Source organism: Oculina patagonica, chromosome 11 (genome assembly GCF_052425735.1).
Source record: "Oculina patagonica isolate OP01 chromosome 11, crgOcupat, whole genome shotgun sequence".
NCBI lineage: Eukaryota > Metazoa > Cnidaria > Anthozoa > Scleractinia > Oculinidae > Oculina > Oculina patagonica.
Window position 1 is genome coordinate 13,345,535 of NC_135768.1, and position 141,746 is coordinate 13,487,280.

A 141,746-nucleotide genomic window follows, 5' to 3' on the forward strand; every position below is an offset into this window, starting at 1 on the left:
TTTTGTGTTGTTTGAGATTTTTTTTGGGCATGTTGATATGATTGATTTCCTTCCTTTCCCCATTTTATCTTTATTGAGCATTTGTTCAATTGAAATTATTTCTGGCACAGCAAGTCAGATTGATATTTTTGAGCGCTCAAGCCGCAGAAATTTTTGTTTGCCGCTCGCTATTTTTGTACACACATATACGGTACCGCTTTTGGTCACTAATCGTGACAAGGAGCGAGGCGAGCCCGGGTGAGCCGAGCGAGTTGTCACGATTTGTGCCAAAAGCGGTACCGTATATGTGTGTGCTTGAGCTAGAGAGGAAAGCAAGCGGCTCAGATAAATTGAACTGCCACATTTACGTAATTAGCGACGCCCAAATGAATATAATTGGCAGGCAGTTAGAATCTGTGCTTTATTAATATACGAACGAAGATGGATCCTGCCAATATACCCTTCAACGCCCTCATTGTGGGGCCAACGAACTCAGGGAAAACAAGGTACGTGGTCAATCAGCTTTGCGGCCCTTTCCGCGGCAAGTTTGACTATATCGTGCTCATCTGCCCGACTTTTGCGCACAACAAGACTTGTTATCGCTTTGCTGAGGAAGATCCTCACTTTTATGTTTTCATTTGCGAGCAGCACGAGGTTGAAGATTGGTTAAGGCTGACAAGATTTCTTTTTGAGGGTACAAACACGCTTATCATCCTCGACGACTGTGCTGCATCGAAAGATGTAAAAGGTCGAACGTGGGAGTTGGTGAATCTTGCTTTCTCTGCTCGCCACGCAGGCTTGAGCGTATGGGTGCTGACTCAAATAACTATTCAAAGTGGCTATGAGCCACTAAACTCGGAAAATTTATTATGAAACAAGAATCGAAAACAGCAAACTGACAAATAGAGATTTGAAAGTGATAAATGATCATCGCAGTGAATTTCCAATTTAAGCAATTGGAATAAAGAAGCCTGAAAAAAAATTCAGGGCTTCAACGGGATTCGAACCCGTGACCTCCGCGATACCGGTGCGATGCTCTACCAACTGAGCTATTGAAGCCACACATTGGGAGCGAGGTCAATAACTCACAATTGACCTCGCTCCCAATGTGTGGCTTCAATAGCTCAGTTGGTAGAGCATCGCACCGGTATCGCGGAGGTCACGGGTTCGAATCCCGTTGAAGCCCTGAATTTTTTTCAGGCTTCTTTATTCCAATTGCTTAAATTGGAAATTCACTGCGATGATCATTTATCACTTTCATATACATCCGCAGTTCATATATGAATCATTTCATATATACATTACATCATTTCACTCCTCTCACGGGAAAATATGAACTCACAATTGACCTCGCTCCCAATGTGTGGCTTCAATAGCTCAGTTGGTAGAGCATCGCACCGGTATCGCGGAGGTCACGGGTTCGAATCCCGTTGAAGCCCTGAATTTTTTTTCAGGCTTCTTTATTCCAATTGCTTAAATTGGAAATTCACTGCGATGATCATTTATCACTTTCATCACAGGCGTCCCAAACTCACGATTCGAGAAATCGATGGAATAAACGATTTATGAAGTCATATGAATGATTTATGCGAGCGTATGAATAATTTATGTAAGCGTACGAGTGAGTTATTTTAAGCGCATCGAGTGGGACGTGACTGCTTGAAGTCGCGCGGTGTTGTGTTACAAATTAGACCGTTGGAGATTTTGAGCGCTCTATAAGACTTTGTATGGAGTTTAAAATAACGCGGAATAAAAGCGCTCGACGAAATAAAATTTTACATTTTTTTCAATGAAATAAAGAAAATGTACTCACCTTTCTTGAATCCTGTTGTCCTTTTGGGCTATTTCATCGTTTTTGGGGGGTTTTCAGGTTCTAGTCGTACCCTTCATAAGACGAAGTCAAGGCTGGACAGAGCCATTTCGAACCGGCCGTGCCGCGAGGCCGTTTTCTCGCCAAAATTCGAATCCGCGGCTTGATTCTTCCCTCCGACGTAAAGAAGAAAAGTTCATTTTTATCCTCGTCTGGTCGGCTTGGAAAAAACTTCATCCTTTCCGCTCCAAATCCAACGATTTATGCATCACTACTGGAGCTTTCAGCTTTCCTGCACACCTTGTTCCAGTCTTTTAAACTACGGCACTGTTTGAAATCAAACTTTGCGACCGCTCCTGCGTGACAACTGCCACTGACCGGACGGGTGCATATAGGAAAAGTGATAAGGGCTTTTTGCTTATTTACTAGAAATAATTTTAGTTGCGGCGCAGATAAAGGATTAAGTGGAGAACAATTGTGAAGTAATCGTGTCGTTTTGTTTCGTTTGCGCAAATTATCGCAAGGCTTTTGGAGCTATGGGCGGTTTTCATCAGTGTCACAAAATTGTTTGCATGAAAAACATTAAAAAACTATCCGATTATAGAGCTCGATAGATTTTTTTAGCAAACGAGTTATAACAAAAATAATTTTGAGAAAATTAGGGAATTTAGTATGCAGCTGCCTTGTTTTTGTTCGTCTTTGGGGCCTAAATACAGTAAAAACCCGCGAGTAAGAACCTAATTTTTTCAGGTTAGCCTAAACAGGTTCTTACATAAAAGGCAGTTAAGAAAAATTTAGGCTATTTGGGTTCTCAATAGGTTCTTACTTCCTGAAGAAAAATTTACATTGTTATTTCCATACCAAATAAGTGTTTATGTATAAATAAGGAACTTATCATTCAGAACAAAACAATATACATGTACAGTAATGCCTTGTCCAAACTTATTTTCCTAAAAAAGTAGACATTTAAATCCATTTTAGAAAATAAGAATTCTGTTTCCAAATTTTAGGGTAAATAGGTTCGTATAAAAATGGGTCTAATTTGCAAATTTTACCCTAATAGGTTTTTAATTTTTACTGTATGGCAGCCGTAGGAATTGTAGAATGGGTAAGATATATAGATTATAGCTTTAATGTTATTCGCTTTCACTTAAAACCATTTTAGTCATCACTCTAAATTATTATTACGACTGAAAATTGAAAAATGCGATAAAAATACCCGTTTTTGTTACTGTTAAAAACCACTGGGACATCACAAATTTCAAAATGCTTAATCTCCTAAACGAAACACTGAATCGGTACTAAAATTTGTTTAGAATATTTAAAAAGAACAGCTTTGTGTAGGATTAATTTAAATTTTGACTTTCGATGAAGTCAGATGAAAACCACCGATTTTCGTCGACAATAAAAATTAGCGATTTGTTATTCCTGAGATTAAGCCGCTATTTAATTCTGCGATTAACTTCTTCGATTTTTTTTCTGATTTTGGTGATCTTGAGCCAAACTTCTTTAGCGATTTAAAACTTAGCGAGTCCTTGATTAGCGAATTTTCATGAATCTCTTCGTGACTAGTGTCACATAAAAAATCATCGTAAAGGAAATAGACTGTTGCCTTTAGTTTCTATTTAATGTTTGTCAGTTGTAGAGAGAGTAAGACTTTTAACGGAAAATTTTGACTGTGCACCCGTCCGGTCAGTGGCAGTTGTCACGCAGGAGCGGTCGCAAAGTTTGATTTCAAACTGTGCCGTAGTTTAAAAGACTGGAACAAGGTGTGCAGGAAAGCTGAAAGCTCCAGTAGTGATGCATAAATCGTTGGATTTGGAGCGGAAAGGATGAAGTTTTTTCCAAGCCGACCAGACGAGGATAAAAATGAACTTTTCTTCTTTACGTCGGAGGGAAGAATCAAGCCGCGGATTCGAATTTTGGCGAGAAAACGGCCTCGCGGCACGGCCGGTTCGAAATGGCTCTGTCCAGCCTTGACTTCGTCTTATGAAGGGTACGACTAGAACCTGAAAACCCCCCAAAAACGATGAAATAGCCCAAAAGGACAACAGGATTCAAGAAAGGTGAGTACATTTTCTTTATTTCATTGAAAAAAATGTAAAATTTTATTTCGTCGAGCGCTTTTATTCCGCGTTATTTTAAACTCCATACAAAGTCTTATAGAGCGCTCAAAATCTCCAACGGTCTAATTTGTAACACAACACCGCGCGACTTCAAGCAGTCACGTCCCACTCGATGCGCTTAAAATAACTCACTCGTACGCTTACATAAATTATTCATACGCTCGCATAAATCATTCATATGACTTCATAAATCGTTTATTCCATCGATTTCTCGAATCGTGAGTTTGGGACGCCTGTGCTTTCATATACATCCGCAGTTCATATATGAATCATTTCATATATACATTACATCAAATAGAGATTTGCTAAAACAAATGATGTTTAACTTTCCACAATTCAGTTCACTTCACTTAGTTTCATTGTCATCTAGCTGCTCATCGAAAGCAGGCCGAAAGGGCAAGTGATAGAGTTCCCATCGGTTGCAAATTGTTTTCTTTCTTTTTATTTTTCCTTTTTGTTGTTTGAAGGTTAGGCAAAATAATGATATCATTAGAAAAAATAAGTTTTGGTCTATTTCAAGAAAACTGACATTAATACAATATTTCGGCTGGTAGTTAAGCATGCATGTACCGTATTTATTCGGCTATTAGCCGAAACCCTAGACTTTTAGTTTTTGGAACCAGTTATACTGACAAAAAATAAACCCAAATCGCTCAGCTATAAGCCAAGACCCAATTTTTCCTTCAAGCTATAAAACAGTCCACGTGCAGCGAATCAACATATCGTTAAATCACAACTATGTAATTGAAAAACAACAAATCACTGACAAAGAATGAATTTATCAATAGACCGTACACAAGCGTGACAAAACATTCACCTGAGTTCAGAATCCCATCTCAAACAATCACGCATTCTTCTGAAGAATTAAGCAGTTATCGATCATCATGCCAAAAGCGACTGGTTTTCTAACAACGAAACCTTCAAGTTGAAAGCTGTTGCCGATGTAGAGACAGTTCAGAACAACTGCAAAATCACCAGAGAATACGGGATGATTCCTGATGATTTAGTGAATCTTCAGTTCGTCGCAATTCGCCAGCGAAAAGATCAAGCAGATCAAGCGGGTGAACTTTAAATGTCACCAAAACGAAACATGTGCTGTTACCAGTATTTGTCGAGTATCCTCAATCCAATCAAACTCTTCTGAAGTGGTTTCTTTTAGCAGAGAAGTCGTGGCATTTTAAGTTTTCGCCTTTGAACAAAAATATTACACGCAGCCGATTTCTGTCAGATCGTGTTACAATGTTTACCAAGCGCGTGTGAACGACCGCTTCTGATTGGCCAGTTTCTGGTGTCGCGACAACAAGTCAAATAGATCGATTCCTTGTTGACCCTTCTTGTCTTGAAAAGTCACGTTAGCAGTGATTCTGCAAATTAACTAAACTTAAAGAAAGGAACAGATGGAAAGGAACAGAAACAGTCTCAGGCAGAAATAATTATTGTAGAAGAGATTGCGAGGAAATTGTTTACGACATGCGGGATTTCGAATGCCCTCGTCAGTTCAAAAGACGATCACATACGCCGACAAAACAAATAATGAGTATAATGAGTATGGGTATTTCCGAAGAAATCGAAGACGCGAAGATCACCGCGGAAAAAACGAAGATCTCAAGATTGAAGCGAAGATCTGAAATTGACCAAAATTCGCGTGATCAAATTGAACACTCCGATATAAAATTGTCAAAATTCCTAAACACTACAGAAAATGTCTGTAGTTTTTGAATGTTGGCATTTGACAACATTCCACGGAAAAACCGAACGGAAATAAAACGAAGATCTGTTTAAAGAAAACGAAGATTTGCAAAAAATTGCGAAGAAAACGAAGACCGTGGGTACCCATAGAGAGGCTCAATAATATTCCAGTGCGAGCTGATGGAGGACGAGTTCCGAATAAAAACTTCATTCCTAACGTTGCTTCATCAAATGGATACTCGGCGATAAATCGAACCCCTAATTTTGTTGAGTTTTAAAAAGTTCTCAGTAAGATTTGGTGAAAATATATCGTCTTTGTGTACTTCATATATGCGCATGCGTTCAGCACAAAATTCCGTGTGCTTGGGTCTACGCCTGGAAGAATGCATACCACAAGGAGAACATTTGGTTTTCAGAAACAAATATATAGCCTTTGTGTACTTCATATAAAGTAACACAGATGAGGGTCGCATTTTAGCCAACCCCCTACCCGCTTCACAAGATTAATTGATTAATTCAATTTGATATTAATTAATTAATTCAATTAAAATGTTTACAGGAATCGATGGCAGGAGGGAAGGAGGGAAGGAGTGAAGGAGGGAAGGAGTGAAATCGGTCCGCTCACCAAAACTCGGAATTTTCCGAGTTAAAAATGACAAGCATAACATCCTCATTCCGCGAAAATGTGGCGGCAATCGTTTTCTTTTACACCCCCTCTGCCAAGACCACAAAGGCAATCTTTGAGGATTACGCTGGCGAACTTGCCAATGATGATTACAAAGAACTCATTTCAAGGCTAAAAAAAAATAAGTTTTCGCATCTTGTCATTTCTCATAGCCACCCTTACGGCACAGAATTTTTTTATTGAACATATTTTTTGGAGTAATAAATGGCTGACCCGTTTGCAACTTCCCATTCCGAGAGCGTGAACCACGCTGCAGGTGAACAAGAATTTGCTTCCGTAATGGAACTGCTAGGAGCTGAACCAGAAAGTACACAAAGCGCTATGGCAACCATTCAGGGCCCTGACATTCCTGCTTTGCGTGAACAGCTTGCAATCCTTGTTTCAACAGGAAAAGCCAAAGAAGCAATCGGTGTGCAGCTTACATACGAGCAGGTGAAGCGCTTGACAGATAAAGAAGTTGAAAAGTACTTCAAGAGATATGAGGCATACGTTGGGAATAAAACAAACGAAAGCTTGATTGACAGCTTTATTTTTCTTGTAACCAAAGTCGTTGGTATGGCCGTAAATATCAAGGACGTCAATGATTATCAGAAGGAACTCAAAAACGACTACATTATCAGTAAAGAGCTGTCCACTTTGGCAGGCGGTCTGGCTTTGAAATGCGGCCGCTTTCTTGCCGTTGCAAATGCTGCGCTCATCACAACAAAGCACATTGATTTAAACGAAGCGACAAAGTTGCAAACCAAAGAAACACCAACTACTGAAGATTTTTCTGAGCAATGCTAAGAAAATGCTAAGTAATTACTGAACAATGCTTAGCAATTGCTTAGCAAAAAATCTTGCTGAGCAATTTTCTATTTAAATATTATTTTTTTCTCATTATACAATGGCCGCGCTCGAACAACGTGAATCACAAACTCCGATTGCTCAAGAAGTACAGAACCAAGTTACTTCAACAACTCCTGCAACGAAGCCTGCCAAAAATCCAAAGCGAGTAGCTGCTGGCAAGCTTGCAGCTGAAAAAACAAAACAGGCTCGTGAAGCACAGAAAAAAGCTGCTGTCGAGGCTGCCGCCATAATTGCAAAAGAAAAAGAAAAGAAATCTGCGTCTGCTAAGCGCAGTGTAACTCCTCCTGCTCCTGAGAGCGCAAGTAGCGCGGCACCAGCTCCGCCGGAATCCAGCAGTCTCAGCACAAATCAATGGATCTCTTTGCTAAGTATTGGCGTTGCAATTATTACAACTTATGTCAAACGCGAAGACATCAAAGCCTTTTTCAAGAAGAAAAGCCGTGAAGTGCAAACAAAGAGCGGCGAAAGCAACTTTGTACAAGAATCGGAGGCACCAGGTCCATTGAGTGCTCTAAAGCTGCAAGGGGCAGAGCTATCATCTAGAATTCCGCGACCAAAAAGAGGAATTCGTCTGATGGATTAATAAACTTTCAATTGAATATTTTTTTATTATTTTATACTGAAACGTCATGTCCGACAACAAGCTCGTGAAAACACTCATGGATGCCGCCACCATTACAGGTCTCACCGCCGGAATCGGCTGGGCTGCCAAAAAGGTTGTGAAAGAAAACTTCACATCCGACCCAAGCAGCAGTTTTATGAACTATGTAAAGTTCACAGCCGTCATGACAGGCAGTATTGCACTAAAACAATATCTCGAGGACCAGAAAATCCTACCCACCAATTAAAAAAAAATTCGCATAATATAAGAACAAAGTTCCGTGACGAAGACACACCATGGCAAGCATCGCGATTATGGCTGGCGGAGCTATCTTGAACGCTGCTGCTTTCATTGGCGGCAACTACCTTGCTCGTGCTTTGGGTGGTGGAGATGACGCCGCTTTGAAAGAAAAAGAAAGACACGACAAAGCTCTCGAGGCTTACCAAGCAGCTTACGCGAAATACTCTCGCGACCGCACCAAGCTCCTCGACTGGATACAAACCAACGCGGAAATAAAAGAGCAGGCCAAACAGAACTTCACGAACACTGACTACGCTTTCAAACTCTACAACCAGGCACATCCTGACAAGCAAATAATTCTTCCAAAAGAAAGTTTTCTGATTTTTATCAGCCAAGCGAGCAGCAGAAACAAGGTGAACTGATGTTTGTTGGCGCTGGCGCGCTTGCCCTTGGGTACGCTGCCTTTCGGTTTCTTTAAACTTTTCTTTTTTTCTTGTATACACACATGGACGCAAAGATCTCGAAAGTCTACTATAGCCCCCAGGGCTACTGGAAGGGAATTGCAGCGATAAAAAAATTAGCCGAGGCCGCCAAGGTTTCCGAAGATGCCACGACTGGCAACCATTTTTCTTATTTTGTTTGTTTCATTGCTTCGCGCTATTTTTATGTCAACACGGTTACGCAGGTTTTCCATTGTTTTTCCGAAAACTGAGTTATTCATTAGCTTGTAAAAGTTTTTTTTAAAGTCGTTTTTAGCTTTTTTCCTGAGTTCTGTGTTCATCCGGATGTACGGCTCCATCCAACATTCCTGTTCGAACTCCAACACCCTGTGCACACGCTTCAGTTTCATTCCCTGTTTCAGATAAAACTGCAAGTTTCGATAATGCACAAAATAATTAGTTTTGTCTTCAAGAGTTAAAACAAGCTTTTCGCTGTCTGGTGGGTCCAGATCGAGGCTTTTTAACAATTCCTTTTGGTAGGGTGAAAACAAGTCCTTATTTATTTTCTTTTTCTCAGGAGCTAATGGGTAGCTATTATGCTCTTCATGAAGTTCTGCAGGGTATTCGAGGTCTACCTCCAAAATCCAGCCGGTTTTTGCAAACTCCTTTTTTCTCATTATTTCTTTTTCGTTCGGCATAACTCTTTTCCATCTAAAACCACTTTTTGGCAGTGGCTTGCTCATTGCCCACCCGTAAAGGTTGTTTGCATCAAGGTACATTATGTATTTTTTTGGCTTGCTTGAGTCATAGCCCTCGACATAAGAATTGTTTGCCTTGGCATATCTCTTGCTTACCATTGAAATACCTCCTCTCATTCCCCTTTCGACAAAAAGATGCATTTCATAGTCTGTTAACAATTCAAGCTTTACATCTGTCTTTTTTAAGAGTGCGTCCCAGGAAAGGCCAGGCGACGTGTAATAATTCGCAGGATCCAACCCATACTGCTCAAAGCAGATTTTTCGGAAGTTTTCGAAAACGTCTGCCAACAGGGCCACGTCTGTTTTCACGTACAGGTCGTGGTAGTCGCCCAGCGTTTTGCATGCAAAAGCCTCCCATACCCTCTGAGCGTGCTCGTACTCTTTATCTGTTATATGATCGTCGTTCAGCTTGCTGTAAAACTTTTCTTTTTCAGGCAGACTTGTTTCGCTAAATCTTGCCCATGAGTCCATGTACTCGTAAGGATAGATCCCCTTTTTGAAAAGAAGTTCAAAATTTTGTGAAGAAAGAGATTTTGTTATTTTTAATGACTCCTTTGGTGCCGCACTTACAAGTGAATCAAGGCTTCCTTGAAGAAAGTTTAAGCTGTCAATAAAACGCAGACCACCAAATGAAAATGTAATGTATTTCTCCATGTTGTTGGCGACGCATTTCACCTCTTTCTGTGTCGCTTGCGACAGCTTCGACATCGCTTGCATTAAATGGTGTGCATCATAGCCCCTCAGGTTGTGAAATACAACTGGTATTTGGTCCGTCTTTGGTTTTATTCGCATTTTCAGATTGCATGCGTTGTGCGCGGCTCCGCGGTACTTGCCTGTTATGTGACAATGGTCTTTTACTGCGTCTCTGAAGTTTCGCCTAAGCAAAGGTTCTCCGCAGCATAAGCAGTCATCTTGTTCTTCAGCCGCTTCTTTGTGTTCTTTTTCTGTCAATCTTTTTAGCATGAGAAACGAACTGTCATGTTCTTTCTTTACATTGTAAAAACATTTTTTGTGCCATTGCCCATCATAAGTGTATTCGCTGCCTTCTTCACTTATCCATACAGGCAAAGAGTCTAAAAAGTAATCTTTTATCAAACTTTTTTCACAAATATGGCAATCAGTTGCATTTTTAAATTTTTCCCAATCTAATGAAGTCATCACAAGAGGTTTTGGCGATGACAAACTATTTCTTATTGTTTTCTCTTCTTCTTGAAGACAGTTCAAAAACACTTCAACAGCATTTTCACCTCTGTAAACCACTGGTCGTTTGTTTCTGCCATCACTCCTTACAACTGTGTAAGCAAAACCACATGCCTCGTGCTGTTCTGTCTTCTCGGTGTAGCTTTTTTGCTTGCTCTCTGTCCCACGCTCGCAGCCTGAAATCTTTCTGACCAAAGCCTCAAAGTCGGCATATATCACGTATGGCGCCCTCATCTGTTTGTGATGATTTTGGAAAGAAAGGGTGTTTTTCCCCTCTTCCGGCATCTCTATCCTTGTCGGCCTGCCGTTCATGCCATTGCAATATTTTTCGTGGTTCTCAAGCAAGTCAGCTCTTGAAAAACCGGTCAAGCACATCATGCAAAAGTGATTTTTATGTTGATGTTTGCTCTGATCAAAAAGTAAAGCGCTTACTCTTTTTACATAACAGTAATGCTGAATTTCTTCAGACTCAATTAACATAAGGTTTATACGAGGAATTGTTTTTTCTTTTTTGCTTATTCTGTGCACAATAACACAATCGTTTTCCCAGCCAAAAACATTTATTGCAAGTGTTTTGTTTTGTGCCTCAAGCTTGTCAATCTGTTTTACAGGTGTTGGAAAATCGATGCCATTATAGTTTATGCCGTCGTTAAGCGAGTATTTGCTTGGTCTTTGAGCGTCCTTACCATCTTTTGGAGGAAATAAAGCAGCTCTAAGGGCCCACTTCAAACATTCGTTATCTCTGTTTCTTACATTAATGATTGCTTTCTTGTTTGCCAAATTAGCAGGAAGAGGCAAATAAGTTCCTCCGCGCAATGGCTGGTATCGTGCAACATTCACGTAGGCAGCCATTATTCTTTCAAGAACCCACCCTGAGCCTCGCTCTGACCAAGCCTCAATTTGGCCCTTTACTATTTCAATAAATCTATCGAACTCTTGTTTTATCTGTTGTTTATTATGTTCGTTAAAAACGTGCGGTTCTTTTTCTTTAAAATAATGTTCCATCTCTTGTGTTTTTCCTGTTTGAAAATTTTCTTTTGTAAACTTTATTTGCAACCCAAAGCTTATTTTCAAGCTTTTCAAATCTTGTATTTCATTATTTACCAAATCAATGAACTTTACTTTTGTTTTCTTTTGAAATGCAAAAAGGTCTTTGCTGGCACTTTCACTATCTGGTATGGTAATTTTCCAAACGCGTAGCCATTTGTTAAAATTGGATTGAACCAATAAAAACGTTTCGTTTCTTCGTGGTTTTTTTTCAAATTCACGAATTTCCTTCAAGAGTGCTTGCAAAACTTCTTGCGAATAACTTGCAGCAGCCATCTTTGTCTATATACTAATAAAATTTTTTTGTTCAATTGAAAATTAATTCTAGCGCACCAAGTAAGATAGCGATGTGTGTGTGCACAAGCGATTTTTGCGTGCCGCAAGAAATTTTTGCACAAAAATGATGAGTGAGCAAGTTACACACATATAAGGGGTGAGGGTACACACATATATGGTGCCGCATTTGGTCGCAAATAGCGAAAAAGGAGCGAGGCGAGCCAGTGAGCCGAGCGAGTTTTTCGCTATTTGCGCCAAATGCGGCACCATATATGTGTGTTCATTACATTTCAGACCATTTCAATACGGAAATGTCACACAATCTTCAGTATCGACTAGGTGTGGAAATCAATCCTGGGCCTTTCTGTTGCTAAATGACGAAGTTCATAATGATTTAATGTATTTATCTTATCATTCTGTAGGTTTGTAATGTATTGGAGGTTCGTTTTGTAGTCAAGGCAAAGAAAAATTAAAATGAATAAGAAAAATGTAATTTCTGGGATCATTTTAAAGCGTCATCGCCTGTGCATGCATGTATGCGTGCCGGTTATTTGTTTAAGATGGAGTCCGCCAGGACTTGGAGTAGTTGTTGGACAATATCATGTACCAAAATTATTTACACCTTATTGCAATGCAAGCTTTTGTGTTACTGCTTTTAATATCTTATCAAAAGAAATCTTTATTAACAAAACCAAACATCAAAAAGCAAATTTCGAAGTTCCACTGAATTCCACTGAATCGATTAAAGACGATTTTACAAAACGTCTTTCTTGAAATGTTGCCCTTGTGAACTTTGAAATTTATTTTCTCAGACTCTGATAAGAAATTGTTGTTGGTGTTGTCACGGATAATAACTTACATATTTACGTACCTTTTATTTAGGGTTGGAAATAACGCAAAAGGATTTAAATTATTCTGGTACTAGATTTTTCTCCAACTTAAATAAATATTACTCAACTTAATGGTGGATTTCAGTGGAAATCAACTAAAAAATAATATCAATGAGTTGCTAAACGATTTCCAATTCTTTTTTATTCTTAAAGAAAATGCACGTACGTAAAACAAATATTAATTCACTGTAACTTTTAACAATCTGAACAGTCGAGGTTTGGTGAGAAGTGTTTATGTGAATGTTTACTTGTTCATGAGAGTGAACTGACCCTTTTTATAGCAGAAGTGAATTCCAGATGTTTTCATGCCGTTGGGCACCAACATGGCGTCTCCATACTGTGCTCTCTAAATTTGTGTGGAACATTTTGACGGATAGCTCGAGTACAGAGTAACGTACAGACTTGAGACTTGGGCAAGTAGACTATCTAGTAATTTTTTTCAACCTGTTGTATTCTCGATTTTTTTGATTCAATAGTTTTTGAACTATTTTTCGCGACGTGGCAGTTGCGTGACCGTGAAAACCACCTATAGTATAGAAGAGGAAGGCGTACTATAAAAGGGGGCTGCTCAGGGAAGGCCGGGCTCATTTGTCGACCAAAAGCGAATGATACTTGAACAATTGAAAATTGACATAGAATTTGTCAAGGAACAGAATAGCCGTGATTACATCACCTCAGGTAAAGGTGATTATTCCAGTATAATTTTACTTTCCAAACAGAGTTTCAATGTACCTTGATAACTGCATATATTGACAGAAAAAATGGAGTTAAACCTGCTTCAGGTTTTTTAACTTTGGATATACATAAGCACTTTATTTTTTTGCCTGACCTCGTAAACTTGTATCATTTCTTCAAAGAAAAAGAACAAACCGTACAGAGGCTCGTTTTATTAATGGTTTTAGCGCTCTATGTTAGTTTTGGGTAAAGAGAATATCAACGGAAACGAAGCTTGTATAGTAGTACTGATCATAATAGAGGAAAAAATGTCCCACTTGGCTAAAACTTAATTAATTGACTTAAGAATTGAAAGGAATTCAATTCAAACGTTCAAAACAAAAGTTCAGCATGCTTCATCTAGTGGAAAGGGCGTTCGTGCCAAGAATTTCGAACGTTAAATAAACATTTAATATAGCTCCTTTAATTTTATTTGGATGAACATTTATTCATTCATTTTATTTCTATCTTGATGATTTTTTATTACAGTGTTTGATCAAGCCGCAAACTTTATACTAAGAAAAAATACCTTAATTCAAATGTTTGAAACAATTTCAGGAAATGCTCAAAAACGCAAAATCAGCTTTAACTCAACTTCACGAAACGTTTTTTTAAAGCTGTTTTATCGATAGAACTAAATGAAAACGTATCAAAATGTCCTTTTTTTCTTTTACCTTTTTATTGCATCACAGTAAAACGCACTTCAAATGTCCCTTTTTAAATGTACTTGATTTTCGATTATCACGACAACTAACTACACAGCATCTGCAGCACAAGTTACTAATCCACGCTCAAACTTTGCAAATAACATTTTTCATCATTGATTTTACTTCATCTCGAATTTCCTTTATCCTCCAGCAATAAAGAACGGGATTTAGTGATGACGACATTAATACCAGAGTTGCCGATACATGCCAACATACAACGGACGAGTCTGCCGTGGACTTTGTCACCAAGGCATTGACAATTATATAAATCACATGAGGCGAGTAACACAGTATGAACAACAACAAGATATACCATACGGTAGAAACTGATTTTTTGTACTTCAAGGTGATAATCGACTGAGCAAAACATTGGCTGGTCTGGCTTGCTTGGATTTGTCGCTGTTGACGGCGAATTATTTGGAAAACTTTGAAGTATGAGAAGGAGGTTGTTACAAAGCATACTGCGGTGAAAATTCCCAGTACAAGAGGTTCCCAGATTTCAAGGTACGATTGCAACGATATGAGCCACAACCGACCAGCTAGGTACAAAAGTGGAAGAAGAACAAGTACTCCATAAATGAAGCAAGCACGACGAGCAGTTATGAGGGAGCGACGGCTCATGTGTAACCATCTTTCTACCGCCATAACTGTTATCGTTTCAGAAGTAACGGTAGCAAAATATCGACTAGCCATATCTGCGGCGACGATCACAATGCAGTTCATTTTTCCAAAAATATAACCTGCGTATAATGACTGAGTGATTAAACCTGTTCCCAAGTCTGTGGCGGCAAGTCCAGCGAGAAGAATGTAGGACGGATTTCTGAACGACGTTTTCCTCCATATTGCCATTAAAATCAAGGCGTTTCCAGCCACTGTTAGAAGCGAAAACAAAGCGTTTATGGCGCCTAAAAGGAAGGCTGGCATTCCATGTTCTGAAATGTCGTTCTCGCGAGTTTTCAAGAAAAACTGGCAAACGTTGAAAGATTGATCGTTTATCGAGCTACATGATGAGCTATTTGACATAGTTTTGCACTTTGCCATTTCTAAAATTTAGAAAGCAACTGTTTAAACACGCGCAAAATTTAACATCCTTGCATGTCGATGAACCCAATATGTTCTTTTTAATAGAATCATCCGCCTCGCTAAAGTCACTTGACCACTGTGCAGGGACTTTGGTATTGCTTGAGCAATGAAAAACTAATATAGTTGAGTTGACAATAGGTCAATGAAAGTCGCCAGATGATTGAAAACCTACTTTTATTTCCCGAAATTTCCATCTGTTGTAATTGGGTGGTACCCTTTATTGCCATGAGACTTATTAACTCGAATCCCGCCATGACTTCATGTCAAATACCTTTTAAGAAAGCAGTCATGCTGAAAAAAAGTCAAAACTGTATTTATTCTTTTTTTATGCACTGAATTTATTCTTTTTTATGCACTGTAATATAACGGCATGGCTTTTGAAGATCCAGACTTTTGTTTACTTAGCAGACGATATGATTTTAATTGTATTTGCTGGTTAATTGGATGCCAGAAGCAACTTGAAGCACTTCTAAAGATTTCAACAGAATTAAACTTGATTAATGTTGTTAGGCGCAGGCAAGAAGACCACCTCTTCTTAAACATATACCATAATACTAATATGAAGAAAATGCATTCAATTTGAGTAGAAACACTGATTGATGTTAGCTTCTCCTCAGTTTGCAATTAAAAATATTATAACAAATGGCTTGTTGTAAAGTACGCAACGCAATGCTACGTGCCGCGAAGTACCAAACTCTGCAATATACACAATATCTTGTAAAAAGGTTTGTTTTATCAGCGATCGATTTGCAAACACTTACAAGGCCTTTGTACAGTGTTCCTTTTCCCGTTCCGTTTTTATTTCCGTTTTGCATTAATTTTTGCACGTCTTTTCTGTTCTTTTAACCTTCCGTGAAGCCTGCGCCAAACAAAGATGAGAGTTGCTAAAATCCCGCCTTCATTTGGCCCAAAACTATCATCGAATTTGATCATCCTCACCTCTGGCGCACTGCATGATTTTTTCGACTCTCGTTCCCAGGGCCCGGCTGCATAAAGCATCTTAAGATTAAGTGGGATTTTCTGCAACCATTCCCTGTGTTCCCAAAGGTCTTCTTGCACACTACTGAGAATAAATCAACCGAACGTGGATTTAAGAGTATGGGAAACACAATGCTCGTTCGAAAACATTTAGTAACACAGAGAACAGTTGCACAAAATCCCACTTAATCTTTAGTTGCTTTATGCAACTGGGCCCTGCTTCCTGTCTATAATTATTCGACTTTCCCAAACTTTCAGCTCAATGTCTCTCGTTTAAGTTTGGCCAAGGCTTTTTTACTTTCAGTTTCACCTGCTGACCTCCCCAGGGTTCTATCTAGGATTCATCGTTTTGGAAGAAGTCCCGAGTGGTCGAAGGCCACGAGCTTCCTAGCTTTCTGTTTTTAGTAGAAACTCTTAAAAGGATTGTAGTCGTAAAACTACAATTTATGTAGTTTTGAGCCAAAAAAGAAAGAAAAATTAACCCTTTAAAGAGTAGCCCGGCGCGATCGTGTCCTATCAGCGTAAAGAAAACAGTAGAAAAGCCAATCAGATTCGCGGAGTTTCAATAGAACACGGCTGAGTTTCTACTTAAGAAGGATAGATTAGAGTAGGCAAGACGAGAGTTTCTAGCGTGAACAAGGGTAGATCATTAGACTAGCGTGCAATAGACTAGGCCTGGTAAGGGTGGTAGAAGAGAGTGAGTGTGGTAAACTAATGCGTAAGAACATGTCGTTAACTTGGAGCTCCTTATGTTGGAATATTCTTCAATTTTTATATCATAGAATTCAAAGTTTATCATATTCAAACAATTGAGAGTTAAAACTAACAAGAAAAATGTAAATAATCTTGGAACAATTTTTTTCGAGTTGGACCAATTTGCCTATTTAAAACATTCGAAGACGTTCTACAAGTGCATTTTCGTTTGGACCGTGATACTTCATTAACGCTTGCTGTCATACGATCAAGCCATGGGCTGTGTTTTCACGAGCACGGTTGTCTCGCTTAACATTCCTGAAGGTGTTTTGTTTACAGACTTCGTTAAGCGACTTTTAAAATTATTGGTGTTTTCACGAGTAAGATTATATTTCACTTTTAAAATAATTTGACACACACGCTCGAATGACGCTTTTTGAATAATGGCGGGAGATGCAGACGGAGCTCGCATGTGTGTCATTCTTCTTTTCATTACTGATCATCAGTAATGAAAAGAAGAAGGACACACATGCGAGCTCCGTTATGCGTTTAGTCCTGGTTGTGCTGGTTGTGGAAGCAACAGTTGATTCTGCAGGAGAAATATACAGTCTCCTCGCGCGTACGGCATCGGCAGGTCTCGGCAAAATGATCATTCGTCACTGAAGGAATATCGATTGGAAACTTGAAACTTGTATTTCAATGTTGAAAGAAAGGAAAATTACTTTCCATGCCCTGCTCTAGCTTTCGTCATTTGCAAAAGAGTTATGGAACGGAAATTTATCCATCTTCGCTTTTGCCGTGGCAAAAGAAGTTTCGCAGGAGGCATAAAAATCACGCGTGTTCTATTTCCGATTTGACAGCCTTGTCAGATGAATGACCGCAAGTTGCTTCTCATTGGCGGGAATTAATTAGGCCATCCCAATAAAATGTTTCGTTTCCCATCGCCCCGTCTCTTGTGATGGTGGGTCGGTCGGTCGGGCAAAAAAAAAAAAAGAATGAACACTTGAAGGGTTCTGGGTTCCAGAAAAGGCCGGGCTGCTAAGTAAGAAAGCCTGATTACAAAGTCAACTCGAAGACGTGGTCTTTTCGTTCGTTATTCTTTAACAGTCCTTAAATAACGTAGTATCGATGTTTATTAAAGACAAAGTCATCACATCATACCAATTGTTGTTAATAAAACAAGATCGTGTGCTTGTAAATTGAAGTACTTGCTTCTTTGACTAGTGAATCTGGGACTTTTTTTTTTTTTACTTTTCGAAAAAAATGGGTCGGTCGGGCGATGGGAAACGAAACATTTTATTGGGATGGCCTTACCGACTCGCTTAAGGTCGCGCAGGACCCTTGCTCATTAATAAATTCATTAGCCAAATTTCTTGACGGAGTGCTATCTTGTAAAGCTTTAATTCGCTACATTTTGAACATCGATTTCTCTAAAATTTATCAAGGATATTAAGGGATGATGGAATTACATCATGATTGTCCTTTTACTGAGAGATGACCGTTTACTGTAATTTTACAGGCTCTTAAAAGTTTAACTGCAGATAATGCGATTTTGTGTCCAAGTTTTCGGCTACTACAGCGCACCGAATTAAATGATTATATAACCTAGTGATGAATCATAACCTCTTTTGTGTTATGACAAGAATGAAATTTCGATTTCAAAAACTGCTAGAAGTTATCTGCTTCTAAGAGAGTAAAAATGTGAAATCTAAACTTTGAAACGTGCTATCTTCGTTTTGAGAACGAAATTTCAAAATTCGCTCTTGTCATAACACAATAGGGTGCGCCAAGTTCATGTTCCTCGCGAATCAACTCCTGAAATTCTATATCGGCGAAGAAAACTTGGACACAAAATTGCAGGATTTTCCGCTTCCGAAGACCTTCCGAGTCAATGTTTACAACCGACGTGTGCTATATTCGCAGCAGTGAATCTAATTATGATAATTCGCTTTGTTTCAGCGCACGGTACGCAAAGCTGAGAACAATACCGTGTAATTACTTGTACAAAGAACTTTAAAAAAAACATGTCATGAATATTTCGTTTGTTTTCGGCTTCAGTCGTCGCAGTTCGTGCCTACTCTTTAAATAAATTCATACATAATGATCTCAAGGGTCCTGCGCGACCTTAAGCTACCTGGTTTGGTGGCTTAAATTTAATGAGAATTGCAGTGAAGTTTGCCGACTCGCTTAACTTTAAGCGAGTCGGAAAAGCAACTGTTTTCACGAGATTTCCGGTTATCACTCGCTAAGCGACCTGAAAAATCGCTCGTGAAAACACGGCCATGAATTCCTAATACTGATCACCAGATATTTCTTTAACGCTTGTTTTGATGAATTGTTCGTACAATCAGTTCATTTTGGTGATTTGTTACCGAAAAACACCGACATCAGCTGTGACATAAATAACAAAAATGATTTATTGTGAGTTTCGTTTGATACTTTCCGGGAATAATAGAGCGGAAACTGAACTTAGTCCCAGGGCTTCAGTACTATCGATCGCTAGAGGCGCCTGTGTAGAAATTAAATTTATGACTGGAGACAATGCGAGTCTACCTCATGATATTTTCACCAGTTAGTGGTTTAAGTAAAATCCTAACAGCAAACCTCACTTCTTGCTAATCTGCATGCGATTCAGCTCGTGAATCAATATTTATATTGAGCTTATTAATACAATGTTTCCTGCTGAGTGTATAGAAAGCACAGATGTATGACAAATTCAAATCTTCGTCAAGTTAATTATGCCACGTTCAAACCGTGAAAATTAACGCGCAGGGATGCCATTAGTTTCATAATAGCAAACTTGTAGATATGTTTCCGATTAAAAAGAGTCGTTCTTCAATAAAAGTCGGATGTTTCCTTGGCGGGATCCTGTAATGCTATTAATTATCAGCCGATGTTTGATGGATATCGTGATTTATTTGCGTGGGATTCACTTGTGATGTCACATTTTGCGTGAATATTTTTCAACAAACATATGTTTCACAGTGACTGAGTCAAGAGGTTGTTATTTTAGGCTGGAGACTGGAATTTAAAGTCCAGTTTATCTTCGAGCTGAACGCATTTGGATTTAATGCGCTTTGTAAGGTGAGTAAATCTGTACAAAATATGTTTTATTTTTCAAAAAGAGGACTCCAGCTTGGTAAACATTTTATTCATTGCCGGCGCTGTTTTCAACATTGCTTGTTTTACAATGGCCGGAATACAAAACAATAGATAGCTCAAGCCATACCGAAAAATAATAAAAAACAAACTTGCAAAGTCTGCATATTTATCCACCGGGGAAACTCTTCAAAGTTGAACCAGGCTACTTTCTCTAAACCATTTTATTTATTTACTGCTTAAATCAATGACTACGAATCCAATTCTGTTAGTCGGGTAAAAAATTCGCCAGTATTGCCGGATATGAGCAAGACATCAGATCTATATATTGCCACACTAGATTAACATAATTTTTTAATCTCACATTGGCGTAGCACGCCTTTTCAGTCTAAGCATTCTGTATTTTTTCGTTTGGTTTATATTTAGTGTTGTTCTCCGGATGATTTGCTCTCGTTTGAATTTTAACCTTATGTAAGGACTGTGGTATCGCACTCTATGACGTCATGTTAGCAGTAAATAAGGATGTTATCACCTAAACCATCACATACCCGAAAACTAATTATTAAAATGTGTCCACTTTTGTTTAGCAAATTGAAAGGGTTTCAAAGCCTAAGTGCTTTACACAGTTTGTGCCATTTGACCTGATATTTGACAGTTTATCCTGCTGACCAGCGACAATATCTTTCCATGAAATAACCACGGGCGAGCGGGCGCCGGATATCAACAAGACAGAGCTCCAATACATTCGCCCTTAACATGGAAATAGTACTAAAATAACCAGCCTACTAGCGTAGTTTTTTAATTTCACTCTGTATTTTCGTAATATGTTAAATATTTGCGTTTTTATCCATTATTTGGTTTGATTCTCGTCTTTTATATTTATACCTCAAATACTCTATGGTATCGCCCTCAATGACGAATTAGCAATAAATACTGATCTTATCACCTGTTGACGTCATATTTTATCGTATTCTTTGAAGAAAATGGCATCTTGAAGGGAAATGCATTTCCAAGTGTATTTTTGTTTTTATTTTATCGTCGAAACTCAGATTCATTATCTTCTTTATTATTTTTTCTTGGCACAAATTAAATGATAAACAAAAAATAATATTTCACAACGTTTCTTAATCCACGACAAGACGTGTTCGGGAACATCTTTCTTGAATATAACAATACAACGATACGGCATTGGGAAAAACACAACTTTTACCCATAGATTATAATGTTTTCATTTCGGATCGATTGTCTTCGATGACGCCGAACCGTCGCCTAATTTGCTACCTTTGTAAAATTTCTAATTAGTTATGTTAACCGCTAGCGACACGGCAGATTGCATGGAAAATGGTTGTTTAGTGACTAAACGGAAAAAAACGTGTATTATTTCAAAAGTAATATTAGTATCTGCCCCAGTGGTTTATAAGTTCTTTTAAAGTGCACCTGTCCAGAATGTGTGAACGTTTCATTTACCTACTAGAAGATGGTTTTCCATGTTCTATAAGAAAATAATGCACGCTTGAGGTCTAGAAAAGCTGCTAGTGGATGCCCGAGCCGTAGGCGAGGGCATTCAGCTGCTTTTCTAGACCTCAAAAGTGCATTATTTTCTTATAGGACATAGGAAAACCATCTTCTAGTGGGTTTAGAATATAGCATTAAAAAGAGCACAGAACGTACAAGACTCGCGGCCGCTTACGGCATTTACAAACGCCCGCAACATCGGTAAAGTAAAAGTTTAGTTTATTCTTTTCTTTGGCGACCTCTTTATAAATAAACCGAGATACCATTTCATTCATATTTCCTATTTATAGTCCTTTCTCCGACTACCAAAAGATTCTCACAAAGCCGACAAATCTAGTTGAAATATTTACGCATTCAGGTCATGTTGGTCAATTTCATTCAAATGAAAAATTTTCATGCGTTCGTTTCGCAGCACGTTTTTCAAATTCGCCTCTAATTTCGAATTAAAAAGAACAAAAGTTGAGTGCTCTGTCTTTAGATTGTGGCTAAAAAAAGGTTTCTTACCTCAAAGCGTTTCTAGAGTCCGGCTTGTTTTGCTAAATAATTTCCAATCAATTTCGGGCAGTTCTCGGCAAAATAGTGGCGTACACAACTCCAAAGAAAAACAACAATTTCAACGATTCTTTCTTCATCTGTCGCTTCCTTTGGCACTGCCTTACTTCCATTTAAGCAAGTAAAACGTTTCTGATAAAAACTTTCTGCTTTAAAGCATCATTTAAACAATAAAACAAGAGAATAGAGGCGAAGTTGTTCAGCGAAATTCGACAAACAATTCGCACATCCGGGGTACCGGGCTTCTATAGTTTTCAGCTATGTTCTATAAAAAAATAATGCCCGCTAGAATTCCATCGCGCGTATACAGCGGCTATATTCTAAAGCTATTTAGAATATAGCCGCTGTATACGCGCGATGGAATTCTAGCGGGCATTATTTTTTTATAGAACATAGCTGAAAAGCGCCTAGAGCAGACCTGGATAGGCGCTATAAAAATGTTTTATTATTATTCTTATAGAACATGGAAAACCATCTTCTAGTAGGTAAATAGAGCGGTTTTCACTTGAGTGACGAAAGTAATTCGTGTTTTCATTGGTTTTGCATTACTACGCTTAGTGATTGGTTTAAAAAGTCTTGCGCCACTTTGTCAAACAATCAGAAACAAAACAAAAATCAATCATGACACACAAATACACACGATTTTTCGCGCTTCATGGCGGCTACTTGCATTTGCTTGGAGTTTTGATTGGCTCACAGCTGGATTTTCTGTGGTTTTTGACCAGAGTGACAACTTTGGTTTAGGTTTTACAACATTAATTTGAAAACCGCTCTATAGCCACCTTGATTACTTGTTAGTGTTGCCAGTTTTCTTTTCACTGTTTACCCAACAACAGTTTACTCTCAATCAATCTTCTTTACAGTGGTCAATACTCGCTCATTGATTCGAAGTAACGCAATGTCTGACCGTGTCACGCTCTCTCTACCCACAAGCAATGTACAAACCCGCGCTTTCCGAAGCAATTCCTTCAACCCTCCTCCAACTCTAGCGTCGCATCGCTCCAGACGAACCCTCAGTCTTCCTGCACGTGAGAAACCGATCATTCCACCAGCAATTTCGGAAACTCCCGAGTGCTCCCAAGGGGATGGTGAACGACAATCAGAGGAACAGCAACAATTATGCTTGGAAGCAAACTACAATGACGACATTCGTAAGTAAATACTGACTCGAAGCTGTTTCTTTTCATTATGTTGAATGAGATAAAGTAAAGTCCAATCTGATAGCGTGACAGTACAGAGATCCGTAAAGTATCCCTGATCGGGTTGTTCGTCGGTTATAATCTAAGACCATCTAATGATTTCCCGCTCGAAAAAGAAATCAACCAATCAGGAGAACTACGGGCGCGGATTTCTGTGATCGTGTGAGGCTAGGACAGACATCTGTTGTTTTTTGTGTCATGTACTACTAGTGTTGTGTAATGAGTATACGGACGAGAACACGTGCTCATCAAGGAGTGTAAGCTGGGGAGCAATGTTAAACATGAAGCACGTTGCCGAACCTTGAACGGGCCCGGGGCCATTCGAAATATCTTGACCAATACTGTGCGTAGTGACTTTTTTTTAATCAGTGTCAGCATGTGCCACCTTTTCACACTACAGTCAGTATTTAAATGCAAATGTTCATCTATTTGTAAGGATGGATAGACCGATATTCTCGACCTGCGGATTCAAGCTTTCCACGGATGACCACTAATTTTATTCAACACGCTTGGCCGGAGCTCAACTCCTCGGCCATACTAAAGTCAGCACATCTCCAGTTGAGATTGTTTACACTGTGTACAGGGTTATTAACCGGGTGGGGCCTGGGCCCGGTTCATAATCTGCCCGGGGTTTCATTTTTTCGACTTTTTTGCTTGTTTACAAGCGAAAGTAGGAGACTAGCAGTTATGTTGGGCAAAATTTGGAACCACATTCTTGATAACTCTCAAGGGACTTTTTTAATTTCTCAAGGGACTGTTTTAATTTCTCAAGGGATTACTTTCCGCTGTGGGTGAACACTTGCGATCTCGTGGAAAAAACGTGACTTGTCACATTTACAAATGTTATATAACAATTTTAAAAGTGACATGTCAGCTTTTTTATCTCAACGCACGTGTGTCTGAAAGGCGATCTATAAAAAGCGTCGCACAAACAATGGATTGCGTAACTAACGCTAAAACACGAATAAATAATCGCTAGCACTTACATCGTTTAAAAATTACAAACATCAAACATAAACCATACCAAAAAAACTCGCTCTTTTCAAAGATATTATTGAAGTTAAAACAAATGCAAGAGATGGGGGCTTCTTTAAGCTTAGGAGCGGTTAAAAATTAGGCCAAATTTGGTTGCTACAAGCGCCATTCTATTTCGTCATCAGCCTAGGTCGTTAGGGACGTGACCTCGCGTTGACAGCAATGTTGCATGAATCGGCTTTACAACATGCGATCGTATCTACGCAGTTCGAGTGGAATTTCAGTCAAAGACAGCAAAATTCTTTCGTATTTCATCTTCAAATATAATTCGAAAGCATTCACTGTATATATGGCTTTTGTTTAATCCTTCTTAAGCCCACGAAGAAGCTGTCTTGATATCCGACCCTCGCAGAGCCCAGACAAAACTCAGCTTGAGTGTATCGATTTGTTTACGCGGCAATTATATGCGCAATGTTTTCTCCGACAGTAGTCGGAAATATCCGTATTTTTTCGTGCTTTTTCGTGGAGCAATCGTAACGATACGGCCTTGAACACATTGAACAGCGGTCTACCTATAACAATCAAATATGGCGTCGCAAAAACAAAGCGTCGAACGCATATTGTGCTGTTTCATTTGCTAATTTCGCTGCCGTAATCGACTGTCTCGAAAGCTCCTTGCAATTTTAAAGTATAGAATTGTCAGATCTCGGTGAAATTTGCACTGTTTATTTGTATAATGTTGAGGAATATGTGTATAAATACCCGGCGCGGACGAGCCATTTTTGACAAAATTATATGGCTGCATTTCCTCCGCGAAGATAGGAAATTGTTAAACTAAACTACGAAGCAACTGTAATGATAAGTTCGAAGAACAATGCACAGGATAAACCTTCGACTCATACTTCATGCAAAAAAGTCGGTATCTCGAAGAGACTTTGATTTTGTCCGTAAATCGTTCCAGAAGGAGGTCACGGTCACACAAATTTTGATGTTTCTGGCGATCGCTCGTTTAATTGTTATTCAAGCGTTTGGCTCAGGGCTTGAACATTCACGTTGCGATTTGACATGTCCAAACGATTTTTAAATGAAAAAATGAATTATTTTTCGTGTGTTTTGCAAGTGTTTTGAGTTTATTTTTGGAATCGAAACGAAAATTGCAAACCCAGCAAAAATTTGTCAAGGCACAGGACACACGTCATCACGAAAAGGGGAATTACCTAGCGAATCTCGCAGTTAGATATGCTCGATTTTACGTGCTTCGAATCACGCGACTTCCCAAATGCTTCTGAAAGATGTGTTTTTGGGGGAAATAGCAGTTAAACTTCAAGATCTTGATTTTAAAGCTTCTTTAATTTTAACCGAAATCAATTTATTCCATTCAAGTGGTTTGAGTGTAGTTTGTTTGAGATTCGGAACAATATAAAAATTTGCAAGCCCAGGCAGGAATTTGTTGATGCAAGTTTATTAAAGAAAGGGATGACGTGAGTAAGGGAATTTTCGCTCACTGCTACAGTTCACGCAAACCCCGTGACTCTTGCAAACCGCGGACTTAAGTCGGCAGACGTCGCTTAACGAAGAAATACAACGGGATGGCCTTAGTCTAGTCTTTATTTTGGCGTGAAATGGACTTCTTTTTAATGCCATTCAACTGGTTTGGGTTTATTTTATTCGACATTCGGAACAAAATAAATAATGCATGCGTAAGCAGAAATTTATCCTGCCAGGCATGTGGTTTAAAGCAAGAGATGACGTGATAAAGAAAATTCATGTCACGCACACTCCGTGACTGACGCAAACACGGCTTGTGTGTTTCTCAAGTGACTGCTTTTCTTAAGTTTTTTTTTTACAAAGCGGCGCCGTGCCTTTCTAGCCAAAGAGCTGAAAGAAGTGGCCCAACATTAACCGCCCGGTTATAAACTGCTTGAAGTTCTTGTTCAGTCTACTCTGTCTTGAATTAGTTAGCACGGCAGTGTTAACTGCAAAGACTGAGTGTTTAAGCTTATTGACTGATTGCTTGATCTATGTTGATCACTTGACCAGAATAAAGATCAGTTATTAACCAGCTCACTTTCTTTTCTTCTCGTCAGGTTGGTTTACACCTATTGTGGGATTACTCGTGAGTCTTCTGTTATACGCATGGGCGTGCCTCTTGTCTTTATCTTCAGACGATAAAAATATCATTTTTGGTAGAAAGTGAAAAAGAAAATGCCAAACAAGTGGGTTTTTTCACCGGACATCGAATCAGCTTCAAGTACATGAGCTAGTGATGTTTCAAAGTAAAATATTAACTTGAACACTTGGAAGTATGTCAAAGATTCACGGGACAATTTTAAAGAAAAATAACGTTACTTTTTTTTTAAAAAAAAAAAGTTCCTCTGAACGTCTTCGCTCGATAGAACAACAACCCCGTTCCCAGGGGCCTTTCCCATGTAAATTTTTAGAAAAAGCCCTGATACCCGAGCCTTTAATTTCTAATGCCATTTGACAAATTAGGGCAATTACTTTTCTCAAAGCTATATTCAATTCAGTTCCGTTTCATTGACAACTTTTCTACGCCTTCTCTCGAGGGGTACGTGGTTCAATCCAAAGAAATTCTTACTGATGACGTAGATATTCAGAATTTCGTATATTGTTTCTGATTAGTTATTACTTGGTTTTGAATTTTCGCGAACAAGAAACAACCAATCAAAGAACTGAATTAATAAGTAAGGCTGACTTACGGTTTGGCTGACCGGGCCTGCCGAAATGTTGAAAATTATAGTCTATCACCCCAACCGTACGGTCAGCCTCACTTTATTAATTGATTGAATTCACTTCAATTTGCTGGCTAGATCCATCCGGTACCTTGGTATTGTCCGTTGGCCTATGCATAAATTAAAAGTGTTCAAACCAATCAGAGACACTACACGAATCTCTGTACAACTACGTCATCACTATGGAATGAGGGTGTCCGAGGAGGTCGATGGTCTTTTTTTTTTTTTGTTTTGTGTTTTTTCTTTTTTTTTTTTTTTTTTTTTTTTTTTTTTTTTTTTTTTTCTTTTTTTTTTATAAAAAACTGATTTGCGCGATTAAAGGAACTACGTCACGGACAATGCATCTTGAAAAAATTGGCAATTTTTTTTGAAGTTTGTCATTCGTAATCCGTCTTATTCTTTGAAACCATCATTGTTTATTTTCGGGTTCTTATTTCTCCATTAGTGTTTTTCTCGTAAGAAAACTGATTACTTTGAGGTTTTCTTCAATTTGAGAGTAACCAGAAAAATGACTTAAAATACTATGACAGCCCCCTTAAAGAATCGAATAAGTGAAGAGAAACATCTGGTAAGTCAATAACTGAGTTATTTTTCACAAGACTGACTCCAGTGATGTTTGGCGTCGCTCCCATTTATAATGACTTCTATTAAACTTACTCATTACTTACTGTAATGTCTGGTGTTCCGAATTTCAGAACGTTCAAATTGGAATCGTTCAAAATGGGTATTAACTATGAAATTAAGTCTAAAAAGTATATTTTAAATAAACTATGTAGGTGGGTTTCCTTTTTTGGGTTGATCGTAAAATAAAGACATTTGTATTATACATTAGTGTCTAGAGCTTTATTAATCTTGACCCCTTTCGCATACCAGTATACCAAAGGATCAACTTTGTGTCTGCATTGGTGTAAATGAGTATGAGGGCTAGAAGTTTGTGTTGTATGGTTGCACTTCCATGCCCTGAGCCTGTTTACTTCACTTTCTACCTCACCTCATTCCTCCCTGACTTATATTGGAAGAGCAGCGGGTTAATGGTTAGTTTTTTTTGGACTGGGTGTCTCTGAATGGCCGGGTACTAGCGAATTGTTGGAGTTACTAACTAGGAGGGGACTGACGAGGGTGGGAACCTTTGACAGACTGCATTTCGGGGTGGGGGGGGGGGGGTAGCGGTAACACTCCTTGTGATCGCTTCAGTGCTACGGAAAAACCGACGATCCTTGGCTTGGAACCAATTGTTATATTAACACATATCATTGATTTACTGTAGTACACAGAACGTTAATTTTAGTGAGGACCACTTTTTCCAAAAATCCCGAGGTAGTCACTAAGGAGGATTTCGACTGTATCTTCGCTGTCATCATCAATCTAAACTTTAGCTAAGCACCCCCTTCAAAAATGTTTTATTAATTGATATAAGGGTGGCTTGACAATTTATCTCGCTTTGTATGCTTTCTGCTTTTGTAACCAATCGTTGCCCAGGTTTTGTTGAACTGCCAAGAATGTACTATATCTCTTTTTGACACAAACTGAATCTTTAGTTAATTAAGTTAAAGATAAAGTCAATGGGATAAAGTTAAGGGAGACCAGAGAGCAAAGAACAGATACGACATTCCTTTAGCGTGTCTCGATGAGTGCCTTTAGACTCTAAGCACCGGAAATACGTAAGTAATAAAAACTTTTTTAGTTTTATTCCTTTCAGGAAAGCCCTTGCATACGCACCTATGACCCATAAACTAACTAGAAAGCTAGAAATTTAATATTATAATTATTATTTTATCGTTTATTGTTGATGTTAATTGCATATATCATTTGCTTCCAATTGAAATATCAAGACTATTAGAACAGAATTACTTTTAAATTGTTTTAACTGACATTTTGAATGAGGTTAAGTTCGCGTCTCTGTAACATAGTATCCATGCCTTTATTTTTTTCGTCCTCTACCTCTGAAGAACGTTTGTACGTGATGCTATAAGTGTGGTAAATATACTCCCCACATTTCAGGTCCCTAGTACATCACCACCGACCCTTATCATAGCAAAGAATGTGACCCAGAGGTTAAACCACAAATGGAAGATAGACAGTCTAGTGTTGTGTTTAGTGATAAACTGCTTCGTTATGTGATAGTCACATTGTAGAACCCATTGTCTTGATTATTAGGATTAAATCAGTGTCAACCTGTTTCCAAATTGAAGCATATTTTGGAGTTTATGCATGGTAGCATCTATCACTAAAACGACCTACAAGGTGGAATTTCTTCCCGTTTCTTTAAAGGATTGTCACAGTACGTGAAAGACTACTAACAAGGCAACAGGTTGATTCGAAGATCATTAAATAATCCTAATGGAAAAGGCCGAACAGCTTAAGCGGGTAAGTCAGTTATTTTTATAAGATCAGAGAGACTGCAGTATTAATCCAGCAGCATTTTAGTATCTTCTGAAACCTTTGCTTCGCTGCAAGGTTATTCACGACAACCGTTGTTTTATCTTTGAAGCTTATGATTGAGTGCCAAAAGCAGTTGGCCAAAATCGTAGATACAGCTGCTGGCATTTGCAGTACAATTAAATAATTCATGTAGGCTTCAGCCTAAGGCTTGTATGTTCTGCGCTTTTCTGTTAAAACTACAATATAATATAAGCGTATGAATGCCTTTTGCCAGAGGCAACTTAGCTTTAGCAAAGTCAACAAACAACTGGTTCTGTCCTCTTCAAACCCGCACTATAAATTTACATGCAATGCGGTGAAAGCTCGTTATATAAACAAACTTGTTACAAAACCGCACAATCGAAATACTGGAAATACCAGCGTAATGTTTTTTGGCCTAATTTTCTGCACAAATTAATACTAAAGCTAGGAGTATACAAACGTGATATTGATATGCTCGAAAGAATTCTTTGTGTTAACGCAATAAAATTTACAAAACATTTAGTGAATGGAAAGTGACGCTTTGTGGTTATGGCACATCCGCTCAATAAACCACAGGCATATAGTTTCCTTTTATCGGTTGGATTAAATTTTCAAACAGATGCTTTAGTAAAATGGTTCCGTTTTAAATAACGCGATTTAATTTAAGGCTTTAGTGTTTGCGACATGGAATTTAAAGTCAAACTAAAGATTCCAATGAAAGAGGTAAGTGCACTAAACCTTTTCGTTGATTTCAGTACTGACATGATACTTTTTCTACTGAGTTAATAGAAAAATTGATGTTATGTTTGCCTCGTGCATGTATGTTTTGGAAGGGGACGAATAATTTCGTTTGGATCGTCAAGTTTTTATTTTTTTACATCTTTAAATATAGGTACGAAAAAAGTTATGAATAATAAAAATGGATTCAAGAAGAACGAAAATACGACCAAACAAACGAGTTATTATAAACAGAGATTGACTGACTGAATGAAAATGGATATGGGTGGGGGGTAAGTGAATGAATAAATGAAAGAGAGAAAAATAAATAAATAAAGTTTGAAAGAAGATGTGAATAAATTAACGAACGAATGAATGAACGAACGAGCGTTCTGGAAAAAAAGAATGAATATTTATTGTTTATTCGACTAAAAAATAAAAGTATAAGTACTAATGACTTTAATCACCTTTGCTTCTTAGGGCTAAAATTACCTGTTTTCTATAAAAATAACTCAAACTTCCGCAAAATGACATGATGTATAGTAAATCCGGCACTGATGTTTTGACCTCCAAGACATCAAAATCAAACCGCCATACTATCTTTTTCCACTCCCTTGGAACTCCCTTATGTTTTGAGATTTTTAATTGTTTTTTATGTTGTTCGTTGGTCTGAAAACGATCACGTAGTTATAATCGTACAGATTTCCTTTCTAAAATAAAGTGTTGAAGTAATGATTTACATGAAAGAAAGTTTTCCAGTAGATTAAGAACGGCAGATATAATCAGTTATACTATTTTAAAACCATTAACCGTCTGAGCAGCGATCATGAAATTTTAATGACAATTTTGTACTATTATTAGAAACCTGTCTAATGAGTTCGTTGTGCTTTAATAACAACCCGCTTATTGAAAAACATGGCAAATTTCAGGCCTCATCGGGAAAATGCATTCAATCGCTGTCAACCATAAAATTTCTTTAATTTCGCCGGTAAAGTTTTTTTTTCTTGTTCATTTTAATTACCGCAGTTTTTGATTTATGACAAGTATTGTTATCGAGATTCTATTGCATCATAAATCAAGCAAGCTCGTGTGTTTAGCCAAGTTTTAAACAGTGTTTGAAGAACATTTTGCTTGATTGCATTTCAAATACCGCCTCCACAAACAAGGTATTACAAAAAACAAACCGGATTTCTTGTTTACTTTCGGTATAAAAGTGTTTGATTTTGTACCACATCTGAAGTGCACGCGTTGTACTGTGTTCTTGGACATCAGCTGAAACAAAAGGTTAGTGACAGAGAAATGCCTCTTTAATGATTTCAATGTATAGCAATAACAGTGAAACATTAAAACATTAAGGCATCCGTTAACAATTGTTCAAATATATATTTTGTGATGCAGACCGAGGGTCTTGTTGATTTTGACTAGTTGATGCTACCATACTCTAGACAGATGAATGAGTGAGTCGATTGTAACCTGTCTTGGTACCCACAATTTCTATGTAAAAGATCTGTTACTGACAAAATGAAAACCTAATGCAGCACAAAAGAAACTCATAACATAAATCAAAGTTGGGCAACATCTGCTTGTGTTTTTGGAAAAGAGACGTTGTTAGCTGGTTATAATGCGAGTAGATGCCAACCAGATTATGCCGGTCTTTAAAATCCGATGTCTATAAAATATGCTAATCTTAACATTTATGCTTGATTTCCATAAAACATAAATCTTGAAAGATCCCGAGGATAAAGCCTTTTTAACTTTACAAAGCTCTTTCAGAGTTTTTAAAATTGTGCACTAAAAATTAAAATTAGTCTTATGCTAGCGAGTATTGCCTGGTGTATTAGCAGGGTACGGCAGTTGAATCCTGATAACTCGAACCCTCGATAACTCGAACCTCACGCTGACTCGAAACTTTTTTATTCCCCTCCAGGTACTTTTCTTACTAATGTTACCCTCAATAACTCGAACCCCCGATAATTCGAACCTTTTTCGATTTCCCTTGAACGCTCGAGTTATCGGGATTCAACTGTATATGCTTCATACAGACTTTTCCTATTTCTGGTTTATCTATTTGTCGTAGCTCTCAGTAAAAAAAATATTGAACATGACATATTCTTCGACGTTTTTATATGAACACCTCTGTTCGTGAGTGTTACAAAGTTATTCAGAAACATAGGAATTTAGAATATAAAGTAACTGCTAATCCTACGAAATTGATAAGATGGCACAAAGGGTGGAAAAAAAAGAGAACGAAGTTACGTCGAACTTAAAACTTGAACACATGAAATATTAATCGAATCAGTGTTAAGTCGTATATTCTCCTCTTTGTTTGGTAGTATGATTGATATGTTGTTAGAAGAATGAGTTTGATAGAAAAAAATAAGTAAATGGTAACAATTAAGAAGAAAGTAAATGTAACTCGAGTCACGCACTAAGCGGTCGTCATCTCTTAGTGCGTGAAACTGAAGTTAAATTATACTTTCTATCTTAATATTTGTATATAGCTCTGCATATTCATTTATAGAGCACTCCTAGGATAAGAAAAGCAATCTAGTCATTGCTTATTCGTTTATATATGGTACATAATTTATGTGGTTGATTTTAGCATTCCCTAATTCATCATTCAAATTTGTTCGTTAAACACGTAGAAACTCTAAGAAGCTACATTTCAAAACAGTTTTGCCTTCAATATAATGAAGTTTTTTGAAACAACTGAAGTATTCAAAGTATTAATTTGCCCTAAGTAACATTTTTGACAAGAGCCTCACGTTCAGGAGTCTAGTAAGACCTAGTAAATCAATTAAATTACACTTGCATGTGATATGAGATAACGGTGCAAAAGTTCCAAAATTGTTTAAGATTCATTTTGGACTAAAAAAAGTAGCTGGGTTTAAACATCCTGATTTTTGCGAGAATCAAGATGCGAAAAAAGTTAATATTTCTACAAAATTTTCATGATAGTCATGATTTCAAGATTATGTGTTAACTATGTTATATTTGAAGATGAAGTATTCAACATGACACGAGCATGGGACAAAGAAAATTCTGAGTCCCCAACGGGAATCGAACCCATGGCCTCCCAGATACCGGTTGGGTTATTTACTACACTGATGAATTTATTACTATGTTATCTTTATTGACATATCCCTTCTTTTTTCAGCGAACAAAGTATCACAAGTTCCAAAGCTGAGTAGTTATTTACTGAAGGTTGACTCACTGATTAAGTTAATTACACCCTTCTATTATCTCTTGCAGTTTGATCTATGCGAACCTGCTGACGTCATGCACGAATCCCATTGGCTAGCTCCGCCCCAGGAACGGCCACGCAGTACTCGTTCTCATTCTCTCAAGTCGATGAGTCAGCTCAACCTACCTACACAACGTACTAGACGAATCTTCAGTCTTCCGTCTAAACCTGTTATTCCACCTTACATTACCATACAAGGTTGCCATGACAACCAGGACAGTAACAGCGAGGAAGAAGAGGTGCGTTGTGAGTGGAACAATGAAAGTATGGGTGAGTGATCTGGAAAAGACTATTCTCTTTATTCTTTTGGTTGCATTGAGTATTACTCTCTTCTTTCTTTTAAACAGTAACACTATTTGCACACGACTTTTTACAGGCTCTTAGTGGCTCGCAGCTACCTGAGCTATTCTAGTCATTCCGGCACACTTAACCCTCCCCCTCCCCAAACTCACTTTTTTTTTTTTATTCTGCTGTTTGACTTTCCGTAGAAAATGAATAAATCTTGAGAAAAATTGTCTCAGTATTGCGAACCTCGATATTTATTATTTTGATTTTTTTTTTCAGAGTGGTACACACCAGTTGTGGGATTCTCCTGCAGTGTTGTGATATATTTCTGGTCCTGCGCACTGGCCTATTATTCAGCATCATGACGTAATGGTATGGTTCTTTGTTTTACGATTTTTGTTTTTAATAACAAATTTACTTATTTTTGCAGCCAGTAAAGACATTCTGAATCAGTTTTTGTTTTCAAGTATAGTTTGTAAGAAAAACAATTTTAGTGTGGCGGGTTTTCGTGAGATAAATCTTTTATTCCCCCGCTTAGTCTCGATGCCAAGTCAGAATCTTTGAAAACTTGCTGCTTATTAGCGGAGCTCCACGCGCCGAAGGCGCGTAGCGTAGCTCCATAGGTAACATGCGGGTACAAGGGAACAGACAGGGCAAATGGTATCCTATCGAACCGAGAAATTTTGGTTGTCGCGTACGTACGTCCGTCCATACGCACGGATTAGGCCTGGGAACGAGCTAGGCTCCGGTGGCAACCAGCGTCTTTTGGCGGGAAAAATCATTACTAACAAGGCCTTAGCAAAAAAGTTTTAAAACGATTTCTACTCAGCTATATAGTAGGAAGTTTTAAACGTGAGGAAAAAAATTCATTCTTAGCTTTTGTTAACGTTGACAATGTCGACAAACGAAAGCGTTGTTAATTCTACTTCGAGGAGACAGGGCTTATGCGAACTACGACAGGAAAGAGAGCGTGAACGAGCTAGAGAAAACAGACGAGGGAGTAGCCAAGAGCAGCGCCAAAAAGAGCAACGAAGAGCCCGTAAAAAGAGACAGAAAAGCAGCGAAGAACAGCGAGAAACAGAGCGAGAGAGGGCCCGGCAAAAACGACAGAGAAGAAGCGAAGAGCAACTCGAAAAAGAACGGGGAGAGGGCCCGGCAAAACCGGCAGAGAAGAAGCGAAGAGCAACTCGAAAAAGAGCGGGAGAGGGCCCGGCAAAACCGGCAGAGAAGAAGCGAAGAGCAACGAGAGAAAAAGCGAGAGAAGGACCGGGAATTGAAACAAAGAATTAGGAAAGAAGAAAGGCAAAGAGAAAGGCAAAGAAAAAGAGAAAACGAGAGAAGTGGAGAAGGTGAGGTTTCGCCTAAGTTAACTTGGTAATGGTCATGATAATTGCAGTTGAAAATTTGTTTTTGCCGCCGCAAATACGTCGTTTTTTGCGAAGTTTTCAATCTTGATGTTGACTGTTCCTAGAGGCAAATATATTTATGCTTTCTTTATTATTTTGGCCACTGACTAAGAGGTTGAGTTTGATTTAAACCAATCAGAACCTTAAATTGATTAATCTTGAGCCTCTACTTGAAGCTCGAGACTCAAATAAATAATGTGCCGTATAATGTCAGCTTGTATAAACTTGCGATAATTGTGTGAGACACGTTGGTTATCTTATCTTGATCGGGAAACTGAGCGTGGTTAATACAGCAAGAGTTGAAATATGGTTCAGAGAAATAGAAAAAGTCGGCAAACAATCTCACAGTAAGCTGGTTTACAAAGCGTTTGGTGTCAACTCGAGTGATACCGTGCAAGCAGTCAGATCGAAGCGTCTCTGCTCTCAAAAGGCTAGTCACAAATTAGTAGTCAGATTTATTAACTATTTCCGCGAAGAACATAATTTAGGTGGATGTTCCTTTTTGCACCCGCAAAATTATGACATCCAAAGCAAGATCGTGACCTATCGAAAATGATGATGTTTTCAAGCTACAACTTTGGTGAAGCTTATTTGGAGAAACTCAAGGATGTGCTTGTAATTCTTATACTCTACGCTCTACGAATTTCAAAGAAAGTTTAATATCAAGCTTTTGTAAATAATTGAAGCACTAGTGTCAGTTTATTTCAAAATTTAAATAATCAAGGGAAATGAATACATGTCTGATTTTTGTGATTACATTTCTGAGTACAAACCCCGTATGATTTAATTCAGATTTGAGGTTTGAGAAATGTTATAGAGACATGTATATTTTAAGCCTCTATTTCGTTGGTTTCAATGTTTTGCTGGTTTTAATATGTACCAGACATTGATAATCTTGTTGTGGAACATGGAAAATGCACACAAGAAAAGTTAATGCCTACTGAAAGCTCGGATTTTTTTGTGAGCTAATTTATTACAATGAGAGATGTTAATTTTGTCTAACATTTAGAATTTTAATTTGTTCTTACATGTACATCCAAACACGCTACATAGACTAAAAAAAGCATGTGTGCGATTAGACCACAATGTCAAATTTCCATGGGAATAAACATGGGAATAAACAAACAATAATCAAAACTGATTACAGTCGAACCTCGATTCATCGAAAGTATGAGCCCAAAAACAGGGCATCTGACAGGATGCAGGGTGGTGCGGATCCGCATAGTTCTCTAACCTCCGCCATATTCGGCGCATTTTTCCAACAAAGAAACGTTGCTTCATAATAGCGATAAATCAGCTGTTAACCATCCTCACAAACACAAATTCCGAAGACATTGATCATTTTGAGGCAGTTTTTCTCGGAAAAAGGCGACGAAAACAAGCCGGTTCGTTCGCAAACAATTTTAAACCTCCAGGCGTTCCATGCATCTTTTCGTAGTGGGCCTGGTGACTAGACATGGTGCTAACTGCGGTGTAGACCAATCGAACTTTCAACGATGTTTTCATTTCATAGAAGGATTTTTAAAACATTCTGAATTTTGCCATTTTGCCTTGTAATCTTCAGTAAGCAAAGACAGAACACACATTTATTTGTGTGAATGTTTTATGGCTAGTGGAAACTGAAGAGGAAGTTGCCTGCCGAAGTATTAAATGTTGTTCGATTGGAAACTAGTCACATCAGAGGTTTTCCAAGGTTTTTTTGGACAGGTAAACCACCTTGAAATAACGTTTAAATCGTTGTAGAACTTAGTTATATCTGGTCTTCAATCTGACTAATTAATATTCATGAAAAAATTGGGACCAGAGAAGGAAGTCCGGATAATCGAGGTTCGACTGTATGCCTTAATGTGTTTTGTTTGCCTACAGGTGATGTGAAGCAACTGCTCTGCGATGCCGAAAAATTGCATGGATCAGAGGATTTGCAAAGGATTGCATCAGAGGAAGGATTTATAATTTCTAACAATCAAGGATTGGGAAATTGTATGTTTTTTGCGCTGGCGGAGCAACTGGAAATTGTGAAAGGAGTCAAAATTTCAGCCGAAGAACTAAGAGTCAACTTAGTTAAATTCCTTAAAGAAAACTCCAACTTGGTAAGTCACTGATCTGTATAATGTCACATTGTTATTTTTTTGTTGTCATAATGCCAGACAAATTCTTGGGACACCTTTTTGGTTTGATAACCATAATGTGGCAATTATCACTGCTTTGAGATAAGGAGTGCTATGCCCTTTTAGTAATTACTGTTGGAAAATAGGTACCCATTTGGTGATGTCAATGTTTCATGCTACACACCATTGCAAAGTGGTACAGGGTGGAAGTACTGAATTATTACAGGATTTTCAATAAATGTCAGAGTACCAGTAAAAGCTTTAGAGTACATTTTACACCTAAGGCATGACCTTTTTCTTTGGGAGGACCAATGTACAAATTTTGGCCTTGTTGGATGCATTGCCTACATTCTGATGCTAATATATATATAAAAACATTTTAAGAGCATTCACATTCAGCAATTTTATCTTGATAAAAAGCAGTGTATTCAGTATTACAAAGAAGGGGGAAAAGTGAAAGTTATAAGATGTTCCAAATAAGCTATTTTTAACATTTTTTACATTCAATGGTTTTTTGAAAGAACTTTAAATATATAAATACCGTCAATTGCATCTACCTGTGAACGCACGCGCTGAAAACATGTTTTCAAATGACGTCAAACGTCAGCGTTTCAGGTGTCAAACTTTGAAGTTTAGCAGACCATAACGCAATTTTTTGCACTCAAAATAAACACTAGCTGAGCACAGGCGAAACTTGACCTTAAAAATGATTCAAGTGAACCTGTGTATGCATATCGACACAGATCAGCATCAGTTTCTAAGAAGAAGTCTCTATATCTAATCTCTCTGCCATTTCGAAACTGGAATGTGTTGAACTTTCGGCACGGAAGTTGCCATTACAGTCTGCTAAACTTCAAAGTTTGACACCTACCTGGTGCACAGGTAGATGCAATCGACAGTATCGAGGCATTCTAGATCAAGAAATACGAAAGTAATTAATTAAGTTGCTCCGTTTTTGCTCAGCAAATCACAAGTTCTTAGTAATCTGCTACAAGTTGACTTGTAGGTTTGTATAACTTTTGTATTGTAACTTGAGTAAAGCCCATTAGCTTTAAAAAATGTTTTAATTTGCTCTCTCTGAAATCTGTCTTTCTTGCACTTTGAGCCAAATGCTCTTAACATGAGTACTGATGAATTATGGAGGCTGTATAATTTTCTTATAATCTATCAAACCTTTTATGTATGAAAACTTGTACATGTAATTAAAATGTCCACTTTATTCACCGGTATTAAGTTTATATAATTATATATATACACATGTATCATACAATTTTTAGTGATCACCCCAGGGGATTGATAGAGCATTTATGGTATCGTGATAATTTTTTCTTGCAGCCCAATGGAACACATCTATTCCGCTTTGTTGATCATGATAGACACCCAACATGGAGTGATTACTTGGAAAGCATGGCAAAAGATGGTACATGGGGTGATCATTTGATGTTACAAGCTGCAGCAAACTACTACAACACTGCTATTCGTGTTGTCAGTAGTCTTGGTCGTGAAAATGAATCACTGATTTGTCCAGTAAATCCAGCTGATATTTTGCCTAACACCAGCAACATGAACCACCAACAGCCACTTGTGCTTGGGTACATTTTTGAGCTTCACTATGTTAGCCTTTTACCCAGACAAGGTAACATTGGTGTTAACTAAAGCTGTGTTCACATTAAACCTGAAACATGTTTGAAGTAAAAAATTATGCTTCACCTTAACATGTTTGTTAATGCATTGTGCAAATCACATGTCAGTTTGAAACATGCTTGGTTGTTTAATTTATGCCATTAACAATTAATAAATATTGTACCCTTGAACCAAAAAAGCTCATCCTACAATGCATTGAGTTGTTATTTATATCACGTTTGTAGGTTTGCTAGTTTTGCTTTTGGCTTGTTCGGCATGTACAGTCGATATGTACATGTTATACAAACGAGTTAGTCATGTGTATTGCAGTTACCGTATTTTCTCAAATAAACGCCCCCGACGTTTATTTCAAACTTGGCTTCATGAACCCGGCGTTTATTTGAAGCCGGCGTTTAATCGGGGCGCGGCGTTTATTAACGGACTGCAATTTCCTGCCAATTTTTCAGATTGATTTATTGTTACCGATAATCGAGACCAAGGGGCAGTTTGTCAAGGCGGGACGATTTTTCTCTTCGTTCTGCCTTGAAAAAGTGTCCCTGGGTATCCAAAGGTGATTATTTCCCAAAGGTGCACTATTACGGGTTGGGTAGTTTATGTTGCAATCGAAATTTGTGACAAACAGAATATATTTACTTGTTAGCTTGACCTCAAATAAACGCCGGGACCTCGAACAAACGCCCCCGGCGTTTATTTAAAACTAGCAATTTGGACCCGGCGTTTATACGAGGCTGGCGTTTAATTGGGGTCCGGCGTTTAATAGAGAAAATACGGTATTTTTATTTTCTTGCTGGTCACAGCACTTTTTTCATGTTTTTCGAATCATACCTCAACATCAAAGTAAAGTGCAAACAAATCAAAATGCCATTGATATGAAATAGTACAGAAAATCTGTCTTCAAAATTTGTTTATCTTTGCAATATTTTTAATGAATTTCATATGTTGTGCGTCAGTATAATACTTACCGGTACTGTGGTTATTGACCTGTATGGCACATGTTAATGAACGTTTCTCTCAAGGATAGTTTTTTGAATTCTTCTACCCCCTGGAATTTCCAGTTAAGCCCTGTACTCTCCCTTCAGTAATAGCGGAGCTCCCACGACGCCGAAGGCGTCGTGTGCGGAGCGCCATAGGCAGGCAAATGGTATCCTATCGAACCGAGAAATTTTGGTTGTCGCGTACGTACGTCCGTCCGTACGCACGGATTAGGCCTGGGAACGAGCTAGGCTCCGGTGGCAACCCGCGTCTTTTGGCGGGAAAAATCATTACTAACAAGGCCTTAGCAAAAAAGTTTTTTAAAAACGATTTCTACTCAGCTAAGCTTATATAGTAGGAAGTTTTAAACGCGAGGAAAAAAAATCATTCTTAGCTCTTGTTGACAATGTTAGAATTACATGAAGGGGAGACTAACTTGAGGAAGTCCGCTGTTGGCTGTCCGGCTCGTCTGGATTTATCAGCTTCTAAGCGAGCTTATTTTAAACTTGTGCATGGATTGATTTGCCAAATGTTCTGGTTCATACTTAAGCTCTCGGGAAACGGTAAGGTGAACAGCAGAATTATGAATATGGTTCAGAGTCAAAAGTCAGGAAACAATCTCACAGCATGCCGATTTACCAAGCGTACGCATGAGTTCACTACTAAGCATGAAGACTCCGCGATTGAAAAGCACACGAAGGACTCAGTTTTAAAGACAGTTTATTACAGATACATTATTTCTGGATATATTCCTCGTTTCACCCGCGATGACAACCATAGTTAGTAGAGGAGTAAAGATTGTGGCCGATCGAAATGGAAATCTTCGAGGCTTCTTGGTGAGTTTGAAGCAAAGACGGTCAAAGACAACATTCCTTTACGAAAACAAGGTGAGCTATTGATGTTCATTTTTTTAACAGATTAATTAGAAAAGTCTTTGGTATTTAGATTAACCAGCATTCAACCTAATACATCATTTTTAAACGAAGCTGGGTTCTAGCTCTCAGTCGTGTACCGGTATGTCAAACAAGGACAAAATTAGACTTAGTGAACTGAAATTCCTTTTGTCTTAAACACGAGTTGTATTCAAAGCATACCTTACTTCTGGTTTTTCCTATCCGCGTTAATTTGTTTATTCTGTAGTTAAATCACCGAAGTAGGAAGAACACACCACTTTTAAACGTTGGAAAGAGTACAGAACAAGTAGAGAACAAAATTTACATGCAAATTTGTAAGAATGTGGTCGAGTCAGACGCAATACAGGGGACATTGCTAGCTGAGAGTCTTAGCGAAATATAGTTTCTCCATGATATGACCTCTGTTATTTTTCACTGAGAACTTTGCGTAGTTTTCCTTGGCAAGATTTCCACACAGCACCATACATTAATTATGCATACAATTTTCAGACTGACTCGTTCTTTTCATGATTGCTGTTTGTGTGTAGTGATAGTATGAAATAATTGCATACATAATTAATGTATGGGGCTGTGAGGAAATCTTTCCTTTTCCTTATTTTAATTTTTATCATATGAATGTTATGAGTGAAAACGTTTTGTGAAAGTTTTGTATTTCTTATCTGATAACAGCCTTTCTCAGAATAAATTGATTAGTTTATTCATATTTTTATAACTTACCGTATTTAATCGATTAAACGCCTCCCTCGAATAAGCGCTACATGTTAGAACAGAAATATTAATAAACGCCGCCCTCGAATAAACGCTGCATCATGATGATGCGGCATTCATTCGAATAACAGACTCGGAAAGCAAATGCAGTAATAATCAAGCTTGAGCAGGCCAAAAAAAAAAATATTTTTCTTGATTGTAACAAGGTTTTAAGGTATTGAAATTGACTTTTCAGGCATGGACTAAAACATGTTTCTGTTTTTTTTTTTGAAATTAAAATGTTCAGTTACCATACTATTGTTTACAAGAAATAAATTGAATTTTAAATGAAAACCGCCCTCGTATAAACGCTGCCCTCTAATAAACGCCGCACTCGAATCATGAAAAATTTAATAAACGCCGTGGCGTTTAATCGAATAAATATGGTACATAAAAGAATATAGCACAGATTCTAAAATGTTATGCGAAAGATCATGAAATTTTCTTAAGTTATAACAACCAAACTGATCCTGAAGTTATAATGTAGGATAATATAAGGGCTTGGAAAAAAATAAATTCCAGATTGCCCTGTGGTTAACAAGCAGCTCTCAAATTTTGCTTGCCTAGGACTGTGCATGATTGTGTTTCTTAGTAAACTTGTGACTGTATAATTTACATGTAGACGACTTGCCTGGGCCTTTTAACCTATTACGCAAACAGGCATGAAAAATTAATTGCTTGACAGAAAAATCTACTTGCCCCAGACAATCAGAGGGTACTTTTTTAGCCCTGTGGCTATGAGCATTGCTTTCTTGAAGGTTGCACATGACTCGTACAATTCTTTAAGCCTTTCAAAGTTTTCTAACTTAAAGCAGTGACTAAATCAAATATTTTTGCCAATTTTTTTTCTACAAGAGAAGTAGGATTAGTTTTTGATCGTGAAAAAAATAAGTTCAAAATGGGCCTGTCTGCGATGACTCGAGGATATAATTAAAAGTAAATAATACATGTACAACAAGTTTTTTGAGGTCAATTCAGTGAGAAGTATTTATGGAGGGTGTAAGATGCAGTTTGAAGTTATCATTTATTTTGGTAAATCTGTTGTCTTTCTAAAACTTGCTATGTTAGGATTTCCATACTTTTTGCCAGGATGCAAGTTAAGAATTTTACAGGTTTTTGATATGTGTAAATTTTGTTTTCAGTGCAGGGAAAACAGTCAAGGGGTGCAGTTAGTGAAATTGGTGATGCAGGTAATCATTACATTAGTGTCAGCTTATACCTTTCTTTATCTAGATATTAAAGAAGCTCCATGACACATTAGTGCATGAAACTTGTTTTTCAAGTGTAAAACTTTTGGGTGTGAAAAATGGTATGCGTTTTAACCCCTTGGTAAGTTTACATTGTATGTTTCTCTAAAATCCTCGTTCAATTGAGGAATTTAATATACACAATTTATATGTAACAGCACATGTACATAAAATGTTTTATTGTTCAAGAAAAATGTTTTCATTGTTCATACAATGCACCCCTCCCCCACCGTGGAGGAGGGGTATGAGGGCAAAGACCCAACAAGATCTGCTACCTGACCTGAAAAAATACCGGAATACTTGTAATGATTTTGTGGGAGAAGTGCAAATTGACCTGTTGTGTTTGAATTCCTTTTGTTAATACCTTAAACCTTAATAGCTAATAAGCTCAAGCCCTAACTTAACATAAATTGTCTTGTTGTGGTACCAGGCAAATGTAGAAATAGAACTTAAACTCAGCTGAAATTTTACGTGAACACAAAGACTTAGTAAAATTTTAGAGCTGCTTAGGCCAGAAAAGCCAGCTGGGGCTGTTGATGAGCCGGCTTAGTGTTTTCTTAGCTACATCCCTGATAAAAGTTTTAGGGAGAATATGTAAGCTTTCCTGGACTTAATCACAGTACTTTCAACAGCACCTGTCAGAGATAAATATAAGAGTCTCAAAAGACACATCATATTGTAGGGAACTCTTGAATTAAGCCGGTGTTTCACACCCCAAAACATTCATCAAAGCCTCGCCATATGTGCCGGGTCTTATTGATAGCACTATTAGTGTCTTCAGTAGGTCAAAAAAGGTTTTGCTGACACACTCACTCTGAAAGGACTTTTTGGTTCTAAACATATCCCCCAACACATTCCCTGGCCCATTCAAAAATTGGAAAAATAACTCTCTTTTTTATGTAACTGTATAATGTTCTGAATAAATTAAATTAAAATTATAAATATTCATTTAATTGATGTCAATGATCATCAACAAAATGGTATCTGTTATTTTCCCTTTTTCAGGGTTAACACGAGTAGCAGAATTTCCACAGAGAGTTGCAGACACAGAGAGAGATAAATGAACAATCAGGATATATTATTTCTTCATTGCATGTACAACTAATACTTATGTACTCTGTGTGAAATACAATTTATGTGGTCAGGTGTAATTTTAAAGTTAATGAAATAGAGCCAGATAAGGTTCAACCATGTATGTATTTCTTAAGGGATCTCTGACAACACAATATAAAAATCATCCGGCTACCCAAACATTTGTGGGACTCAGGTGTGGTGACCTAATGGTTATTGTGCTGGACTCCGGATCGAGCGGTCTGGGTTCGAGACCTGGCCCGGGCACTACGTTGCGTTCTTAGGCAAGACACTTTACTCTCATAGTTCTTCTCTTCACCCAGGTGTATAAATGGGTACCGGCTTATTTACTGCTGGGGGGGGGTTAACCCTGCGATGGACTAGCATCCCATCCAGGGGGAGTAGAAATACTCCTAGCCGCTTAATAATGCTTCAGAAACCTGGTTACGCTCCAGCCTGATGAGCCACTTGGCTCAACAGCAGGCTTTACCTACCCAAACATTTAATTCCCAGTGCCCACACTGTGAAGAACAGTAATCATGATAATGAGATACACAGCTCATCAATCTCTAAATTAATATCACATGTTGCAATACAATAATAACTGATGAAATATATGTTGTTCATAGGCAAATTTTTACTTCACCAAAACCAAACTCAGTCATTAAATAATAAAACATTAAACACAGCTATTTTGTTTTGTGGGTGTGTCTCACAGATCAGTTATTTGTTGTTAAGCCTTCTGTTTCAGTAGAACCAATTTAATAGCCATATTTTTTGCTCATGCTTGCATGGTTTTATATACAAGCAAATGCATGGTAAAATTTTTGCCAAACAATCTATACAGACTATACCTGAGTTTAGGACTAACAAACAGTATGTCTGCCTCTCGAGAATTTTTTTTTAGTTTACATGCAATTAAGTAAAGTGAAGCCCCTCAAGGACAAAGGGACTCATATGAAGGGAAAATGGTGTTATCATTTTGGGGGAACCTATTTGGCAGAATGATAAATGCCACTATTTTGCTTGCGGCTGGCTTTTACTCCGGTTTGCTAGCAGACAGCTGTTATTTATAGTATCGGGAAATAATACTGTCACTGTTCCAATAGGGCCCCCGTTTGGGGGGGGGGGGTGGGACAAGCTACATGCAAAACCTTCCAGTTGTATGCTATGTACAGCTATAACATACCAGTTATGGTGGGTGTATGGATATTTTCTAGAGCAACACTTTCTTTGTTCTAGTTTCTCTTTGAGAGTTTATATATCTTTGGGAGGTTATGCACAAACTGCTAGATGATCATCCTCTTTTGATTGATCAACTATTTTTACTTTTATTTGGTGCTGTTGTTCATGGTGAAAAACAATACATAATATATATAAAGAAAATAACACGAATAAAAAATCATTCTAAAAAAGATGTAAAGGGCATATAACCGGGGAGCTCCGCTTTTAGGCTTGCCTAAATCTATATATTAAACTTCAGTGTTCATATACCAGATAGATGAAATAAATATCCACTTGGCTAAGACTAGCATTTATTCCTGTTTTATGGCTTTTCAGGTTTTTTCTTTTAAGGATCCTGAAAGAAAGAGGAGCAGGCAGTGTGATAGATAGAGCCGAGCAGAAGAATCATGAAATGGCGCCGTATCGGGTGAAAAAACCCACAGCAACTGACACCAATCACCCCTACACGAGTGATAAACGTTTTAAAATGAGAAATAAAGGACAAGAACCAAGCGATGAAATTAAAGCAATGATGTAATTTTATGGTGTTATCAGTAGCAGCAAAATAAAATTAGAAACAAGATTAGAGATTAGATTCCTACAAGTCTTGTTGGTAAACGAAAAATACTAAAATTGTAGTCCGGAGTAGATATTAAATTTTTTTTTTAAATTCTGACGCTGACTTTGTTGAGCGTGAAACAACGCTCATCGCTTCGGTCTTCTTCGGTTTAAACATGGCATGTTTCTTCCATGTTTAAACCGAAGAAGACCGACGGTGCTCGGTCGAAACGTCTTTTAAAAAGTTTGTTATGAGCGTTGTTTTACGTTCAGCGTCAGAATTTTAAAAGAACTTTGAAGTCTTGTTATTCTTCTTCTATAGAATGATGATAATAGGAAAAATAAAAAACAAAACAAAAAAAAAATTGAAAAAAACAACAACAACAACAACAGCTAGAACACACATAGGAGCTTCATATAACGTTTAAACATGTTTTTATATCATCAAAGAAGTTTGGATAGACTGTTGACTATATTAAGGTTTATCCTGAAGTGTATTGACTTGAAAATGTTCTTAGTAAAACCTCAAGTGGTAGCTTAATTAAGTGCTACAAAATACCAGAGAGTAAATTAGCTACAACCATTAGTGCTCGATAGAGCCTTTCAATGCACTCGCTTCACACATTTATTTATCGATAACTATTTGTTACCGGCGACAACTAAATTAACTAAATAATAATTAAAATAAGTATTGGTTGGATATATTTAATTTATCAATAAAGAACATAAATTATAAAAAAAATCTCTAGTCTGTATGGGTCCTAAATTAAGGCCTTCAATTCCAGTATCTCACAGGTTTACAACCTACAGGTGAACGTCTTTTGGGGTTTAAGTTAAGTGGTTAAAAATAAATATATTTTGCAAAAATATTCTCAATAGTGAAATTTAATTTAACTTTGCTTACTTAGATTCATTTTATTATTAGTTACAATAAATTTCTTGATAAAATTAATGAAATTTCACCTCAGTTAACCTTTTTTGCACTTCACGTAAAGTTTTATTAGCATTAATGAAAGTGTGATCAAGTTAGCCCAAAAAGCAATCATTACGGCTTTTGAACGTTCATTAAGTATTTTTGCACGATGGCAAACATTCACTTTCGCCAAGAAAAACTCATTTCAATATTATATAAGTACTGAACATTATTTAGCATTCTTGATTATTCATTAGCTCTTTTGTCGTCATTCCTTAACATGTCAATCCGGCTCTTAACTTTTTTTACAGGATTTTGCAAAGATTTTTGCAAGTGTGGCAAACAGAGTATGTACATAACTGTATCCTGAAAAAAAGCGATGTAAAAGAATTATAGTAACTGTAGGCTTCTTCGAAGACGCACCCGAGAATTGCATGTAACTGTTGGCTGTGTGTGTACATTTACTGTATTGTAAGTGTTAACAGGTCTACAGCAAGAGCATTGTGGCAAAGTATGTCGGAGAAAGAGGAATTTATGAGCACTGTAATGGTCCGAAAATGTGCGCAATTATTTCAATGAACATTAGAGAGTGTAATTTATATTAAAATGAAAGTACATTGGTGTTAATGTTCGTATTGATGCAAACGTTTGAATTTTGATGAACTAAAACACAATAATTGTTGTTTTTTTATCGTACTCGATAATACTTTCGTGTTATTGAACTTTATAGTGATGCCAATGGAAATTTTTCCCGTCAGTTGATGGGGTAAAGGTTTAAAAAAAGGCTGCGATTAAATCTAACTAATTATTAAATTTAGGCACTACTTTTTAGTCAATGTAAAACGGTTCATTTAAAATTATAGTCTATTTTAATTAACTTCTCTTGATGACATCATAGGTTCTTGATGGCGTCAAAGGTATTTATAAAGGAGCCTGCGACAAAAACTTGTCATTTGGAATAGTAAGCCAATACACAGGACCAGAAAAATATCACGAGACTACAGGATAATCCCACAACTGGTGTGTACCACGCTGAAACAAAAAGAAATACTTTAATAACTGTTACCTTTACAACCAAGTGGATCTGAATATAAAAGCAACAAGGATCTTTAATGGATCGAAAGTGAGTCTAATCAAAGATCTCTTCGAGATATCGACTTTTTTTGCATGAAGTTAGTATGAGTAGAAGGTTTATCCTGGGCATTGTTGTTCGAACATATCATGGAAGAATTCAAACGTCTTTCAGTTCAAGCATTTTTTTTTATTTTCGCGGAGGAAATGCTGTATTTGTCAGTCGCGACGGTTGGGTGCTTTGCGACTCATATACTTTGGCTTGGTTAAAAATGGTAAACTTTGACGTTTGCCTTTAATCGAAATAGTTGTTTCCTTTCGAGTTAGAAAGATTTCTACTCGACTTAATGCAGGGTTCTCGATAAAGGTTACGCACGACAGAGTTATCTTTTGTCTCGTCACGCAATCTTAACCCCACATTGAGAAGTAAATTTTCGTTTGGACATTACCAAAAGCCGCTTCTCCTCGCGTTATTCTTTACCTTACGGCTACACATGCCATTTTTAACGACTACATTTCCAGTAAAACAGTTGCTGTTTATTTTTCTAATGGCGATGCATTAACTTCTGAACAGAAGCAAAAAGGTTTAGCGTTTACTGCTTCCACCGGAAGTAATTTCACAACAGGCTACAAAAACACTTGTAAATATCACTTAACACATTTAATGATGTTGCAATTCTAAATTGTGCAACTCAGCAGAAATAATCAATTGTCACGAAATGAGTTCCCTTTGGTTAACTATTAGCAACGTTTTAGTGTGTGAAAGACTTGTTCCAGTACAAATTTGCGTTGTTAATCGTTTTAGGTTAAATTAATATTAGCGCCTAAAGACTTGTACAAGTACAAATTGCGTTCTTAATCGTTTTAATCGCTACCTTCGAGCGCTGAACCCCTTACATTCTTAATTGGTTATGTGACGTAAGATCTGGGCTACTCACGTTTTTGATTGTTATATAACGTTTGTAAATTTGACAAGTCACGTTTTTTCTACAAGAACGGAAGTGCTGAAGCACAACTACAGAGTGACACTTTACAAGTCACGCGCTTTGATCACCCACAGCGGAAAGTATTCCCTTGAGAAATTAAAACAGTCCCTTGAGAGTTAACAAGAATGTGATTTCTTCCGGTTCCAGATGTATACCCCACATAACTGCTATTCTCCTTCTTTTTGCTTGTAAACAAGCAAAATAAGTCGAAAAAATGACATACGTAAACCGAAATACGCGCAATAGGCTAATCTGGTTTCATTTTTAAAAAAATAAATATTCTGTGAATTTCAAACACGAAGAAATAGCTTTAAAGGGCATTGCATTGGCAAATGTGTTAATTATAAATAACACTGAGATCACTTGTATTATAGAAATATATCTTATCCACGAATTTAGGGCATTTTCAAATATTTCAAGTTATACCCCACTAAAACCAAAGCTAGTTAGACACGGTTTAAAATTGTTTTCTTCATTGAAGTTGCTAACTTAGGCCCGGGTCGCACTAGAGCAAAATCAAATCTTTTCCAAATTTTGGTGAGGAAAAAATTGGCCAAAATTTTGCAAGTTCCAAATTTTGGCGGAGGTCGCATCAAACTTAAATGTTTTAACCAAAACTTTGTTGATTGTCACATATGTCAATCACAAACCCATCTAATTAGCGCTCGTCACACGACACATACAACGAAGCAGCTTGCGCCCAAATTGTGCAAATATGGATCTTCGCCATATGATTATTTTCACGGCTTGTTTCGTACTTCTTTTTTCTTTTGGGTTACCGGTTGCGCTACTTTTGATGGCTTCTTTATTTGCGATCGAAGGAGATTGTTCCATCCTTGCGCTGACGGAGGATTCTTTCGCAAACGCCATCTGTTCGTGCTGCCAGTAACCAGAACTGGACCCAGGGTACGGTTCAGAGAGGTTTGGATAGAAGCCCCGCTCACATTCCTAATTTGACTATAAATAACTGTAGAAAGAGCCAGATGGACCGGGTAAAAAGCTATTCTGTCCCGCCATTGCGCTTGCCAAACCAGTAGCGACAAACTAAACGTAATTTTATCCAAACGTGTTTTGGGTAATATGACAGTTTAATGGTTAGAAAAACAAAATTGTCTGTTTTACCAAAATTTGGAAGCCTCCGAGGCAGGACTTCGGCATCTTTGAAGATTGGCGTGTATTTGGCGATCCGCAAAAATTTGGCAAGATTTTGAAACTGGGGGTCGCACTTATTTTACGCTACGTGTTGACATATTTATGACTTACACAAACAAAATTCGCTCTAGTGCGACCCGGGCCTTATCTTCGTTGACGTTAAATTCAACACAATAAAAGCGCAAGTTGGAGGTTTCTTACCCTAAGTAAAATTCAGTCTCTCCGTTCTCTGTTGCAGATTGGCATTTAGTTAAAGCTGGTTTAAGTAAACAAGTTTTGCTGGTGTGAATAGGGCATTAGTTGTAAATTCATCACTCTAATTTCTGATGCTCATTCACAAGTCACGTATTGTTTCTTTCATTTACCGACTGATACGTACCCATTTCTTCCCCATTCGCTTCATTTTCCTCTTCATCGCTGTCGTCATCCCAGTTGTCATGGCAACGTTGAATATTGATCAGCGGCAGCAGAACTGGCTTGGACGGCAGGCTCATGGTGCGCTTGGAACGCTGCTTGAATAGCACCATGGGCTGACTTTGTGGTTTAAGGGAATGGGAACGAGTGTTGCGCGATCGAGTAGAGACTGGGCGCAACATGTCCCCGTCGGCAGACATGTCAGAGGATTTAGAGAATCAGACTGCGATAAAATACGGAAATTAAAAATGATTCTAGATCTTTCTCATGCATAGTAATGGTTTAGTATAATGTTGCAAAAGTGTGATATTTGAAATTAAAAATATCTTACTATTGATTTAGAAGCTAAATTATCTTTCCTCCAAAAAAATTATGTTCCATTGTAGTTTTAACAAATAACAAGAAAAACGCCACTGAATAAAGATTTTTCGTAATTAAAATTCATCGCCATAGCGCAATTACGCACAATTTATGATGTTTACTTTAAAATGAAATCACAAAATTTATCCTTGTTCCTTATTTGTGCCACGATTCATAATGTTGTTGATTACCTCAAATACTCCGTTCAAAGACAATATTTTCGTCTCAATCAAATGATTGTATCAATTGATTTTCAGACCGTATGTTAGGAATGAGAAAAAGAACTAATTGTAAAATTTAGAAATATTATGCTGTTCCCTTTTTTTGGCGAAACTTGGAAAAAGTAATTTCTAATGATACAGCGTAATTTATAATATTACCTGACAAAGTTGGTAATCCGGCATCAACTCGATATCCACAGCCTTTGTCGCACGAAACTCAATTTAAATTTGTTTTTCTCCGATAATTATTTCTTTCTGGTTTCGGGTGATAAATATCGTATTGCCTTTCGATTGAGGCTGCACAATATCAATTACCAGCTGCAGTTAAATAACATGAAAAATAAAAACGCTAGGCAGAATATCTGCTAGAACCAAGGGAAAGGAAAGCGAGAACTTGATCGAAGTGGCGGGCCAAACGCCAATTAAAAATGCTTGTCATCTAAGCTCAAAACATGGATCTTATTTAATCAGTCGCTACGTAAACGCACATGACACAATGGCAAAGTAAAAATAGGACAAAACCCTTGTCAACTTAAAAGCACCATCGCTGACAGCTCATAAAGTGATGGACAGAAATGAACAGCAACAAAAGAAAGACAGCTTTAGTCAAATGAATTATTCCAATCATCGTTTGTAGGTCTCACGGCTATCTCGTCTGTCTGCGTTTTACCACATTTGTTGACATGAAGAAATATAACCGAAATACATTCAACAACCTTTTAAAATAAAGGAAACGCACGGGATCAAATGTTAAACGGAGAAAAAGCTACAAAATTAATTAACATTTCAAATATAAATCCAAGTGGCATCGCTAATGGTGTCAGTTTGTTGTCATAAAACAGTATCAGTTGGAAGACTGGGACCAGGCTCGAGCGGCTAGAATTATTTTTATATTCACGTAGCAGGATCATATTCACACAGCAGGCGACTTTGTTTGAGTAGCTCCAGGTCTGATCAGAATAACTCTCTCCATCTCTTTAAAAATCGACATAAAATCAAACATGCCGGTCGAGAAAAAGCTTTAATCAACGGGAAACTGTCTTTCTGTATAATCCTGCTTTCTGTTTCACCAATATGGACTGAAACTGTGTTTTGAATTTAACAAGACCAGAAAAATAGTTTATCCAAAGAATGCAATCCGAATTTTTTCAGCAAAATAAGCCTACCGTAAGCGTTTGCTAAAAAATTTTGAAAAATTGCTAGCCTTTAGCTCGCGATTTACAAACTATCTTAGCATGTGAAAACTAACGTGAATTTGCAAGGACCACCGAGACAAAATAGAAGTACCGGATCCTCTCACTGTAGAGGATCTAATCAGCTATAACCAAAATACGAATAAAGAAAAAATTACAAGGCCGATTCAACGGTTTGGGACTGTATTGAAATTCCAATATTTCGGAAGGCACGGCCTTCCTTCTTCAGGGTCTTACAGAGAATGACTTTAAAGGTTTAACGTTACAGATATAAAATGTGGGAAATACGATATAACGCGTAAATAACAATTGTAGAAAAACAAAAACGTTAAAATTTAAAATTTGAAAGGATAGAGAAACGTTACAACATGAAATTTAAAAAGATATAAATATATAACAAGATGCTATAAATGGCACTAAAGACTTGAACACTGTAAGCTAATACTATAATAACAACATAAGTGTTAATATAAACTACGAAATGTTATGCTTCATCCTTTTTATTTAATCCTAAAGGTTCAAGTGTTTGACCTCTTTCAATGAGGTACGCCTCTCTTGCCTTCCGAACAACGTCACGGTTAGATCGAATGAGTTCAAGAGGAATAAGTTGCATGTCAGTAGCGTTATGATTGTTACAAAGAAAATGTTCTGATACTGTAGTGGGTTTAGAGTGGTTAGTTTGTTTGTCAACAGTTCTGCGATGTTCGTTGAAACGGTCTTTAAGTCTACGTTTGGTTTCCCCTATGTATTGTTTGTGACAGCGGTTGCACTGTACCATGTAAATAACGTTCTTAGAGTTGCAGTCAATGTGTTGATTAATAAGTCTAGTTTCGCCGGTAGCATGAAATGTGTAATTAGTTAGTCCGTCAGATACGTAGTTACATGTTAAGCAGTTGTTACCACATCGGAAAGAACCATGGGGTTGGTTAGTAGCAGAGGTTTTACGAAGTTTAGCACTAACTAATATATTACTTAGGTTGTTAGACCGCCGGAAAGCAACAATGGGTTTATCTTTGAAAACGTTAGTACAACGGAGGGATGAAGACAAAATGTTGAAGTGTTTGTGAATAATGGATGATACGTGGCGGAGAGCTGGATTGTACGTTATGACGAGGGGTACCCGTTGTGGCTGATTAGTAGTGGAAGAGGCTTTAGGAGTAAGTGCTTCAGTACGTGTGATGTTATGTACGCGTTGTATTTCTTGTTTAAAGAAAGTCAAGTTGTACCCACGTTTGTTAAGATAAGATTGAAGTTCATTAGTACGTTGTTTAAAAGTCTCGTCAGAGGAACAAATGCGACGAAGTCTAAGAGCTAAACTGAATGGAATAGCTCTTTTAGTATGTGTAGGGTGAGATGAAGAATGTAATAAGTACTGATGTTTGTCGGTGGGTTTAGTGTAAAGGTCGGTGCTAATATTGCCGTTATTAAGAAAAACGTTGACGTCAAGGAAGGGTATAGATGTTAATGAATAATTAGATGTAAACTTGATGGTGGGGTGAATGCTGTTAAGGTAAGAGGTAAAGGCATGGAGGTCGTCTACAGAATGTGTCCATATCATGAGTATGTCATCTATGTAGCGCCACCATGTGTGTGGCTGGTAAGGTGCACGTGACAAAGCGTCCGTCTCAAATTTTGCGAGAAACAGATTAGCATAAGAAGGTGCCATTCTGGTTCCCATAGCCGTACCGTGTATCTGTAAACAAGAAATACAACGCGTACATAACATCACACGTACTGAAGCACTTACTCCTAAAGCCTCTTCCACTACTAATCAGCCACAACGGGTACCCCTCGTCATAACGTACAATCCAGCTCTCCGCCACGTATCATCCATTATTCACAAACACTTCAACATTTTGTCTTCATCCCTCCGTTGTACTAACGTTTTCAACGATAAACCCATTGTTGCTTTCCGGCGGTCTAACAACCTAAGTAATATATTAGTTAGTGCTAAACTTCGTAAAACCTCTGCTACTAACCAACCCCATGGTTCTTTCCGATGTGGTAACAACTGCTTAACATGACTACGTATCTAACGGACCAACTAATTACACATTTCATGCTACCGGCGAAACTAGACTTATTAATCAACACATTGACTGCAACTCTAAGAACGTTATTTACATGGTACAGTGCAACCGCTGTCACAAACAATACATAGGGGAAACCAAACGTAGACTTAAAGACCGTTTCAACGAACACCGCAGAACTGTTGACAAACAAACTAACCACTCTAAACCCACTACAGTATCAGAACATTTTCTTTGTAACAATCATAACGCTACTGACATGCAACTTATTCCTCTTGAACTCATTCGATCTAACCGTGACGTTGTTCGGAAGGCAAGAGAGGCGTACCTCATTGAAAGAGGTCAAACACTTGAACCTTTAGGATTAAATAAAAAGGATGAAGCATAACATTTCGTAGTTTATATTAACACTTATGTTGTTATTATAGTATTAGCTTACAGTGTTCAAGTCTTTAGTGCCATTTATAGCATCTTGTTATATATTTATATCTTTTTAAATTTCATGTTGTAACGTTTCTTTATCCTTTCAAATTTTAAATTTTAACGTTTTTGTTTTTCTACAATTGTTATTTACGCGTTATATCGTATTTCCCACATTTCATATCTGTAACGTTTAACCTTTAAAGTCATTCTCTGTAAGACCCTGAAGAAGGAAGGCCGTGCCTTCCGAAATATTGGAATTTCAATACAGTCCCAAACCGTTGAATCGGCCTTGCAATTTTTTCTTTATTCGTATCTTAGCATGTGTTCTTTTCCAGTCTGGTTAACCGTGTCAATAAACCGTCACTGACGTGATGTATTGTTTAAATACGCCCAATTGACTGATTAAATTCGGAATTCGATCCTGAATTATTATATGCCTGACGTTTTATTTGCTCTAACGCGCGATCACATTGACTGCTTCTTGATTTTTCTTTAAATACAACCCTTGCAAGTGTGCAGGATGAAATTCACTAATTATGCAATCCGCGCTGAATACATGAAGCGTGTGAACAAATGTCGACTCGTGTGGCTGACACAACAACCCTGTAGGTAGACTAATCTGCCTCAAGCTGCAGCTCGTAATGTGTTTGTTCGTGTTTCCAAAAGCGGAATAACCTGGTTGGGTTTTTATAGATCGTTCCACTGTCACACAACAAAAAACAAAAATCGAAAAACCATTCAGTGAAAGAAGTCAAGAAACGGGATATAATAGGAGATCAATAAAGAAGTCATTTTTCCAAGTTCTCTAAACCGCAGATATTCGTCGAAATGTTTTACGCAAATTTACAGAGCCTAGTATGGAACTGCCATATTGGTGTACATCAATGCTGCACCAATATGGCGCCGGAAAATAGCGTTAACATCTGGAACTTGCATTGGCTATCTAAGCCACTGATCATCTGTACTGGACAAACAAACATTTACATGAACACTTTTCCGGCTACTTTAACTTCTCAAATGGTCATATATCACAAGAAAAATATAAATATTTTTTGACAAACATGATCGTAACTTTATGTCACGCCACCGCCATAACTCTGAAATAGCCACATTTGAGCTGACAAATTGCAAACAGATATAATTACGGTAACTCTTATGTCTGATGTGGATAAAAACTTTAAGCTCTCTTTCGCATTCTTTCGCATTGGATTTTAGTACTTGATGACGTCACTTCTCAATAAATGACTGTATAGTAAAAAAGTCGGTGACACCAGCTATCGTTGTTAATGTACCAACTACAGGTCTTGATTGGCAAAAGCATTGTTTGTAAAAAGATAAGTTCCCAAGTATTGCACTTGTAGAATACGCAATTCCTGAGAAAGCTTGAAACTTCCAGTCTGCGTTACTTTGGGTAAAATGAGGTCTTCTTAACTGATAATGGACAGTAAATCAGTTACTTATTTTATCGTCAACACAGAAAGATAAAACGTAATTGAAGATGCGTTGTTATTACAGATTGACACATAGAATAAAATTGGAAACGAGATACCAAAAAAGCAAATTAAGTGACTAGTAATAGTTTTCACTAGCTGCCCCCGCTTTTTTATAATTTATTTTACATAATCTAATACAAGATTAGTGGAGTCTTTTTGTCGCCTTTATTTATTGATGCCGATGGACTGCAAAATAAATTAGGCTTCTTTTTTTCTGTGCCATGTACGTCACGACATTGTTTGCTGCGGAATTTCTTGTTGTGTGACACCGTTGCGTCCTAATTAATAAATTCACAAGTTAAAGTCGAATATTTTACCTAGCGGAAATAACACATGGTGACACATTATTCGTGGTGACAACACGCAAGCTTATTTCCGGCAAAGGCTTATAACATTCAAAACGAACTAAAAATAATTTCCAGGCCAAAAAGCCTAACAATTCCACAAGTAACAATTCGAGAAAACTATTTTTCATCCTAGTTCAACCACTCTTTGCATCAAATAAACTGACAGTTTGGCAGCGAAACGAATTACCTTCTTTTGCATGACAAAGTTCACGCTTTTGTGTATTACTCGTCGTAAGATGTATACGATTTCCACTTGTTTTCACGACGTTCAGTCGCTGACTAAAATAAGAAACTCTTCGTCCCCGGAACGGGATGATGCGCATGTTATGTCTTCCATGTCATTTTCGGTATCATTTCAATTTGAAGTACACGTTTCAGCTATTTTTTCAAGCAACGGATGTTTCTTGCAGATCATAGTGCGACGGCTATTTTTATCCATTGCGGTACTTACTTCCGTTGCTCCTTTGCAAGCGTTCCGGTAATCCTTTGCGAGCATTTGGGCAATCCTTTGCGAGCCGCTTTGACCAAAGTCGAGATTTTTTCCGATACCGTTCACTGAATGCACACATTTTACCTATCTACGCGGGGACTTCTAAGGTGCCTCCTCGGGTTCTGGGCTCTGGGCCGGAACCCTGCGGGGGCAATAAGCAGAAATTGTTTAAAGATGGAATCCGCCGGGACTTCGAGTAGTATTAGACAAAATTACACCAAAATTATTTACACCTAATTACAAGCTTTTGCGTTACTGCTTTAAACATCCTATCAAAAAAATCTTTTCTAACAACACCAAACATCGAAAGTTCCACTGAATTCCACTGAATCGCTTAAAACACGTGAGCTTTTTGCCTATTGTTTGTGAACTTTGAATTTCATTTTCTCAGACTCTGATAAGAAATAGTTGTTGGTGTTATTGCGGATAATTACTTACTTCTTTACCTTTTATTGAGAGTAGGAAATAACGCAATAGGATTTAAATTATTCTGGTATTCGATTTTTGTCCAACGTAAATAAATATTACTCGACTTATTCCTGGTGGATTCCGTCCTAATCATTAAAAAAGCTTTTTTTCTGAACATGACCTTTCCTTTCACGAGCTGATTGTTCAATAAAGTAATAACATTTATAGTAGAGTATATCCCATATTTGAAGAAAAATGCTTTGGAATTCTCTAAAAGCAAGTAACAACATTAATTTTGATCTTGCCTTTTTAGAATTTTAGAGTAAAAACCCTGACGATTTGGATTAAAATTTCTTTCAATTTCGAAATATTTGCTCTCTTTTTTTGGAGTAATAGGAAAACACACATAAGGTTACTACTGTCCTTTAAAAGGATCTTCTGTCACGATTCGTTCTTAAGCACGATGACAAAAATATTATCAAACATGAAAATTGTTTCCAATTCAATTGAGTTTCTCTTTTGTTTACAGACTTGATGGCAGTAATGGGTGTCTCGATGAAAATCGCAGGAAATGTCTTTCACAGAAATTTTGCATTTCAAAAGAATGCCTCAAATTAACAACTAAATGTATTCTAAACCAAACAACTTTGCAACTGCTTTGAAAAGATCTAAAGCTTAAAAATTTAAAATTATAATCTCAACGGGCTTATCCAATTTCTCAAAAAACTGTTCTTTTTTTCCTTTAATAAGAAAAAACAAATGTTATTAGGGCGATCAGTGTTTGACATAATAAAAATTTGGTTTGTATCTGATCTTAAAATCGGTTGGTAAAAAACGTATAAAACTGAATTTTCGGTAACTCTCTGTTACCTTCATCAGAGTTAAAATTGGTTCAGTTTTTGCATAATAAGTTTTTATACACCGCCGGTCTCTAGGGATGTTCCCAATGTTAAATAAACTTGTGGGAATTGCACATGCTCATTCACACAGTTAATGTCCTGGATAGAATGTAGCGCTTCTAGGAATAGGCGTTGTTGCCTATTGTTGACATTTCTTTCTAAAATTTCTACATAATCCGGATGAATGTCATGGTCTGTTGTTTCCGCGTGAAATCTTATTGCGCTTTCGTTATTAGATCTTGTGCCAGGCTTGTGCTCTGCGCCGCGCGACTTCCACGATCTTTTGCTCTCTCCCACATAGGCAAAATCACATGTTTTGCATTTGACTTTGTACACAATTCCCTTGATCTGATTTGTGGCGGGGCGGTCTTTTGGTTTCTTAAAGATACTGCCCAATGTTTTAACAGGCTTGAAAGTGGTTCTTATGTTTTCTCTGCTAAGCACACGTCAAACTCTCTCGGAAACACCCTTTATGTAAGGGATTGAAGCGTAGCCCCTTGGACTCTCTTGACTTTCTTGGTTTTCTGGCTGTATGGTTTCTTGAGCCGAAACAAGGCAACGATCGATGAAACTTTGGGGGTATCCGTTGACTTTAAGGTCACCGATTACTTGTTGTTTTTCGCTCTGCTTCCGCTCAGAGGTCGAGGGAAGATATTTGGCACGGTCCATTCAGTAGTGTCTTCACTACAGCTCGTTTGCTTTGCGCGGGACTATGCGACTCGAAGGCGAGATATTTGTTTGTGTGCGTGGGTTTCCTGTACACGCCCACTTCCACTTGACCACTCGCAGATTACGTGTTACTTGTGTCAAGGAAAGCATGTGCAATTCCCACAAGTTTATTTAACATTGGGAACATCCCTAGAGACCGGCGGTGTATAAAAACTTATTATGCAAAAACTGAACCAATTTTAACTCTGATGAAGGTAACAGAGAGTTACCGAAAATTCAGTTTTATACGTTTTTTACCAACCGATTTTAAGATCAGATACAAACCAAATTTTTATTAAGAAAAAACAAAGTACCTGTCTATTCTAACATGGGCGGTTTGACGTCTTAATGGCAACCTGTCAGCTTAGAATCTATAGTTACACACTTTACCTTTTCATTTTTAAAATACTTTCATGTGAAAATATTAATGTTTAATTGGGTGGATAAACTGTTGTATCCTCTACAAAATGTGATCATGTATGCTGTATTTGGGGCCGAGGGCATTTTTTAAACATTTACTTAAAACATATGATTTTTCTAATATTTCAGCCAAACGACATTGAAAATATTTATGTTCAGGAAACAAGAATTAAGTCTTTAATGACGGACATATAAAATCAACCAATTAAAATGACAAAACTTTAGTATGTACCCCTTTTTCTGCTTTATATTTCACAAAAAATGTTTATTTAACGGCTAACTTATTGTGAAATACATCTCTACTATCAAGCAAGCAAAGCGGAGGCGCATCCCTGCACGTCCGATGGTTTGAAATATAATTTATATAACCATTTTAATCTTTCAAAAATATAAAAGAATTTTATAATAATCCCTCTGGGCATTCCGAAATAAAGTCACCTATGTCAAATTTACTTCATGTCTTATTTGGAATCCGTATTTTATGAACTTCCAGTTCAAACTTTACAATAAAACAGAAACAGCAAAAATTCTTTTTTTATTCAATGGTAAATTAAATAGATGCACCTCTTATGTTTTTGCTCTGACTTATCACACTTATTGTCGCGCTAAAGGCGCAAATGTGACGCATTGCGATTTTAATTTTAAAATTCACTCGAGCAGTCAGGAAATTACGTAAAAGTGAACAAAAGAAAAATGTTAAAATGAAGATGGATATATTTAACTTTCACACTTTAGCAAAGGATTCAGCTGCACATGATAGTGGTCAGGAAAGTGCTCAAGTGAAATATTCACGTGGGTTGCACTTGTTTTGGCACTTGAGGCACGATTCGCTTTATACCGAAGTGATTTGCCTTTTTTAGCAGGACTCCTATACTGGGAATTACACAATACAAGAAAATTCAGCGGGTTACCAATTGAAAACTCACCGAGTGTTCGCCTTTTTTGACTATAGGTAAGCAAGGTCTAACATAATTTGTTGCATTATAACGAAAATGCTGCTTTAGCCTCATAAATGGACAGTAATTTACATTTATGGTATTTTCGAACAAGAAAGAAATAATAAAATTGACGGATACGGCTTTTTGTTCTTCAAATTTTTCATCTCTGTTAAATGCTGTTTTACTATTTCAAAAAACTCTTCATAATTATTACAACAGCAGTTGCAGCAGTTGTAGAATTGAAAGCAAACTTCTGTAAGCTACAGATTTTGAGTAATCATTTGCAAGCTCTAAGATCCTATTTTACACAAATTACGTGTAGTTTAAAACGTACACCTAGAAAACTACCAACAGTAAATAAGCACTTATCTAATGATTTGGAAAATAAAGCTATACTGTTTTTCTGTACAAAGAATGACAGCAAGAGCATGATTTAGAATCGGTTCTTAAGATATTTAAATCAAACCATTGCTGTAATTTCGCTCTTGTTCTTGATTTGCATACGCCGTGTTCATTTATTACGTTCCTGTTTTGTCTTGTCCGCCGCCTCAGGAAAACTATTCTCAAATGTTTATTAAAATGCGACTTGCGCCTTAAATAAGTCACACTAAGCAATAAATGTGTAGATGCTAATCGCATAATACCGTAATATGTTTTCATTTCTCTTTAAGGCATCCTATTACTTTTTGAAAACAGATTTTCTCCAATCATCGAAGATCCTGGAGCAAATCCTACCGTACCAAAGCTGTGCACTGAAGCCCTTTTTGAAAATATCATGCAGCGGCAAACAAGTGCTTTAAAGTTTTTCACATTTAGTTCCCTTACGGTTGTAAATCCGCAAAATTTGACTTACACGATATTTTTTCCTAACTTTTTATATAATTCATCAATCTTCCTCAATATAATTCTTTCTGGTTCCTTAAACTGCACATTCGTTATATCCTCAACGAAGACAAAAAGTAACCCAAGGCATAAATCAATACGAAAAACTTCTTTTACAGTTACTGCGGGATTTTGCAGTATTCAATTGGAAAAAAAATCCTTTTCTTCAGATTGTTTCAACCACGCTACATATTATTAACATAATTATAATGTTACTGACAGTACATACTCGCGAAGGGATTGAGTTCTAGTGATGAAGTATTCTATGACCAGACCTGACTATGAAAACAGTGTAAGGGCTATCTTTTTCAGTGGAGTTGAATCAAATTACTGAACCAAATCAATATGGCTTAGTTTATTTGCTCTCTTCCGAACTCTTTCAAACAGTATCATTCGTGCTTATAAACAAAAATAAGAAGAAAAAAAAATAAACAGATAAAAAAATAAAACTTTTGGTTTTTTTGTACATGCATCGAGTTTTAAGTTATAACCTTGCATTTACCTGTGAAGACCTCAATTTATAATTAGAATTCAATTTTCGATTACTGCATTTGTTTATGTTAAAAAAGCCTTACAATTACTTGAATTTCTCGAGGCACCGTTTTAACAAAATCAAGCCAATGGTTTTTGGTCTTCTAAAATCAAAAAGGTAAAAACCGATGGACGTTCTTTTAAATTTTTGTATTTATACAAAGGTACTTTTGGTATTAAATTAAAGGATCACTCTAGAATGAGTAGCATTTCGACAACGTTTTTCTTCTAGTCATTTTTAATAAACATCACATAACGTCGGTACGTTGTTTCTTTTTTGTTATTTAATGATCTTCCAAGTTATCAATTAGAGCCTTTCCTTTGTAATGCAAACATTTTTTGAAAGGTAATTTCCTGCGATTTTCTTCAAACATTATTACTGCCCGAGTCAATGTAAACAACAAAAAAACTGTATTGCTAGCAATTTGCATGTTCGATATTTTTTGTTTGTTCTTATATGCTTGCAAAAGCAAAAATAAAAAATCATTCACAAACACCCTATGTGTCATTGGCCATGAAGACAAAAGAAAAGCAGAAGTGTACAGCTAATCGCTCACAACCTGAGCTTATTTCTTGTATTTAGCTAATCGTCTTTCCTTCTTTTCATTTTATTTTATTCAACTGGACTTACCATCAGTTATTTCACCTGCTCCAACAATTGACGCAGTTTGCGCATTGTGCTCTCATTGGGCAGATTATTTTACCAAATTTAAGTAGAATCATATAAAGGACTATTCGCGGTTTTTTGCACACTCCGCGAGCAAAAAGGTGAGAGTTTTTTTTTCACATAAAAATCTAGTTAAAAAGCTAATTTTCTTTTAAAATGAAATATTCTGAAGTTGGTGTGCGCAGTTGTCCAAGGTGTGAAGTGAAGTGAATACTTTATTTACCCTCGGATTGTAGAGTAGCTTTTTTTAACATAGCTAACATCTCCGAGCATTTCAACAGTACAACGGCACTATGGGCAAAGACCAGACCACAACACCGGGAACTCCATGCCCTACTCTTTACGACAAGTGTGTGGGTTCTTTTACGTCCCCTGCTGACCATAACACTCAAGATGCAGGAGACGGGGCCTACGGTTTATCGTCCTTATCCGAGAAGACTAGAATATCTAACCATTTGCAGTTGTTATTGCAAAGGGAGCATATTCTCCTCAGTTATTTTAAGACCCTGAGTGTTGGTCCGGTCTGGGACTCGAACCCGAGACCTCCCGCACGGTAGTCCGGCGCTCTACCAACTGAGCTAACCGGTCGGCGGTAAAACTGGACTTACCATCAGTTATTTCACCTGCTCCAACAATTGACGCAGTTTGCGCATTGTGCTCTCATTGGGCAGATTATTTTACAGTAACGCCTAAATGACAAAGTACTTCTGAATTCGAGCAGCGTTTTTGTAGAAAATTATGTTTCGTTCCTTTGACAAATCGACTTAACCACACAAATCCTAATTTAAATTGAACAGAACCATTTTGTTCTGCTTAATAGTAACCCGATAATAGTTACTACGCGGGGGGTTGGTAACCACGGAAGAGGCTCACAGTCGCTCAAGACTTTAGAACCTGTTTTGCTTAAAGGGGAGAAAAAAAAAGAAAAAGGGGGGGAAAGGAAAAAAAAAAAAAAAAAAAAAAAAAAAAAAAAAAAAAAAAAAAAAAAAAAAAAAAAAAAAAAAAAAAAAAAAGTTACTACTTATTAAAGGGACCGTGACATGGATTTTAATCAAACTTGGGCATAGGATATGACTATCAAATAATATATAAAATAACCTCTTAAAACAGTGAAGGAATATTTAAATAACACACCAAATGCAAAAGAAAGTACGGATGGCCATAAGTGTCGAAGATTGAAACGGATTGCGATATGGGTTTTTAAAATATGGTCTGGCGGAACAGTTTTCAAAGTTAGTCTTCTGCTTGTAACTCTAAATTATAACGCCCGGGAGACACATTTGGCTGCAACGAAGCTATGGTTTTGCCATTTAGAATCATATGATTAATTTCTTTGCAAACATTTAGTTTCATAGCAAATATTTGGCAAAATTTGTAAACATAAAATTAACTTAGCCGTGACACATCCCCTTTAAGCAGTCGAACACAATCAAATTTAAAATCACGGAATGTTCTGCTTGGTTTGAACCCATCTCTTTCCCTTTTACCGTATTCGTATTCTAATTTATCGATTCCTTATTTAATCGCTATACTTGCAGCATTTGTAATAGAAGTTTTCGTTCACCTTTTTTCTTGGTTGTATTAAAAATGAATAAAATTGGTTTTTCTTATAGTGCACTTCAGGTCACGCCATGTCTGATCGTGTCACGCTCTCTTTACCAACAAGCAATGTACAAACACGCGCGTTCCGGAGTCATTCCTTCAACCCCCCTCCAACTCTAGCGTCGCATCGCTCCAGAAGAACTCTCAGTCTTCCAGCACGAGAGAAACCGATGATTCCACCTGCAATTTCGGAAACTTCCGAATGTTTCCGAATGGTCCACGATCAATTTTCCAGCGAGCAGCAGCCATGTTTGAGAGGAAATTGTGAAGAAATTGGTAAGATGGGTACATAAATTTACTTTTAACTAGCCTGATCTGTCGCCGAAGCGTATCAGAAATTGAAAATACAAAAAAATAGCAATAAAATGATTTGTCTGCCTCAATGTTGTTTTTGTTTTTAAGGTAAAATCGTCCTCGGGCCCCACTGCCGGAACTTATCCCGGATTTGGCATGAAGTAACTGGGAGTACTGCAATGCGCCCCCTTCCTTCCCCGAGGGATGGGATGTTAATTAGTCTAATGCCCGGCTACCCCCGGCATTTCGTCAGGTTTTTCCTGCAATTCGTTGGTACTCATTCATAATCCTGGGTGGAGAGAGGCACTGTGAGAGTAAAGTGCCTTACCCCGGTCAGTGCTCAAACCAGGACCCTAAGGCCACCCCGTCTCCCACATAGAGACTATCAGTTGAATGACCAAATTTGAAACAACAGTCAAGAAGCGAAAAAATTAAACTTAAAGGAAAAGGTAAATTTATAAAATAACCATGTTAAAAGTTTTCTAAGAGTTTTTCTTTTCACTTTTTAGGTTGGTTTGCTCCAATTGCTGGATTCTTGTTGAGTCTGTTGTTGTTTGTATGGGCATGTCTACTTTCTCTGACTGTTCAAGAACAAAATGATTTACTCTCGTAAGAAATGAAAACTGGCGTATTAAAATCTGGATGGGCATTTAAAGTTCATATTGTTCCTTATCAGGAATGGGTTCCTGTTTTTTTTTTTTTTTTTTTTTGTTATCATGGCTCGATTGTTTCCATGCTAATGATTCGCCTTATAGAGCGGTTTTCAATTGAGTGTCGTAGAGCCAAATAATAAGGCAATTACAATAGCCAGTCACGACAAACTGAAACAACAGTGAACCAAAGAAAATTCAAAGCAAATACACGGAGCTTGCGCCAAGCGCGGGAAAATGCGCGTCACAGTTGAATCTGAATGGTCAGTGCATGTGGTGCGAGAAAACATAGGAACAATCTTTTGGTATGTTTAAAAAGTTCCTTGCCCGCAACATTTACATTTTACTCTTATTTTTTGTGGAAATACGTAATTAAACAGAAATAAACATAAAAGAGACTGTGTTATCTTTTTTTTAAAATGTGCGCTAGCTAATTTATGACAGAGAAAGTACTCAAGCGCGAATGAACTCGTTGTCTGGGAATACTCTATTGAGGATCCAACATGTCAGTTTTTAGTTGCTAGCCTAAACTAACTATAGTTTGAATGTTTTGAAAATATTTACATTTTTATTTCTAGTTCTTTGCGGGGCGGCAAACGTTTGACAAATATTTAAATGAGTCTTTTCTTTTGGGTGTTAATTTTCAAGGAACGAGACGTAATCTGTCAGCAATGCAAGTTCTTGTTCACTTGTGAGAGGAATTTCTTTTTGTGGAAGTTCTGCAAAACAAACACGCAAAAAACAGAAATTAGCGTTGTGTTTCATGACTGTCTACTATATTAGCCCTCTCCATACAACGATGGAGAGGGCTGATATCAACAATGACATCATTAATATTATTTGCATGAGAGGTAAAACAATCTACAAACCGAAACATGTTTTGCAGAGTATACAGACCATAGTTACTATGCAAAGACGTAAACGAAAGTGTTCGAAACGATAAACTTTCGACCCAAAAATGTGTCCGAAAATTTTTCCACCCGAACAATTTGGAGTATGTACTGGGGTATGTATTTTTAGGTAAATATTATGGCAAAATGAAGTCCCAATTTAGAAGTCCTAAAACTAGCAAAGCTAATGGAACACAAAGGGGTAACCAATTGGAATACATTTAATTCGTCTTTAAACTGGTTGACTGGGTTCAAAAGTTCACCACTTCCTGGGTCTGGCTAGTTTCGTCGTTCATGATCAATCAGCTTTGTACGGACGGTCAGTTTTATCGTCAGTTTTGTAAAGTTTCGTATCATGGAAACGAACTAGACATTGTTTTCGTTCTTCCTCCACGGAAAAAGGCGCTCGGAGCATTAAGTCCGAAATTTCACGCAAAAACGTGAGAAACGTGATAACAATCGTCCAAAGGGTTTTTGCTAAAATGTAATCGACCGAAAACTCTAACCCCAATGATTTTCGTTGATAAAGTAGGTCAATGGATAGGTAGACAGAATCGCAAAAAGATGGGTTCGAATCACATCAAAGAAACTTCCCCACCCCACGTTAGAGCTTGTTCCAGATCCTTTTTCATCATCGACCATCTCTTCGTTTACTGGAAAACCCAGTCCGCGCCAAGAACCATTTTAGGAAACCGCATCTGAACTAACGAACTCTCGCTAAAATTTTGACTGCTTAACTTTTGCAGTTTATATCCTGGATACAAGATTTTTCTCTCGCACGCGATGGGATAATTTCTGATCGTCCAGAGGTTTCCGTCAGTGTATCTGCATGGACGTTGAAGATATGTCTACACACGTTGAAAATATATGATTAAGTTTCTATTAGCATGGGCAAACATTAAAGCGCGTTTGGGAGAACTTAAAGGTTTGTGTTAAGCCAAGCTGAAGGTTCTGGGTTTTAACATTGGTAGCTAACTTTAAGTGTCAAGTAGTTTCTGACTTGATTGCCATCAGTTTCGGAGACATAAGGGCATGAACTCAGGTGAAATACAATTTACGTGTTATTGTAGCTTGCAGTAGGGGACAAATTTTGCCAGTCCTAAATTCAAGTATCAAAAACGCTGTAACATATTTAGTTTGTACCTGTTTTCTTGGGAGTAATCATTCCTGTGGCAGCATCACTGATCCATCCACTGGAAACAGCAGCTGAACATTGAGCAACAAAAACAAATTTTGTTATCTAGCATCAGGACAAAAGGGACTATGTCACGGGGATTTCGCATTTTTTTGGTCTAAACTGTTCTGAAATAAGTGGGTAGGCAACTTTACCCATGAAAAAAATTGTCTGTGAACATTTAACTTAAGATATAACCTTTATTTGGGGATAGAAATCAAACTTCGGCTATAAATATTGATTTTTTAGAAGGCGCGGAAACAACTTGAGAATGTTTGCTAATGTTTTCAAATTGCAATCCATAATTTTCCATCCAAGCTATCTGCAGCCAAACACGCTTTTAAACAGTTTTAGTGCTCTACAATAGCAATTATTAATAAAAATGGACCATTATTTTTAGGTTTCCTACGACACAAATATAAATTTGGGCTGTTCAAAAATCTGTTAAAATCCGTGACATGGTGGGGGGCCCTTTAACTTTACAGATCAAGTCAAAGTAAATCAGTGTGTGGAGGTTTGAGACTATACCTTCATCTAGTGGCAAGTCACAAGGACATTTATATGACAATGACATCACTCACCACTAACAGCAGCTTCTGTTGTTATACCCATTAGCCTAGCCAGATCTTCTGCTTGGATTGACGTGTATGCCTTGGAGACCAGATCAAATGCTCTACTCCGAAGTTTTTCTACATGTTCAGTGTATGTAAAACATGAAAGAAAGATGTCAAAGAGCATACAGTTGTAGGCAATGTTGTTTTAATGATTCTGTTACAAACATGTACAAACTTTTTTCTTATTCATATAAGATAAATTGTGTTTTACATATTACATGACATTTTTTATGCATAGTTATATGTACAAACTTTGTCCAAATATTAAATGAAATCTTTAGATAATGGTTTAAAAGCTTAAAGGCGGGGTCGTAGCCAGGATATGGGGGGGAGGGGAGGGGGGAGGGAAGGAGCGGAAGGGAAGGGAAAGGAAGGAGGAAAAAAAAAAAAAAAAAGAAAAAAAAAAAACAGTAATTTACAAGTTTTTGGTGAATCTATGCCATAGTCAGGGAAGCATTCATTTGGACGATATATAAGGTATAATAATTATTCAAATCTCACAACCACTGTAACTGGCAATGATATGCCGACACAATATACTTCTGAGTCTGCTGTTACATGTATGTTGACCGTTTGGATAAGAGAAAACTGGATTGCATTCAGCAATCAAAAATCAAGTTTAAGACAACTTGTTTGAGAAGTGGTGTGGTAAAAAGCTCATGAATTATCTGCCCTCAAAACAAGACAGACAGGTGGCAACAATAAAGGCCTGTGCAAAGAAACACAACATGTTGGCACAACATCACCGACCATTGTTGGGCAAATGTTGTGTGATGTTGGCCGAGGGTGTTCAAACAATCCGAACATGTTGGACAATGTTGTATGAAACATATACTGTAACGGAACCTGGGATCAATGCCATGATTACCGAGCATTTAGTGAACATGCATAAACCCAACAGTATAATAATTGTGTGAACCGTGCAAAGGAACAAAACATGCCTAACTGATCACAAGAAAAAACGAAATGTTGGCTGATGTTGGGTCAAAAGTTTGACTGATATCAATCTTTGCACAACATCATGCAACATTGTCCAACATGATGTACAAATGATCACAACATCTTTTATCCAATAATGTTGGGCAATGTTGTACCAACATGTTGCTTTCATTTGCACGGGGCTTAAAGAAAACCATCATATTGTCCTGACACCAAATGCTCACAACTAACATTTAAAGAAATGTTTGGCATTCAGTAAGGAGAATTAATATTTTGAGCTGTAAGATTATATCTCACCTTCCAATGCTGTCATGATTGGTTGTATAGTCGGTGACCATTCTTCTTTTAAAGACTCGTAAATTGCAACAAAATCTCTTTTCCACATGTGACATCCAACATTCCAAAGTTTTGCTAGCTCAGGAGTTGACTTAAAACACAAAGAGAACAACAAACAAACAAGTAAGGAGAAAAAAAATCCTTTAATTTTTATCAATTCTTTACTGTAACTAAACAGAACTAAAATACAATTTTATAAGACTTACAACTTTTATTTCCTCGGGTGCCCTTTTCCATAAAAACTTAGCGTTACAACTGAAAACAAAAGGAAAAAAGACGTAAAAAAGTCAAAATAAAATAAGCTTAAACAAAACCGATACGTTTAATATTTGAACGCATGTCTTCATCAAATTGAAAGCTCTTAAATGAATAAACAACTTACACATCATTTTGAAATAGATAAACAGCTAACAGTTGTGAATAGACCTCTCCTGAAGCTCCACCCTGAGATAATATGGAGAAAAAAATTAAGACAAGTTTTGGAAGTTTGCATTGGCCAGACAAATTTCTGTTCTAGGTAAAATAGCACAGTAATGCATAGCACAACTGTCAACATCTGTACCACAAAATGAAAGCATCTGCAAAAACATTAAAAGAACAATAGCTTATCACTTCAAAGAACATTCTATTTCACTCACATCTAGTTCCATTTGCTCACATTTTGTGCACAGTTCGTCAAAATTCGTGTTTTGCGCGACGTCCGCCATATTGGATTTCCTGAAGCGAAAAGAATCGCGGGCTCTCTTCCGAACATTTTCCGTACTTCTCCCGAAAGGGCCGAAGATTCACCGAAGATTTATTGCCAGGTTGACCAATAGAGTGGGAACTGGGAGAAGTTACAGCAACGGAGGAAGTCATTCCCAAGCCATGCATCGATCAATCGGTCGATTAGGTGGAATAGCATCCGTATTTTTACGAGGATTTCGTTCAACTGCGTCCGTAGCAATGCCGATCAAGGTAAGATTGAATTTTGCCTCTTTCAATTGTCTTTGGGGAAATTTTCAGCGCGAAGTTCTGATATGTTCTTTTCTTCACTGCACGTGAGGAATATTAAATTAAACTCTAGCTTACTATAAGTATAAGACTTAAAATTTTCTACCTCAGCTACAAAGGAGCACAAGGCTCTAAAGCTATAAGGCTTTGCTCCTTGTCTTTTCTAGATGTCTCCCTCTTTCTTTTACCAGCAATCGGAGTGCAGATTTAGTCTCCTGTTTATTCTATATATTTTAGTGCCGAGAGTAGCTGGTATTTTTTATCTAAGGATATCTTTACGAAAAGTTTCTTGAATTAATACACAGTAAACTTGAGCTAATATCAACTTACCCGATTGCTGAAATGACTAAGCAGTTTTTCTCACAACAGTGAGAAACCTTAGAATGCATAATTGCAAGTATAAATGGACCCAAGTCTGTGTAAAGGTTGCCCATTTTAATATGCATTTGTTAAATTTCAGCTTAAAGCTAGAAATGATCAGAAATAAGGCTTATATAGTATTAAAATTTCAAAAGCACGCAATGAAATCAACCATTAGTGCATTTCATAAATTTTCCACCACCATATGCATGTGCATAGCATTTAGCTTTTGGAAATATTCAATTGGCAGAGTATTGGCCAGTTGCATTTTATTATGTTGTTATTTTTCGGTTGGGGGAGAGGGGTTTATAAAACATCAATTTCCTAGCTCCTCTTATTTTCCTTGGAAGAAACTACATCCTTGTTTTCCCCCTAAACAAGGAAATTTTTCTGCAACTTTCTGGGAAAACATGATTCCGTGTAACATCAGGAAATCAATGTTTTCTGAGAAAGGTCACGGTTGCTTGCATTTCCTGGATGTTTTGCACTCCAAGACATTAATCTTGACTGTTATTTAGGGGGAGGGGGTGCTGACTTTGTTTTAGTACCTAAAAACATCCATCCCCTCATAGAAAGTTACAGAACGTCAGGAAAGTCTCAGAGAATATGAGGAGGGGGTGTCTAATGGGAGGGGAGGGGTGGAGTCATTTGTTTACTTCCTGAAAATATCCATTTCCCAGCAGAGGGTCACAGAAATTTCTGCAGAGGTAGACGCTGAGGCATACATTTCTGGAGAAGAACAAGAAGGTGGCATATAAATGTATGCACAGCCTGTTTTACATGGGTTTGCTTTGTTAAGGGAGAGGGAGAGAAGACTCCAATTGAAAAAAAAAAAACCTCTGTTGGGGTTACCTAGGGAGTATGGATATTTTCTGGAACTACACAATATATGTAAAAGTGCATTGTATTGGGGGGGGGGGGCAAACAGGGGCAAACCTCTATAGTCATGTGGTATTCTTAAGTTACCGGTACATTACATACATGTATTACCCTCAGTGTCTGGAAGGGGGGTCCTGATCCCTCATTCCCGCTCCTCTTTCACGCGAATTCCGCATCCCACACTTTTTCCCCATTGCTATCCCGATTCCTGTTTTTTCTTTCTTCAAAAATACATTAAAAAGACTGTTTTCTGCAAAAGCTAATAAATGTAAAAAGGTAGATATTGCTTCACATCTTGCGTCCTCAGGAAAAAGTTTCAACGTCACTGCCTGTCCATTGCACCCTAGCAATCTTGACCTTGAGGTTTCCTCCAAGTCCTTTATCCCTTTTGATTTTTTCTAACCCAGTGAAGGTTTTTCAAGTGATTATTGATTCTTGACAGTAAAGATATCTCGCTATGAAATAAATTTTCCTAAGGAGCATTATATGTAAAGCTAAAAAACCAATAAGGAAAATATTGAATTTGATCTTTTTTTAGGTTGGTGACTCACTTCCGTCTGTTCAGGTCATGGAGAGTACTCCTAATGACAAAGTCAATGTTGCCTCGTTATTTGCTGGCAAGAAAGGAGTACTGTTTGCAGTGCCAGGGGCCTTTACCCCAGGCTGCACAAAGGTTCGTATTGTACAGTATTTGTTTAACAATAATAAGCAATTATTGGATGAGGCTAAGTATGATATGAAGAATTATGCAGATTGAGGAGGGTGTTATCTGCCGAAGCCGAAGGCTTCGGCAGATAACACCCTCCAAGATCTGCATAATTCTTCATATCATACGAAAGCCGAATTCAATAAAATATATTGTTTTATTATTCATTCAAAATATTTCCAAGACTCTAAAAACACAAAATGAATTAAAATGGCTACTAAATTTGGCGTAGAATTTTCGCTAACAGTGGCCAATTCCTCCGGTGTCGCTGGTTTTTTGATGTTTCTCTCCTGAAGATAAGCTTTAAATATCAAGTGACTTCCCTTCGAAGCTTTTTTGATGTTTTTGCTATCTTTATCATCTAATATTTTGGCCATTTTTTTGTCGCAATGTTGAAATTTAGCGACCATTTTCGCCTTCGGCTGAGCTCTGTACAAAGCCATTGTTGCGTGACGTCAATCGTCCAATAATTTTTCTATTATTGGACGATTGACGTCAATCGTCCAATAATAGAAGCGTCTCTCAAATTTGGTCGGTGCTAGCCGGTTAGTTGGAATTAGCCAGGGATTGAAAGCCAATCAGAAACGAAGAAATATTTTGAATGAATAATAATAAATAATAATGTTGTATACAGTGTAGTTGTTTGTTGGAAACTTCCTATTATTTTAAAATACCTTATTGATAAGCCCCAGGACCCATCCATCTTCCCCACACTTTTCGTTATAATTTAGCTTACAGTAACTGTGACCTTTTCAAATTTTAATCTGAGCAAATCAGTTCTGATCAACAAAACATTTTATACCGAAGTGTACAATTACCTTTGAGGTCAAATTACATGCAATATAATATTGAAAAAAAATAGAAATTATATGTTTAATGTAATTTAAATATGTTTTATGTAATTTAAACTTGATTCATTCAAATTTATTTCACTTATTCATTTATTTTGTTAAATTGCAGACTCATCTTCCGGGATATGTTGCAGACTTTGACAAATTGAAGGTAAAGTACAAATTTAATTCAATCAAAACCAAACATTCAATTATCATTTGTTAAACTCATCAACAATAGATGAGCTTGGGGATGGTGCCTGGAAAGATGGTGAAGCCTCGAGCACAAAGCCGAGAGCGTAGGGTAACCATGACAACCCTGTGAGCGGCAACCACCAGGCACCGTCACACTGCATACACAGTGGAACCATGATACTTACCTCATACTTACCAGAGAGGGAGGGAGGGCAGGGAGAAGACGCCAAAGACAGTCGAACGGCAAAGGAGCACGTGAAAATGAGCTGACCTCAGAAGCCGAGCTGTAAAACCACGCGACCCCCAGCAGACCCCCCTCCCACTACGCATGACCAAAACACGGGTAGGCTGCTGACCAGCATTGTTTCGCGTTTAACTTAGCTTAAATTACATTCAACCACATATCAGTACTGAATAGGAATGTTCTTTGATGGAGGCCCATAATCCTAAGCTCAAAATTTCAATTCTCTCAACAGGTTATTATACATGTACATTTCTTTACATGCTAGTTCCAAGAACTTTGTGGTTCATTTAGACAGTACATTATTGAGGGAGTAAGCTAAAGGGTTAATGACAAAGCCACGCTGTAAGTCTAACAAATCTTTTTTCTGTTTGTTTTCAGGAAAAAGGTGTTGAAGTTGTTGCTTGTATCTCAGTAAACGATCCATTTGTGATGGCAGCCTGGGGAGAGGCACACAAATGTGAAGGCAAGGTACGTCAACATGCATTCTGCTTTATAGTTGAACATAGACAACAGCAGTAGTTGCTGCAATCTTTGTAACTGATGAATACCGCACTCTTGTTAATCTACCACATCGTCATAATGTTCTTTTTAATTTACCGGTAGTTCACTTTGATATTCATTCATTGTAAATAGTTTTTAATTAGTACTTTAGATAAGTAATGGAGTAGATAGATCTCCTCAATTAGCTTATGTATAGCTAAATACCGTATTTATTCGATTAAGCGCCCAACTTCGAATAAGCGCCCACCCTGTAGGTAGGAGAAGTTAATAAGCGCCCAGCCTCGAATAAGCGCCCACCCCCATCCCCTTAAAAAGAGGACACAAGAGGGGTATTGATTATTATTGAAATTGAGATTGAAATTTACTATAAAGACCGAGTTTTCTTAGTATTTTACAGAAACTTTCAATAAACAGTTAAAATTCAGCTTTGGTACATCTTCACGTTTTGTTATTATATGTTGTTTTCTTTCTGTTGTGTCTTACCGCGGATAAATCACTCAACTCCGTTGATAAAAGGCCGACCGAAGTTTATTCTACACTTACTAAAAACTAAGTTACACAAATTCTCAATCCAAACACGCATAGCTTAACTATATAAAGTTCCGCTTTGGGACTAGCGTTACGTAACTATCTTACGTAACCGTTATGCCTAATTAACTAACACTATAACATCTCTCGTTAACACTATAACATCTCCTCCCGTTGAAAAACTCAAATTACATTAACAGAAGAAATAATTGAAAAAAACTAAATTCACTTAAATACATCAAAGATCAGTGTTCAGTGTTCTCCCATTAATAACTGAAAGTTCAATGTGTTTTTACATCTCTTCAATTAAACGCTTAGGTTTCGATCTAACTCTAGTTGAACGACGTTTAACATCTTCTGGAAAAGTTGAACCAGAATTGTCTGTGTCATCTAGTTCTTCTTGTGGAGCAATCTGAACTGGTGATGAAACTTCAACTAAGGGTGTGGTAGTCGTCTCATTAGGAGCAGACTGTTGTGGGAGATCTTGTGTTGAAACAGACACACTTGCATCTTGTGCTTCAGGCAAAACGATCTCTGGTAATTCGCAGCTTTTGGTTTTAACATCAGCTACTTTTGAACCAGCTAGTTCCCTCAACTGATCCACATGTCTTTTCCAGAGCCTCTCTCCAACTTGCACACGATAAGTGACGAGACCCAATCGATCCTGAACCACTCCTTTAGCAGGGCTCGACAATTTTTCTGAAGTCCTTCTAGTCGTGGGCTAGCTGGTATTGCTACTTTACTAGCCCAGAGCTTGAGAGCTCTAGCCCAGTACACAGTTATGTGAGCCATTCCACAAGCTTCGTGCTCCCGCGAACGCTGATGGATAAAGATGGATATTTGTGACAAGTGTGGCAAAACATTACACCCTTTTCCTCGTCATACACCACCCACGGCCATTTTGTTTTCCGCTGTGGAAGAAACAAACGTTTTCACTGCGTATCATACTTCTTGTTTTTGGTCTGAACTTGATCTGCAGCAGCTGGTACATTGGCACTACGCTTACGCTGATCTTCATCAACACCATCTCCTTTCTGTGTGAAGCCAAAGTTCAAGAGGCTCATTGAAAAACAAAGCGATTTACACTCGTAACATCGCACGTGCTACAACTTCTTTGTACATGTCCAAGTGGTTCCCAGACTTCTCCCGTCCACATAGAACACCTTGCGAATATATTCTCTTTAAATCGAGTACTCGTTGTCTTTTAAACCCGTCTTTGACTCCTTCGTGGCATAGGTGTAATTAATTTCATATGAAACATCTTTTCTAAATATTTTAATGCAGGTCTTGCCAGTCAATTCAACAACTGGGCTTTTAAGTGGCTTGCTAGCCCACTGGGCTAGCAAAGTACTTTATTCACTAGCCAAACGAAAACTATCGCTAGCCCCGGGAGTCGGGCTAGCGGATTTTTCGAGCCCTGTTTAGTCCAAGCTGCTCCACGATTTCGGTAGTCCTTGACCATCACAGGTTCACCAACCTCAAAAGCACGTTGGACCAAGGGACTGAGCTTTCTAGACTTCTGTTCCATCCGTGAAGACAAGTCGGGGCACAGTAACTCTAGCCTTGTTCGAAGTCTACGACCCATTAAAATCTCTGAAGGTGGACATCCAGTGCTGGTATGGGGTGTGGTTCGGTAACTCAACAGAAATCGGGCCAGTTTCTCTGTTAGCGTACCCGGTTCATTCTTCATGACTTTCATGGCCTCTTTAAATGTTCGAACAGCACGTTCAGCTTCACCGTTCGAAGAAGGATGGTACATGTAGGGTGAAGACAAACACAGGCGAACACCATTAGCAGTTAAGAAATCTTTCATTTCCCCGGCGATGAATTGCGGACCATTGTCTGCGACTATCTCTTCTGGCAAACCATGTGTTGCAAACAAGCCACGTAGAGCTTTAATTGTGGCGCTGGCACTGGTGGATGACATTAGAACAACTTCTATCCACTTAGACTTGGCATCAACAACAACAAGGAACATTCCTCCATTGAAGGGACCAGCAAAATCCACATGTAAACGCTGCCAGGGGCGAGTTGGCCAGATCCAAGGTTGGTTGGTTGGCTTGACAATCAGCACAATCTCTCACGGTCTGTTCGATGTCATTGTCCAGGTTTGGCCACCAAACATGCAGTCGAGCCAAAGACTTCATCCGCACCATGGGGTGGTTTAGATGTAATTCGGTTAGCACTTCTTTTCGATATCTGGTGGGTATCACTACTCTTGTACCACGCAATAAACAACCATCCTCAACTGTAAATTCTTCACGTTTGGCGCGATAGAATCTGAACTCCTCCGGTGTGTTCTCTTCTGCTGGCCAGCCATGCAGGACATAATGTAAGACACGTGAAAGGAAAGGATCTCCTCTTGTGGCCTCTCTTATTCTGGTTGCCGTAATGGGTGCACGTTCAATTTGGACTCTGTTGACTTGATCACCTTCTGTCGACCAGTCATCAGCTTCTTCTGTAGTTTTCCTAGGCAAGCAAGACAGTGCGTCTGCATTTCCATGGTTCTTGGATGCTCGGTACTCAATATCGTACGTATAAGCCGCCAGTTGAATGGCCCATCGCTGTAGTCGAGACGCAGCGAGTACTGGAATTCCCCGTTTCGGACCAAGTAGATAGGTGAGAGGCCTGTGGTCGGTCAGCAAGGTAAACCGTCTACCAAACAGGTACTGATGAAATTTCTTTATACCAAAGATGATGGCTAACGCTTCTTTTTCAATCATGGAGTAGTTTTGCTCACTCGAGGAAAGAGTACGGGAGGCAAAGGCTATTGGCTTCTCTTCCCCATCCTCAGAAACATGTGATAACACCGCTCCTAAACCAAACGACGATGCATCAACCGCCAGTCGCACCGGCCTCTTTGGGTTGTAATGCGTCAGCAAAGGTGCAGATTGCAAAATGCTTTTCAGCTTCAGGAATGCTTCTTGACATTGTTTGGTCCATTCCCAGGGAATGTTCTGAGCTAGTAGACGATTCAGTGGGTGAACCAGGGTAGCCATGTCCGGAATAAATCTGCGTTAATAATTAACTAATCCCAGAAAGGATTTCAGTTCCGTCGGGTTCTCCGGTACTGGCACCTCTTGAATCGCTTGAACCTTACGAGGAGATGGGTGAATACCATCACGATCCACAACAAAAGCAAAGTATTCAACGGATGGCTTCATAAACACACACTTCTCCGACTTTAACTTGATTCCAATACTGCTCATACGCTCCAAAGCGCCTTCCAGGTTACGAAAATGCATCTCATCGTTTGAGCTAGTAATAATGAGATCATCCAGAATGCCACCAACCCCCTGAAGACCATTCATAACAGAATCCATTATCTTCTGAAAGATGGCAGGGCTGGACGCTACACCAAATGGCAGGCGAGTGTATCGGAACAGGCCAAGATGTGTATTGATCGTTACGTACTGCCTCGATTCCTCATCTAAAAGCACTTGCTGGTACGCTGAAGACAAGTCCAACTTTGTAAACGTTTCCCCTCCATTTAACTGGGCGAACAGGTCATCAGCTGTAGGCATAGGGTGCTCCGGTACATCCAAGACAGGGTTGATCGTTACCTTGTTATCGCCACAGATGCGAACACTGCCATCAGGTTTGAGCACAGGGACGATGGGTGTGGCCCAATCTGAAAACTCCACTTTTTCCAGCACACCAATCTTTTCCAGTCTGCGAAGCTCGTCAGCAATTTTCTCTTTCGACGCAAATGGTACTGGTCTGGGTTTAAAGAACTGCGGCACTGCGTTTTCTTTCAGCTTCAAATGTGCAGTAACTCCTTTAATGGTTCCCAGGTTACCATCAAACAACGATGAATACTTCGTTTGAAGTAAGTCCAGTTTGTTAACAGGCTCCAAGGAAATTTGTTTGATCTGTCCCCAACCCAACTTCAACACGGACAGCCAATCACGACCCATCAGCATTGGACCATCATTTCCTGTGATAACAACCGGTAATACAGTTTCTTGATCACGATACGTAACTTGAACCTTAGCTTCTCCGATAACGGGAATTTCATGACCAGAATAACTTCGCAGCTTCACGTCTGTGCGCTCCACAGGTTTTGACGCCAGAACATCAGTCCAAACACTCTGGGGGATAACTGTTACAGAAGCTCCGGTGTCAAGTTCCATGTCCACAGTTTTCCCATCTATTGCTACTGGCACGATAAACTCTTTACATTTTCCACGGGAATCTGAGACTGTAAACATGGGCCAATCACTTCCATTCGCTGATTGCTTGACTGCCAGATCTTCTTCGACGAAACGAACTTTCTGTTGTTTCTTCTTCTTTTTCCCAGAACTCGACTTTGGCGTCCACTTTTTCTTCACATTTTCTGGTTTTTGCTCTTTCTCAGGACATTTCTTCACAATGTGACCAACTTTTTGACAACCATGGCACTTGGAATTGCGAAAGAAACACGTGTCCGATGAGTGATTGACTTTTCCACAACGAAAGCACTCCGGAAACGTAACTGCCACTTTCTTTGCTTCTTCCACACTTCCTCCATGTAATGCAGTGGTTTCCTTTTCGGACAATTCATCAGCACAAGCCTTTTCGACAGCCGTTTGTAAAGTTAAGTCAGCTACCGCGAGTAACTTGCGTTGAATCGTTCGCTCCTTTAAACCACACACGAAACGATCCCGTATCGCCTCTCTCGCGATAACCGCCAAACTCGCAATTTTCCGCCAACTTTTTCAATCGAGCAAGAAATTCTCGAATAGATTCCGACTGCTGCTGTTCCGCCTTATGAAACTTGAAACGCTCGGCTATGACTATCGGCTTCGGATCCAGGTGCTTAGCCAAATTATCAACAATTTCCGCGAAAGACAACTCCTTCGGTCTCCTCGGCGATACAATGCTTCTAAGTAGCCCATACATCTTATTTCCCATTAAGGTAAGTATTGTCGGTATTTTTTTCCCTTCCAGCACATTGTTCACCTCGAAGAACATTTCTACGCGTTCGACATAATGCTTCCAGTCCATGCCCGGTACAAACTCCTCGATTTGGCCGATAAACGAAGAATTCACTATTAGCGTTTGCTGCGTTGTCGAATCCGGCGAAGTCATCCTCGTCGCCAGTTGTTGTGTCTTACCGCGGATAAATCACTCAACTCCGTTGATAAAAGGCCGACCGAAGTTTATTCTACACTTACTAAAAACTAAGTTACACAAATTCTCAATCCAAACACGCATAGCTTAACTATATAAAGTTCCGCTTTGGGACTAGCGTTACGTAACTATCTTACGTAACCGTTACGCCTAATTAATTAACACTATAACATCTCTCGTTAACACTATAACACTTTCAAAATAAACGTACTACTTGCTAAAAATGGTGAAAATTTAATAAGCGCCCAGCCTCGAATAAGCGCCCATCTCGAATAAGTGCCCACTCTCAAGTCCAAAAATTTAATAAGCGCCCAGGGCGCTTAATCGAATAAATACGGTACATTGACACAAATAATAAAGTTGTTAATGGTAATTTCCTTGTGTGTGAGCAGTTACATTTATATGTTACACCACATCCCATCCAGTACACTGACTGTATGCAGGCTTCCAAATGATTTCCTTCTGATACATTGTATGAAGGAAGGAAATTGGACATCTGTTTGGCCCACAGGCCACCCACCCTAAAATGGTATGCCACATTCTCCCTTGGGGAGGGAAGGGAGGCTCTTTCAAGTACAGTAATCAAACCCCAGTAACCAGTTTAATTTTAAAAGTGTGTTGACTTGTATAAGATACAATGAGCTTGTACATGTATTTCACATTGTTTTAATTTACTCACTTTGTCTTAGATCCGAATGTTAGCTGACACTAAAGGTGAATTCACAAAGGTACGTTTTTCCTCATTTCATTTTATATGTTACATGTAATAGTCATTGAGTGCCAAATCTGCCAGAAATTTGTCTAACATTTCCCAACCAGTTCAATGTTGCAAAATTTCAAAGAAATCTGAGATTACATTGGAAAGTGAGCCGTTATCGCGAAACCGAGTTTGCCTGCCCATTTCCGCCTATCCACGCGATCCTAAGTCACCCTCACGTCCTATATAAATGGATTCGTGTTGCTTGTAAAGTTCCGTTCCACATTCAGGCGCGTCATTCGTGACGTAGCTAGCGCTCGTTAAGGCCTGGTGAGTAACTGTTTTCCTTTCTTTTCATCAGGCTGTGGATATGGAGCTTGATGCGACTCCATTCTTGGGAAATGTTCGTTCCAAGAGATACGCGATGGTGGTTGAAGACGGTGTGGTGAAGAAGCTTAATGTGGAACCTGATGGTACAGGGCTGAGTTGTACTCTGTCCACCAACATCTTTAGTTTGTTGTAGGTACGTAACAAGAGAAAGAGAAGTATACAAAAACTTACTTTGATTCGATAATGCACGGTCAACAAGCACTTCAGATCAGCAATAGGGTATAGGGACCCGTTTCTTAAAGGTCCCGAAAAGCCATACGGCGGGAAGCCATACGGCGGGAAGCCATACGGCAAAATCTCCAATCTTATATGGTTACTGAGCTGACTTTGATTCACATATTTTTTAATACGAGCAGAGGTTCCCTTTATACAAAGTTTCAGGCCTATACGTATGTACACTTCTCTGTTTTAAAGACACAGATACCGTATCTATTCGATTAAGCGCCCTGGTTTTTTTTTGGGGTGGGTTTTTTTAAAAAATGGGGACTAAAAAGCGCTTTACAGACCCGAAAAGTTTCCGGGTCTTTCGAGAAAATGGACCCCAGGTTTTATAAAGTCAGGTTTAGAATAGCGTAACGGTTTTGATAGCATGTTACTCAACGCTGTATTCTTGACAGAGAAAAAATTACATCGTACACCATCTTTGTAAAACATTGCGACTCGAAGCCAAGAAAACATCGTAGACTCTCCAGTTTTTGAGAACTTGAGAACTTTCCAAGAAAATGATGGCGTCATTTGGAAAAAAATTCGAGACGACGAGACTCTTGAAATTTAAACTGTATGTTTCGATTTTTTCTGTTTTTTTTTTTTGTCCGTCCTTTGTGGCTAAAATTTTGCGAGACACTGCTTGTTTTCTCTGCGCCTGAAGGATGCCATTCACCACCCCCAGCATTGCCGCTGTAATAACTTGTACATGACGTTCTCGAAATGCCCTGGAGCGACATCTGAAGTAGCCGTTTATTTGTGCCTTCTTCATCTGTAGTATATTGTACAAAACTAATTGTTAGGTCTATTTTCATTCTTGGTTTATAAAGAAGGTTTTGAAGTGAAAACAGCTCCTTGTTTTGGCTATGATGACGCTTTGTTAGACAGCCCTCTTTACAAAGTACATTTGTTCGTGTTAAAGTTTAACATTTATGTTTTGTTTGTTATTTTTTGTTAGATTCCATTGAAAAGAGAGACAACGAGAAGCTGGCATAGACTGTAGGAAAACAGAGCTTCGATTCAGAAAAGCGTTTTTAACAAGAATACCCTGCATGAGTTGACGAGGACTTTTAATATAAGGATGATTATCTGTTAACACTAAGACATGGATAATATAAGCTTAGAGCATTTTATGGCAGTTGTAGGAAAATATGACTATATTGGGCAAAGGTTAAAAAAACCCTTACTAATTTCATTTATCTGTCTAACCATCGCATCTAATGGGAGGACTTCATACCACCACCTACACCTACATCCATACATACATTATTTTTATTTTTTTTGGTTTTTAGTGTGGAAGTATTGTCAAGGGGCTAGCTGCCAGAAACGCTGGTAGTTTTTAAGATGTAGATAATGTTTTCCAAAAAAGGTTTAATGCTAACCGATTCTTGGATCATTTTTTAGACGCCCAAGACGCTTTTGAGCTTTCCTTGACTAGCCCTAAAGCTATTTATTTCCTAAACGGGTCGTTCTTTTCTCCCAAGCAGTTCCTGATTATTATGTTTTACACAACGTCACAAGGTGTCCCACCTTATTTCGTAGTATTTTGGTCTAAGCTGTTGAGGCTGACATTGGGTAGATCCCGTATATGAAATGTTTAAATCTTAAAAGGCGAGATATTGGGATACACAGCAGCAGACAAAACTGGAAGCAAATACTTGACAGACTTCATTTTCTTCAAGGCTTGTTTATTACACACATAAGTATTCCCTGATCGATTACAACGCAAATTCAAACCGTTGTTTATTGTATTAACAAAAATATAGTTACAGTTCACCTACTAAACTAATTTCAAAGTGAAACCTTTGCCATGCTGTTTTAATGTTAAATCTATTTTATGGCTACTTTTTGGTGGTTTTCCAAACTGCCATGCAAGCCAATCAAAAAGGTAAACGACAGCACGTGCATTTGATCTGCACTATGCCTATAATAATAACGGCTTTGTTAGCGTGTCAAATCTGTAGTAGCTGAGGGGAAAAGTCCCCTCTACTAACGAGAATGCTTCTCTTACTATGTGTTCGATTGGTTACATGTAATAGAAAAACCAGCAATGTCATAATAAGAAAGAAACGTTACCATACAGACGCATTAGGATGGTTGTTTTCCATAATTTCCTTGGAGTAATTTGAATTTGTCTTCTTACTTTCTACAGACTCATTTGCCATTTTCTTGAAAGCAAATACAAGTTGCCATGAATATATAAAACAGCACGAATGTTCAAAACACGTCATTTTTTTTTTCTCGCATAACTAAATATCGCCCCTCGCTTATTAAATGTGATCGGCTTAGAAAACATTATCACAAACAGTGTGGCATACCTCCCAACTCCCTTGGCTACCCTACTACCTCCCCTTCCCTCCCTAAAAGTTTAGTCCTGCATTACGAGCCCTCGACTGCAAAGACATGATCAGCAGTTTCTCAAACGTCTGCAGTTTGTTTCCAGTTATTTCGGTTGACTGAGACGCGGTTGGTCTTGTTCGATGAGACCAGTATACGAGGAAAACGTGAAGTGAAACAAGTCTCCCTCCCCTTACTTTATATTCAGCGTTGTAACTGTTTTGCTATACAAAAATATTGTGAAAAATACTATCCAGAAACTACACTCCATTTTATCACGCGGGGTTACTATAAATTAAGATATTACCGAGGGCTTTTTTATTTGAATCTGCTACTGTTGTAGGATATGTGGGCTTCGCGGGAATTTCACCACAAGAGAAGTGTGGCTTGCGTTTGAAACGCGCTTGCCCAGAATTCCCGTCATACCGAGTGTGTCGGTTCGCGTTTAACAAACCTCTTTCGCCAAATGGCCTTTTTTCATTTACTACGTTTCTGTTAAATGTGCCATTCGATATTTAACTTCACAATAACTCCAGATTCATTCGTGTTACAGTTCAGAGGTTTGTTTCAACTTCGTTCCCTAACAAAACACTCGCCTAAATTGCAGACTAAATCCCCAATGATACTACTATTAAAATTACCTCAATTACTAGAAACTGATTTATGGATTATTAAGATCGTATTTCTTTCTTAGTTCGTCCGTCTTGTTGGAGGGCGAACCGGGCTTCAACCTGATACCCTTGGGGTGTTTCTTCTTGGACGGTTCCGCTGGTTCCAGGGGCTCGTAACCCGCTGCCCGCATACAGCAACATATCAACCAGATTATGATGTAGACAATTATTGGTATCAAAATGATGGCTAATATGGGAAATAGAACCCATAGGAGATCTTTCACTACCGGGCACTTCTCGTGGTACCAGCTATCCTTGTGGCAATCCTTTGGTTGGAAGTTGGCTGAAGGGTACCGCTCGCATCTTGCTGTTGAAGAGCACCAGTAACACAGGTTGTCATCTTCTAAACATGTTTTGCAAGATCGTTTTCGTTTATTGCAGGGAGTTACTCCAACTGAAAAAGAAATAGAAGCAAATTCTGTTAAACGCCATATCCAAATATATTTTAATAGGCTACCCTCCCTAAATCTAAAATTTTAATTTAAATGCACGGGTAAAACTGTAGTTTTTTTACAAAGTGTAGAAACTCTTGTAAGCGGCTTTTAATGTGGGACTAGCTTTTTTCTTGGGGGGGGGGGGGGGGGGGGGAGGGGGGGGGGGGGGTTTTGTGTAGAGGCATTGTTCCTGTTGGTTTTATTGTTCTCTCGAAGGGAAGCGAGCCTTATTTAAGATGGAGAGCTGCTACCCAACCCTTTTTCAGTTTGTTTTCGGGTCACTGAAATTTGTGTGCTTTTGTTTTCAAACTGCAAAAACGCAAACAATTAATGTGGTTGATCTTTGTTAACTTTAAACAATAAGGTTAATGTCTTCTAATTTGGAAACGAAAAGAAAAACATACAGAAGAAAAAAAGAACAAACTGGAAACATTGTTCAAACTTTAGTTCAAATACGCAAAATTTGGAAAACTTTGTCCTTAAACCTGGCCATTCTCACGCCAGTTATTAAACAAAAATCAAAGCGTAAACAGTTGACAAACAACCTGCCCATTTTCTACGAACGCGTTTCTTTTTTGCTTAGAATATTCTGTCAAAAACGTTCAATAGCAATATCTTACTTTTGTCAATCATATTCAAAAATCATCAACGAACCATTTTTTCTTCCAGGATGACATTACCCCGAGGCATTGTTGCCCTGCGGAAGGTTTTTGAATGAAACTGAAATATTGACAAAACCATTTCCAATGTTTTTATTGCTTCTTGAAGTGGTGTATTTCAGTTTTACGAGATTTTGAAGCATGTTTAGTTTGCAGAACGCTTAGGCTCCACAAGGTGCCATGACTGTTGAAGAACAAATTTGCATTTTGCGCTTGAACGGTGTACAGTGTGGGAGGCACCATACCTTTTATAATTGTAAAACCTCTTGTTTTTAAAAAGTTCTCATTCTGTGATTGAAGATGCGTGATCAAAAATATATTTCTCCTTACAAAATCAGTGGAATGTTAAGAAGACAGGAAGAGAATGCAAAAAACGCATCAGAACAAGGGGAGATTGATTTGATTTACTAACAGATTATGGGAACTTGTAGTGAGTGGTATGTATGGCAATCAGAAAAGAGGATTAATATTTTGAGGTAGGAAAGGAGTGAAACAAAAGATGGAATGTTTACGTCATGCATGCCTTGTTAACAGTTGTTATGGCTTTAGATCTGTTTTGCAATCATTTAGATCTTTGGAAAATTCTGCCCGCAATTATGATTGGAAAGATTCAACGCGTTACCTGAGCGACATTTGAAAACTTTTTTAAAACCAGTTTGAAGTTTACTTCAGCAACGAAAAGTCTATCATTAGAATTGATGTTGTGTTGTAGGAGACGGTATGGACGGTCGGATTATGTACCTTTCACTTGAGGCTTCCCCAGGGGGGATATTAAAAGGCAATTTTAGTTGACGGTCAGTTTAAAGGGCCAAAACATTGCGTTATTAGGGTTGGCCTGTTTTGACTAATGTTCCCCGTAAGACATCGAGAGTACATAAAGACTTAAATCATGAGACTGTGCTAATCGTACTTGCGCTAAGATACTCTTCAAACGGTACCCGACAAAGACATATTGCACAAGTGATCTTTGTTCCATTGAACAATTTTGACAAGATTTAGAAAATTTACATGTGAACAAAACTCTCGATCAAGTTCATGAAGAGGTTTTAAACAGAAATTCTGAGAAGTTGTTTAGTGTTTTGTCGAGATGATGCATTTCGAAAAGTGCTTTCCCTTATTTTAGCACATTCTGGAAATTTCTCAAACCTTAGACAAAGATGTTTAAATGCCGCAGAAGAATAATTGCTTGCCACGCTTATGAAAAATTCATAATTTTAAAAGGCACGATAATTGTTTTGTTTGTTTCCAACCGTTTAAGGTTTCGTTTGAATTTTAGTTGAAGTTTAAAACACAAAATTTCGTTGGAAAACGTTTAAAGGGAACATTCTGTAATTCTGGTGATTAAACTCATTGGTTTTGCTTGAAGGCGGTTAAAACGTCGTAACTTATCTTTTTTTAAATTATGCGTGTTGAGCCACCTCGTGCTGACTTATCAGGTTTCCTTGGCGCAAACTCTCTATCACATCCCCCGTGAAAAGTTGAACAGAACTGTAGAATCTTTCCTTTTGACAATTTTAGCGGTACAAAATCTGGCGGACGTGAGTGTTTTCCGTGAGCAAAACGTACAATCTGATTTGACGAAAACAAAATTCTTTCCCCGTTTTTTGCATATATTTTCATTCCACTTGCTTTAGTAACCTTCCATGCGTGAATGGAGAGCAGAAATGTCTTCGTTTTCGTACAATTAACAATAATAACCCTCCCTTTCAATAGTTAAAAACTTCCGTACTAGGTTACTTTCTTTCTTGATATCCCAAAACACAGAATTGCTAACGTAAATAATGGACAGCTCTCTGATCAAATATAGGGCGAGGAATTCCTTTGGAAGTCACCCAACCATGTAACACGAAAGTTATCTACTCACTAGCGGGGCGATATCTAAAAATGCCACTTACTTGGGTATATACATTGATCTTTGTAGGCTGAATGCTTTTTATGACAAGAGTGCCTTCTTGTTGAAGTATTGTAATGAACTTCACATGTTTGTGTGGACTCGCACCAGAAGCAAAACTCGTGTGAGGTACAATTTTCACATCCACCCTGCCGACCGCAAAATACGCTGGCGTTTACTGTGACTACGCTGCTATTATCTACTGACTTGTTTGCGGCGGGTGCATCCATCGCATCCAGTTCGTCCAGAGATTTGTCGTAATACTCCAACACTTTCTCTTTTCTCTCATCCTCAGCCGTTCGAGAAGTACATGTCGTCTGTCTGTGTTGGCGCGGGCAGTTCTCGCTCCCTTGCCTTATGCACTCGCTCCTTACTGAACCATCGCTACACCACTCACAATTCCCTCCTCTGGACAGGCACTCCTCACAATTTGGTTCGTCTTGCGCGCAAGTTTGGTCGTCATAATAGTTCTGGACGTATCCCTGTTCCCGCCATTGGTCTTTACGGCACTGGGAAATTTGAACTACCATCAGCAGTAAAATTATTTGTACCCCTCTCATTATCGGTATTGGCGGGAAGTCAAAAAATATACTTCTTCGTTAAAGCTTTTCCTTTCCTTTTTCGTTCAGCTGTAGAAGTCAGTTAAAACGAGCCATTTTCTTCATGTTTCCCACCTTAAATGACGATATTTAGAGCTTCAGCTGCGACAGAGTCTAAGCAGTTGACAACTGCAGAAGGCGCAATTTCCACTGTATTACTAATGATTTAGCGCAAAGTAATTATTCTGTGATCAAAGGCTCTTTACCTATATTTGCATAAGTGACTTTGCTGAGTGACAAACCTTTGTTTAACTGGACGCATGAGGGATTTTTGATAATGATAATATTGTAACTGACAGCATGGTTCTAGAAAGTATTTACTGCTTGTTATAGAAATGAATACATTTTTAGATTTATCGATGCTTTATCGATAACTTTGAATCAAGTTTCGTCGTGTTTTTTTGCCTTCCATCGATTGAAAATTCGAGTTCCATTTAAGCGCGTATTTAAGCTATAAAATTCACGCGCGAAGGGCAAGGTGTCGTGATTTGTATGATAATTTATGCGAATAGCATTGATTGAACTTGGTCTTTAGAAAGCGGCAGAAAATGAACAGCACACGTTTGGTTTCTTTGATTGTGACATAGCTATGATTGCGAGAAAGTTTTCGCTAGATTCGCCAGTTATGAAATAATTGCACCTTTTGCTAAGTTTCTTTACTAAACTTGTTTTTAATCTGTACGCACGGAACATTCCATCTTTGTTACTCACTCCAGGAAGCTCGCCAAACGAAATGAGTTTGCATATTTAAATAACGAAGTTTCACTAGCGATACGGTGGCAATAATACGCCTTGCTTCTTGATATCGAGATGTTTATTGTCGCTTATTGTCTAATTGAATTACAAGAACAAATATACTCCCATTTATACCTTGTTGTTAGTGACGGATAGACACGATATTTCTACTGAAAATACATTTGAATAAATTATGCCTGCTCGTCCCTGTTTCCGCTGGATGTGTCCTACTTCCTTCCGGCGAAACCTGCGTTCACGAGAGCGCGTTAACTGCAACTTGATCATAAGTTTGCGTGTTAGTATAGCTGAAGGAAGGATATAGGAGATATCTGCGATCACTCTAAATAATTTCAATATTTCGACATACTTCCGATGCTTGCTCGCAATATGAATTCCTAGTAATGATCACATACAGTTCCTAGTAGATGGATTTTTTCTATCTTGTCTGCTTGGCAGTGCCAGATGACATAAGATGTTAAGCAGTCAAAGACGTAGTCAGGGAAACGTTATAGCAACAGGATTCCTATGCGAATTGAGTTTTCTCGAACCCTTACAAAGTCTGAGTTGAAGATAGTACTTACGAACTTCTGTTATCATCAAAAATATCATAGTATTCTATGCTTGCCAGATAATATTTTCCCTTTCTGTGTTGCGAGTTATGAATTATAACCAAACGTAGCGCGCACAGTTGTCTTCTTATCTACTCGTGTTTCCATGGAGATAGTGTAGGCGCATAATCAATTTAGAAGATGTTGGCGCTTTTTTGTGTGTGTGTCAGTTTTGGTGCTAATGTATAATACGTAGCACGTTTTTTTAGCCTTTGTGAACTACCAGTTTTAAAAAAAGCAAGTGCTCACTCGAGACCTCTTGCCACTATCATAATTGTTCCTTTTAAAATTCTGACAAAAAATCCTGAAAATAAGCCTGCCCAAATTTCAGAAGTAAACATTCTTTCGAAAATAAGCCCTCCCGAACAAAAGCACGTTCAGTTAGTTTGTTCTTAAAGAAATTATAATTATATATATATAATATATAATTTTTCCGATTATAAGCCCCTGTTGAAGAGATTGATAGAAGAGTTTTTCTTTGTTTTATTCTTGTATGTACTGAAAAAATTTCAGTCACAGTAACCTGTCCAAGTAGAAATCCAAATGATAGAATCTATTCGAAACACAAATTTTTATCCAAAAATGAAGTGAGATTAAAAAGAAAACAAAGTGGATTTCTGTATATTCTTAACTGTGCTCTAGTGCAAGATGACTGAAATCATTGGCCGGTCTTTAAGAAATTTGACATTAAAAATAGACCGAAATAACCGGTCAAAAATAGGCTGATCACTGGTAAAGCGTTACCAAGTGATTATGCGTTCCTTTCGAAAGTATGTTGCTTTGCGTGGCTTCTGCCTTGTCAAAACAATTGTAAATTATCAGCTATGAATGTCGGTAATGAATTTATTCTTTCGAGACGCCAACATCTCAGCTGACAACAACTTGAGGTAAGTGCAATAGAATTGTCTTATGGGGTATTATGCTTGGCATACAGGTACTTCAGTATACAATAACCATCACTTAACTCATGCTTAAGGTTCAGATTAGTTCAATAAATGTTAGAACACCGCCTAGTTAGTTTGTATTTATTCAAATGAAAATTATAGAGCATATTTACATGTTAGAGCTGTTTAGAATGATTTATAAGGTTGTTCCACACTGTTTCTAACTTTTAGTCTGCAGGTGAAACCGCAGTGTGTGTGACCATTCAAATGAAAGCTACTGAGCAGTACTTTCACGTGGTACTGTTTATTGTGCTGTACAAAGTGGTTCTAACTTTTAAGTTTGTGTATAAAACCCTAGTGTGTGACCATTCCAATAATAGCTATTGATGTGTACTTTCATGTGGTACTGTTGTTTTGGTATATGTTTAAGTGACCATTCAAATGAAAGCTTTTGAACAGTGCATTCATGTTGATTATGATATACAAGGTGGTTCAAGTTTAAGTCTGTGGATGAAACTTTAGCGTGCGGCCATTCAGATGAAAGCTATTGGGATTAAGCGGGGGGGGGGGGGCTTCTTAACTACAGATCTAGAGTAGTTGTTAAGAAGAAACTGCTCAAGATGGTAAATAGTGGAAAGCCATTTTGTATCGTTTGGTAATGCTTGATGGTGAATTTTTGGTGGGGAGGAAACGAATAAAAAATTAATATTGCGCGCGCATACCTTGTGCCAGTCCCAAACCGCGCGCTAGATGAATTAGAGATAACATAGCCTTCTTTATAATCTACGTATGGTATTATCGTATACGTGTTAGAATGGAACGTTACTAAAGACTGAAGTCTGAAAATACGGGTGTTTATATCGCTTTAACTTTTATAATCATGTGAGTTTCATAAAAACCAATCCGTGTTGTCACTGATTTTAATTTTCAGATCTATATCTGTATATCCCTTTCAGTTTTAATGTGTTTTTTTTTGTTTATTCCGGCCAGGTGACTTCTCAAATATGGCCGTGATTTAAAACACTTTAAGGACTCTTAAATGGAACAAAGGTGTGCAAACTTTAGCTTATTTGTAGGAGGTTTGGTTTCCAAAATATGATGGTCAGAAGCTTATTTTCTTAATAACAAATTGGTAGTTAATAAGGACTCTCCTTAAATTGAACCATAATTATAAATTTTTTCTTTACATTTTTCTTTTTCTCTTTATAAATGTGTTTTTGAAACTCCAAAGTTATTGCATGAAAACGGGTTGAAAAAATTCGTTTTCGTATCGCCCGCGTGTTTTGCTCTCTCCTAACTACCGAGAGCCGGGAACAGGTTTGTATCTTTTAGACTGTAAATAAGATGGTAATGACGTCAAGCCACACGTAAGCGTGTCAATAACTTTCCACTGACCTATCACAGTCCAATAGCATAGCGATGACGTCAGTATAGTCACACCTTCCCTCAACCCAGCCAGATGGCAGTGTCAATCGAAATTTGGAAAATAAGCTGTAAATCTTTCTTGAGTTACGGTATTTGATGCTAACACATACAGTGGTTGAAGAGTTCAGCTTCTGATTCAGCTGAAAAGGTAAGATCATTGAATGCTCAGGAGTCAGTGATAATTACATGGATTTGTTGTGATGCACTACCCTTAGGCTACTGGACAAAAGCAAAAAATTTAATTACAAATCTTTGCTAATGGGATTGGTAGGTAAATATATCAAACAAAACTAATATATACGTCTCTTCGTGATGCGAGGCACTGAATGGATTTACTTTAGTTAAATAAACCCAAGGTTCAGATTAGTACCCTACGGGTTCTACGTAACAAATAAAATATTTTTTCTACAATGTGTTATGTTTACTATATACAAAAATAGCCATCTTGCCGGAACTGTAATCTCTACTCAACAAGAAACGGCCAAAAAAGTACTTAAGGAAACGAAAATGTACCTATTACTAGAATTCTAACACATCCCTTTGATTGTGGATATGTGCTTTGTCGAACGTCTCTCTGGGCTTTTAAGAGATTAAACTTCATTTTCACCTAACTTTGACGAGACTGAAGTAACATTGGCCAGCACTTATTCAAAGCGACCGATTCAGAATCGAAGCGACCGATCAGAAGACTTCGTGAAGTTTGAATGTATGTAATAAACGTTTGCGAACATCAGTGCGCGAACGAAACTAGTTAGACCTAGTTAAAATCGTTGAAAATTAATGTCGCGTAAGCCGCTGAATAACACCTGTTTTAAACCAGAGCAGCCTGATTTCCAGGTCAACTGAAGCTTGAATTAATTTATTTTATCTTTTTGTACTCCATTTTTGCCTCTGTCTGCGGGCCAGTTCTAAATTAAATCAGTGAGAAATTTGAAATGGCAACAAACTTTTTAACAGATACCCTTCTGAAGATAAATGCGAGGCACAACTCTATCAAGCTGTTCTCTTTTGCATATACCAGCGTGAGGTTGTTTTTAATGGGAAAATATCTCCCTAAAACAGCTTGAAAGACAAAATACAGGAAAGCAATTATGCTAGCAAACTTATCGTCCTTAAGTATTGAAGAGCTATTCAGTTGGATGAATTAGTTTTATTTACAAAAGATATTTGTCCCATTCGCAGATACGATTGTGCCTTTTTTAACTTTCATTTTAGCAAATCATGTGAAATTTCATAATTTCCAATTTCAAAGTACAGTAGAACCTCGATAACTCAAATGCGGATAACTCGAACTCCCAGCTAACTCAAAGTGAGTCCCATTTCCCTTTGATTTGACCCCCTTTTCAGTCATTTTTACTCGGTTAACTCGAACTCCGATAACTCGAATTTCACGCTAGCTCGAACTAAATTTCGTTTCCTCGAGCAAAATTTGGGTCAAATTTACCCCGATAACTCAAATTCCGCGGCCGGTTCTTACAACTCGCGACAGATGTCCATTGAAATATTCCATTTAGCTCCTCTTGTGACAGCACATAGAGTTTCATTTTTGGAAAGAACAGATCATTTACTTGACAGTCATTTCCAGATTTTATGAGTCATATGTACATTCACAGACTGTATTTTCATATACGAATGCACGATCGTGTTACAGTTTCTGCCGAGGCAAGTTTCGTTTGCACTGAACTGTATACTAAGTGCTGAAAAATCAGTAAGCTATCAATTATTAACATGGCAAATTGAATATTCCATCGACCTCTAGAACTCAAACCCCCGCTAACTCACGGCGAACTGTTTTTCGTTTCCCTTCAGATATCGAGTTACCGGGGTTCTACTGACTATACGTACGCGTTACAGTTCTGCGAAGTCTAGTTCTCTAGAGTGATCATCAACGAATTTTCACTTTCAATCTCGATACTTTGCCAAACTCCTGGCCAAACAGAAAGGTTTTTTTATTAACAATATCTTGTTTCATGCACAACACGTTACAATACTTACATCGATAGCACTACGTTCATATACCAGGGTCGTAACGAGGTATAATTTTTCACAACTGATCCCATTTTTTCCCAAAAAATTTTGATCCCTGATCCCAAAAGCGATGGTAATACGAAAACGCCGCATCACTGCTGCATTTACTTATAATTATTTTTATACTTACAAACTACACATTCACTTTTTACGCTTTACTTGTTGTACTTACATTATTTTTACTTTACTCCCACAACAAAGAAAAAAGAAATAAAGAAAACGAGATCTTATGGAATAATAACCACATTACAATTGGCTGAAAATCTGTTTTTTTTTTATAAAAAGTAGTATGATGCCGGCGTGAAGATCCTGTCGGACATTCTGGACGAAGAAAGAAATTTATTAAGTTCTTGTCCTTTTCTGAATTCACGGGAAAATATACAATTAAAACAAATTTTCTATGCTTTATAGGGTTGTATAATGGTATTTCAAAGTATTGTTTGGAAGCGTTTACAAGAACCACAATCCAGAAAATGAATTAGTTTGTGTGGGACAGTCCACACACCTTTAAACAGTTCATTCTGGACTTGCCAGCAGGCACGTTTATTTTACGTCTCCAAAGCGTTCCAAAAACCTACAGCAGAAGCTCGTCAAATCAAGGCCGGTTTTACTGATCAGAATATTTCTGCGGTATATTTCCTCCCATTTAAAGTCACATAAAAATATAAAACTCTCGATGTTCCAATTGGCTGTTTTTATGCTAGAGACGATAATGTCGTCTTGACGACTTTAACGTCTAAGACGTTAAAGGCGTCTGGTATAAAAACGGGACGCATTTAGTAGACAGCTTTTCAGAAAAAAATAAAAAAGACTGGGTTCAACACTCTGAGGACATTGGACACGAAGACGTGTTAAAGGCGTCTGTCTTATTTACTGTTTTTTATACTAGTTAACGACGTCATGTTTTTATACTAGACGTCTTTAACGTCTGAGACGTTAAAGCTGTCCGATAAGAGCGTCGTTGAGACGCTCTCACGAAAAGACGTTAAAGCCATCAGACGTTAAAGGCGTGGAAAGGGACGAGAGACAGAAAAGACTGGGCGACACGAGGACGGACACAAAGACGTAAAGCCATCAGACGTTAAAGGCGTCTGTCTTATTTACTGTTTTTATACTAGTTTTTATACTGTTTTATACGACGTCATGTTTTTATACTAGACGTCTTTAACGACTGAGACGTTAAAGCTGTCCGATAAGAGCGTCGTTCAGACGCTCTTACGAAAAGACGTTTAAGCGATCAGACGTTAAAGGCGTCTGTCTTATTTACCGTTTTTATACTAGACGTAAAATGTCGTCTTGAGACAGCTTTAACGTCTCTAGCATAAAAACAGCCCAACAAGATGAATGTCAATTGTGCGGAGCAAGGCATACTTTGTCAAACAGACAGGTAGTGCTCGTTTTAACTTGGCGATATTGTCATAAAAATAATGCACGAAAGTTATTTTGGAAGTTTATAGTACACGGTGATTGCATCCAGTATAATGTCTGATTTCTCCTGATCCGTTAGTTCACGTGCTGTCAACTGATAAGTCATACATTTTTCGAAGTCAAGAGGGCTATTCTTTTTGGTAACTTTATTATAAAGGCAATTTTGCCCTCGCCTTCTCCTCTCTCACCCTGCGTGCCCCTCCTCCCCCCGCCCCCCCCCCCTCCAAAAAAAACTATTGTAGCTGTGAATTAGCTAACGGGCCTACATGTTCCAAAAGAATTTAACTCCTTTATATTTCACGTGTTGTTGAATGGGAACCATAAAATCACTCTGCATTCAATGTTTACACGTTTAGTTCATACTAGTGTGTCAAAATGAATGACTATGGTTAAAACATGGTTAAGGTGTTAATGTACGGATAATTGTTGTAGACTGTCTAGCTTTACCTTAATTATCTTTTGAGAAATCAAGGAAAATTATTTTCACTTGAGATGCAGGCCAAATATTATAAATATTTTATCAACCTTCTATTCTGAAAGTTTTTTTATGAACTTATTTTTTTTGGCTAATCCTGGCAGTAAACAAAAAGATATTATCAGGAATTTAAAAAAAAGGATTTTGATCGAAGGTAAGTACTTGTTTATATTCATTACTTTGATAAAGGTATTAAATATACAAATATTCTTACTTTTTGACGAGTTAAATGTTGAGTCGTTTGAAGTTGTGAAAGAAGAACGCCAACTGAATTTATTGGTATGGACAGATCTGAAGTTACGTGTAAATGTCATTGACTTGGAAAATTAGAAATCCTATGATAAAGCACGCGAATCAAAGGCCTAGAAATTGGTCTGGCTTAGATTTAGATTACATATAATGAGACGAAGAACCTCTCAGGGGCATACGTTCAACTAATGAAGGTTGCTAGTGAACCTTATTTAGTTTTCTTTCAAAATGAGTTGTCAGACTATTTCATATACTGATGACGTATTATGTGCAGCTTACGTTTAGTTTCTAACCGTTTCGTTTTGTTAGCAGATTCGAGAAACAAACTATAAACCATATTGTGCTCCGTATTTTCAGTGAGACGAGGGGGGGGGGGGGGGGAGAGGGGGCGTTATCAATACTCCTATCCTCTTCGCTGATGAACCACCTTGGAAAAGTTCAGACTTTTATAAAAACATTTTTAATCAAGACCGTCGGGTCCAGCTGATGCGCCCTCTCGTCTCCCAAAAGAAATTGAGCTTGCGGTTTTCGTCCCGAAGTTGCTAAGCAACATGACAAACATATTGCTTAGCAACAGTCACGCCAAGCAACGGCCACGAAAGCAACAGTCACGCCAAGTGACGTTGTTAAGTGATAATTTCGCTGCGCAACCTTACTATACTCCGCATATGCATGATTTTACAGGGAAGTTAGCGCGCGCAAATTAAGAAAGTGACGGCTTTTTGGACGATTCAAAAACTAACGTTTTTTAGGACCTGAATTGTAAGGAATTATGGGGTATATACAAGTTCTTCTTGCTCCTAAACGAGAATAAGAACCCATCTTTTTCATTTCCCAAAAAGGCTCTCAAAGTTTGTGAAATAAAAGTTTCTCAAAGTAGAGGTTGTGGAGCATTTTGGAACAACGTAGGAGGGGGGCGGGGGACTTGTTGTACGCCAAGCTAAGCACCACCCACCACCCCCCGGGGAAGGTGCATTCCCCTACTTATCTTTTCCAAAATGTGTTATGCGTCAGTGTAGTTGACTTCTTTGCAATCTTAACAGCGTCCGGTATGCCCGAAATCGATTTGGGGCAATACATTACTAGGCCAATCAGACGAACCTGCTTCATGGTCGGAGGGCTGAAAACGTACGCTCTGAAGTCGCCGATGCCACAGGCATTGATCAAATACAATCCTAACAGCTTGTGGACCTCTCCTAGTAGCGTTTTTGGGTGAAGAGACCTGAAGAGTTTGATTGTTGAAAGTCTTATACCATATTATTTCACCAAGCACGATCCTGATGAAACAATTTTTTGAAAAGATTACGAGACTGAATATCTTGATAAACCAATTTTATGCCGCGAAAACTTACTTTTGGTACTGAAACAGTGAACGTATTTGATTTGAGGGGGGGGGTACAGCCCCCCATACCCCCCTGCCCCCCTGCCCCCTGCCCCGCCGCCTATGCAATGGTTGTTAAAAAAACGAAGTTGGTTGTTTGTTTGTTTGTTTGTTTTTTAGTCGTTCTTTTCTTTTTTAGGTCTTTAGTTAAAATATACTATGCGTGGATTGTTCAACAACGAATCGAATCGAATGATCTTTCACAGGTATGTTAAGATAACGATGACGTCGCATTTGCTGACGAGTCTAATGTTTTTAACTCACCATATCTTCCCCGGAAGGCCCCGGGAAGCTTTGGAAATCTTCCTAAAGGTTCGAAAGTGTTCCTGTAGCCTTGCGTCATCTTTTAGAAGTTTTCCGAATATGATAAGGCTAATTTAAACGCTAAAAGATGCTGTGATCTCTTAGAAGTGAATGAGAATACAAAAAGTTGCCAAAATGTTGCCGAACAACTTGCCATCAGCCTTAAACCAGATCAACAAAATAGAGCAAATAAAATGAGTCAGAAATTCAGTTCGCTATTTTGGGGTCCTTCTCAACAACCAATTTGTTGCTAAGAAAGATTTCTAACAGACAAATTTTGGAAAAGATCCACCAGAGCTAAGAAAGGTTTCTAATAGTCATATTTTGGAAATCAGATCCACCAGAGATAAGCTTCTTGCAGAGGATTGTTCCACTGTAGAGTCCTGCAAGAGTTTCAAATTACAGTTTTAGGTTACGTGACCAGAACAAAAAAAACCTTAAACTCAAATTAAAATCAGTGCCAATAGAGAGGGTTTGAAGGGGTAAATGTAAATGGGTTTTTTTTTTTTTTTTTTTTTTTTTTTGGGGAAGGGTTTGGGGGGGGGGGGGGGAAAAAAAAAAAAAAATAGGAAAAGAAGGGGGGGAGAAAAAAAAAAAAACGTAATATTTTTATGAAACTCGCATTATTAAAAGGTTATGACGTAAGAAACACCAGTATTTACAGACCTTCTTCAGTAATATTTGCTCTTGTTTTTCGTGTAAATGGTAATTGCATGCGTCAAGGATTATAAAGAAGGCTATAAGTTATCGTCGGGGTGATGCGTAAGGGACTGGCACTAGTTACGCACACGCAATGGTATTTATTTTTTTCAAAGCAGGTGTTCTCTGAAAATACTATCCCACCATTAAGCGTTACAAAAACCTCCAAAATAATAATAATATTTAATACTTATATTGCGCTTTTTCTATAAAAATATTCAAAAGCGCATTACAATAATTATTATTAAACTAAATTTAAAAAGTTACACAGTAAAAATGAATTTAAAATTACAATATTTACATATTAAAATTTCCAGAGTAATAGTGAAAGGTAGGTAAATAGTAAAATTTAAGAATCACAATATTAAATCAAATGAATAACAAATCTAACTAAAAGCCTTTCTAAATAAATATGTTTTAACAGAACGTTTAAAAGACTCGATGGATGTTTCCTGTCTTATTGGCAGAGGAAGACTGTTCCATAAGAATGGGGCAGCTATCAAAAACGCGCGATCTCCCAAAGTCTTTTTCGTTTTCAGCCGAGGTCTTTCTAAAATCACTGAGAACATACTTTTGCTTAATCTTCTATTTCCTATTTGTTTTTTTAATCTTAATACCTTCTAATATTAGGACAATCCAGTGAGGAAAATCAACCTTTTTGAACTGATTAAAGAAGGATGGACGTGCTGGCGTGGGGCTTGCTCCATAAAAAACAAAAGCATTTTTAGCCAATCAGAGCGCACGCGATGGTGTTGCTATGGTCACCAAATTTAGGCACATTTAGCAAAAGTTTGACCTGACATTTTAATTAGCGGCATGTTTGGTTTTTAGATAAACACTTTTCGTTTGAACTTGGCAGTTCATTTGAATGAAACACACACGTTTTCGAAACATTTTGTTTTTGAGCTTTACTCGATCCGGCAACGCCAGTTAAACAAATTAATAAAACAATAATCTTTCTGGCTTATAAGGTGTCATGCTTCCTGATCTATAGAAAAGAAACTAATTATATACGAAACAAACATAACGCCTTGAAAGATCGCTTGATAATTGAATCTATTGTGAAATAACCTTCAGCTTTTACAATTTAAAAGAAGTAATCCTTGAAGAAAACTTCATAGCTCAAAATATCGTTTTTTATTGTTATCCCTTAAACCAAATATATCTCCTTGAATTCACTGCCGTCTGTAACTTCAGAGTATTAATAATTTCTGAAATAAGATACATATAATCAATTAGATAATATGCTAATTTAGCTTGAAGAAAGAAAATTACGTTTTGGATACCTATTTCTTTTTCTAATCATTTTCCTCTTTAAAAATTTATCCAAAATTGAATTTTTTCCAACAGCGGGGCATTTCGACAAATTTCATCGATCTGGTAGATAAATTTGCGTGTCAGACCTGAGAAACACCTGTGTCCTGCGGTTTATATGCGCGGTAGGACAAGATATAACTGAGTATTGCTGTATTTATCCAGCTTGTTATTATTACTTGTAGACAGGCATACATTTCGCGGTATAGATCCGTCTTTCAATAAGTGTTAATTTGAATCTTTGTTGCGAAACTACGATACATTTTACTGGTAATAGGCGGCGACATTGAAACAAACTCAGATTGCAGTCGAGGCTACCAGTGGACTTCGAAAGTTCTTTTTCAAGACTGAGTCGACAAGGCTCATTTGTAAAAGCACACAGCCTATCCAAACTAGGTGAGTCAACATTGTTTCTCTATGCTAAATTAGATTTTCGTCGTTGCACAGCAAAACCAGATAAAAAAAGTAATGAAACAGCAAGTTACTGCTTCAAGAGTCAGCAAAACGATAAATGTTTAGCTAAGAAACATCCAGGCATCTTGCTTTCCGCGTTTCTTTTTGAAATAGCTTTTAGAAATCTTGTTATTGTTCAAAAGTCACGTTATCCGGAAACCATTTTAGATTTCGAGTCTTAATACGCAAGACGAAAAGAACCATATATGTTCCGCTAAAAAGCGAATCTAATTCGCCACAGGGAAACGTGTTTCTTGGCCCGAACGAAGTACAAATTTCAGCTGTCGTTTTTTTTTTCTGTTTGCAATTCGATCAGATAAATGTAATAGAGGACGTTCGTTTGACAAGTCAGGGTTTCACTGTACATATTCACCTTCCAGGCCAAAATATTATTTATTGCATGGCAGAAGTTATTCCAATCTTGATATTGATATCAGAGAAACTTACTGAAATGTAAGTGATACGATATGTAATAACATGATACTTGCTCATAAGTCCGAACTGAAAACATCACGGAGAAAGAGATCTCATTAAGTCAGGACCGAAGACTTAAGAATCATCTTATCTTTCTGCGCTAACATATTCATTGAAAACTCGAAGAATATCAACACTACACAAAAGCTGCAATTGAAGGGAACAATTCTGAGTAGAAGTGTTAAGTTTTGAGCGAGAAACGGGTTCTGCGATGTGTGTTGTCGCGGGTAAAAGGAATTCTGCGTCGTTGAACGAAGGATTTCTTATCTTAATTGCGGTCGAACACCTAAACCACATCTTACATGATACAAATATGTTCGTATAATGCGTTGTAATGTGCTAAGTGACCAATATTCAATATTACTAACGTATCGAACTCCAGCAAGCGTTATTGTACGTGATGTCTTGTTGCGTGAAATGAGGTGCGGGATACGCAATATGTATCAAATAAAATGTTACACCTGACTTAAGTAGTTATGGTTTCGATGGTTCCGGACAATTGAAAACGTGCTCTTCGCTACGTAAGCGAAGTACGAAAATGTTGGCAACATTTACTGGATATACGTATATTATGCTTTCTTACCGTTGTAAACCCTGAGTGAAATTCTATTTAATGAATTTAATGCTAATTTTGTTTTGTTTATTTATAAGGCATTTTTTTTTTGGTTAAGTTGCAGTATAAGAAGCGAAGCTTTATCAAAATCGTTATAACGGAAACCTTTAACCTATATAGGAGTAGATCTTTATCCGTGATTCTTATTTTAACGAAACAAACGAGACATCAACAAGCCAAAAATAAACCATTTAGGGCGAAACGCCTTTTAAAGGATCGTATTTAGAATAATTTGTTAATATAACATGACAAATCAACTTCAAATAAAAACAAAACCGCAAAACTAAAAAAGTGATTAAAATAAACGCCACAGGGAAGCACTTAACTGATAGTTGAATTGGAAATAATCGTTTTAGATTAAAACCGATTATAGAATGCACAGTTTGAATTTATTTGAATAAAGATACCGACAGCATCAGAAACTCATATGGGTTTCTGATGGTTTAACTTTGAGCTCCTACAGGAGCTTTAATAACCAGGCCTTTTGACAAATGAAATATGGTGTCAATTATTCTATCGATGTAGGTTGTTTGGTTCTCTTTTTTTTTTTTTTTTTTTTTTTTTTTTTTTTTTTTTTTTTTTTTTTTTTGGTTTTTTTTTTTTTTTTTTTTTAAAATTTAAAATTTTTTTTTTTTAAAAAAAATTTTGACATTTTATAATTTAAATTGCAATTGCCACACAAAATTCTGTTGGAGAAGGGGGAAAGAAGAGGGGGGGGAGGTAAGTAAATTTAAAATAAATTCCTCAATATTCATGTTGAATGTTTTATTTTTGAAAATGACAATGTTAAACACACAATGTTTGGGTAATTTTTAGCGTTAAACAAATTTCACATTGAAAGATCCTAATAGTTGAACCAGACCAATTTGCGGTTTTTTCTGCCTTTTTTAGTGAAAATATGTAAAATGGCGCCAAATGGTATTGATATGTACAACAATCGGCTGTTAAACAGTTTAATATGAGGGAGTTCATGCTACCACCACAGAGACGCCGAGGACATCAGTTTCGATTAAAAAGTAACTTGCATTAGGTACAAGCTAAAGATAGCTTTCGCGCATCTCTAGATCATAGAAATACAGATAATTTGCCGTCGTGATTCACGTTCTCTAAAACACGAAGAATGTGGTCTTTTTGCGTTGTTATTTTGCAGACGACGGATAGGAAATGTACTGAGATGCATATCGCACGTGCAGAGCTGATTGTTCTTCTCATTAATGCTTTGCGTAAACTCCCTTTTTAAAGTTTGTCAACTTAAGATACTTGAAAAAAATATTTTACTGGACAAATTGTAAGGAAGTAGATTTGCTTGGACAAATACTCAGTCCCGTTTTCATTTTCCTGTCCACATCGCAGTGTGGGAAAATGAATCAAATTTACTATCAAATAATGAATTACTGATGCGAATCATTTCTCGCCGACATTTGTTTGTAGATAATTTGCGCATGTAAATAAATAGAGTAAATTTAGACTACGTGACCGCTACGGGATTTTCTAGAATAACTTAATTGTCTTGGTTCACGAAGCCGCCCCCTAACTTTAGGGGGCGGTTTTAATTCAAACAAGAAGCTTTTCCATTAGGAGCTTAAAATGAAGTAGACTACACTTAAATAGCTTTTGTAAAATTCTTGTATGCGCGTAGCTTTTGTTTTAATTGCGATCTCTACTTAGTTAATGCATGTACATTGGTTTATATATGTTGCTTTTTAGCGGGCTTTGTGTGCGACAGTTGTTTGTTTGTACTTATTTTATTTGTTTCAGTATTTTTTTGAACAAAAAACGCAATATGCAGTTAAACAGAAGACCTAAAATTTATGAGATATGTTTTCTAAGAGATTTTAAATTTAGAACAAGAACAAAATTTTGAAGGCGACAGGTTTCTTAGCTTATAGCTCATAAATTTTTAGTTGAGTTGGCAGCTGGCTGGTGAGTAGCTATAGTATTTTATTCAGTCACACTGGCACACAGTTATTCATTTCGCTTTAAAATGGTCAAGCTTGGAAATTCAGTTCAAACTCGTTTGAATATATCCTCTTTTAGCCAGCCCGCAACTGATCTGGAAATTTTAGAACAGCGTTATATAAATAAAAACAGAGGTCGGTAAAAACATAATATGCATGCTTTTAATTGCTGAATTAATGTGACTTACTATTACGCCGGCCTTTCTGTTTTATCTCTGACAGATAAGGGCAACTGAGTCATATATAGCAAACATCTTCTGGGCATTCAACATCAAAACGTGCAGAGGGACCGTTTTGTCAACATCCATTCGTTTCCACACAACAGGTAACGTATTTATTTCACGATATTGCTTTTAGTACAGAATATTCAAAACCTGACAAGATATGCCTAGAACAATAACATGTGAACTATAGACGCTAAGCCATTTGGACCATTTGGGATTTAAATAATATATTTTTTTTTTGTATAAGGCCTTGCACTTTTCTTATAGTTACAAAATTTTTCTCATCAAAATGCTTAGTGTGTGCGCAGTGTTTAAGCCATATCAGTTCTTTTCTTTCAAATTTGCAAGTCCAAAAGCTTAATATATATTATAGTTCAATACAGGATTATTGAGTATTTAGTGGTTTCGGGAGCTTGCAATTATCTTTTACAGGAATAGACCGAGCTTTACTAAGGTGTTCTTGGGTCACCCCCCTTGCTAATTAATCATGGCTATACGTAAAGGAAACATTGTCGAAACATGCACAAACCGATAGTATTTATTTCAACTTAGCGACTGACTTGAATCTGATTTCATTATGTTCGTCTTCATAGGAAGTTGCTATCTCTTACAATTGAAAGGCTTTATTCTCGCAGCAGGTGGTACCTAGCTTGCTTTATGGATACACGTTGACAAAGTAGGCCGATTCAGAGAGCACGTTTTATTGTATTAGTTAATACATCTTTTAGCCACCTGTTTGACAGAAATTAGGGATTCCTTTTTAGTTTAAGTTTTGTGTGTAGAGCCCTTTCTGCATAAAATGCCTTATCAAAACTTTCTCGAGTATTGTTTTTTCCTTAGTTTTTTTAGGTGATAATTATGTGCATCCGTTCCGTTTTGCCTACACAAAAACATTTTTCATATTTTTGCGTTTTTTCATTGGACGGCTTCTATACGAAGCGATTATTATTATACAGTACTTGCAAAGTCTCTGTTGTTATAAACGAATTCACTGCATGATCACATAGTTTATTAAGGATCTGTATGTTTTCTGATATAATAACTAAACTTTGGAATTGCTTTCGTAATTTTAAGCCAATAGATAAGATCTTGTTTAATAACTTCATTAGCGAGTGTGAATGGAAAGCTAACCATGCCAAATGCCGCAAAATTGGCTCTGGCATTTACATTTTATGAATAGAATGCGGGGGAAATTAATCGAGAAAGCAACCATTGTGCATAAATTTTTCTAAGATCGGGTTTCAATATTTTCTATTTTCGTGCCGTTTCACTCGCCTTAATAGCAAAATATTTTTAACATTCTGATTGAAAAGCTATAGTTACACAATTTGATAATTTCAATTCAATAAAAAACTCTCATATTGAAAACCCTGTTTCCCCCTTAAGTGCATATATTTATAAGTAGTTTCAACTTTAAATCCAGGTTCACCTGCTTCATTAATTATACCAACATTTCTTGTCATATCATCTCAGTTAGTTATATTCGACATTAATTTTAGTTAGCTATATTTGGATAAAGATGTTTTTAGTTAAAACATTGTGCAGAACTCAAGGGAACACACTTGAAGAACGAATAAAAATGTACAGAAATGCGAATTACTCCAAATAAAATTTGACAACAAGTCTTACGTCACTGTGACCGATTGAGAAAAATATTGAATATTTGTTTTTTGTATATTTCTTCTTGTTCTCGTTCTTTGTTTGTCATATATAAAAGTTAAAGGATGGCTAAATTGAACGTCTTGCACGATATTGGTGAGTTAACAGACCGCAATTCCTTTTTGCCAGTGAGATATTTTGTTTTGACTATCTTCGTGCAAAGGGGACACCTGATTACAATTTATATGCAGATCATGTCGACAGGTCGACTCTTTGAGAAAAGCAGAGACAAAATAAAACATATATTTGCCGTAATAAATTTCTTTCCATACGCAGCCAACTGATTCCACGTCTTTATTTTCTTTGCCGATGCGTAGCCGATGTTTGCTCTTTGCAATGATCAGCTCCGTTGCGTGAGACTGGGGAGGGGATAGCGCGGAAAGTGCCCCCTCCCGTGAGTTTCTCGAAAAACTCATGGTTTATAAATAGTATCTACTGAGAAGTGTTTAATTTAATGGTGGTCACGTGACAAAGACGACGTTATATTGCCCCAAAATAACGTCATAAATTCCAAACTCCGCCATATTTGATTTGTCACCTTAAATTTCAAGAATTCTCAAAAATGTCAGCAATTCGCCAAAAATTTGTTTTAAAAAATAAAAATAATATAAGGAAAATGCAAATAAAGTAACGTTTTAATACAATACTGTAAACGTTTTTTTACTCCCCGCGGCTAAATTGCTAGAAAAAAACGAGTCAAAACAAAATCGACGACTAAATGAACAAAGCTAATGGAAGGCTTGCACTGCAGTATTTGAAAAAAAAAAAACCTTTTGTGCTTTTTTTTATTTTTTGAAATATTGGCCAAGTGGCGGAAATCCATCGACACTGCTGAAAAGTGTAGCTTAAGACTTTAAAATAGGTCAAATTTGAGAGCCATTTCTAGTAGAAAAATAAAGATAAAGTTAACAAAGTGCGGAAATTGTCCAGTCTTTGCATACTAGGCGGCAGGTTTGTGTGATGTTCGTTATTTCAATGAATGTGTCTTTCTTCAAGACTGAACTGTCATGTTCGTCTTCAAGAGTTAGTGCATATGTCAAGAAAATGTCTGCAGTATTTAAAAACCTGAACATCATAAATATACATATCGCTTTGTATGCGATTTCTTAAGGTTTCGTTTTATTAGTTCATTAGGTGAACCAATCAGATTAAACTGAGCTTCGGCAAAACGTGAGAATTTCCATTATATGTTGTTTAACCACTGACATTATAACGGTAATGTTTCGGTGAAATAAAACCCCAATCAAACATGAACGGATTACAGTTTTCAGCTCAAGTCGTTTTATTTGATCAATTCTCGAGAGAGCATCGAAAATAAGTCACGTCCCATAGCAATAAAGTGAAGTTTGCGAATCGCTTGTCAAATTTCGATGATTTTTCATTTGGTTCTGTACATCATCATTATTTTACTTGAGAAAAACTCATTTAACCAGCTGCAATTTTTTTTTCAACTTCAATTTACTCAGTGGCAAGTGCGTCAGGTTTTAAGCAAATCAGCCAACCAATCGCCTTTTAGGATTAGAATTTTAGCTTTTAACTTAACTACTTTAGACCGCAGCCTTAAGTTTGGAGTTTGCTTAGGGGCTGGCGGCGATTAAATGTGCTATCTGTGATCTTTCCTTTGCAGTCGCAACCAAGTCCATATTCAGTTTGTACGTGTGATACTTTCAGCTGTTGCAGGTATGGATGTGTTAGTTTTTGTTATGATATAAAATTCATCGGCTCTACAGCGATATAATCATCGAAGAATAGAGCAAAGTGTTAAATTAAACATCTTTGCATAATTTATTTGTTGGTCGTCTTTGCGAAAAGAAATTGTACATGCGAAAATTCGGTCTCGGTCCTTCTACTCGGACGTCTATTCGTGGGAACTGTACATTATTTCTAAAAGGCGCGTAAAAATCCTATTTTTAACAGTGTGTTTTTTGATAGTGATGAATGACATTATTGATCATACAAAAGTGCGGATCTTTTTCAGACGTCTAAGTTTCAATATTTTACTTTTTATTTTTATCCATGTCTGATAAATATTATTAAGACAACATAAAAAAAACCTTGGTAGAAGTAGTTGACCAAATGAACTCATATTTTTTTCTTATTTGCTCCAAGAGAACTTTTGCTTTGTTTTTGACTCTGCATGCGTTGCTCTTAAAACCGGTCGAAAATGTTTAATTTAAGACGGAATCCATCATGCAGGAAATCGAGTATGATTAATTTTAGTTGGACAAATATCGAGTATACCAGAATAATTTTAATCCTATTGTGTTGTTTTCTACCCTTTTTAAAAGCTAAAGATGTAAGGAATTATTCGTGAAAACACCAACAACAATTTCTTATCAGAGCCTGAGAAAATGAATCTCAAAGTTTACAAGAACCATGTAAACTATAAGTGAAGTCGCACTTGCAGCTATTTTGTAAAATCGTCTTTAAGCGATTCAGTGGAATTCAGTGGAACTTCGAAACTTGTTTTCGATGTTTGGTGTTGTTAGAAATTCTTTCTTTTGATAAGACATTTGAAACAGTAACACAGAAGTTTGCAATAAGATGTAAATAATTTTGTCCTTTTAATACTCGAAGTCCCGGCGGATTCCGTCTTAAACAAATTCGTTTTGCTTTTTTCAGCTCCTTCACTCTCTTTATGAACTCGGAAAAGGTCAGTGTGCGCTAGAGTTTCATCAATTACAAACGAAAAAAATTTTTTTAATAAGTGTATACAAAAAAGCAATTTCTCATTACGTAAATTAAACCTCAAGCTGGTATATTGACTTGCTAAATGTGTTGAACAAATGTACCCGTGTTACTTTTAATCGCCAATCTAATTTTACCAGCAAAAGAAATCAAACTTTCGTGGACAAACAAGTTACATTTATGCAATCTAATGACGCAATTTCATCACTTATATCTTTATCCTATTCAGAACTTTAATCAGTTAGACGTGTCTATTAGTGTCAAGTTTTGATGAGCAATCTTTTCAGGATCCGTTTTATGAATGGTTTGATCTCATGTGATATACCTCTTCTAACAGTTTCCGTTTTACTTAATAAACTGATGTTTTCTATGAAAGTTTTTGTTATTGGCCCCCAAGTTGTTTGCTTAAAGCTCTGATACGCACGCAATTGCGAAGAGGTGTTTTATACGTCTGACTAGATTTTTAAAATTCTTTAATTTTCAAAACGATCAACGTCTAATCTCTTTGCACAAAGAAAACTTTCGCAGAAAGTCACGCTGACAGTTTTTCGTACGTTTTAACCCTGGGAGGGGTGAGGCAACCTCGTCCCCAGACAACGCGATCGCGTTCTGGTCTGCGCCAGGGATTGGGACCTCTGGGCTAATCTGAAACCCCGCCAGTTATGGCTAAGCGGGGGAATCTGATTGGCTGTTGAAAACTTGTTTGCACCACAATCTCCGGCGCACGCGCACAATCAAACCGGAACCAGGATTTCCTGGTTCCGTTTTTGGATTTGCCCTGGCCGTTGAGTTTCCCGACCGCTGCTGAAGGGGAACACAGGCACTGGGAACGAGATTCTACGTTTTGAAAACTTGTCCTTGTCAAAGTCCAGGGAAGTTTTAATCTAGTAAATATAAATGTTAGAAAATTTCAAAAGCCGGGTAACTTGATTTGGTCTTGTTCACGTGAAAATTTGCCAAATTTTAAGTTTGCAGATGGTGCATATCTAAGATATAAAATTTTATTGAAAATGTTTGAAAAGATTCCGCTTTTACATCAATAAAAGCACTCATTTTATCCTGAATAGGACTACAATTATAAATTTGTTCCATTCTTGAAGCAAAAATTCTAAGGAGACAGACCATGAACGTAATGACGCTCCTGAAAATATCTAATTGCCGTAACCGTTCATCAGTAGGATGCCTAAAATGCGTGCAATTCCACAATTGGTTTCGGCTCCATTAAATCCTATACCAATTGCAGAACATTTTAGGAGGAGCCACCGACGATGTGAGCACAGTTACAGACAAGACAAAATAATAAGGAAAATAACGTAAATAAATGTAAACCGTTAAATTACGAACTAAGCGCACACGTCAAATAAATTAAGCAAAGCGCGCGCATGATATCACGAGCACAAGACTAGCGCGCGCACCTACATAATAGTGAGATGAAACAGTGCGTGAACAGAGAAACTAGGATTGTTAAAAAGATATAAAAACTACCAACAAGCAAAGGATACTTTATGGTTTTTAAGGATGAACTGCCGATCTTAACTCTCTTATCGAAGCGCCATATTTTTCAATTAATGCGCCGTGGCGTTTTAAGAATTTATTAAACGATTTAAGAAGCAATGCTGATTTGAAGCCTTGCTGAAGCAGTCGTGAAGAAAGACATCGGAGTCTCTGTTTGAAGTCCATCTTGGATGTGCAGATCCTGGCATACCTCACCAATTGAGATATATAAACACCATAGGCCGGATTGGCTGGAATGTTGCTGTCCATATGAGGAAAATTTACAATCCGAAATGTAAAGTCATCTCTCTTGTCGTAGACGCTGACACGGAAGGGTGTGTTGCTTTCTCCGTGACTGATTTTTGTGTCGAGATAACACACTTCTGTTGATGATAGTGTAGTATCCTTCAGTTCCAGTTCCGACGGGTAGATATCGCTGATAGAAGGGCCGAAATTCTCGTTATTAACGCTGAATAAATCGTCGATATAACGAAAGGTGTTGCTGAATGCGACGGCCTTTGGCATGTCCTGCTTCATAGTTTTGAGCATGAAATCGTACTCGAAAGTGTGAAGAAACAGATCCGCCAATAAAGGCGCACTGTTAGTGCCCATTGGTATACCAATAACTTGTCGGAAAACTGAGTTTCCAAAACGGACGTAGATGTTGTCGATAAGAAAGTCAATAGCGAGGCAAAGCTCTCTACAAGAAAAGTAGGTGTATTTCGTAGAATTCTTATCATTCGTCCAGAAAGTGTAATAGTTATTGGTTGCAATGAAGCCCTTTCCTCTGGTTGTAAAAACTCTTTCTAATAGATCATGCAGTTGAAGTTTAAGCTTGTCGTGGGGAAGACTTGTATAGAGAGTTGAAAAGTCCCACGTACTTATCTTGTTTAGCGAAATTTGTTTTTCTTGCAATGCGCGAAGAACATCCAAGGAGTTGTTGATAATCCACATGCTGTTGACTCCTGTCCGTTCCATAATTGTTTTACAATAAGAAGTACAATGCTTTTCGACTAGTTTAAGGCAGTCTGTGATTAATTTGGATAACTTAGTGGTGGTGCACGAATATGAACCTGCAATAAATCGTGCCTTATAAGGTGTCTTGTGAAGCTTTGGTATCCAGTATAGTTGAGGCAGATTTCTCTCTTTCTGATGTAACTTGATGTTAAATAAGTCATCTAAGGTTGAGGCGTGGTTCTGAATAACCTCATCTGCCGTGACGTCTTGTGCTTCATACGTAGAATTGATGGTACTTCCAGAAATTAGTCCAAGCTCCTCCATTAGAGTACGTATATAGAATTGCTTACAAACAAAAATTATGTTATTGCCAGCCTTATCCGCAGGAACTAGTACGTACTTGTCGTGTAACTCCTTTAAGTACGCCTTAACATGACTATTTTCTAAGATTTTAGGAGCAGTGCGTAATTCGTGGCGTTGCAAGCTGTTGATTCTGTTACTGATGATTAGTTTTACTGTTTGCGACCATTCCTCCAGAGTTGACAAGTGGAATCATCGAAAAAAATCGTCGAAAAAAATCGCTTATCCTTTAAATTACCAAAAACATTCATGGAAACAGTACGCGTTGTGTCATTTGCTGTCGGCTTTATCAAATGGTACTACAGCGTGGAATTATTAATTTTTATAATCAATCCAGTGTTATATATATAGACAATAGGTTTTGCATGAATTGCATTCATGTCACTGGTCTGACGATATTGTTTTACCACAACAACAAATTTGCATTTTAATTCCACGAACAAAGAAACCACGAAATAACTAACTTCAGTTTAGGTGCAGGAAATAAATTTCGTATCGCACGAGCATTTATTAGGTTAGGCTTGCGATAAGAAATTGATAAGGTGTCCTTTCTCTGACAGCTGCATTGGCGAAGCGGGCCGATTATCTATCAAACCATTCTTGTATTAAAGTGTGCTAATGAAATTTCTTTTGTTTTGCTAAGAGTCTTTCTGGACTTGCATTTATTACAAAGTATTGAAAGCCGAAAATGAATACATTTTACCGTTCCCAAACATATTAATCACTAGGAGTCATTTTAACAACTGGCTGTTCGATGGTTTAAGAGTTTGCCAAGCTCTCTTTCTAACCAAATGATTCATCTTGAAATCTAATTATCACCACAAGTGAAAATCGCTTTTCGTAAGTAATAAGTACCCGCTGGACACTTTGAATTACATTTTGTGACCCGCTTAACATTTCTGTTTGTTTTCCAGCTGTCCTTAATCTTCAAATCGGGAAAAACTTCAAACATGAAAACGCTGAGTTTGTTCATGGTTCTGTCCTTGTCTATCGTCTCTTCGACGAGAGCAAAAAATTGCTTAATCCCACCAGAAAATAATTCCACAGTGTAAGTATATAATGTGTCTACTTCGTAACTTAACTCGGTCTCCGCTGTTTTTAACTGCCGCCATTTCGCATGTGTGTTTACAAATGTAAATATTTAGTATTTGTTTTCGCATGTTTCCCAGCAGCAAACAGATTATTTATCTTGAAGTGTGCTTTGTGGGGAAACTAATCCAATTTATCGTGTTTAGTCAGCCTGTGAACTGTGAAATGTGCATGAACTCCATTTGTAAAAGGTAGCGAGAACTAATTAAAATAAAAACACTGTAATGGCCGATATTGTAGATAGCCTAAAATTTCGTTGATGTCTTTACTGGCAAATGTATTCAACAATTTAATTTTCAGTATGAATCTTGCTTTCCTAAAATATGTTTATACAAAACAACAACTGAGTCAGGCTTGTATTTCGGTTAGAAGCTAGATGTTTGAGCTTTTGACGTTTATAGAGTGATGTTAATCTTTTCTATTCATTTGCCGCTTTTAAAAAATAAAGGAACTTCATAGAAGGATGCGTAAAGTACATATCCGGCCGCAAGGTGCGGAAATTAATGTCAGATAATCTTGAAACCTTATCAAACTATATTTAGAGCGTTTGGGACTTTTTCGACGGACACCTAAATTGTACATGTATTCACGTCTCAGGACTTTGTATTTATCACAAAATATTTTGATTAATCTTGAGTTTGCGAGTCCTGCTAAGTTTCGCAAAAGTACTGGCTGTCTGCGTAAAACGAAGAAAGGTTTAGTAAAAACTAAAAGCGGTAAATTAAAAGAGTTAGCCTGCATTCGAAACGTTTTGTTTGTAATTTTTAAGCCTCTTTCGCCATGCGCTAACGCATGAAACTAGCCTTCAATGACGTTTCAGAAAGAATATTTCTTCTTACAATAAACGGCTTGACATCCATTTTCTTTGCTGTGGCTGTTGAATGACAACAAGGAGTTTTCAAGGATTATCTCGCATGGCAAGCACGAAAAGCGATGGTGAGCGTAAAAACTGCGACCAGGTTAACGTAACATAAAGAGACGCGAACTGTTTGCGAAAAAATACAAAACTACAGTAAAACTGATAGCTGCGCTGTATTTCTTGGTTGCATGACTGTTTTTCAACGCCCCTTTTGTTAAATTTAGGGAGACATTGTACCTTTCAGACCTTTGAATTGCAGGTTATGGTTAGGAAGGGATTAGAACTTAAAACGTCCTTAGCAATTATGAGGACATTTGTTGTGTCGTGGATGATAATAAAAGTGCGTTATGGCAATATAGCACTATTTAACTGCTATAAATAAGTCATCATTTATTTTATTTTTGCTTTTTACAGTAAAGTCACTGGCCACGGCTGCACAACATTTGGGTCGCAGCCATGTGAACCAATAGAAAACATAGAAGAACTGTGAGTACATATTAAACAACTTTATTTTCCTTATGTCATCCACTATGCGCAGACTTTTTACTCTAAGAAAAACTAGGCGTCTTTTTCAGTGATCGAAAACAAAAAAAATCATATACAATCAATGGAGAATGATTCAGAAGAACTAACTTCGTGTTGACGGCCCAATTTCGATAAGAATCAATTAAGTTATTTTTAGAAATAAAGCAGGAAGACAATTAGAAAATAGCTTGAGATAGGGACGGTGAGGTCAAAAAGATGTACTCTCTCAGATTAAGTAAAATTATAAAAAAGCCTCGCGGAAATAAGCTTCGGCCTCCCCCCAGAAAAGCCCCCGCCAAATCTCAGACACAAAAATCCTTTCGATAATTAACTCTCCTGAATGTATAGAGCCCATGGGTGTATCTTAAATTAGAGCTCTTCAAGAATGATGTAGCTTTTTCCGATTATAACCCGATTTTGTAGGGCTTCTTTTGTATGTTACGTCATTAGAGTGGGGACTTTATGTTGAATTGTTGTATGCACTTAAAAATGTTAACTCGTAGTATTCTTCCAAAAATATTGCTACCCAAAAATTTTTGAAACGCAAATTTCCATCCAAAAATAAGCACACCTGATCGAGAAGTTTAGCAAATATAAACACAGGGCTAATTTTTGGATTATTATGGTATTATCTGTTAATTATTAATAAAATACAGTAAAACTAAAGTAGAGTTAATTTGTTCGGCTTTAATTTCACAGGCATTTCTCCAACAACAAAATTGAAGATTTAAGACCTGGCATGTTTACTTGTTTCAAGAAACTAAAGACGTTGTGAGTAGACATCAATGTGTTTAATTCTCTTCTTTTGAGACGACTCACTATTTAATTGTTAGAAATACTTAACGAAAAGATTAATTATAAAGCTTAGACATTTCGGATGTTGAATCTCCCGACGTCAACATTTTTATGTTGACGTCATATCGGGGTAATGTGTGACTTCATAAATCCAAAATGGCGGCGTTTGGGGTATTCAAGATCCAATTTGGCTGATAATTTGATTAAAATGTTCACAATATGGATGTTATTAAAGTTATATATTTCATAAAATGTTTTAGTTTAGACACATATTTCCGACACTTTAACAACATTTTATTCCTGCGGTGGAGTGTTCCTTTTATAACCTGTAGAAAGCAAGTTTGCACTTTTATTAATCCAGGCGATTTTTCCATTACAAGAACTTACTGGTTGTGTTGTTTTGCAAGATAGTTGAATAAGGAGCAGAACTGTGTTCCAGTCAGATATAATTCGTAACACAACATCACGTAAAAAATCCTCATGAAACTATCAAGTATCATGAAGAATCTAACTGTGTAGCAGCATGATAAGTAAAGAGTTTTATTTATCGCAGGTACCTTGACAACAACCTCATCTCAACTATCCAGCAAGGAGCATTTTCCAATCTTAGCGAGCTGAAAAAATTGTAAGTACGATTGTAAGCTTCCTTTCAAGAAATGGCACGTGATATTGAGCTTTCTATTGATGTCTTTCTTGTGGAAGGGAAATTTTCGACTTTTTAAAAACTCTACAGTCAAGCAAGTTGATTGGTTTAATAATTGATTGATGTATTTGTCATGGAAAGCAGTAGAAGCAGCAAAAATGAAAAGTATACCTACGTGAAAACAGTACGAAGATGCCAGAGGCTTCCAAGAATTTGTGTATTAAACGGGTCTTGGTGATGAATTTTGAGCAACTGACTTGACTTAGGCATTTAGGCATTTGAGACACGCATGCCTCTTGAATCAATACATAAGTAACATCTAAATTCTCATAACAAAGTTAATACATTGTCAAGCACACAGGTGGTGAGAATAAAGAAAATCATCAACTAGAAGATATTGTCTTGATGAACCACCAAATTCTCAGAACTTACATTAAAAGAAATGTATGATAATCATTAGAAGAGAATTGACATTTTTACGCTTGGAAACGGAGGCCTGATTCAGCTGGATTGTGTTTTTTATAGGGATCTCAAGCATAACAGAATAAGCAGCGTTTCGCATGACACCTTTACAGGTCTTCATTTACTGAAAGATTTGTAAGTAAATGGTTTTATAGTAAAATTATTTAAAACTTCATGGGTTATGAATAGTATGTTTTGCTACTATGATAAACCAGTAGGTAAATCACGTTTCCAGTCAAATTATTTCCTTTGACGTGGAAATTTGCCCATCCCAATTCTATGAAAAGATTATTGTTCACCTGTGAAGGGAAAATGGCCACCATGCTAATTTACGAGAGAAAAAAATATTTTTTTCTCTGGCGATCTTAGCTGCAAACAAAAAGCCGCCACAGTGAGGATGCACGCAGTACGGATGCGCTGTGGAATACAGTGAAACTGCTGTATAAATGATACGAGTTAAAGGCTTGTTTTCACTAGGCACAAGCACAAGCATAAGCACATAAGTGCATAAGAAGAACAAACACACTCATTCTAATCTTCTTATACTGTCCACATTAAGAATAAGCACGAGCAAAAACAAAAGAAAACAAATTGTTCGTTCTTCTTGTGCAATGTTAATGTAAGTGAGGACCGAACATAAGCAGAATGAGTGTGTTCGTTTTTTTTTATGCGCGCGCTTCTACTTATGCTTGTGCTTGTGCTTTTGCCAAGTGAAAACCAGCCTTAACTTCCAAAGCTTTTACTAAAACTAACATTTAGCATGTGTTGTGTCACTTTATTTTTAACAATCTTATTTTAAATTTTGCAGAGACTTGGGGCACAACTCAATAACAGAGATAAAGGAGAACTCATTGTCCGACCTGAAGTTGTTGATACATTTGTAAGTAGAAAATTCCAGTGTACTAGTTTGAATTTGTTTTAAATACAGCCAAGAAAGGATAAAGGGTAAGAGAGTGACTCCCCCATACAGGCCTTATTCCAAAGGTAATCCCTCTTAAGTTATTTTTAGACATGGTACACAGTACTTCCGCGGATGTAAACGCGCGTTGCGTGGATGTTCTCGCGCGTTTTCAGGGTGGACGACCAGAATTATCCCTAGCGGGGACCACCATGTTTTGGTCTTTGCATTTTCCTGGAAACGTACGAAAACATCCATGCAATGCGTTAACATCCCCAGAAGTACTGGTACCATGTCTAAAAATAACTTAAGAAGGATTACCTTTGGAATAAGGCCTGTATGGGGATTCACTCTCTTACCCTTTATCGTCCCTTGATTCAGCATAACAGACGCATTTTTCTTGTTCTAAAAGGAAATTGAACAACAATAACCTCCGAAGAATCGCCGATGGTGCATTAGATGAGCTTAAGCTGACTAACTTGTGAGTACTGGGAATTCTTTAAGTTTCGTTTTTTTACTTAGTTTCGACATCCGCCAGTACTCTGCGAAAGAGACGATGTGTATATATTTTACTGAAACCTCTCATCTTTTTTGAATTGTTGTTGTTGTTGTTACTGTTTTTGTCGTTGTTGTTACTTGTTTTTGTTGTTGTTACTACTCAGGGTCCCAAAGGAGGGGGAAGGGGGGGGGGTGGGGAAGTGGGGGGCTAGGAGCCCTGAAATTTTCTTGCCCCATCGTTTTGCTGGCTCACTGCTTGGAACCCTTTGCTGTAGAGCATGGAGCCCTGAGAGTGTTTTCCACAGAGCCCGGATTTTTTGGGCCTGAAGCCCTGGAGTCCCCTTTGGGACCCTGACCCTGCTTTCGTTGTTGTGTTTTTTAGTGTTTTTGCTGACTTAACATCTTATCAGGTGATTTCTCATCGGCAAAAAATTGCGTTTCAAAAAAAAAAAAAACAAGGCATTCGTTGAAAGAACAGCACAAAAATGCACAAGTTGCTCAAACGACATAAAATACTAAAAACAGCTCTAAATAGGGAGCTTGTAATCGAAAGAAATCATATCTTTCGTTTAGAACAAAATGTGGGCTTATATTTGGGGGGAGGCTATTATCAGAAGGATTTTTGCGACAGAGATTTGGCGGGCTTTTATGTTCGGTGGGACTTATTTCCGGGGAAAATTGTTATCGAAATTTTATGGTAGTTTAAAATTAAAACGGCTGAACAAAACAAAAATGCGAGAAATAACATAACATATAAAACGAAACTCAAAGTTCACGCGATTTCTAGGTTAACTTAATTGTCCTTTGAGCAACTGGACCCAGGAGACGATAAGTATGTATATACAGTATATTATTAACCTAGCTAGGGAATAATGGCTTCTTTGTATTTTTGCTTCACAGGAAACTGCAATATAACGAGCTTGAAAAGCTTCCTGTGTTTAGGAAGCCTTCTCAGATTACGTTTCTGTACGTATATATTCCTTGTATTCTCAGGCTTTAGCAGCAGTTCAGTATTCCTCTTTTTTCTGATTGTGATTGGATAAAATTGATCACTTGACACGTAGGCGTGAAAAAAGAATTTTAAGTCGGGTTAAACAGTAATAAGAAAAACAGTCAGCAGAGCGTTTCAAGCATAGCATACTATGTTACTAATATTTGGCATGATTTTGCTTACTTATGCCAAAATTATGCCAGGTTCTTCAAATTATGTTAATAATAACCGAAATCACAAAATAGTTCTAGTGTAAAATAACGATGATAACCACATTTACTGCGAAGTTCAGGCTAAATAATGAAGTTGACAATATAAGGTGACATAACTCTGGAGGTTAGATCATTTGCTACCTTTTAGGCACATTCAAAACAATCCAATTAAGGTCCTGGATGCTAAAACGCTGGGAAAGTACCATGAACTTGAAACACTGTAAGTAGATTTCTTTAGAAAATAAAGAAAATCAAAATCATTACAAATCGGGAAAATTTCTCGACTTTATTTTACCTTCAATCATTTATACCATAGGTCAGGTTTGTTTCAGGCTTTTTTACTGTGTACCAAAAAGTGGCCGTGAGAGGTCTGTGCACGAGATTACTTCTTGTCTAAACGACCTAAACGATCCCACATATCCGAGTGCCCTAACTTGGTACCAATCCCTGTAGTTTTTCTCTAAGAATAAGAACAGATCGCGCAAGGCATGCGTATGACTATAATTCTGCTCAATATTTTTGTGAATAAGAATTCCAAAGCTTTAGCCTGCTGGCAAATCCTGTGCCAGCAGTGAAGAAAATAGGAGAAGTCTTCGTGCAGGCTACACTGAAAAACTTGACATTTTTTTTTCTTTCAGCGACTTAATGAATACAGACATTGCACAGATTCCAAACAGAGTCTTCAAAAACAACACAAAACTTCATCGATTGTAAGTCATCCACCATTTCAGTCTTAACGACATAAATCACGTAACAGGGTTTTACAGTCGGGACCTGTATAATCGAAGAAAATTAGTTACATATAAGCTAAATCCCCAAATTTCTTATTATTATTGAGTTGAGTTTACTTTTTCATTTTTTACTAACAGATCTTTACGGGGCAGTAAACTGACAGACATACATCAAAAAGCTTTCGAAGGAGCTCGACTTCGAACACTGTGAGTATAAACATGTCACATTCATAGTTAGCGCCTAAATCATCAGATAGAAACATAGAATGAGATGTTTCTGTATTTCAGTTGAGTTGCGTACGAGTTAATTCATGCATGGTTTGGAGATGATTGTGAGGCTCCCGGTGGCCTATTGGCTGTCGGCGGCTATTTGGTTATTGGTAACCAAAATTTATCAATACTCGACGAGGCTGCCGGATGTGACAGTGGACAGTCTTCCCTTCCAAAAGAAACACTTCATCATTCTTCGATAACAAACGAAGCAGTTACGTTCTTTAAGACTAGTTTATCAAGTAAGAAGGTAACATCAGTGTTTGTCACCAGCGGTTTTAGCGCCAAAACATGCACTCTGACATACGCAGCAAGCCAAGCTCTCGCATGAAAAAGTCAGTTGTCAGATAACCTGGGAGTAGTTGCTAGTTGCTTTACGTTACCAAAAACGGAATTGTGCGCCGGATTATGTGCCACAAGGCTCGAAAAAAAGACTTCATTTAATTATTCCGGCAATAACCAACGATTTAGAATTTTAAATTAAAAATGCACCTTCAATATCTCATCTTTAAGACTAGTTTATCAAGTTGCAACTAGACGGTGACAATTCTGACGAATGTACTGCTTAATTACGACTTTCTATATTCTCGTCACCATTCTACATGGCAATGCGTTGATATTGTAGGGAGAACAAAAACAAAATCGTCGAATACGTAAAAGAAAAACTGAACACTTCAAAGCACTTTCGAAGAGCTGTCACGCATCAGCCATTGCAGATCACATCGCATCAACGGGTCACAACATTAAATGGGATCACTTTGACATTCTAGCAACAGGAATATCAGACATATATTGTAAAATAAGGAGACATTGTTGATTCGCGATTTAAAACCAGCCTTAAATGAAAACGTTGGCAGTGAGAAACTTTTTCTCTACTAGCCATAATGTTTGTTTTTTTTCTTCTGCAGATTTTTAAGTCTGTTTTGTTATTAATTAACATCATTGTCATTCTTTTCCCTTTTTTAGATTAGGTACCAGTCTTTTATTTCACTTTAAAATCTTATAGTTATCTTGCTAACGGTACTTCTGAAGATGTATGTTGTAACATACGAAACGTTAAGTTCTTAAAATCAAGGTTTTTCTGACATGCGTTGTCTTGTCATGTTTTTTACCGCAGTGTTTATTATTTTTATTGTAGGGAGAAGTTATCAACTGATCTTTGATCTTTCTTTCAGAGATCTTCAAGGGACTCAAATTGACTTCCTTCCCGGGGATGGACTTGAGGGCTTGACAGATCTCATAATCAAAGGAGCGAAAGCATTATGGGAAATACCAATCGTGTCTTTCAAACGTTTGGTCAACGCCAGCGTGGAGTATCCATTTCACTGCTGCCTTATTAAATCCAAATCGGACTCCTCTGAGGTAGTTGCTACGCTACCCAGCATTCAAAACACGAGACCCACGAAGAAAATCTGCAACAAGAGCGTCACAACTACTGCGCGTCCGACAACTATGGCACGGACGACAACCACTGATCCATTTGATCTTGGCACACACAAGGGCAATGGATCGACTAATGTCGGCATAACTTTACCTCCTGATGCATGCTTCGATGAGGAAAAAGCTGTCACTGAGCCGCCAGTAAAGCTTGGAAACGTTACCTGCACGCCTAAAAACGACGTGTTTAATCCGTGCGGTGATTTGTTGGGTTCATACGCGCTACGCATTTGCTCCTGGTTTGTCCTGGTGTTCGCGATTCTCGGGAATTCATTCAAGCTGTTTGTTCTGCTGCTGAGTAAACGGAAAATATCAATAGCTAAGATTTTGATGTGCAATCTGGCATTCGCGAACCTTTGCATGGGAGTGTTTTTATTGATGGTAGCCAGCGCAGATCTTTACTCACTAAATGAATATCAAAACTTTGCTATCCAATGGCAGTATCGCAACGGCTGTAAAATTGCTGGCTTTGTGTCGATTTTCTCCACAGAGCTCGCTGTATTCGTGTTAACGATAATCACAGTGGAAAGATACTTCACCATTGTTCATCCCCTGAAGCTTAACAAACATTTGAATACAAAACAGGTCATCGTATTAATGGGGGTAGGCTGGGGATTTGCCTTAACAATGGCCGTTCTTCCCCTTTTCAAAGTTAGCAGCTATCAGAAAGTGGCGATCTGTCTTCCGTTCGATGTGCAAAGCGCCGTTTCTAAGGCTTATGTCACTTTTCTCCTAGCAACCAACGGCTTGGCGTTTCTCTTCGTCCTTTTCTGTTACGGGAGGATGTACTGCAGCCTTGGAGGCTCGGGACCTGGTGCGAGTGTAAACCGCGTAGAAAGCAGAGTAGCCAAGCGAATGGCAATGCTGGTCATCACTAATTTTGCCTGTTGGTTCCCGATAGCGCTAGTCAGTCTAATAGCCATATATGGAAAGACGCTGATCGATGTACCAGCCGCTCAGTTTTTCCTTGTCTTCGTATACCCAATCAACTCTTTTACAAACCCCTACCTCTACGCCATAGGGACCAAGCATTTTCAGATAGACGCTCTGGAAATTTTAAGTCGTTTAGGCATTTGTAACTCTACCATAGACAAGTTGAGAAACAGATTGCGGGATCAACTAGAAACGCTGCCGAACTCGTCCCGAATCACCGGAAGTAAAATTAGCTTGAGCTCGCTGCGCTCTCCGCACCAGTCCCCTGGCATATCACCACGGAATAGCTGCCACGTCTCTAATCGCGGAAGTTCCTATAAAAGTCAAAACGGCAGCGTGAGAAGTAATAACAATTTCAGGTACAGGGGTTCGTCTCGAGACAGCCCTTCGTGTTCTCCGTGTAGTAACTTTTTGACAATTCCTTTGATTCATAGAAAAAACTACGACCTAGACAAACACGAACGGGAAATAACAGATTCCAGGTTTAGCCTGGACAACAACGTTGTCAAAGAAAGGAATCGGTCCTTGCTGAAAAGCTCTGACATGGAACTTGATGAGATTCTCGCGCGCCGAGTGTCCGCGAGGGGAGTAGTTCTTGAAGGACAAAAACTGTCAAACTGGAGTAACGCTGCTCGTAGAAACATAGCTAAAAACAACACAGAGGAGCTAATGCCTCTTGAGTCAGTAACAAGAAGCGATGACAATAAAGGGGCCGATCATGAGGAAGAAGAAGAAAAAGAAACAGTGAAATTCAACAGCCCTATTTTGCAAGTTCCTGTTGTTATGGTGACGACTTGTTGAATGTCTTCACCATATAACAGAATAGGAATCAACATACAATTCATGTATGCCTTTCACAAACGTGAAAATAGTCCTTTTGACAAATGTTTTATTTTAATTAGAATTTTTAATGAGGAAAAACATACATCGGGCGTTCACGTTAAAAAATAACACGCGTGCGTGATTTAGTTTGCTCTGAGTACTGATTTATAGTTTTTATGAAATCGTTTTATGTAAAGCGTTGATAAATTTCTTACGACAATCGCCTAAATAGCAGGTTGCCAAAATAAAAGTCCAAAACATTCAACTTGAACAATTAAATTATTAAAAACTTAAACACCAACTCCACTGGCTCGTATAATGTGCGATTTAGGGGTAACATTAATCCATTAAAATTGAATATGAGAGTTCAAAGTAACGGCAATAGATCAGAATACAATATGATAATTCTGTATAAGAACAAGAATGTACAATGCTTACGAACGCTTAATCGTTCCGCCACGCTTTAAAGATTCAAGGCGCAAAGTAGCGCCTCTGAAATTCTCGTGTAGGGCCTCCAAAAGCTCCGGGTTCGAGGCAGGCTGCTCGGGTGAAAGTTGGGATAATTGAGGTAGGGGTCACTTTCAGGTGACGATCAGGGAGGTTTTAAAAACTATAACTGAAGGAAAGAAGTTCCGGTTTAAAGTCGTTTCCTTGGCATCATTGGAAGTACATGTATTTGGTTGGGATGCACTGCACCAAGGGAATGCTCTTTCTGTTTTACTATTTTTACAACGCGTGTATCTTTTATGCCATGTCCTCACGCTTTCAATGTCTACAGTTTTTTTGGTTCTATGCCCAAGGTTTTTCCTCCTCCGTTCCAAGCTTTTTTGTTACAAATAAGTAGGTACAAGGGACGAGTTTACTAAAACTATGATTAAACGTCATCTGGTTTAGATGAAGTCTCCAATATTGAAGAAATGACTGAGCCCGAGAGATTGCCTCCAGTAACCTGCGATCAGGGTTCTTTTTTTTCGCGGCAGAAGATAAAACTCCCCTCTTCCGCCGCCGCCAAATAAAAAGAAAGCCTTAACGCAGGTTAAACTGGAACTTAATGACGAAAAGAGAATTGACTAAGACAACGCCCTACCCCCCCCCCCTCCCGGCAAGTAAACGACATAAGTATGGCATAAAAGGGCTGTTTTTGAATGAACATTGCGACACCCTCCTTCTTCACCTCCCCACCACTCAGCCCTTTTTGGCGATGGCTTTTATTGCAAGAATTTCGTCCAAACCGCCAGGTTTGTTACTGCTTTAATCCGTGTTCAATTCTCTTGCGGAACGGAGATGAAAAGATGGCAATAACGAAATTACTGTCCTTAAATTAAATTGATGGCTTCAAAATTACGGTTTTTATCATATCAGCCCGGGAGAGCCACACCATACCAAATGCTTCTAAGTACTTGGATTGCTTGAACAGGTCTGATAAAAGCCGTACTGCCTGTCAGCTGCTCATTTTACACGCGCAATTCAACTTGTTCATACAGATATTTGCAAGTCACAATTCAACGCGTCATACGATAAAACATTTATTTATTTATTCATGTGTTAGTCGATCTGTTTACTGAGCTCAGTTCGCACGTCAAAACTTAGAGGTTTATATTTTCTATCATTCTTGTCCCCAGCGATTTCCTTTTCAAGTCAAAGCCTGTTCCTTGGCATTCCTTGAAAAAGAAGAACTGTGGGAAGAGTAACAAATTTTGTTTAAGGTTACCTCGATTTTAAAAGGTACTGAAATGATTAATTTCAACCACTTCCACTTTTTTGTCTTAACTATAAAAACACTGCATAGCAATGACGTTATGTAAGATTCAATAGACTGTCCAGGTCAGTAAACGCGATCGCTCTCATGTTGAATGTACCACTGTATGGTCATTTGAAGTCTAAAGAATCTTTGGCATTCGTTAATCGACAATTTCGAGATCTTCAAGTTCTAAATCGTCAATGTCCTCGTCCTCGAACAAACTTTCTTCAATAGGTATTCCATTCACTAGCCCAGCATCTGTGTCTTCGTCGGGTAAATCTGTTCCACCACAAGCTTCGTCGAGACCGTTTTCATCGGCGGTAGTTGTGTCTGGGATCTGAGGATTCAAACAACACAAAAGAGAGATAAACAAACAGCTCTTTTGTAGCTGAATAGGTGCTATCACTGATTCCTCAAGTGTTATTGGGTAATACAGTTGTCAAAATGAATAATTTAAGATCAATTTAATACTAAGCCCAATCACTTCTCTTTCTTCCAGTGAGCAGGAGCATGGGCAGGAGGGGTGGAGAGGGGGGGGGGGGGGGTATAGACAACCAAAGATGGACCAGGGCAGGGTTCATACAAAAAAATTGCAACCATTTTCAAGGACTTTTCAAGGACCACCTACCAGGAATGTAATTTCACAGATGGTACATTAATGCCATTCCCAGTCCAAGCTAACAGGTTTTAAAGGTTTTTAAATGGCTAAAATGCATGTGGCATGCACAGGACAATATTAAGAGTTCTATACAAAACCGCTGGTGAATTTGTTTCACTGACATTTGAACTCACGTGCGCAGTTGGATTACTTTGCTTCTCAATTTCCCTTTATCAGCTGCGTTTACACCCAGCTTTTTCAGTGTTTGAAGCTGCTTTACACAGGAAAAGACCAAAGTCTATGTAAAGCAATTCTCTTTCGACCCCACTACATTCAAAGTTGAAGAAAATTCAAGGACTTTTCAAGGACTTACACACAAATTCAATGATTTTTCAAGGAAAAATGGAAGGATTCAAGGACTCCCCCTAAAATTCAAGGACTTTTCAAGACTGTGCGAACCCTGCAGGGGATAGGAAGGAAAGAGAGAGTCCACCTATTGAAAAAGAGAGGATGGGTAGGAGAGGAAGAGAAGGAAAGGGGAATGAAAAGAACTGAAGATGGAGGAAGATCTACCAAGCTATGAACAAAAGGAGTACTTAGGCTAGATATGGGAAGAAAGGGAGAGGAAGATAGATGGGAGCCCGGGAGGACAAAGCAGGGAAGTCAATATTGTTAAATTCAGGGTGGAGGGGAAAAGATACCGGGAAAAATTTTGATGTCATTTATCTCCATAGAGTTACCTGTTGATTGGAGTTTTCACCAGCAGTTGTACTGGTGGCCTGATTAAGTTTTAACCTTTCTGCAGCGTTACTTGCTGTATCCACTGTACCAGTACCATCCACCTCCTTTGCAGCACTGGACATCTCTTCTAATGTCACTTCTTTTGTTGTGGTGTCTACACCTTCATCATCCTTCAAAAGAAGAATGGGAAGATTAACGTATACCATAACTTTTTTCCGCATAATCTCATCTATGAAAAAAGCTAATCCTAGCAGTATTTCATTTGTAATTAATCACATTTGGAAATTATGAGAAGTTTCTTCTCAAAATAAGAATTTACATTGATTACCAAATCAGTCATCTATAACAGGGCATTCATAAGACCGGCCCCCAGAGCTCTGGCAGGTATTCTGCCATGAATTGCTGGCTTAAATTTAGCTACAGCTCCCCATAATATGGAGATGTTTTCACCCTTTTGTATATGCTCTACAAGGGCAGCCACCAGTTCAAATCTTTTTGAAAGCTCTGCCATCATAGACCCATACACATCCAGAGAGAGGCAAAGATAATCAAGCATTATAGGCAGCAATGCGTGCACAAAGATCAATACTGTTCTCCCATCTTGGAATAAATTCAGAGACAAGACACTTACATCATCGTCCATCCGTCTGTAAATACTCATATCCTCTGTAGCCTCGTCGTCGTCAGCATCAGCTTCAGCCAGCTCTGGTCTGAACATGAACACCTCACGACCACTCACCTACAGTAATCATACAAAACAACTTTTTTCTTACCACAATGTCTGTAACAACTGAGTAGACTTGCCTACAAGTCGAGTTCACAAAGCGTGAAGCGCCAAAGCAAGTGCGAAGCATGACCAATGAACCAAAGCGACGACTAAGTCCACAAACTGAAGGACTTAAAAGTTAGCAACAACTAGTACTTTTCACATTAATTATTTTGGTCCCTAAGTGATCCCTAACCTACAACCAGCAAACCACTACATCATTTTGAGTAACCAGGATTATAAAAGCTAAAATAGAACAATGTATTGTGTCTTCAAACTTGTTAAGGTCTGAAGCACACTGTTTGGCAGATAAACCTACCTCAGTGGTCCACTTCAGAAAAAAATTTGTTATGTGAACAATGTTAATATCAATGCAGCAAGACACAAACAGGCATTAAAGCTCACCTTCCCAACTATTCTTCCAGACTTAAATTCATCCTTTTTCTTTGCCTGCTCTTTTTCAAACTTTTCTTTCTTTTCTTTTAACTGTTGAGGAAAAGGGTTTAAGGGTAAGAGGGCAACAGCAACAGCAAAGTCAGTCAGGACAAAAACAAAACATCAAATGAGTTTCAATACACAAAAATACTATACATGTTTATAGCACAACTAAAGTAAAGCGCGCTCTGATTGGTTTATTTAGCGTCTACTATTTGCCCATGGGTGTACGCTGATGTTTGCCTTCAACCTGAGCGCGTGCTCCGATCTCATGAGACATGGCACAAGAACGTATATTTTCTCGATTTTCCTGTGAATTTGAAAAGCTAAACATAAGAAAATCCATCTCTCCATAATGGTGAAAGACTTTTAGGCATATTAGGCACGTCTGAAATAATTCATAAGTTTGTTTTTTGTGTTTTTCTTTTAGGTTTTTCGTCAGCGCTTATGCGAGCACTACAGGCATTTGTTTAAATGAGCGTGCATACTTTTACCTCAAAAGTTGTGCTATAAAACAAATGGTAAACGCCATAGCGTACACTACTGAGTTATGGATGTACATTGTACTTGGGAGGCTTGCTAAGCACTCAAGAAGCTAGAGTCGCATGAGGCAACTCTTACGCTTCTTTCATGCTAAGCAACCTCTCATGTACATCCATAGCTCAATAGTGTACGCTATGGCGTTTTCCAATTGTTAAATGTATACAAGTTTTACCGCAAAAAATGATTTTTGGGGAGAAGAAAATCACAATCTGGAGATAATTATTTTTTAGAACTGGAGGACAGCAGGGGAACAAGACAATGCAAGACATAAGCCACACCTTTTTACTCAAAATTTAAGTGAAAAATCGGGAGTGCAGCTTATTCAGGGAAACATCTCTGGTTTGAGTTCTCAAAGGCCTAATTAATATACCGTATTTTCTCGGTTATAAGGCGCACGGTTTTTTCAAAGAAGATGTGTTTTTTCTTGGGAAAGTTTTTTCCAAAATTGGGGTGCGTCTTATAGCCGAGTATTTTTGTCCAACAAAATCTTATGGCCGCCATTTTACAGAAACTTGCAGTTAAAAAAAGAAAAAAAGAAAACTCTTAGTGTTAGTCATTGACTTTTATAATATTTTACACCTCTAGAATTTTAGAACAAGAAACAGCAAGTTTCAACATGAAGTTTATTATCCGGTATTGATGAGTTGACAAGTTTTGGCAATAACTGCTTATGTCAGCATTATGTTGAAACAGACAAAGAAAATCAAGCATACTCATATTAAACAAACCTTTTTCATCATGGAAAGTTGATAAATGACGTTAGAAGACAAGGAAAATACCAAAAAAGCCAGAGAATCATTGAAAACCACTCGATAAACAAAGAACGAAGCGTGCTTGAGAACTTGGTAACCAAGCTACAAACTCAGTGTTCACTGGTAACTACACATCCGCCAGGTTACTAAGCAGCCAAAATCGAAGCATGAACGATGGAAAAAAAGGTTTGCCTCGAGTGAATTTACGTCTTATATTAGCAAGAAATGTTACCTTTTTACTTGAAAATTGTGCCAAGGAGTATTAACAACATTCAAACATCCAAATTCTGTGAGGAGAACTGTCCTTAAATTGATGACTGCATCTTTTTAACTCCCCAACTCATGGTGCGTCTTATAACCGACTGTTTTCAGAAATTTTTCAGTTTGGAAACAGCATGACAAAGTTGCCAAGTTTGGGGTGCATCTTATAACCGAGTGCGCCTTATAACCGAGAAAATACGGTAAACTTCTCAAGACGTCACTGAATAAACATATAATAACCTGAAAACTTTGTTGTTGTTCACTGCCTTTTCTTTACTCCTCAAAGCTGTTTGCAGTAAAGCCTGCCGGTCACAGGTCTTTCCGCCACATGCGAAAAACATGAAAATAATCGCAAGTACTCACAAGGCATATGGCCGGCCGCTTGGCTTTTTTATTGATCTTCACAGCAAATGCATCTTTTGGATTATCAAACTACTATTCTGCATGAAGTTTTAATCCTGTTGCGGGTAGCAGTTTCCAAAAACCTTGAAAACGTGGTTTCTTCCGTGAGCAAAACCAAAAGCAAGTGCCGCCATGTTTGTTTGATGCCCAGACTCCTCTCGACATTTCAAAGCTTGGTTACTAAGCATTCATTTGTGTACGAATTAAAATTTCATCGAGTGTTTAGAAGTGAAAATCTTGAAAAAATGGTATCAAGAGAGTATCCAACTTTAAGGTGGGTAACTGTTTTGAGCACTTTCCAGTTCTTATACTTTGACGGATCAGTACTACAAATCTTTATCGGTTGATGCTACAATAATGGTATGAAATAAATGCCCAATGATTGGTGAATATGTTATGATTATTTTCATGATGTCACAGGTTACTATAGCAACAGTATAACCTGATAAAAACACCCTTTATTTTGGCTTTAAGAGCTTATACATGTAACTCAAAAATGAGCTCGGTGACCCCCATTTTTTATTATTGAACATTGATCAGCATGTAAAGATACAACTTTTTGGAAAGTTAAAAAAATTTCTACGAAGCAGTTTCAGAGCCACCTTAAATTTTCAAAATTTTAAGGTGGCTCTGAAACCACTTCGTAGAAATTTTTTTAACTTTGCAAAAAGTTGTATCTTAACATGCTAATCAATGTTCGATAATAAAAAATGGGGGTCACCGAGCTCGTTTTTGAGTTGTAAGCACTTAAAGCCAAAATTAAGGATGTTTTTAACAGGTTGTACTGTTGCTATAGTAACCTGTGACGTCATGAAAATAGGGTCGCCCACTACCTCTCAGAACGAGTTAATTCATTGGTTCTTAAAACAATAGATAACAGGTGACAACAATGCCCCTAGCCCTGGTAGTGTTTACAGCGGGCAAATGAAAATAGAGGTTCCAGAGAGGTAGTGTCTTACTGTGAAAATAATCATAACATATTCACCAATCATTGGGCATAAATTTCATAACATTATTGTAGCATCAACTGATAAAGATTTGTAGAACTGACCTGTCAAAGTATAAGAGCTAGAAAGTGCAGGAAACCGTTACCAGCCACCTTAAGATGTTGTGACCTCAAACTAAAACGGAGGTATGACAAGTGAAATTTTGCTTTCATAAGACTTAATTCATATTACAACAACTGCGGTGTCAGTGTTTTGAAACGGTGCCTAATTGCTTTTGTTAAATTGGTTACCAAAAGAACTTCACTTGAACTTCAAACTTTATTGTCAGTATTTTTTTTTCAAAATTTGAGCCTTCAAATTGGGGGTGCGGCTTATCTATGGGTGTGGCTTATACACGAAACTTTACGGTAACTATATACAGGCTATTTGGACCCATTTTTTTAAATCAAAAACTTTGAAACCTAAAAAGATAATTGACCACTTACCTTTCTCTTTTTCCACTCTAAGAATGTTTCTAATGTTAACTTTGTCAAATTTCCACCAAGTTTTGCTCTCTAGAAGATATTCAATAAAAGGTCTTGGTAAATAGACATGCCAATAATTCTCTTTGTTGCAAAGACAACATAGCGCATATAAAAACTTAAAAGTAAATAATTTTTCCAGATTTTGGTGCATTAGTATTTACTATTAAATTATATAAATACTTAGGAAAGTTTGTGAAATCCTGAGGAAGCTGTGGGAACACTTCTGTACAATTCTCACTGTTTTCTCACAGCATTTCTCATTCTTCCATAATCTCACTCATGATTCTATAACTTAATAGAAACACAAAGTAAAAATAGCAAAAGTGAAATAGCAAAAAAGTAGCTTACAGTCATAATCAACTGAAGGAAAGCTAATTTGCACACAGACAACTCTGTATCTAAAACATACCTCTGTTTCTATAAACTCTTCAAATGATATTTCATCTTTGACCTCTTTTTCTTGTTTCTTTTTTAACACAAAACCTGGTGGAAGTGCATGTCTGTAGATACATTTTGGGCCATTAGGGCAATTCCAGAACCAGCCATAAAGCCCCTTTTCAACAGCCTCCAAAAAGAATTTACAAACCTGAAAATAATATAGTTTTACAAGCATTAAAGACCTTTGACTAATGGAAGGTTTATAACATTATTCTGCACATGGTTCAGCATCTCTGATAGCCTTTTGTTTAAACACTTCATTATTGTACTTACAATTTCTGTTTTGGGCATTGTTTTTTCTTTTTCGCCATGTTTTTTCTCAATGACTTCCTCCAATTTGTTCTGATCCCATTTATCCATTGTATCTGGGGGAAAGATAACACAATTTTTTACATAAAATAGAGTGAATTAACTGGATTTTTCTCGTTGAGAAAAAATCATATCTTCACACTGTAAAAATATAATATCTTTCACGTGTGATGATATTGATTGTGCCAGGTTTGCTGACAAGTTTGCCATGTTCCAATCCTGAATGAGCCATAGTTTATCAATATTAAGTCGAAACATCTTCGGATCTTCCTTGGCTATCTTTGGAAATTTTTGGAAAGTTCGGGAAAATGTTCGAAACATCCATATGGCCTTCGGACAACATTTGAAAATCTTGGCAAATCTTCAGGAAATGGTCGGAAATCTTCAGAAAATCATAAAAATCCTTGGTATTAGTAGGTTTATAAAATAAACAAAATAATACATGGTTGCTTGGAGATGCAAAATTACTCTTCTCGTGTTCAAATCGATATTGATTTGAACACTCAATTTCATATTTCCATGCAACCATGCATTATCCTCTACATACTAGTTGTATCTATTGGTAGGTGCCAACGAGCGAAATACTCAGTCATGTTTGTTCATAAGAACAGATACTGAATGGTTTTCGATAGAACTATATTTGTTTGAAATGACAGAAATATGGTAAATTGTATTTTAGGTGATATGCGAAAAAAAGTGCTATTTCTCTGGTGTTCATAAATGACACAGGTTTCATAGCCTGCGTAGCAGGCGCCGTAGTTTCCAGCGTGCGTATTCTCGCACTAAAAAAAGTACACAGATGTCTGCTACGCAGTCTACGGGTTTGATAGATTGATAACTCTTGACAAATCTTTTATTTTTTTCAATGTTCAAAATGTCACAAAACGTGGGCAATAAATGGGGTTTAATCACTGTTTTTTTAATTACAACACACGATGGTTAAAATGTTTCCGAACACAAAAGGGATAGGTGCATTTCAAGAACTTCTCATAAATCAAATCCCAAAATCAAAACTGCTAAGACGCTTTACAGTACAGGGCGCGACAAAAGTGCTGTCCGATAGCCCGGGGCTAGTGGAATTGTCCGTCGGGCTAGCATATTCTGATCACGAGTTGCCCGACGGGCAAGCAACACACGGGCAAGAAACATTGTTTTTGATGACAACCTTCAGAAATAAATGTGCATCAGACAAATTAGAGGGAAAAATTTGGGGCTCGAAAATGTGACTCACTGCATCCTTGGCATCTAAAACTCCTGGTTTTATAGTCGCCAACTTGAATGTGGCGACTATATTCCTCTGTGTTAAGATGAGTAACGACCATTTTCTGAGAAATTGTGTCCTTCCAAAAAATTATATTGGAAGATCTTTGCTTCTTAAACATTCAAAATAAGAAAAGAAGTCATAGTACTCCAATCCATGGTATTGCTTTGCCGTAAAGTACTCCATCTCTTCATAAAACTTGCAAATGGCTGCCCATTTTTGAAAACGCCCCGAAATGCATTGCAGGCTTTGAGTGTGTCATGTATGCATATGAATTGTGTCTCTTGAAATGGACCCTTCAGGATCCTTCATATTTGTAATCCTCTACATTAAGCTACAAAGTTAGTTGCCAGAAAATCGTAACAATGTGTGGTAAGATTATTTTCTTTTTCTTTTGGAATGTTTATGTATTTATTGTCTCCAAAGGAAGAACAATTTTAAATTTGCATATAATTAATTATGCAAATTACCTTCGGGCTAGCTTCTCAGAGCTTTGGGCTAGTAAGATAAATTAACAGCTTGCCCGAAGGGCAAGATGACTTTTCTATTTTCGTCTCACCCTGCAGTAATCAGAGACAGTCATCCAGCATGGACAGGTCAGATTTCAGTCTCGCATGCGAAGTGTCATGTTCAGTTACGCAAAACTCGATTCCCAAGCAAAAATATAACAGAAAACAAAACTTAAACGGTCAAGGAATATTTGGAGACAAAATTTTTATTCAAGTAAACATTACATTTGCCGTTAGAAGCAAAAAACTTTTGACTTTCTTGCATGTTTCACATGCAGTAATTTTAGTGAGCGTCACTTTGTATTGCGCAGAGCGAAAATGCGTGCCAAATAAAATATAAACGGTATTTGATTTGGTAAATCATCGGTCAAACAATTACTATAAACACAATCAACACTAAAAAGTAGCATTTACCCGACTTTGAACAGCATTCTCGTAAGTCAAGAAAACTCCATTTGAAATAAGCAGTCCGCTTTTGATTTTCGTGTCTCTCTTCGTAGATCAAAGGACTCCAAAGTCGAAAGATTATTTCATCGCTTTGAAGACCTTGATGTTCATTTTTTCGGCGGTCGAATATTCTGTAGGGTATTCTCTTTCCATTTAAATTCCATAAAGGTGTATTTATCGTAAAAGGGGTGAATGACCACATTGAAAATTTTAAGCCGCGTGGATGCCATTTTGGTCATTTGCTCTTTAGCAAGGAGTGAGAGACTTGGAACCAGTTGGGAAGAACAATACAACCCAAATCCAGGTAGCTACTTTAGTGATATTTACCATTTTTAAGTTCATCGTCCCCAACATCCCTAGCATCAACATACAAACTTCTTTTCTCTCCTTTTCTGTCCATAGCAATGTCATGAGAAAACTTGCACTTGTCTCCTTTGGAACATTGCCCTTGCTTATAAAATGCGCAAACTACTGACTTGGGATCAGCACCTGTGTGTAGCAATATACACTCAAATCAGACACTTAATTTCAGTGTTGTTAAAATAATGAGAAGGCTAGCAGGGTTTTCAAAACAAGCCGGCAACTGCCAGGATCTGCCAGCTAGTTGATCATATGTTGCCAGTTACTTATAGCAATCAGCTCGCAACAAAAAAGCTCAGCTTCCTACTCTTTGTCACAGCTGCCTACTCTTTCAGTTGCTGACACCTATGGCTGGATTTTAAAGATTGCAGTCAATAATTCTTCTTTTCTTTAAACTAACATTAGCAAAACATTTTAAAAAAAGTTTTGAACATGGAGTTTTCAGCATGCATAAAAATTGGCTGAATTAGCTGAGGGTTAGTGGATTTTATAAACATTTGCCCGATGGGCATGAAACACTTTTTGACTTTTTAGTTGGCAGGTGAAGTAAGGCCAATGAGAAAGACCTTTGTGCTAGAAGAATTGTAATGCAAAGGCAGCCCAGAATATTCCTAGTATTTTGTTTCCACTCCAGATGAGTTGATGCTTGAGTACATTGCTAAAAATGTCGTTAGTTTATGATTGACATGATCTATAACAGGGTTCTATTGTGATCCAGAGTATTTTGTGACGGCATTTGCAGTGTACACTGACCTGCTGATACTTTCTGTGCAATGACAGGTTTGAACAGTTGGTTTAAATCATCTTGCTCTTTCTTCTTTTGTTCTGTTGTCTTTTTCTAGAAATAGAATTTATAACAGAGTTATTTCCAAGATGACAAATATACATACATGTATGAAATAAGTCATATCATGTGAACTGTGGTGAAAGGAAAAAAATCTTCACAGTTACATTTAAACTTAAGCAATTGAACATAATGACAGGAAAAAAATCTGTCTTCACTCCAACAAGATTCAAACTTACTAAGCAAATAAAAGAATGGATTGAAAGTTTGTTTGTCTGTTTGTCAGTTGATGTGTGTGTCTATTCAAAATGGTAATAGGACTGAGTGGAGTCCAATTTGGTCTGTAATCAATCAAGTGATTAACAAAATGGGGCATCCAATTCATATCGTCACAAGTATGATTACAGACAGAATCGGATGACAGGAAGTCCTGTTACCAATAATTGGTAACAGGACCTTCCTGTTCCTTGTACTTAAGATTAATTATTAATCATAACTACAACAAAAATCTATAATTAAAATTAAAACATTACTCTTTGTTTTTGACTGAGATGCACGAGAAATAAAAAAAGTGCACAAATGATGCGTACTTTCCAAAGACTGCATTTCGGATTTAGATTTCAGGAGTAGTGTCACGTGAAATCATAAGCCAAAAAAGTGAATTACAAGCATGACATGTAAACTGTCCTACATATACATGTACTTAGGATAAAATCAGGCTGCTGATGATCAATCAGTTTGTAGAGTTTATATAGTTTAGATAAAAGTGAAGAGTATTGAGAACAGCAATGAGCAATATACACTTGTATGTGGTGGCAACAAGCCAGGAGTAGGCTTTTGTACATTATGCTTTTGTTTCCCCACTAAAATGGTGCACCTTAATGATCCGTTTTCACCACTAAAATGCTCAGTCTCCCCCAAAAAAGTCATAAAAATGCTCGGATAATGCTCATTATACAGACCTTTTTTAAAATTAATTTCAAAGTTTTTAACATGGTGTTAACTGTTAACACTTACACTAGTAATAGTTCTCACTATAAAGCTGCCCCCGCCTTTTTATAATTTGTTTTACAGCAATAATCTAGGATAAGTGGAGTCTTTTGTCGCCTTTAAAATTAGGCTTCTTTTTTACTGTGCCATGTAGTCGTCAAGACATTGTTTGGTCTGTTTGCTGCGGAATTTCTTGTTGTGTGACACCATTGCGTCCCAAAAATATTCACGAGTTCAAGTCGAATATATTACCTAGCGCGCGGAAATAACACCTAGCAGAAATAACACATAACACATTATTCGTGGTGATAACACATTTAAGATTATTCCCGGGCTACAACATTCACAATTAACTTACAATAATTTCCAGTTCAAAAACCCTAAAAATTCCATGAGTAACAAAATATGGCACATTCAAAGATTCAAGAAAACAATTTTTGATCCTTATTCAAACCACTTTTTGGATCAAATAATCTGACAGTTTGTTAGCGAAACGAATTACCCCCGATAGCAAACCTTAACGCTCGAACCGGCTATTGGAACACACATAGCCAAGAACACGAAAACAAATGCTCGAAATCTTTCGACATATTACTAACAACTGCTTCAAATATCACTTAACACAACCAAAGCAGAGAAACCACTCGAGCAAATCTGCGAACACGCGTAAGCCAAAAATCGGAGTAATCAACGTGTGACAAAAGCCAAAACACATGTCAGTCTTTTTAATACCGTTCTAACCCAAGATAGGGATTTTCATTTACCGCTACCCCCTGTTATCGTGACGTCATAATACCCATAACTCCTTCGGGCATTTTCTGCTTTTACGTCATCATTACCCAGAGATCCCTTGCAGCAAAACATCATCATTACCCAGAGATTCCTCGCGGCCTTGTTCGTGCAATTCAAGATTTTTTCTCTTATACATACCATATATTCTGACTGTAAGTACATTCTCTATATATACGCGCAAGCTACAATGAATGCCTCCTCGGGCTTTTGCCTCTGGGCGAAAGCCCTGCGGGGGCAATAAACATACAAATGTTGTAAGTAGCAACAACACTGTATACAAGTTCATAAATATGGCCAAAAAAACATAATCCTCAAAATCATCTACGAGGCTATGTACAGAAAGTAGTTGACTATCTCCAGAAAGTTATTTGTTGTTGAATTTAGAGTTTTAGTCTTCATTTTCTCTAAAAAAAAATAATTTCCTTTTTATTTTCTCTGAAAAAAAAATAATTTTTTGGGAAAATGCCACTAAAATGCTCAAATAATGCTCAATGCTTTTGCCTCACTAAAATGCTCGAAAAATGCTAGCATAATGTACAAAAGCCTAGCCAGGAGCGAGGAGGAAGAGTTTGAAAAGTGGAACAGTTGCTAAGTAGCAACTGATTTCAGTAAATTATTGGAAATTGAAGATAGCTTAAATAATCATTTGACATTTATATTTAAGTACAAAACACTTACTTTGGTTTCCTGCTCCTGGGCAAGCTACATGTAAAAACAACAGTAATCATTAACAAACTAAGTACACAATTGTATGTATATAATTTTCACGGATGTCCTTATAAAAAAAATTGTTACAAATAATATTAAATAATTAAGCTACACGACCAACATGTACATGACTGTACTAATCAAAGGCTCTTCGAGCAACCTCATGGTAATTCGATGAATGAAGTGCCGACCTCCGCATTTTTTCTAAATAAGTGTCCAATAAAGTAAAGCAATCTCACTTTGCTTTATTTTTCCACGTGAGTTGCGTCATTGATGGCTCGTGCTCGCAGGGGTCGTAGCGCTTTTCAGTTTTCACAACCAAAATATTTACCGGTTAGTGTATTACCTTTGATCCTTTTAAGCATTAAGTAAATTTGTTTTGTGAATATGTTTACTTTTCTGTCAGCACGTATAGCGTTATTTTTGAGCAGCGGAAAAAAATTGAGAGAAAAGATACGCCCGAGCACTTCGTGTATCTGCTTGACTCAAAAAGATGAAAAACGGATGACGTGACACGAGGTGACGTGACGCGAAACAAAAACGTGCCGTGGATGTTGTGTTGACTAAAACACGTCACAAGCCGAGCGTAATAATTTTTTATAACAGTTTAAGCGTAACTATATGTAGTTCATAGGTGCTATCAGTAATGTCACAATCTCACTTAATTTGCCTTCGAATGTTTTCTTGCGTGGATGGGTCATTGATAGTTTTTTTCTTCAAATAAGCGTTCAATAATGTAACACAATCTCACTTTATTTCCCTGTGAATGTTTTATTTTTCCATGGGAATTGCATCATTGATGGTTCGTGCTCTCAGGCTTCGTAGCGCGAATTCCGTATTTTATCACAAAAATATTTAAGTGTAACCTTTGATCCTTTTTAGCATTACCGTATTTACTCGAATAAGCGCCGCCCCCGAATAAGCGCCGCCCTCGAATAAGCGCCGCATTTGGGACAAAAAAGTTTATAAGCGCCGCCCTCGATTAAGCGCCGCAGTCCCGATGCGGCGCTTATTCGAGGAATTCCGTTTAACTAAAAGCAGCACTACAAAGCAACTCTAAAACAATCTTGGGCATTTCTTTCCATCAAAAGCGGTGTTTTAAAGTTCAAAGTGATAGTTTTTCCGCTCGCCCATTAGTTTTTCTATCCAACATTCTTAAAATACGTAATTCTGTAAATGTTGTGAAGGCCGCGAACTTTGCCAGGAAAGCTAGCGCCACTTCTCTCTTCAGCAAGAGACGAATATTGACAATCAAAAGACGCTATTTTCAATTACTATAAAGGATTAGATTCTTTGTGGCGTCCAAATTTTAAATAAGCGCCGCCCTCAAATAAGCGCCGCCCTCGAATAAGCGCCGCACTTGAGGGGCAAAAAATTTAATAAGCGCCGCGGCGCTTATTCGAGTAAATACGGTAAGTAAATTTGTTTTGTGAATATTTTTACTTTTCTGCCAGCACGTATAGCGTTATTTTTAGCAGCGAATAAAATTTGAGAGAAAGATGCGCGTTTCTGCACGACTCAAAAAGATCAAGAACGGATGACGTGACACGAAGATGTTGTGACGCGAAACAAAAACGTGCATGAATGTTGTGTTCACTAAAACGCGTCTTTGAATGTTTTCTTACGTGAATGGGTCTTTGATAGCCTATGCTCTGAGGCTTCGTTGAGCGAATTCTATTCTCTTTTATCACCAGAGGATAAGTGTAAGTGATCCTCTTTCGATTTGTTTTGTGAAATTCAATTTGATTCCCTGAAAGAGAGAGACCCTGGAACGAGGTTGAAGAATAATTTGTTTCTGATTGACATGTGCTGAATGCGTTTAAAGGACCTTTCTGTCAGCACGTTTCTCGTTTAATGATGAATTAATTGCGGTTTGATATCAGAATCCAGTGAGTGAGTGAGTGTTCGAGTGAGAAAATGCGGCCCATAACATAACCTCATTACCATTCGGTAAAAAGTCAGAGGATAATTAATTAGACAATTGGTATTATTATACACAAATTCCATTAAAACTATTTTGGCATTTAATTTGATAGTCTAAGCTTGAGAAAATCGTCTAGCATTTATATTTGGATGATGGGAAACTTACGGTTGAAGACAGCTTATCAAATGGAGTTTCAAAGTTTGTCAGTACTTGTACCGCCTAAAATACCCTAATTTTAGAGAAGACCATTTTGATATATAAACTCGGTACGAATCACTGAGGTTCAATACGTAAAATATTTAGCTTACGTAAGCTGTAATTTACTTTTAGTACATCAAATTTGAACGTGTTTTCAGTTGTGTTGTACATACCTTTCTTGCACTGGGATTTCCACCATATTTCACCTTTCATGGGAGAAACGAAAACTAACAATTACTTAAATCGTAAAATCTCTAAAAATACGTCCAATTTTATCGAGCCTACCTGTTGAGTTACGTGTTTTACGAATGTCTGTTGCTTCTTGCCTTTCTTGTTTTTCAACCCAAAAGTTTTATCCTGTACGAGACAGAAATCACAAATCTAAGCTAACAGAAGGCAAGCCGGTTTATCCAAGAAGAAGACCAGTTTGTTAAATACCTCGATTATCTTTTCTTTCTTTTTCTGTTCGGTTTTTTTCGTTGGCTCATTCGCAGCCTTCTTCTTCGGAGGCATGATGGCGGACACGCGGATTTCCCGGCAAACTGTGCAGGCTTGTTCGTATTACCCAGAACTCCTTGCAAAGTTCGCGGAGGAAAATGGCGGGAAAATCGCATCTCGCAGCTTCGTCCTCAGGACTTCTCGGTTGTGAAAATTAAAGAATTAATGGAGAACAGGAATTGATCTCTTTTTTCTGATTTCGAGAAAAAAAAAAGTCGAACAATTCCATGCCAACCAGAAACGAAACCCGGGAACGAAAAGAAACCACCCAAACGAAACGAAACGGTTAGCCTGAATAGCACTCCGGTAAGCCTTAGTAAGGCTCAGGGTAGCCTGTTTCCAGGTTAGATCAGGTTACGGAAAGCTCTCGGGTTTCTCTTGTTTCGGCGGTTTCGTTTCGTTTCGAGTTTTATACGACCTTATACATACCGTTTTGAGCCCCATGTAAAAATCCCGCTCAATGTAATTAACCAGTATTTCATACTCCAAAATTTAATTTAAGTCCGCTAGAAGGAATTACATAGCGCTTTGGAAAACACCAAAGTAAGCTTTTACAAAGAAAAGAAAAGATAACTTACAGTTTTATTTTAAAAGCCAATAACACAGACAAACAACAAACACAAACACTTCAAACAGTTTCAAACAGCTGAGCGTGCACGCGCATGTATTTTCAACCAATCAGAAGTCGCGTTCGTGAGCTATTTACGCGTCACGTAAGAACCACGAGAAATTCCATGGAAACGCAAAAATAACAGATTCGAAAACCTCAAAAAAGTTTTCTTCGCAGATAACGTTCACCATGGCGAGAGCTTCTCCCTATTTACCAACAGATCGTCAATCTGATTATGCATTGCTCGCCTTTCCAGAGAAGCTATGGTGGATTGTCAATAATCCTAAACACGAAGAAATTCACTGGAATGCACTAGGAACAGGCATCGTTATTCCAAGCATTCAGAGATTCGTTTCTGAGATTCTAAACAATCCATCGAGCGCGCTTTTCAAAACGAAACACTTTGCGAGTTTTGTTCGACAACTGAACTTGTATGGATTTCGTAAAGTCACTGAGTATCCAAAGAGGACCCCATCTTCACCGTTGTCGTTTTTTTCGAAATGCGAATTTAAACATCCTTATTTCCGGAAGGGAAGACGAGGTAAGGTTAGAAAAACAAATAGATTATTCCCTCTCCTTTAGAGGATTATTCATATTTCCAAGTGGGCACAAAAGGTTTAAAAAATAAAAAAAACCATCTTTCTTTCTGTGTCATACGCTTTAACACTAATTTCCCATTGTGTCTTTAAGGTTTCAAACACTTTTTTTAGATCTTTATAAGTTTGCGCTGGAAGTACCCAATAAATTTTACGAATTCTTTGATGTTTTTTAAGAAGTTTAAAGCGGAAAAGAAAAGGTGGAGGATTAGTGGATTTGAAATAAATAAGGGAGAGGATATTAAATTTACAATTAAAATTTATAGAAGTTTTTGTTAATAATCATTAATGACACCAAAATTGTCTATTCCAAACCCGAAGTACTTTCTCGTTGGGAATAGTGTCAATTTAAATGTGATAGTTTTTATTTTGAAAATTTGCAGGCGTCTTGTTTTCTCAGCCTTTAAACTTAAGGACATGATCTGAAAGGTTACTTCCGCGCAACGCTATTCTATTATGTTATTCCCGCCAAGAGAAAAGAACTTTTTAAAAAAATCTCAATTTAATCTTCTCACCTACAGATCTGTTGCTCCACGTTAAAAGACAACTTTACTCAGTCAAGAAACCCGAACGCAGGCGACAGAAAAGCCACACACCTTCTGCGATGGGAAGACCGTTTGATCAACCACCTGGGCCCGCTTCACTTGGCGCAACCGCATGGAACCCTACTTTGTATACACCTATGCCACTCGTCCCCTGGCAAACCTCTCTTCAAATGCCATTAACTCTGTATGCACCGTTTTGTAATGCTTATCAGCTGGCACAAATGCAGCAAGGACCAGTGGGCAGTCTACCAAGCGTTCAAGGGCTCGGATTGCCAGGACAGATTAAACAAAGCTCTACGAGCCCTTCCATGATGTGGACTCAGAGTTTGGGATCTCATGAAGGAAATGTGAAATCCGTTTCTTGTCCTGCACCAATAAGACACGAAACCATGACTTCCCAGGAATCTTTGCCAGTAGAAGCTGTCGAAAGTACGTTGTTTCGCATTCACTTTTTTGAGAAATCAAATTCAATTCTTTTGTTTCGTTCATCCGCCCTGGTCCGTTCATTTAATCATTCATTTACTATTCATCTATCCGTGATATCCACTGTATATCCATCCATCCTTTCCAGGGCCGTACCTAGGATTTTTTGTCTGCGGGGGCAAACTCCGCTAAACTCCGCTGCGGGGGGCAAACTCCATTATACAGTCGACTCCCGATAACTCGAACCTTCAAGGGAAATTGAAAATGGTTCGAGTTATCGGGAGTTCGAGTTATCGGAAGTTTATAACAAATGAACGGAAATAAGGAAAAAACGGTGTTTACCGCTGATTTTCTATTCATACAGTGTTGACCGGTGTACATTTTAAACAAATTTAATTCGAGTATAGAAGAGCCAAAAGAAAAAGGAACAATATACTTCTAAATCACTGTATAAACCAGAACGTAACGTAACGTGAAACAAAGCAAACCAGCTGCGAACATCGTAGGTTTCAAAGAGAACAACGCTATAGGCTACTGCTGCAGAGTTTATGCCATTTACTTTTCCGTGCAGTGGTCAGTTAATTCGTCCTGGCGATAATCCTTAAACGTTTTCTAAGGTTGGATTTGAAAGAATAGGTATCACCCTCCACAAACAAACTGAACGTCTGTAGCACGTCAAGTACGTTAATGGCGTGCCACAGTTTGTTGAGGGGCGTTTCGGGAACGGCTCTGACTCGTGTACGCTTTTATTTCAAAATAAATACAACGTTTTGGGCTACAGTACACTGTTTGTTTTGACTTTTCACGTCTTGACAAACATGGTTCGAGTTATCGAGGGTAAAATTATATAGAAAATGACCTGAAGGGAAATGAAAATTGGTTCGAGTTAGCGGGAGATTCGAGTTATCGAGGGTTCGAGTTACCGAGGGTAAAATTACAGTAAATGTATGACGGAAATCCAGGGGAAATCGATTTTGGTTCGAGTAAGCGCAAGGTTCGAGTTAGCGAGGGTTCGAGTTATCGGGAGTCGGCTGTAGAATATATACAAGAAATAGCCCAGCAAAATCAAACACTATGTTAGAAATTTAGTTTTCCTGGCGGGGGCAACTGCCCCCTCTGCCCCCCCCCCCCCCGCTAGGTACGGCCCTGCTTTCCTTAAATGTCATGATTAGTCAGTCAGTGTCGTCAGTCAGTCTGTCTGTCAGTCAGTTAGTCAGTCCATCCGTCCGTCAGTCAGTCCATCAGTCAGTCAGTCAGTCCGTCCGTCCGTCCGCCTGTCCGTCTGTCCGTCTGTCAGTCAGTCAGTCAGTCCGTCAGTCAGTCAGTCAGTAAGTCAGTCATCCAGTTGGCGGCCAGTCAATCGTTCTTTCGTTTATTAATTCGGTGATTTTAATGCTCAACCTTTAAGTTTGTAAGGAGCACTGAAGGTATTTGATTCACTAGCTAACTGACTGACTGAATGAATGATTAATTGTATTTTAATTGATTAATTTGTGAACTACTTTCATTCTCATTAGGTCTTAATAGTCTACACTCTCCTCCAACAATAAAATCAACAGCGACCGCCATTCCAATCACTACCCCAAATGCTGTCGTCTTAAACAATGCGCCGCACCCAACAGCTATTCCTGAGACCGAATCTAATGCAAGACACAATGGCTTTCTACCAGGAAATTCATGCGGTGCCCTCGACGCCACGCTTAACTCATCTGTTCCCAACAACAATCCTGAGTTATCACAAAAAACGACGCATTCACCTAGAAAGCAGTCCGCTGAACCGTCTGTCTCATTCTCGCAATCTTTTACAGTGCACGCACTACTGAAGAAATCCGCTGAGAAACCCTTTGATTCAGGCTCACAGTCTTTCACAGTGGACGCACTCGTGAGGGAATCCATTGTAAAGCCTTCTGCCTCAGTTTCACAGCCTTTTACAAAGAAGGAGATAGGAGAGGGTTCTGTATCTGACGGCGAAGTTAGAAATGCTCAGGAATTGTGCAGCAGCAGAGGAATTCCATTAAGCTGCGTTCGATTTCAGAACGAGTATGCTAATGCAGCAAAACTTTTGTAAAGGAGATTAAGATCACTTTTCAGTACAAATACTGAAAACAAACGTGCAGAATTCAATGTAAACTATTACGATTTTTCTCATAATTTTTGGCATAATAGCTGTAAAAGTGATTGAACAGAGAAAACGCTTGTATCGCGCCGTTTTGCAGCTTTTGTCATTAAATAAACTGGTACCGTCTATACAGTACAAATAAATATTTGTTTTCTATATTATTTAAGTGTTCTTGTTATACATGTCGTCATCATTATCATCTTACTGAAAATACTGGAACCAGTAGTGCGATCGGAAGAAGACATTTAAAGAAGATTTTTTAAGCCAATCTGTTTTTC

At 37.8% G+C, this 141,746-nt stretch overlaps 11 protein-coding genes, 2 long non-coding RNA genes and 1 other non-coding gene across 23 annotated transcripts; 8 read left to right on the plus strand and 6 right to left on the minus strand.

Annotated features, from left to right (window-relative positions):
• The first annotated feature begins 19,729 nt into the window (after positions 1-19,729).
• LOC144630134 (uncharacterized) lies at positions 19,730-27,044 on the plus strand. Of its 2 annotated transcripts, none has more exons than XM_078488426.1 (3): positions 19,730-19,849; positions 22,795-23,082; positions 26,193-27,044. In XM_078488426.1, exons 2-3 carry the CDS (start codon positions 22,830-22,832, stop codon positions 26,300-26,302), a joined length of 363 nt encoding a protein of 120 aa, XP_078344552.1. In that variant the 5' UTR covers positions 19,730-19,849; positions 22,795-22,829; the 3' UTR covers positions 26,303-27,044. The 2 variants fall into 2 exon arrangements, with proteins under 2 accessions (XP_078344552.1, XP_078344553.1); XM_078488427.1 differs by having other exon boundaries at positions 19,754-19,849; positions 22,865-23,082.
• Positions 27,045-28,635: 1,591 nt separating this feature from the next.
• LOC144630422 (uncharacterized) lies at positions 28,636-45,423 on the plus strand. 7 transcript variants are annotated; one of them, XM_078488796.1, is made up of 5 exons: positions 30,976-31,262; positions 31,377-31,435; positions 33,231-33,492; positions 33,787-33,879; positions 45,177-45,423. In XM_078488796.1, exons 3-4 carry the CDS (start codon positions 33,258-33,260, stop codon positions 33,870-33,872), a joined length of 321 nt encoding a protein of 106 aa, XP_078344922.1. In that variant the 5' UTR covers positions 30,976-31,262; positions 31,377-31,435; positions 33,231-33,257; the 3' UTR covers positions 33,873-33,879; positions 45,177-45,423. The 7 variants fall into 7 exon arrangements, with proteins under 7 accessions (XP_078344920.1, XP_078344919.1, XP_078344918.1 ...); XM_078488794.1 differs by lacking the exons at positions 30,976-31,262; positions 31,377-31,435 and adding an exon at positions 28,636-29,225; XM_078488793.1 differs by lacking the exons at positions 30,976-31,262; positions 31,377-31,435 and adding an exon at positions 29,273-29,984.
• On the plus strand, positions 34,051-39,722 carry LOC144629645 (uncharacterized). Its single transcript, XM_078487876.1, has 4 exons — positions 34,051-34,057; positions 34,419-34,856; positions 36,780-37,003; positions 38,357-39,722. Exons 1-4 carry the CDS (start codon positions 34,051-34,053, stop codon positions 38,675-38,677), a joined length of 990 nt encoding a protein of 329 aa, XP_078344002.1. The 3' UTR covers positions 38,678-39,722.
• A 1,426-nt stretch (positions 45,424-46,849) lies between the features above and the next one.
• LOC144630427 (uncharacterized) lies at positions 46,850-50,922 on the minus strand. The gene is made up of 3 exons (XM_078488802.1): positions 50,675-50,922; positions 49,900-50,157; positions 46,850-47,343 (listed from the first exon to the last, which is right to left on the minus strand). The coding sequence occupies exons 2-3, from the start codon at positions 50,132-50,134 to the stop codon at positions 47,261-47,263; spliced, it is 318 nt and encodes a 105-aa protein (XP_078344928.1). The 5' UTR covers positions 50,135-50,157; positions 50,675-50,922; the 3' UTR covers positions 46,850-47,260.
• An 8,772-nt stretch (positions 50,923-59,694) lies between these two features.
• LOC144630426 (uncharacterized) lies at positions 59,695-64,891 on the plus strand. The gene is made up of 3 exons (XM_078488801.1): positions 59,695-59,878; positions 63,558-63,822; positions 64,350-64,891. Exons 2-3 carry the CDS (start codon positions 63,576-63,578, stop codon positions 64,451-64,453), a joined length of 351 nt encoding a protein of 116 aa, XP_078344927.1. The 5' UTR covers positions 59,695-59,878; positions 63,558-63,575; the 3' UTR covers positions 64,454-64,891.
• On the minus strand, positions 62,459-62,532 carry Trnag-acc (transfer RNA glycine (anticodon ACC)). Its single transcript has one exon. It is a non-coding gene; the product is annotated as a tRNA-Gly (tRNA).
• LOC144630413 (COP9 signalosome complex subunit 8-like) lies at positions 64,809-69,176 on the minus strand. 2 transcript variants are annotated; one of them, XM_078488783.1, is made up of 7 exons: positions 69,082-69,176; positions 68,826-68,887; positions 68,650-68,698; positions 68,405-68,534; positions 67,136-67,243; positions 66,524-66,586; positions 64,809-66,228 (listed from the first exon to the last, which is right to left on the minus strand). In XM_078488783.1, the coding sequence occupies exons 1-7, from the start codon at positions 69,148-69,150 to the stop codon at positions 66,197-66,199; spliced, it is 513 nt and encodes a 170-aa protein (XP_078344909.1). In that variant the 5' UTR covers positions 69,151-69,176; the 3' UTR covers positions 64,809-66,196. The 2 variants fall into 2 exon arrangements, with proteins under 2 accessions (XP_078344909.1, XP_078344908.1); XM_078488782.1 differs by having other exon boundaries at positions 65,037-65,209; positions 69,082-69,173.
• Positions 69,177-69,268: 92 nt separating this feature from the next.
• Positions 69,269-81,219, plus strand: LOC144630415 (peroxiredoxin-5, mitochondrial-like). The gene is made up of 7 exons (XM_078488784.1): positions 69,269-69,400; positions 71,214-71,348; positions 72,342-72,383; positions 73,029-73,118; positions 79,481-79,519; positions 79,850-80,011; positions 81,041-81,219. The coding sequence occupies exons 1-6, from the start codon at positions 69,311-69,313 to the stop codon at positions 80,009-80,011; spliced, it is 558 nt and encodes a 185-aa protein (XP_078344910.1). The 5' UTR covers positions 69,269-69,310; the 3' UTR covers positions 81,041-81,219.
• Positions 81,220-81,753: 534 nt separating this feature from the next.
• LOC144630055 (uncharacterized) lies at positions 81,754-82,554 on the minus strand. The gene is made up of 2 exons (XR_013566447.1): positions 82,073-82,554; positions 81,754-82,000 (listed from the first exon to the last, which is right to left on the minus strand). It is a non-coding gene; the product is annotated as an uncharacterized LOC144630055 (long non-coding RNA).
• Positions 82,555-82,587: 33 nt separating this feature from the next.
• On the minus strand, positions 82,588-86,857 carry LOC144630485 (uncharacterized). Its single transcript, XM_078488841.1, has 2 exons — positions 86,079-86,857; positions 82,588-83,484 (listed from the first exon to the last, which is right to left on the minus strand). Exons 1-2 carry the CDS (start codon positions 86,632-86,634, stop codon positions 83,081-83,083), a joined length of 960 nt encoding a protein of 319 aa, XP_078344967.1. The 5' UTR covers positions 86,635-86,857; the 3' UTR covers positions 82,588-83,080.
• Positions 86,858-98,187: 11,330 nt separating this feature from the next.
• On the plus strand, positions 98,188-111,380 carry LOC144630444 (uncharacterized). 2 transcript variants are annotated; one of them, XR_013566537.1, is made up of 4 exons: positions 98,188-98,598; positions 101,923-102,025; positions 105,211-105,263; positions 109,997-111,380. It is a non-coding gene; the product is annotated as an uncharacterized LOC144630444 (long non-coding RNA). The 2 variants fall into 2 exon arrangements; XR_013566536.1 differs by lacking the exon at positions 98,188-98,598 and having other exon boundaries at positions 101,437-102,025.
• A 61-nt stretch (positions 111,381-111,441) lies between these two features.
• Positions 111,442-120,634, plus strand: LOC144629523 (follicle-stimulating hormone receptor-like). The gene is made up of 11 exons (XM_078487754.1): positions 111,442-111,516; positions 112,255-112,326; positions 112,904-112,975; positions 113,519-113,590; positions 114,264-114,335; positions 114,766-114,834; positions 115,752-115,817; positions 116,203-116,274; positions 116,693-116,764; positions 116,924-116,992; positions 118,231-120,634. The coding sequence occupies exons 2-11, from the start codon at positions 112,295-112,297 to the stop codon at positions 120,224-120,226; spliced, it is 2,592 nt and encodes an 863-aa protein (XP_078343880.1). The 5' UTR covers positions 111,442-111,516; positions 112,255-112,294; the 3' UTR covers positions 120,227-120,634.
• Positions 120,635-121,760: 1,126 nt separating this feature from the next.
• On the minus strand, positions 121,761-137,231 carry LOC144630401 (zinc finger CCCH domain-containing protein 15-like). Its single transcript, XM_078488768.1, has 13 exons — positions 137,116-137,231; positions 136,963-137,034; positions 136,851-136,883; positions 134,526-134,549; positions 132,035-132,119; positions 131,249-131,410; positions 128,669-128,760; positions 128,367-128,543; positions 127,919-127,987; positions 124,499-124,579; positions 123,959-124,066; positions 123,327-123,497; positions 121,761-122,325 (listed from the first exon to the last, which is right to left on the minus strand). Exons 1-13 carry the CDS (start codon positions 137,188-137,190, stop codon positions 122,149-122,151), a joined length of 1,326 nt encoding a protein of 441 aa, XP_078344894.1. The 5' UTR covers positions 137,191-137,231; the 3' UTR covers positions 121,761-122,148.
• Positions 137,232-137,927: 696 nt separating this feature from the next.
• On the plus strand, positions 137,928-141,534 carry LOC144629825 (uncharacterized). The gene is made up of 3 exons (XM_078488040.1): positions 137,928-138,326; positions 138,903-139,355; positions 140,867-141,534. The coding sequence occupies exons 1-3, from the start codon at positions 137,975-137,977 to the stop codon at positions 141,415-141,417; spliced, it is 1,356 nt and encodes a 451-aa protein (XP_078344166.1). The 5' UTR covers positions 137,928-137,974; the 3' UTR covers positions 141,418-141,534.
• Positions 141,535-141,746: the final 212 nt, after the last annotated feature.

Excerpts from the sequence above, each read along its gene's own strand:
- LOC144630401 (XM_078488768.1), bottom strand. The coding sequence starts at position 137,190 with ATGCCTCCGAAGAAGAAGGCTGCGAATGAGCCAACGAAAAAAACCGAA. Across the intron at positions 128,544-128,668 it reads CAATGCCCAAAACAGAAATT|GTTTGTAAATTCTTTTTGGA; the intron begins GTAAGTACAATA and ends TATTATTTTCAG. Across the intron at positions 122,326-123,326 it reads GTGAAAACTCCAATCAACAG|ATCCCAGACACAACTACCGC; the intron begins GTAACTCTATGG and ends TTGAATCCTCAG.
- LOC144629523 (XM_078487754.1), top strand. The coding sequence starts at position 112,295 with ATGTTTACTTGTTTCAAGAAACTAAAGACGTT. Across the intron at positions 114,336-114,765 it reads CTGAAGTTGTTGATACATTT|GAAATTGAACAACAATAACC; the intron begins GTAAGTAGAAAA and ends TTGTTCTAAAAG. Across the intron at positions 114,835-115,751 it reads GAGCTTAAGCTGACTAACTT|GAAACTGCAATATAACGAGC; the intron begins GTGAGTACTGGG and ends TTTGCTTCACAG.
- LOC144630422 (XM_078488792.1), top strand. The coding sequence starts at position 30,922 with ATGCATTCAATCGCTGTCAACCATAAAATTTCTTTAATTTCGCCG. Across the intron at positions 30,967-33,230 it reads AAATTTCTTTAATTTCGCCG|TTTGATCTATGCGAACCTGC; the intron begins GTAAAGTTTTTT and ends TATCTCTTGCAG. Across the intron at positions 33,493-33,786 it reads GTGGAACAATGAAAGTATGG|AGTGGTACACACCAGTTGTG; the intron begins GTGAGTGATCTG and ends TTTTTTTTTCAG.
- LOC144630415 (XM_078488784.1), top strand. The coding sequence starts at position 69,311 with ATGCATCGATCAATCGGTCGATTAGGTGGAATAGCATCCGTATTTTTA. Across the intron at positions 71,349-72,341 it reads TTACCCCAGGCTGCACAAAG|ACTCATCTTCCGGGATATGT; the intron begins GTTCGTATTGTA and ends GTTAAATTGCAG. Across the intron at positions 73,119-79,480 it reads CACACAAATGTGAAGGCAAG|ATCCGAATGTTAGCTGACAC; the intron begins GTACGTCAACAT and ends ACTTTGTCTTAG.
- LOC144630413 (XM_078488782.1), bottom strand. The coding sequence starts at position 69,150 with ATGGCGGACGTCGCGCAAAACACGAATTTTGACGAACTGTGCACAAAA. Across the intron at positions 68,535-68,649 it reads CACCCGAGGAAATAAAAGTT|TCAACTCCTGAGCTAGCAAA; the intron begins GTAAGTCTTATA and ends TTGTGTTTTAAG. Across the intron at positions 66,587-67,135 it reads AACAGAAGCTGCTGTTAGTG|CTGCTGTTTCCAGTGGATGG; the intron begins GTGAGTGATGTC and ends CTCAATGTTCAG.
- LOC144630485 (XM_078488841.1), bottom strand. The coding sequence starts at position 86,634 with ATGAGAGGGGTACAAATAATTTTACTGCTGATGGTAGTTCAAATTTCC. Across the intron at positions 83,485-86,078 it reads AGATCAATGTATATACCCAA|TTGGAGTAACTCCCTGCAAT; the intron begins GTAAGTGGCATT and ends TTTCTTTTTCAG.
- LOC144630134 (XM_078488426.1), top strand. The coding sequence starts at position 22,830 with ATGTCTGACCGTGTCACGCTCTCTCTACCCACAAGCAATGTACAAACC. Across the intron at positions 23,083-26,192 it reads AAACTACAATGACGACATTC|GTTGGTTTACACCTATTGTG; the intron begins GTAAGTAAATAC and ends TCTTCTCGTCAG.
- LOC144629645 (XM_078487876.1), top strand. Across the intron at positions 34,857-36,779 it reads AAACGAGAGAAGTGGAGAAG|GTGATGTGAAGCAACTGCTC; the intron begins GTGAGGTTTCGC and ends GTTTGCCTACAG. Across the intron at positions 37,004-38,356 it reads TTAAAGAAAACTCCAACTTG|CCCAATGGAACACATCTATT; the intron begins GTAAGTCACTGA and ends TTTTTCTTGCAG.
- LOC144629825 (XM_078488040.1), top strand. The coding sequence starts at position 137,975 with ATGGCGAGAGCTTCTCCCTATTTACCAACAGATCGTCAATCTGATTAT. Across the intron at positions 138,327-138,902 it reads TTTCCGGAAGGGAAGACGAG|ATCTGTTGCTCCACGTTAAA; the intron begins GTAAGGTTAGAA and ends TCTCACCTACAG. Across the intron at positions 139,356-140,866 it reads GCCAGTAGAAGCTGTCGAAA|GTCTTAATAGTCTACACTCT; the intron begins GTACGTTGTTTC and ends CATTCTCATTAG.
- LOC144630426 (XM_078488801.1), top strand. The coding sequence starts at position 63,576 with ATGTCTGATCGTGTCACGCTCTCTTTACCAACAAGCAATGTACAAACA. Across the intron at positions 63,823-64,349 it reads AGGAAATTGTGAAGAAATTG|GTTGGTTTGCTCCAATTGCT; the intron begins GTAAGATGGGTA and ends TTCACTTTTTAG.
- LOC144630427 (XM_078488802.1), bottom strand. The coding sequence starts at position 50,134 with ATGTCTGCCGACGGGGACATGTTGCGCCCAGTCTCTACTCGATCGCGC. Across the intron at positions 47,344-49,899 it reads AGCGAATGGGGAAGAAATGG|CGTGGTACACACCAGTTGTG; the intron begins GTACGTATCAGT and ends TTTTTGTTTCAG.